This window comes from Sciurus carolinensis, chromosome 5 (assembly GCF_902686445.1).
Source record: "Sciurus carolinensis chromosome 5, mSciCar1.2, whole genome shotgun sequence".
In the NCBI taxonomy this organism is placed as follows: domain Eukaryota; kingdom Metazoa; phylum Chordata; class Mammalia; order Rodentia; family Sciuridae; genus Sciurus; species Sciurus carolinensis.
Genome location: NC_062217.1, coordinates 68,427,391 through 68,549,439, shown reverse-complemented (window position 1 = coordinate 68,549,439; position 122,049 = coordinate 68,427,391). Strand labels below are relative to the sequence as shown.

Below are 122,049 nucleotides of genomic sequence, written 5' to 3'. Positions count from 1 at the left end.
AATAAAAACATTTAAACTATGCGTGTTGATGGGATACCATGTCATGTTACCATACTGTATGCATTGTATAATGTTTAAATCAGCTTAACCATATATATCTCCTCATTTTTCTTTATGATGAAAACATTCTAAATCTAGTTTTTTAAATATATAGTACATTTTTGTTACCATAGTTATCCTAAAGTGCAATAACACTCCAGAATATCTTGTTCCTATCCAACAATAACCAAGTGTCCATGGGTAACTTCTCCCCAGTCATCCCTCGCTTTGCCCTGTGTCTGCTGATAAGGGAGTTTAGAAGCCCACACTTGCATGGTTACCAGGACACCAGCTCCGCCTTAGGAAGCACATGTTCTCTATTCCTGTGAGCTTTCAGTTTTCTAGGAGAACCCTACTGAGAAAGCCCATAGTTTTCCAACTCAAACTATGACTAAGTAGATTTAATTCTGGGGTAAAAAGTGAGCATATCTCAAACCACATTCTTCGGAGAACTTTGTAAGCAATAAAGTGGGCAATTTGATGCTCATTTGCCTGACTCCTGCGGTTCCAAACTTGAAGGGGTAGGGAAGAGCTGTTTTATGTTAAGCTCCGGAAAATCCCAATTAGAGAAGCACATTGAGGGACAAAGGAGAGAAGGGACGGAAGGATAGAAAGTTGAAAAATATTTATTAAATGGATGAATAAATATGATTATATACTTAGAGGAACCAGGAAATTCCACCAGAAAACTTTTAGAACTCATAAGTGAATTCAGTAAAGTAGCAGGTTACAAGATCAATGCACATACATATAATGCATTTTTATACATAAGTGATGAATCTTCAGAAAGAGAAATTAGGAAAACTACCCCATTCACAATAGCTTCGAAAAAAATAAAATACTTGGGAATCAATCTCACAAAAGAGGTGAAAGACCTCTACAATGAGAACTACAGAACACTAAAGAAAGAAATTAAAGAAAACCTTAGAAGATGGAAAGATCTCCCATGTTCTTGGATAGGAAGAATTAATATTGTCAAAATGGCCATACTACCAAAAGTGCTATACAGATTCAATGCAATTCCAATTAAAATCCCAAGGATGTACCTTACAGAAATAGAGCAAGCAATTATGGAATTCATCTGGAAGAATAAAAAACCTAGAATAGCTAAAGCAATCCTTGGCAGAAAGAGTGAAGCAGGGGGTATCGCAATACCAGATCTTCAACTCTACTACAAAGCAATAGTAACAAAAACGGCATGGTATTGGTACCAAAATAGAAAGGTGGATCAATGGTACAGAATAGAGGACACGGACACAAACCCAAATAAATACAATTTTCTCATACTAGACAAAGGGGCCAAAAATATGCAATGGAGAAAAGATAGCCTCCTCAACAAATGGTGCTGGGAGAATTGGAAATCCATATGCAACAGAATGAAACTAAACCCATATCTCTCACCATGCACGAAACTAAACTCAAAATGGATTAAGGATCTCAGAATCAGACCAGAGACCTTGCATCTTATAGAAGAAAAAGTAGGTCCAGAGCTTCAACATGTCGGCTTAGGACCAGACTTCCTCAACAGGACTCCCATAGCACAAGAAATAAAAGCAAGAATCAACAACTGGGATAGATTCAAACTAAAAAGCTTTCTCTCAGCAAAGGAAACTATCAGCAATGCGAAGAAAGAGCCTACAGAGTGGGAAAAAATCTTTGCCAACCATACTTCAGATAGAGCACTAATCTCCAGAATGTATAAAGAACTCAAAAAACTCTACACCAAGAATGCAAATAATCCAATCAACAAATGGGCTAAGGAAATGAACAGACACTTCACAGAAGAAGATATACAAGCAATCAACAAACATATGGAAAAATGTTCAACATCTCTAGTAATAAGAGACATGCAAATCAAAACCACCCTAAGATTCCATCTCACCCCAATTAGAATGGCGATTATCAAGAATACAACCAACAACAGGTGTTGGCGAGGATGTGGGGAGAAAGGTACACTCATACATTGCTGGTGGGGCTGCAAATTAGTGCAGCCACTCTGGAAAGCAGTGTGGAGACTCCTTAGAAAACTTGGAATGGAACCACCATTTGACCCAGCTATCCCACTCCTTGGCCTATACCCAAAGGACTTAAAATCAGCATACTACAGAGATTACAGCCACATCAATGTTCATAGCTGCTCAGTTCACAATAGCCAGATTGTGGAACCAACCTAGATGTCCTTCAATTGATGAATGGATAAAGAAACTATGGTATATATATACAATGGAATATTACTCAGTCATAAAGAATGATAAAATTATGGCATTTGCAGGCAAATGGATGAAATTGGAGAATACCATGCTAAGTGAGATAAGCCAATCTCAAAAAACCAAAGGACGAATGATCTCGCTAATAAGTGGATGATGACAGATAATGGGGAGTGGGAGGGGTTAGTGTTAGGGTTAGAGTTAGGGTTAGGGAGGGGGGAAGAATGGAGGAAGGAAGGACTGTATAGAGGGAAAAGAGGGGTGGGAGGGATGGGGGGAAGGGGAAAAATAACAGAATGAATCAAACAACATTACCCTATGTAAATTTATGTATCCCATTTGTTTATAATAAAAAAATAAATAAATAAATAAATGGGTGAATAAGCTAAATAAATAAATGAAGGCTTTTTATTATTTGATAACAAAAATTTTATATAAATGCTGATTTAAGTTAAGCAATCTAACATATACTGGATTGTGGGAGGGGGAGTCTGAGTTAATTCCATATAAAAAGTACATTTTCAGATTACAGTGCATAATGGTATATCAAGGCTTATTGGAGCATTTTTATGCACCACAAATCCCACATTTTAAACTCCTATAATGTAAGAAACACTTTGGGTTTTCTTGTACCTAAGATCTGGCTCAGCACATTCTTTTACTTCCTAATATAAATTAGAAGGTGATTTGCAGCAGCATCCACAGACCTCTCTTGATTGAATGCTTGCTGGATTCAAACACCAATTATTGTGAACTCTGACAAGAATTGACAGGGAATCACAGCATAACACAGGAAAGACACTAGTATTCACTTGTGTTTATTTATATATACCAATTGCTTATTTAATGATTACAATCACAAATACTACAAATATTACATTTATTTCAAATTAAAATGTCTCCATAAAAAGGAAATTCCTTTATATTTTGCTAATAATAGCATGCCAACTGATATAATCTTTTCTTAGAATAATTTGGCAAGATTTATTAAAACCCCATTAACATTTTCCTAGAAACACCAATTTTAGAATTTATTCTAAGAGAATCATCATGTGTATGCATTAAAATTTATTTAAATGGATATTGCTTATATTAGTAATAATTTTAAAACATTTTCATCAATGCCCCAATAGGAAATTTGCTTATTTTTTAAATTAGTAAATCTGTGTTTCGGAACACCATAACCCATAGAATTATGGAGCAAAAAGCATAATTTATACCTTTAAAGTTATAAAATAGCATTACAACAAACTGAGCATATTACTAAGGATTTAACAATTTAAATGAACATGTGTTCATCCAAACACCCAAGAAACCAGTTTTTTTCCTTTCTTTCTAAGTGCTGGTTTATGTGTGTTGGGAGACAGTTTTCCATGGATTTTTTTAAATTACTGCTTATTTTGCAAATAGAGCCACTGACTGATCTTTCTTCCAGACTATCTTTCCAAAAATATTGGTATTGAAAACAGTCTTGGAAAATAGAGGGTAGGTGGGATTATTGTACAGTTTAATAAAGACCAGGTCTCCCTCCAAGACAAAGTTCAAGCTCCATGTTGCCCTCCTCTAATACAACCTACTATGTGCACAGATGGCACTGGACCCTATTTGTGTCACCCTGTGGAACTGGGTCTCAGGGACTGCTTCAAAACATGCTGGTACTGTACTGCAGTAATGAATTTCCTTGGTCTTTACTCGGAATTTCATGTCTTTTTACCAGTATCTGTAAAACTTTGGTGGACTTACTTTTCAGCTTGCTATTCTTGAAAAAATAAGTGTGTGTGTGTGTGTGTGTGTCATTTTTTATACATTTACAATTTACTATAATAAACGTGGATAACTTTTATAGCCATATGCTTCTTGTTTTTTAAAAGTATCTGAAAGCCAGGTGCAATGTCATAATAACATGCCAACAATAGAATCAGAGAATGCTGGTGTCTCACGGCAGAAGGAGGCAGCTAAAGGCATTTTGTCTGTTGGCAAACTTGGGCCATTCTGTGACTGTTTTCACCTGTCAAGGAGCCTTGTACGGCTCTGCTTCTGACTTCAAGCCTGTTGAAATCTCACACAATCCACTGAATACTCTTTATGAGGTTCATGGAGTGAAGAACCATCCCAACAAAATAACGAGGTCTCTTAGAAAAATGCCATCCACATTGCCTGACAGGGAACAGGTGTTTAGTGCATAGGATTCAGAGTCAGAAACCTGCTGCCTTTAAATATAACTGTCAAGTGATCAGCGTCCGCTGGCAAATGGCACTGGGAACAGAGCCTTTCTTTATACAACAGATGAGACTTTATGGTTGCTGGAGGTTATAAATGTTTGTGAATATGGCTGTGGGTACATATGTTCTCTCATCAGCATCCATTGGAACATGGAAGTAAAGTGTTTATGAAAATGCCCTTATCTGGTGGCAACTCCACTTCTGTAATTTGAAGTGAGATTTTTTTTAAAAATGGAGTGCAATCATCTGAAGATTTCTTGAATGTGTATCTCCACTGTAACCTGGTACTCAGAGATGATAGTTTAAGACAAAGGAAAAAAAAAAAAAGAAAGGAAGAGAAATTCTCTCCTCACAACTAAGTCATTGTGTCACACCCTAAGGAGTGGAATGGGAGGGCTGCGTCTTTGTTTGATGGATTTTAGGAAATGCAGATGAAATGTAGAGAAGTGAAACCAGGGCTTGCATTCGTAAAAAAAAAAAAAAAAAATTAAAGTACTCATTTCCTATTTAATCCAACCTCTAAGAAGCCCCTTTGGGCAGAAATTTGAACCCCGATAATTTTAAAAGTTCATTATAATTGATCACAAATACACCTGATCCAGTTGCTTCCCATTTACTCTTTAACATTTAGAGTGGATTTCAGAACTAAGCTTTGATTCCGAGTCCTCTTGTCATGGCACTTTGAATTCCCATAAATTCATTGACATCACCATGGCAAAAGCCATTAGTTCTTTACAATGACATCCATATTCACTGTCCACCTTAATAACAGAACTCTAGATTTATTCAGGGTAGAAATGGTCCAGCTAAAATCCTAGGTTTGGGGCTGGGATTGTCGCTCAGTGGTAGAGTACTTGCCTAGCATGTGTGAGTCACTGGGTTAGATTCTCAGCACTGCATAGAAATGAATTTAAAAAAAAAAGAAGGCCTAGGTTTCCCAGCTTTCTTTGCAGTTGTGTGAGACCGTGTGACTAACTTCTGGTCAATAAGAAGAGGAAATGATGGGTGAGTTCTTCTCCCCTTCCCCTCCTTCTCGCTCCCAGAAAAGCAGATGGAATTCCTGCAGTGATCTTATGCAGTGCAATTATCTTGCAGATGGAAGACAACCAACAAAAGCAGAAAGACTAAAGATCCTGGGTCTCTAATGATTTTATGCTTTGTCCAGACTTCTTGTGAACTTCGTTGTTGTTGTTTACATGAAAGAATAAACCCTGCCTATAGTTTCTGAGGCACCTCAGTCTCACTGATACAGGTAGGCTGTACTCCCATTCCATATTTTTCACGAACCCTCTTTGGAGAATTTCTTACAATGAATTTAAAATATTCTGGTTTTAGAAGAAATAAACAGAGTGAGAGGTAGAAAAAAAAATCTAAGCACTGAATTAGCAGAAAGGAGACAGTTGTTTTCAAACCATAAAATTAAAAGGGATTCTACATTGTTTCCGTATTTTTAACTAATGGATAAATACTTATTAAACCATTTTGTTCAATGCTTATTTCATTTTTGCCCACATCAAAGAGGTGCTGAGGTGGCATGAGATGAAGTCAACGGCCTGGGCTTGCATCCGGGTCCCTCCTCTTGCCAGCTGCATGGTGCTGAGCAAGTTCTTTCTCGTTTCTGTGTTTCCATTTCTTCATTTAAAAATGGCACCTCATTCCCAGGCTGTTATGAAGATTGCAGGATTTAATATAGGTCATAGGCAGTGATTGGCACATGTTATCATCTGTAATTATTATTTTTTATATATCCACTGTTCTTTTAAATACATGTTATAACATTTGTTACAGTGATAATCTTTGTTTTACATCTATCAAACTGATAGGACTGTATGCTGCTGCAGGAAGAGAGAAATGAAGTCTATGGATGGTGTGTTTGCATTAAGTGGGCAGATGAAAATCGGAGATAACCAGACTGATAAGAGCACAGACAACACTCTTCTCACTTTCTCTTTGACCTCATCCATCACCAGGCATGCTGTACAGTATGATAAAGTTGCTCAAGTGTTATAAGAACTAGGCTTCCTAAAGGGGTCCCCAAATCTTATCTATTTGTTCCTGCCAACAGACCTCAAAATAATAGCACTTAAGGGGGGTTTTTAGGAATATATTTTTAGATGTTGATAGACCTTTATTTATTCATTTATTTTTATGTGGTGCTGAGGATCAAACCCAGTGCCTCACACATGCTAGGCAAGTGCTCTACCACTGAGCCACAACTCCAGCCCCTGAATTTAAGGTTTGATCATAAATACAATCTCATTTATCTCTGCTATAATAATTTGTTTTAAGAACAACTGGAGATTTAAATTCATGGTCTAAATTTTTCAAGATGATTTTACTCATTTCTAGTAGTCTATAGTTATATCACATGTATCTTTAAAAAAATTCATGCATTCATTATATTTTTGAATAATTTCATCCACAGGACTCTCTGCTGTCTCTGAGCATTCATGTTCTCTTCATTGCTGAGCTGATTTGTATATATGGTACACAGTGGGGACACACAATGACTTTTGAGTACTTATATTTATCTTTCCTTAGCTTTACTGGACTCCCAACCTTCTACATTTATTGTCACATTTTTAATTTGTGTGTTAATTTTTAGTCTTTTGTACTTTCTGGCATTTCTTATTCATCTGTATTAATGTTGTATATTCTTGGAATTCATTATTAGAATCACCCACAGAAAGGAATTATCTCTTCATCATAACATAATGCTCTTTTTTTTATTAGTTCATAATTGAACATTGTGTAATTCCCCTCTGGTCCTCATTATTGAAGGTAACAGCACTAATTATTTACTTTTTCATATTTCTATCAAGTTGGAGATACACTTTATATACTATCTCTAGGAACGACAAGCCATTTAGTGCATCAGTCAAAATTATTTGTTTTATAATTATGAGTGTGAAGAGAGAGCCTACAGTATGGAAGAAAAATCTTTGCCACCTGCTCCTCAAGACATTAATATCTAAGATATACAAAGGACTCAAAAAACCTAACTCCAAAAAATAAACAAATAAATAACCCAGTCAATAAACGGGCAAAGGAATTAAACAGAGACCTCTCCAAAGAAGAAATACAAATGGTCAACAAATATATAAAAAAATGTTCGATTTCTCTAGCAACTAGGGAAATACAAATCAAAATTACATTAAAACTTCATCTTACTCCAACCAGAATGGCAATTATAAAGAATACATACAATAATAAATATTGGCAAGATTTTCAGGGGTGGGGAGTATAATCATACATTGTTGGTAGGACTGCAGATTAGTGCAATTACTCAAAAGCAGTATGGAGATTCCTCAAAAACCTAGGAATGGAATCACCATAAGACTCAGTTATCCCTCTCCTCAGTATATATATCCAAAGGATTTTAAATCAGCATATGACAGTGATGTAGCCACACCAATGTTTATAGCAGCACAATTCACAATAGCCAAACTATGGAAGCAACCTCAGTGTCCTTCAACATGATGAATGGATAAAGAAAATGTGATTTGGATACACACACACACTAACACACGACAACACACACACACACACAATGGAATATTATTCAGTCATAAAAAAGAATGACATCATGGAATTTGCTGGTAAATGGATGGAACTGGAGACTACCATGCTAAGTGAAAAAAGGCAGTACCCCAAAGACAAATGTTGAATGTTGAACAAAAGTTGAATGTTTTCTTTCATATGCAAAAGCTGTCCAAAATAAGGGTGGGGTGGAGGGGTTTAAAAAAGAGAGGGAAAGGAAGAAAAGGGGAGAGGGTATTTCATCAAAAAAGAGGAAAGATCAGTAGACAAATGGGATTTGGGAGAAGGAAAGAAGGATAGGAAAGGGGAAGAACAGTAGAATGAATTTGACTAACTTTCACATGAGCATGCATGGATGTGGTACAGTGGGTCTCAACATCAGGTGAACCAACAGAACACTGATTTTAAAAAAAGTAAACTGTAAAAGAATTGAAGAGGGATTTCTGGAGGGGAGGGAAAGAAGACAAGAGAGGGGACAATGTAGGGACTGAATTGGGGCGGGTTTGTGTCCCATGCTTTTGTGATTATGTCAAGGTGTATCCTGATGTTGTATATAACTAAAAGATTTTTTTAATAAAAATAAATTTAATGGATGGAACTGGAGACTACCATGCTAAGTGAAATAAGCCAATCCCCCAAAACCAAAGGTCAAATGTTCTCTATGATATGTGGATGCCAATTCACAATAGGCCCGAGGGGTCAGGGAGTAGATGTTCACCAGATTGTACAGTGGGGAATTGGGGGAAGAGAGGGGGCTAGAATGGGAAAGTATAATTTTCCTATGTTCATATATGAACACATCATGGACCACATCATGTACAATCACAAGAATGGGAAGTTACAATCCACGTATGTATGATATGATGAAATTCTACAGCCATGTATAACTAAAAAGAGCAAATAAAAAAATTTTAAATAGATAAATATTTTAAAAAGGAAACAAAAAAAGAGTAGTAGAGTAAAATATATTTTCATATACTTAAAAAATTTGTTTTAATAAGAAAACTCCTCATAAAACTGCTTTCTACTTCTTCTGGCTAATCTGTCTATCTCTTATATGTTCATAGCATCCTTAATTCCAAATCTCTATCAACTGACAGTCTTCACCTCTTCATGGAACTATTGATTACTAATTATGATTACTGATTATAGTGCTTATATTTCCCAAGATTCCATCTCAAGTTTTTTCTATTTCAATCAGTGATATTTGGGGAGAGGTGGGTACCAGGGATTGAACTCAAGGGCACTCAGCCACTGAGCTACATCCCCAGCCCTATTTTGTATTTTATTTAGAGACAGGGTCTCACTGAGTTGCTCAACATCTCACTTTTCCTGAAGCTCACTTTGAACTCAAGATCCTCCTGCCTCAGCCTCCAGAGCTGATGGGATTACAGGTGTGCACCATCATACCTGGCTTCAATCAGCAATATTTTAATAATGGGAAATTTAGGATATTTAGAATGCAGCTCCTTATGTATTAGTATCCAAGTCAAAGAAACCAGAATCACATTCACAAAGTGAAGAATCAGATGAGAAATTTCAAATAAGTCAGAAGAGAAGCAATCTTCCAATATCTTCAGTCTAAATGACTAAGCTTTGAGTTGCAGATCTATAAAAGTAATGTTTCCTTCTTTCTTTTTTGACAGTAAAAAGAACACACAAAATTTATTGCATGCCTGAGGTCTGAAAGTATTAGATCCCATTGAAGGTGGTTTTTAAATTTTTGGAAGGTAAAAAAAAATCAATAAATATTTTTAACAGAATGCTTAATAATGGAAGATTTGAAGGCTTTAAGTTTCATTAAATTTTATTTTCCTTGGTGGTCTAACACCCTCATTCTGCTACCCTAGTGTTTTCATAATTTATTATAATAGCTATAATAGCCACTGCTTCTCTCTCTAGACCACACTCATACTAATCATTGTTGTAACCACAGAGCAGGCACAAAACAGTATTTGAATAAGTACTTGTTTACATGAGTGAATGAATGAATAGAACAAAAACTCCTGAAAAGACTAGCAAATTTCAAGTGGGTAAGTAGAAAAAGGGGAGAGGCTATGATCATGGACAATTGCCTGTGTATTTAAGTTTATTATGTAGATGCCGAATGCTTTCTTTTAAGATAAAAATGAGGCACTGGCATTTGACTCTTGATAACTTGTAATACATTCTGTCACTCTATGTCAAGCTCTTCCCAGGTTCCTTTTTGCTTTAACGTGTTAATTTTTAGTCCTTCTAAAGAAGTCATCTGAGAAAAGAACATTAGTTCATTGGAGCAGAAGTATGTCAATATCACTCCCAAAGGAAAAAGGAAAAAAAAGACTGTACTCGGTACAGAACTACACAAAAAGGCACAATTTACATTAAGACTTTTATCATCTGGAACATTTATTAGAAAAACTGTAAAGTTGCCAGTTGTTTTTTTTTTAGAACTTTAAGAGGCTGAGACACAATTCTTAATGTATATGATCATTCTTTAGTACTCACAAAAACCAGAAGGCTGGAATTGCAGCAAAAGGTTAAGAGAAAGGTCAAAGGGAACACACCCACATCAGAATTAGTAAATTTGCCTGATTAGGAGTAAGTACATCTGAGCTCTGCTTCCAATTCTTCCACCAACTACCTTGAGGAATTAACTCAAGCCTCTTGGATCCTCTGAGATTTAACTTTTTTATCTATAAAATGAAGGGCTTACACTGTGAGCTCTAAGTCTAAAATTCTGTGTATATTTTATCAAAGAGAATGCATTCCAGTCACTTCCTTCAAACTCAGAATCTTATTACCAGAGATAGAAATAACAAGTAAGACATAATAATCACTCCAAAGAGGAGCCACTTTCTCCTTACCCCTCAGAAGGACACCCCCCTCTGCCCATACCTCATGGATGGACAATCACTCAGTTACTGGGAACATCTGACTTTGGAACTAGTTGCTCTCCTCCTCTCTATGCCCTGTCTGTTTTTGTTAATGGTCAGTGGGGGACTTTCGGCTAAGACATTGGAAAAGCAACCTACAAAATGGAAAATTGGAAGGAAGATGTTTGAAACAATACCACTGGAAGCTAGGGAGAATGCCTTCTGTACCCCAGAAACTTTGACAGGTATAAGTCTGGCTTACAGAAAGCATCTTTGACTGGCTAACATGCCTGGAAAGTTTATACAGGAAACAAGACACTGTAGAAATGTCCCTAGATTCTTTACAATCCCAAAATAAAAAACAAAAATGTTATTTTTAATAATAATTGTGAAAGGAAGTAAATTACAATAAAATCAAAAGAATCACATTTCAAAAATTTCCTTTTTTAAAATTTAGTCATACAATTGGACCTGTTAAAAAGTAGTTAATTAAAAACAAATGGATATTATAATACCAAAAGGGAAAGTGATGGAGTAGTGTCTATAAACAGAAATAAAATATAAACCTATCTATTACTCTATCACAGTAACAAAATGTTAAAAGTTTTTGTTTGCAGGCATCAACTTCTACAAATTAGTAAAGAACATCTTCAAAATGTTTTTTTTTTCACATATTCATGTTCACTGACTATGTAGCCTTGTTGATCTATAGGTGATCATAGTTGGTTAAAAACTATATTAATTTTAAGTTCAAGAAGTCTCTTCAAATAAGGCAACAGATATAAAAATTTTCAATTTGCAGATAAGCATTGTTGATATTTATAAAAATCTCTTTTTACAATAAATTCCAGAACTTGGAATACCACCCACATTTTTGTTTCTTCAGGATCAATTCTAATAGTTCTCAAATAAATCTCTCTGCAGTCAAAATCTTTCCACTGAAATAGCTTCCCCAGGAAATTCATCACGTTCTATTTCTTCCAATTTATAATCACTCTGCTCTGTTGTTCAGTCTATATCTGCTATTTGAATGCAGTAATGCCTACTTCCTCCAGAGCTGGAAAACTACTCAAGCAAATTTGAATGGTTGTGAAACATTTCAAATTTTTACTTGAAACAGATGTATGTAGCTAATCTATGTTAGAAATGATAATTTGGAGTTCTCTGAATTATCTTCCATAGAGAATATAATGTTTATTCAATGTCAAGTAGTTTTAAATGTACAACTGTCAAGCCATTTATATGTTATTAAGACTCAACAGTAACCATGACGATTATTTGGAGCTTTGACAAACAAAAGATTCTTTCAGAGAGAATATCTTATCATTAACATTGTTCAAACTTCCTGGTACATGTTGATAATAAAAAGCAGATTAATGTTCCACAGTTCTTTAGTAGTTTGTAAATTCTCTACAGTCAATGCACCCAAACTGACTACTCCTATGGCCTTCACCTTTCTAGTCATTTCTAAGAAGTGAAAGACAGCTCAGCATCAGAGTTCCTCCAGGGATTAGCAAACATCAGGTCTCTAAATAATGGAAATGTTGGAGAACTTGGCATAAAGCAGTTTTTCCCCATCAAGTTTTCTCCAAGAAACAAAAAGTGCTTTTCCCCACAAATATCTTCCTTTCATCAAAAATTAAAAGAATACTTCAGCTACATCAAGATTCAAAAGGATGATTATAAAGATGAGAGACCTTGCAGATCATTCCATGGAACAGAACGCAGAAATCCAAACCAGCTCTCATAGATCAAGAATTTGGTCCATAACAATGGCATTACAAAACATTGGGGGAAGGATTATGTAACATGTGCTTTAAAAGTAATTGTCAGAGTCTTTGTGTGAAAGAATTAAATCTGGTCCCTTCCTTGGTCCACACAAGAATATGAATTCTAGACAGCCTAAAAAGTTAAATGTGTTAAAAAAAATAGAGAAAAACATAGATGGATTTTAAAAAACCAATCTTTGGGATGAGAGGTCAATTTCAAGGCATAAAATCAAATATGGAAACCACAAAAGAAAGGAATGACACAGTCAATAGCATAAAAATTATATTTCTGTACTCTAAAAATTAAAAGGCAAATGACATTTTGGGAAAAAACATATTAAGTCACACATGAAAAATAAAGAGCTTTTACAAACTGGTAAGAAAAAAATAACAAAAAGTCTCAAATGAAAAATGGGTAAAGAACATGAAAGACAAGTCATAAAAACAGAAATGTGACTGTTCCCCACAAAAGTTCAAAAAAGTTCAAAAAAGACAAGCAAATAGAACAACAATGAACTATTTTACTCCTCAATTTGGGATTTATGTTCTATCTATCCAGTATTGGCAATGGATCAGCAAAATAAGTATTATTTGACATTGTGCAACATATAAATCATCCTTTTGGGAAGCTGTATTTGCAATAAATATCAAAAGCTTAAAAAATATAAACTGTGATCCAATTCTAAGAATGTACCCAGAGAAATAATTAGAGATGCACACATGATTTATGTACAAAAATCTTCATTGCCTTGTTATTTTAATATGAATAGAGAAATAATCTAAGTAGCAGAAAAGAATAATTAAATCAATTATATCTGGTAACAAAATAGCATGTGTTTAGTCACCAGAAAAAAAGGACATCAAAGAACATTATTATATCTTAAAACATTCATAATACTATAAGATGGAAAGGCAAAACAATTTCTATAAAGTGATTTCAACATTTAATAAGTAGTATGATTCATTTTAAGTATATTTATTACTTTAGGTGGTAGAATTATGGTTTTCCCCCCTCCTCTATAATTACTAATATAGTCAGTCATCTCTTGGTATCCACAGCAGATTGTTTCAAGAACCTTCCATCTCCCTTCTACCCCTGAAGTTACCAAAGCCCATGAATACTAAAGGGCCTTATATGAAATGGCATAGCACTTCATGTAACCTATGTTCATCCTCCAGTGTACTTTGCATCATCACCATATTACTTATAATACCTAATACAATGTAAGTGCTACACATATTGTTGTTTACAGAAAAATTACAAGAAAAAAACTGCATGTTCAGTACAGATTTTTTTTTTCTGGATATCTTCAATCTGTAGTTGATTGAATCTGTGGATATGAAGTACCAATTGTTATTTTCTATATATTTCACACTGACTGTCCAATACTTACATAATCCAATGTAGAATAATCAGGTTAGTAGAAAGGAAAAAAATTACACTTGGTATAACTTGACTGCCTTTAGTTATCACCTCTCCCCATCAGCAGCGTGTCTTCACTGACTTTACCAAGGGGAGGGAGGCAACTTCCCAGTCATCTTCCTTCCCAGGCCAAGTGCATTCAAGGTGTGGTTCCTGATGATTTGTTCGGCAAGTCACTTAAGATGACGTGCTTGCCAATTAAAAGAAGACTGTGCTGTGGGTTGAATGGTGTTCCCCAAAATTCTTATGTCAAAGTCCTAACCCACAGTACCTCAGAATGTGACCATATTTGGAAACAATATCTGCAGATGCAATTAGATAAAATGGAGTCATACAGAAGTGGTGGGGGGCTATAATCCACTATGACTGGTGCCTTTACCAGAAGGGGAAATTTGGACAGAGACATGAACAGAAGGAAGACAGTGTGAAGCCCATATTGGAAAAGTGCCATGCAAAGAAGAAGGCAAAAATCAGAGTGACACTACTAGAAGCCAAAGATTGCCACAATCTTCCAGAAGCTGAATGAGAAGCACAGAATAGATTCTTCCTCACAGCCCTAGAAGAAATCAACTCTGCCGATCTTCTTGTCTCCTAGAATTTTATGAATTGTCTCCAGATCTGTAAGACAATAAATTTGTATTGTTCTAACTACTACTATGGTACCTGTTATAGAGCACTAGGAAACTAATATAGACTCAGGAGCATGTGACACTTGGATAAGGTGTCTATTCCTCTGAAGTTTGAGACTACATTGGAGGACAATTACCATTTTGTCCAGGAGTGATCACTTTATGTTCTTCTTGCCTTGGCTAATGTGAAGAAAAGCAAAAATCCAATGCAACAATAAAGAGATCCAAGGTCAAGAGGCTAAGACCCTCTGCAAAATAACATGAAGATGGTCTTCGCTGGGGATCAGGTTGCATACCTGTCCATAATTTTCACCAAGAGATATGTTTTCTCTTTGGTGCCTGGGGTGGGCTCCAGTTAGGGGAAGAAATATTGAGGGGAATTGTTTAAGATTAAGAAATTTTCTTCTGTACCTGCAGGTACACAGGCTGTAGACCACAGACTGAGGAAAAATGGTAACCCTCAATGCAGGAGCTTAGTTTGGGACCCAAGAATGGCTACTTACAGTTTCCAGTTTTATTCTTTCTGAATTGCAAATCTCTTCTGTTATCCTTCAGAACAATCTTCTTAAGGATTATAGACTCGCTTATCACCATGGGGAATCTGAGGCCAGAGAATATAGTCTACAAGGGGGAAATAGAACAGAGTTAGAGCCTGTTGAGAGAATATAGTCTCAAGACCACACGTGGTGATAAGCACCAAAGCCATGCTGTGGCCTAGAGATCCTTGGTCCCCTGAAGTGGGTAACCAAGGTAACCAATAGCACAGACTTGAGGAGCACATCAGCTTTCTCTGGGGATACCTGGAAAGCACCTGGAAAATGGAAAAGGCCTGGACTTCCAGCACTCTAGCAGAACGGGTCTTACACTGTTCTTTTGGGGGTACATAACTGTGCATTCTCAAAACTGAGCAAGTCTAGAACTCACTTCTCTTGAACATTATGTCAGATGCACAGAATTTTTGAGAAGTTCATTCTTTCAGCATTTCCTTTTCAATTTCTCTTCACAGATCTGACATCAGATCTGGAAAGTTACAGGAATAATAGTACTTTCTCTATTATAGTACATTATCCATTTTATTCCAAAATTTTTCTGCTTATTAACAAATAAAAATAATGATCATTGGTATGTGTCCGTGCCCACTCATTTTATGGTGATTTTGATACATCTCAAATCGGTTCATGGCTCTGTCTTCCCAGCCTTGTCTCCAGTTGAGTTCACCATCATCTTTAATTTTGACTCCTTTCATCTTCTTTTATTCCTGTCCAATTCATTTTCCTTGTAATAGCTAAACTAAAAATGTTAATTTAGCCAGTAACAGCCCAATTAAAATTCTTCAATATCTTCTCAAAAAAAAAAAAAAAGAAAAGAATAAAATTTGTCAGGAGCCCATGAGTCTCAATTACTTAGTGCTGCCTACACCTCCAGTTTTATTATCCAGTTCTGTCTGATAATTTTTTTTGCCATTCAGTCTAATTCCTAATTTTCCAGCAAGTCTCAAATGTAATACCACTCTTTTCACTGATGTGGAATCTAACAGATCTCCCTAAATCATCATACTCCTTCATTTTCTTTAATTACAGCTATAGTTTCTCATTGTACAGTAATTTGATCATTTATTTGTGTCTTATTGATCTTCCCCACTTTAAAGTAATAGAAAAGCATAGCTTGCTCTTTTACTAGGCTGTTTTCTACTACCTGGTCTAATCCAATTTCTGATATATCACAGGTGTATTGTAGGTGCTCAGTAAATACTTGATGAGTAAGAAAGTAGATGCCTTTACAACAGTACTTCAATTGTATATTAAAGAAAACACTCGAATATAATAAATTATATGCTTATGGTAAAGATTTTCTTGTTTCGTGAAATCTATCTACACCGTTGAAAATGACATCTACAGCATACCCTTGAGTCTAGAATTTTTTAACTTCTCAGAAGCTTCCATGGCAAAACTTCTTGACCCAAGTCACCATTTTGATAAAACAGAAATAACTGGAAATCTATTACAATCATACATATGACTGGAAGACATCCAAAATCATTTAATCTTCCACTCTAGATCTTTCTTGGACATAAGTTTACAATTTGTTCTTCAGTTTTAAATAAATACCAGTTTCTCCCTTAAATTTTTCACCCTGAAAGAAAATAAAATTCCTTGATCTTGCTCTAACACAATCTAGGTATACCATGCTGATCCCCAACTTCCTTACTTATCAAATGCAAATAACACCAATCCCTAAATGACAGCTATTCTGAGGATCAAGTGGTAACTTGATAATTATTGAAAATGAAAAAATTCTTAAAATACAGCAAAGCTTTAGGAACAGAACAGACTACCTATTATAAATATGCACAGCCAAAAGTTGCATTTTCAAAGAATTATCTAACAGGCTGTGATTGGTTCTTATATTTGTATACATACACCTGACAGTAAGTTTTGACCTATGGTAAATAAAATAGGAAGTCTAGGAATAAAGGAAAAAAGAGGGAAAAACCTTATAGACTAAGTTTGATTAATAAAATAGAAGCAATTAATTTGTTGAGGTAGAAATAATGCTAACCCTGGCTTTCAGTATTTTACTTCTGAAGTTTATGCAAGTTCTTTTATACACAGTCTTAGTTTTCAATCTTGACAATTTCATTAGTAATACTGAAAGATTTTAAACTATCATTTCATCTCATCTTCTTCCTAAAGCTCCTTGAATCTTTGTCAGTAAAGACATAAATTGTCATAGCCTATTCCAATTGAACTTTGAAGTACGAAATTCTTTTTGCTCAGCTAACCTAAATCAACGATGCAATGTAGCCCCTTTGGATAATAATTATACATGAAATATGCTCCTGAGTAGAAAAAGAAAACATCTCAATTCCAGTTTCTTTCCATTCAGGTTTAAGATAAACTGGTTTATGTATTTCTTAGGTCTCCTATTTGAAAGAACAAACCTCTCCATCTCCCAGGATTTTTGCAAATATATGCCTATGAATTATCTAGCCTCCTTCCCCTCACACACATCATTTATATTTTTAATAAATTTTCAAAAAGCACAGGTTACAGGTCATTATTTGTATATAATACTTAATAGATGTATTAGTAAATCAGTTTACAGTTGGTTGCAGTGGTGCACACATGTAATCCCAGTGACTCTGGAGGCTGAGGTGGAAGATCCCAAGTTCAAGCGAGGCCAGCCTCAGCCACTTAGCATAGCCCTAAGCTACTTAGGGAGACCTTGTCTTAAGAAAACAAAACAACAACAATTACGAAAAAGGACTGAGCATGTAGCTCAGTGGTAAAGTGTCCCTGGGTTCAATCCCCACTATCAAATAAATAAATATCAACTTAAAAACAGCAAGATTAAGTTTTATTAAACAGCTTTCTAAATGTGCTGCCAAGTGTTCCACATAAACAATTTCACTCCAGCACCCATATGAAAGATTTCTTATATCCTCAAAGTACTTTTATTCTTTACACCAATAAATTTTTCACATCATCATCAATAACCTAAAGAATTAATATTGATAAAGGCATTTTATGCTTATTGGGAAAACAGTTCTCCATTAGGCAATAAAAAGAAACTCATGGTCAGTTTCAAGGTTCTTCTCATTATTCAATGAGAGTATTAAAGGTGTAAATCTGAAAAACATTGAAATGAGATTCTAGATTTATGCATTGTTTTGGACACTAAAAAATACAAGCAATGAGATGATTCATCAGTGAGACTTATTTGGTGTTATCAGAATGTCTGTGACAGCCATGATGCTCAAGGTGGGAGGATCATGTGATTTATATGAGGGCCATTATGTCTCTCTCTCTCTCTCTCTCTCTCTCTCTCTCTCTCTCTATCTATCTATCTCTCTCTCTTCTGTGTGGTAACCTAACACAGCAATAGTAAGCACCTCCTTGGCTATACTGCCTCTTCCCCCAAGTGATGGACTGTTTGTGCACTCTAAGGGTCACCTCACTATCCTGCTTGATGGAGAAAGACCCCTTCATGTATCTACACCCAGGGAGAGTGATGCTATCCCCTTCCCCAGAATATAGTCACAACTGGGAGTTAGGGAAGCAATATAAGAAGACATGACCAAAATTATCTTTCTGTAATCTGTGCACACATTTTTTTTTCAAAGTTAACCCAATGCTTTGGGAACATATCAGCACTTACATTGATTAGAATAATACCTCTCCATTGTAAAAAATCATTATGTGTAACACAATATATAAAAATTAGAACATGATCATAATCCTACTACCTAAAAGCAAATAGTTTTTGGAAATTCTCTTGATATATAAATGGCAAGTACAAACCAAGTATAAATCTATGCTGTATACTTTAAATATTCTTTTTTATCTCAAGAGAATTTTTTCTACAGACAGAAACTTAATCTTTGATTCATCCCTATTAAAATTTCTAGAGCCCATTCAGAATTTTCTTAGAAACATCAGAATTTTTCAGTCAGTTTTTTCCTCTCCTTTATCTCTAGAATCATATTCGATTTTTGGTTCAGATCCAGCACCACCACACTGGGGAGGATCTATTATCCGATACCACTCTTTGTCTGCATTTATTCTCATTGGTCTTTAATGAGATATTTGATGTGCTATCTAGTCTTCTTTTATTAAGCAGGGATTCTTTATCTTTCTCTTTCCCATGACGAGGGCTTTACATTGTCCAGTTCTCTTCCACTTACAGCCCCACCCTGTTTGAGGAGTAGGAAAAGCAATTAGCCACTCTCTCAAAATACTGTGGCCAGAAAACATGGAATGGAACCACCATTTGACCCAGCTATCCCACTCCTCATTTTATACCCAAAGGACTTAAAATCAGCATTCTACAGTGACACAATCACATCAATGTTTCTAGAGCTCAATTCACAATAACTAAACTATGGAACCAACCTAGATGCCCTTCAACAGATGAATGGATAAAGAAAATGTGGTACATACACACAATGGAATATCACTCAACCTTAAAGAAGAATAAAATTATGGCATTTGCAGGTAAATGGATGGAACTAGAGAATATCACGCTAAGGGAAATAAGCCAATCCCCAAAAGCCAAAGGCTAAATGTTTTCTCTGATAAGCAGATGCTGCTCCATAGTGGGGTGGGGTGGGCAGGTAAGGGAAGAATGAAGGAAATTTGGATTATGCTGAGGGGGGTGAGGGGAGGAGTGGGGTGGTGGGAATGGGAAGGACAGTAAAATGAGGCAGACATAATTATCCTATATACACATATGATTACATAACTGGTGTGACTCAGCACCATGTGCAGCCAGAGAAATGAGAAGTCATGTTCCATTCATGTATAATGTGTCAAAATGCATTATACTGTCATGTGCTACTAATTAGAACAAAAAAAAATTTAAATAACAACCACTCTGTGGTCATTTCCTGAAACCCATCTGCCCAGGTAACATCTGGGGCTCTTGCTTCTCCATGTCTTAATGATCATACTAAACACAGGACTTCTCTATGGCTTATTTCTTCCTCAGGCATTCTGAACCACAGCTCACAGGTCCCTTCAGTATCTCCCTACCCTAAGTATACTGGAAATTCTAGAACTCACACACTTGTAACTCAGTTCCAGGTTATCCTATGGGACTGGCACCTTCTCAACACAAGTTTCTAAAGCAAAGTCACATCCTCTCTGAGCATACTATGTTTCCAAACAATTATTTATAGTAGAAACTAGAAGTCTTCTAGCCATTCAGAAATACAATATCCTGACCCTTACAGGTCAAAAGTCCTGGCTTTCAAGATTCTCTCTCTGCTATGAGTCTCAAGAGTCTATGGAACTTAGAATCCAAGGTAATATTGGCATTTCATCCTTTATATTCCATGTCATCTCTTCCCTGAGAAAGTGTATGTTAATGAAGTAGTAGGGGAAAGGTCATGGCAAAAGGAGAAATAGATTGGATTGTGAAGAGGATTTCTATTAACATAATAGAAATCTGAAATCTGTCTAGAATTCTATCTATACACTTGCCTACTGAGCTATTTTTGCAGAAAGCTTTCTTTTTTGTTTAGAGAACTCAAGCATGCCTATTGCTCTCATTCCTTATAATTCTACAAAGTTTCCCCACTTTGCTTGACACTTGAGACATTACCTCTGCCCTCATTCTGGAATTATTGCACTTCACCTGCATTGAGTTGACTGGATGCTTTACTTATTCTCAAACAACAGAGTTTCATATGAAAGGTGAGCAAAGTTTCAAATGTAATATCTTACTATTTTCTAACAAATTAGAAGAGTAGGTTTCATATTTTTATTTTTCCTTACCATGAACATGGAAACTCACACTGACGACCTACTCTTAAAGTTAAATGTGATACTTGAGATGAATTGGGACTTAAAAACTTCTTGGACATTTAACAGGAACTAGCAATAAAAATTATTCAATGCCCCTCACTACTACTTCTTTCATTCTTATTCATCACTTAATCATCCTGGTGATCAGGGGTCTCCAAACTTCTCCTGCAAAGGGTCAACACTTTTTAGCCTTTGCATACCATACGTTCTCTTACAACTACTCAATTCTTCCATGGGAGTGCAAAAGACACCAATATGCAAATAAATGGCTAGAGTTGTGTGCCAACTAATTTATTTATAAAAGCAGGTGGTAGGTCAAGTTAGGCTCACAATTCACAGATAGCTGACCCCTGTTTTAGATTATTTGATTCCCATCTAAAAATGTTCTCCTTTTTCAATTCATTCTACATTCTCTGCTTTATAAATTTTCGGGGGCTCAACATACCTTGCTAACAAGACACAACTTAATTATGTACCTATTTCTTGGCTTGACATTTAAGATCTTCTACCATTGACTATTAGGAAATGAAAGGAAATGGGACCATGCAGAAGAAAGTGTTGAGAAAACTAATCTAACCATGCATGCTAGCTTGAATAAGGACAGGCAAACAGTCCAAGGAGCATTTTCAATAGATCTAGAAACTTCAGGCATAACCCAGAGGCAGTATCAGTGCCTGCACACCTTTCCTAAAATCTTGGACACCTGGGGGCAGATCCAGAGGGCTGTGACACACTAAATAGCTAGGAAGCATCCTTTACGGTTTTTTCATCTCTATTAAAGTTCTTCAGTCAAGAGTTCAAGGGGGGGACTGTGCTCTCCTGGGGTCGGTGAAGGATTCCAAGATGACTGGGCACAAACTTGCTCTAAAACCATTGACTGGGTAGTTTTTGGGGAGATCATTCCCCGAAACCAAAAGGCTATTGCTAACTCCCTGAAGTCCTGGAATGAGACCCTCACCTCCAGGTTGGCTACTCTGACTGAGAAACCACCAGCTCTGGACTGGGCTTACTACAAGGCCAATGTTGCCAAGGCAGGCTCGGTGGATGACTTTGAAAAGAAGTTTAATGCCCTGAAGTTTCCTGTGCCAGAGGATACATATACTGCACAGATGGATACCGAAGAAAAGGAAGATGTAAAAAGTTTGTGCTAATTTTGTGTCTCTCTCAAAGGCCAGGATTGAAGAATATGAGAAACAGCCCTATTTTCTTTAAAAACATTTCTGCTTTTTCCAGCTGGAGAAAATGAAGAACGTAATTCCATTTGATCAGATGACCATTAAGGACTTGAATGAAGTCTTCTCAGGAACCAAATTAGACAAGAAGAAGTATCCCTATTGGCCTCACCAGCCCATTTAGAATTTATAAAAATTGAGTGCAGGAGAAAGTTCTGCCATTGTATTACAAACTTTGGACATTAAAAATAATAATGTATAAAAAAAAAGAGTCCAAGGGGAAGACAGGTTATAGTAGAATCATGAACAGGATGTGGCAGTTTATCATCAGTTCAAGAAAACTAAGATTTCCAAGCATCTGGAGAGCATCCAAATGGTCAGAATTGTGATAGAGTAAGGAACTGGATACATAATGAGCCAAGGAACTAAACCAACAGAGGAATTAGGAGAAAAGAGAAACTCAGTCCTATCTTAGAGCAGACAATGGAATAAAATCTATCTAGAAAGATGAAATTGGTCATGATGCTATTAAGAGAAGCCTTGTGCTAGGTGTGACTCCTCCGGGAAAGGCCTCAAACAGAGAAGCCAGTGCAGAGGGTCTGCCTTCCTTCCGTAGTATATGTACTCTTCCCTTTCTGATCATGATTCGAGAAACAGGTGATGAGGACCTGAATGACCCTAACTCAAATGTGCCTAAGACTAGAAAAGACGTGTACATCCTGACTTGAAAAATTCAGTAAGTGTAATTGCCATACTGAGCAGAATAGCTCAGCAAATACTTAGTTGTTGTTAAGAAACATCAAATAGCATCCAAAGACCACTTTATTTGGTCATCTTGAAAACATCACTGTCACAAACATCAATGATATTATTAGCTTATTATATGAGCAGCAAATGCTTACCTGTGAGAAGAACTAAACAGAAAACCAGATCACAATGAGGTCACTAGGTAAGTATGGAATTAATAGAAAGGTGACTCGACACCTATGTGGTTTAATGGCAATATGATAAGAAAACAGGAAACATATTCACTTGCCATAGGAATATATCCTTCTACTGCATGGTTACAGAACATGCTGTTTGTTGCCCAAAATTCCTCACTTCTGTCCACACCTTTTTTTGGGAAGCGAGTGATCTGAGTTTCAAAGGTGAATTTAGTGATATACATTCCCTAAAGTATCCTTGGGTTAACACTGCCAATATTTATCTCCATGCAACTCTCCCTCTGCTCTATTTCTGTTACTGGCCAACCCTTATTTTGTCAGGTGGAGTCTTTATTTAAATAAATTAACATGGAAAATCCAGCTACAATCAAATCTTGTTAACATGGGAACCATTCCTTTGCACCTTCCATAACTTTCCTTTATCTCTGCTCTGGTTCATGACCTAAAGTTTTAACTCTCAAGGGTTATTCTCTTTTATTTAATTTCCAAGATAAAGTCTTCATATGCTTTCAATAGGGAGTACCATAAGATTAAAACTACAGAGGCTTATTTTTACAAAAATAAGCACACACTAGACACATTGGATTCTTCATCTGACAGGTAGAAATGGACCTTTAGGAGCCCCACTGTTGAATGCAAGATTAGTGGGGTTTTTGTTAAAATAATTTATTTTAACCCACTATGCTGTGATCGACTTCCTGCCTCAGTTCGAACTGGCTTAGGAACAGATGTGGGACTAGATTTTTTGGGTAATTTGTAGGGAGAGAGTGGATGAATACGTGCAGTTTTTTAGATCAGAAGAGATGACATGGCACAGAAGGCCAGCCATGGCACATCACAGGAGCTGCCAGTGGGAAGGTAAGGATGAATAAATACAGGCAGGGTGAGGAAACCAAATCAACTGTGAGGAGCTAAAACTAGGAATCTGTGATGACCATTCTGGAATATTAACTTCACAGGGTGGAAAAAAAGAAAGAGGAGAATGGGAGAATATAATAATAAGTGCCTAAGACAGATTAATAAGTATTCTAAGGTCTTCATTTATGCATGGCTTAACCATGGACAAGTCACTGATGCTTACCAGCTCATTAGAAAAATGGAGACAATAAAACCTCACAGGCTTATCATAAGGATTAAATAAGATAGTACACATACAGTACTTATTATAATCTGACACATGGACTGCACTGATAAAATCAATTTCCTTTTTCTCTGGTGTTGGAAATTCTTATCCTGGAATCCATGACCACAAAGAGAATTAGAGCTGGATACCTGGAAGAATATAAATTCTTAAAATTGTTTATAAAAGTTGTTTATGTGTACATATATGTGTGTGGGTACTTTTCTAAAGAGAAGGTATATACACTTTAGAAAAATGTATTTTTTTTTCCAGTTTTCAAGAATGCCCATGACAGGAACAAAGGCAGAAGAATTGTGCTAGCACACGGAGTCAAGATAATTTTTTCATCTCAATTATTAGTAGGAGAAAATGTGATCTTAATATATGAATGATTTCTCATTGATTGATGCTAGGTAGAACTATACCTCAGGAAATAGTCCTTTAATTCTGACAGTTAGACATGCCAATAGTGCTTGGGACTGAAGGGTAATTATAGAACAGGGAAATCTTTCTTTGACTCAGTTCTCTATTTAGATCTGGTCATGCACTGATACTTTGCTATCCTTTCTGTTTAGCCTTCTGAAGACCTAAACTGTCTTCTAATTATGACCCATCTTTTATTCTAGGACAGGAAAATGCTTCATACTTATTCTGGCTTTTCCTAGTTAGAAACCAAGAAGATGGTCATGGTATTGAAAATACAGAAATTCCAGACAGAATTCTGCTTCTACCACTCAGACGATCTCTTTTACCATATGTATCAAATGGAACATATGTAGTACCTAGTGTTGACAGAGAACTATGCTAATAAAATTGTTATTTGGTTTATAGTGAAAACAGTTTTGACAGAATATTTTGTATAATGATAGTTATAGCAACTAGATCTACTTGACAAGCTTTTGATACAGCACTTCAAACTACAGAAAAGGAGGTTTTGGATTAATGCAAAATAATGAGCAGGTCTAGAACTAATACGCCAGCCACTTTAAAAAATAATAAAATTATTAAGATTATGTATATACTATGTAGATAAGATCTAAAATATTTTTGTGAATTAAAAAAGTAAGCCAAGTCAATGTAAGTTCTTCCTCTGTCAAATTTGATATTTCAAGATAAATAGAAAAATATAAGAATTAATAAATATGCAAAGGATCATAACTCTAGTCTCTTAACATATTCATGAGCCAATTAAGAAAATATGGTTGGCATTCTATTATTGGTGGCAGAAGGTTTGGTTCAAAGAATAATTGGTCTGCTAGTTCATAAGATTATATAATGAGTTCTTTCTTATATATAACCTGCAGATTATCAACACCTATTTCATGTCATTTTAAGAAAGCAATTTTAATGACTGTAAGACAATAATAAAGCATTTCAAAGGACAAAATAATGTGTTTTGTGGATGATTCTCAATACATGACTAAGTATTTAGTTAGTGCTGTATTTATAGAGCTATCAATTCCCTTCTAAAGGGGCTGCCCTATTGTGGATTCAGGCATTTGCATTTACATTACTTTACCTGTCAATCAGTTTTACTCACTGAGCTTTAATGAAGCAATGGACCAGAGGAAAGAAAATGGTAAAACTTTCAGTGCATCTGTTTTTGACTTGGAATCATGTGCATTTTAGTTGAAATATTTTACAGGAATCTATACAACTGATAGTTCAAATTTTTACCTTCAAAACTTTTTTTTCAAATTTGATATAAACATTATCAGTTTAGAAATCAGTTAACAAAAGAAGGCCTGGTTGTGTTTGCAGTGAAGGTAGTAGATAAGTAGGTAAGTGGATATGATAAAAACTGATAACATAATGATAGATGCTAGAGGTCAAATTTACCATAATATTTTTTAAAGGCTATAAAATTTCACTTGGTCAAGGATTATGTTTGTTGAGTTCACTATGGTATCTCTATTTCTTAGGACTAAGTGTGTCAAATAATGGGCACTAAATTAGAATTCTTTTAAGTGAGTGAACTTGTAAATGATGCTTCTCTCTGAAGAGGAATCAGACTAACATGTCACTAGCAAAGACAGAATAACAACACAACACACTAGGGATGTGGCATACCAGATTTCAAGTTCATTTAAGTATTTGGATTTACATGACCTTATGTATGGTTTTACTCAATTATGAACTTCTGTGTCATTACATAAATGAAAAATGGTGAATATCCTTTCTATTAAAAAGTGTGAGTGATGTATTCAGAAGTTAAATTATCAAATTATTTTATGTGACCTTCTACAAAAGAGCCAGAATAAACTGGAAATTCTTCCAAGAACAATAAACCAGTTGTTCGTTAAATAAACACTTTTATGTTAAATTTAATCATTAAAGTTACTTTGGTTGAGGATTCAAAATAGCAAGAGTCAAACAGAGTAAATTTTCCAACTTTCAGATACTTAGATTGGAGTATTTAACAATTTAATTGAGATATCTAACCTAACTGTTATGGCTCACTCACCACTAGGAATCAAAACTGTTGAATATACTATAGAATTTTTCTACTTTAGACTTGTATTAAGTTTCTTTCATAAGAAAAAAAAATCTGTTTGCTTTTTATTTGTTTGCAAAGCAAAGACTCAGCACCTATCTAATGAAATTACCCTCTTTAGATATTCAAATAATTTGTTCTGTGTTGTCAGTTTCAGTGACTGACTTAACTAAGATCATAAATATTCAACTTGACACCACAAAACATCTGCTCTTTGATAGCAATATGCTACTTTTATGATTTTGTTTTAAGAACTTTGAGTTTTATTTACATGTACCAGATTACGTCCTATAAAACTTGAAGTGACTGCTTAACATTAAGACTTGCAAATAATAATAAGATACATGCAGACACATGTTAATAAATCATGCCTTATATTCTTCTCCCATGGCACAGTAGTTCATAGTCCCTCAGTAATTCCATAGTAAAGAGGTGGGGACACAGAGGCCTGGAGCTCATTTCAGGCCTGATTTCTAATTTCACACATACATAAAAGAAGTTAATTATAATAGAGTTCACTGCTAAGGCTAAAAGGCCGTGCTAAGGTTGTGGGACAGAGGAAGAGATATCTTCTATGAATATTGAGTTACTCAACATAAGAAAGAAATATTGCTTTTGGGATTGACTTGAGTCCTCTTTATATAATACGGATTCCCTTGTTTTCCATTTCTGTCTCCTTAATGGAGAACTCACTATTCCCTCGCTGCAAACTGAGTCCAAGGTTTGGCTTCTAAAGCCTCTTTCAAAGCTCTCAATTACTTGAAAAATCTCTGGATTACTGAAAACTCCCCACATACTATTTTTATTTTATATGAATTGTGTGTACATGCTTCGAACATTAATCACAGATTGAGAAGTGCAAGAAAATATGAAATATTAGCCTCTAAAAGAGATGCTTCAAGAACTTTATGACTGAGAGTACTGAATAATGTATCTGGATACATTGATCAACTGAAAGAGTAAAAGCAGAGGCACTATTTTTTATCCATCAGTGAAACTGGTTATTCTGTTCAGAAAATGTTTCTTGAAAAATCTTGCTTTTTATATAGCCTATTTGATAATGTTTCAAATTTGCAAGCTTAACAAAGCAAAATAAGTGATATTTGAAAGCTTCTTGCAAGGATGAACTAAAAGCAGGAAGTGAAGCCCAGCATTGTCATAAATTTTTCAATGTAGTTTCTGATGAGGCATCTACTTTCAGGTCTGACATAAGTTGTTTGAAACTCAGTCAGATTCTGTCAACTTTGTACAGTTAAAATTTCCCCTCCCTTTTCCCATGTGGTTGTTAGCAATATAATCCCCAATAATAATAATAATAATAATAATCCCGAATCCTGTTGACTTAAAACGCAACACACCCGACACCTGCTCACCATGCTAAAGCTAATGGTCAACACCAAAGTTACATAAATAAGTCTTTCCCTCATGGGTTTTCTTTAAACCAACCAATTCACAACCCTCATAGGAAAACCTAAGGGAATACAATCATTGTTTTCAATAAGGCAAATTTCCACAGGTTTCTTCATCTTTCCCTCTCTCCTGTTTCTGTTTCTTATTCTTCACCTACTGGTTGAGTTCCCTGACACCTGGAATGCACACAGGCCTCCCATCAGCACCCCTAACTTCCCGGGGACCTGTGAGCAATAAATTTGTTCTGCTTCATGCGTTTTGGATTTACTTCCTCCTTGTGTCTCACCTGACACACACCTGTGCTCTGGTTAGGACTCACCTAGAAAGTGGCTGTCTTATGGCCATTCTGAAGAAATATATCAAGACCCAATTTAAAGAGAAACCATAATAATAGAAATTATAAAAATCAGACTGAACTGTAGGTTCACTCTACCAGCACCAACCCTTCCTGTGCTACCCAGTAAGTGTTGAGCTAGAAGTTCACAAATGAGGCTCAAAACTAGGAGAGTTTTACAAATTTATATTTAGCTATGAGCAATTTCCAAAATTCTCCAAGTTCACATTTGTGAGAATTTTTTAATTACCTCTAATAGCTGAAAAACATATTTGCATACCAAATATGAGGCATCCACTTTCAGGCCTAATATAAGTTATTTGAAACTCAGTCAGATTCTGTCAACTTTGTACAGTTAAAATTTCATATATAAATTTCATATATAAAATTTCATATATATATATGAAATGCTTAAATGAAGCAGGCCAATCTCTCTAATTAAGACCTTAAAAGACTTAAAAGTACAAAAATGGCTATCCTAGGAACTTACTGAAATGTGCAAAGTTTTCTTCATAACATGTTGTTTAAATAAGCAGAATTTCTAGTGAACATCTAGGCAGTTGGCCATTTTAATTCATTTTTAACATCATAAACAGAAGACAGAGTAATAACAAATAGAGACTTTAACTTCACAGAAATATTTATTGGCTTGAAAATGTTGAATAGAATGAAGAACAATCCACTCACTTATATTCCCTAACACTGTTTAGCCAAATGAAATTCGTATACTCTATGTTTTATACTTATCTGGAATCTAATAACTTTAGAATATTGAAGAACTTAAACCTAAACCAAAGTTGTTAGTTATTATCATAGTTTACAAGAGCTGTTTCAAAAGTGAATGCCTAGAAGCTTTTCCAACCATCTGAGGTCATGTTCAGCTTCCATGCTCAACACTCCTTTGTCAGTTTCAGGAGGGGTTTTCATGTGCCCTAATTGGATATCTTATTTCAGAAGCTCTGGATGAACAATTCCTGTTTAATCATGAGAAAGGCCATTGGGGAAATAGGACTTCTGTTTACTGTTCTCCCTATGATCAAATGAGTCCTCCAACATTTATTTTTAAATCATCCAAAAATGCAATTCTAGAGATAAAGTCCCAAATGATATATTTTGATTAATAGAGGTATATTGTTGTTGTTTTGGTTTGGTTTGGTTTTTGTACTAGAGATTAAACACGGGGACACTTAACCACTGAATTACATCCCAACCTTTTATATTTTTTACTTTGAGACAGGGTTTTGCTAAGTGGCTTAGGGCCTTGCTTAGTTGCTGAGGCTGGCCTCAGACTTAGATCCTCTTGCTTCAACATCCAGCGCTGCTGGGATGACAGACATGTGTCACTATGCCCAGCTCAAATAGTAATTAAATGATGAAAATATACTCACACTGTGATGCACTGTGAATTATTATATTTTTATTCCTTTTATATAAATTTAAGTAAAAGCAACAAAATTGTGATTTCATTCTCATCTATTTTTTAATGAACTGCTAATCGATCCAAAATACACACACACACATATATCCCTATGCAATGATTTTTTGTTGAGAACATTTACTGTGGGTTCAATCATTTACCAAAATAATTTTGCAAGTATCTAGGTTTAGGAAAACTAAGGATAGAATGTATTCATTGACCATATATAATACTTATACTAAATTCTGTGTGAACTTACAAATATGAAATGTAACACTTTAAAAATCAGAATTTGAACATAGATTTATTATGGGATAAAATAACTGACACTAAAAACATCAAAATATTTAATAGTGAAAATTTTTAAATGGAGTTTGTTTGAGAAAAAAAAAGATAACATCTAATACAGCTATTACAAAATAGTAAGTACTTGAGACAAATTATTTGATTTGTTAAACATCCCTTGGTCATTCCATAAAATAAGTCAAAACATAGGTATGACATAAACTTTGCCTCACGGTAAGAATATTGTTAAGATATCTTCAAGGAGAAAAAAATAACAAAGTTCACTAAAAACCGATCTATGACAAAACAGTGCTAAGATATTTCCTAGTTCAAAATCATGATCCTACAAATAGACCCAAGAGGCTTTGAAGTACCTAGGCCAGATTCATCTTGGCCAGTAGCCTATTTTCCAGACTTTTCTCATCAGCCCACAACTCCACTTCTGAGTCTTGATTCTCGCTTAAGTTTGAAAATGCCAACCTCAGCAATTGCCAGGAACACTTAGTCTATATAAACTTACGTTTAGAATGAGCAGGAACTTTCTGTACAGTCAACCTACACTGTTCCCCATTCTTTTTGACCTCCAGAAAAAAACTAAGCAACGAAATTTAACCAAAGGCAGATCTTAAAAATCTTCAGTTGTGTCATTCATTAAGTCATTCCTCACTTAATAACTGGACATGTTCTGACAAATGTGACCTTAAGCAATTTTTTCATAAAGGCTACAATGTCAGTAGGTGATATAATAGTATGGGACCACCATCTATGCACTCCGCTATTAACCAAAATGTCATTATGCAGTGTGTGACTATATTGAAAGTGAGATACATTTAAACTGTCTCCTAATAAAGATCCTACATCTGCTACTGCACACTGGGGCAAAAGCAGCTAGCTTCATTGAGTGATAGAATAGACGAAATAAAATTACAATCACATGCTAAAATAATTTACCTACTTTTGTCAGTTAATCTTGATACTGGAAAACGCAGGAGAAACTTCCTGCAAATACCCAGGGCCCGTACAGTACTGGCTCTTCACCTCCACTGGGTCCCTGGAGAGTCCTTCATGCATCTCCTCTTCCCTGATCTTTGGAGGAAACTACCTTCTAATGACAGTACCAGGAACATGATCTCAAAAAGCCTTGAGCTGTGTTCTCTCCATCTTTGTCTCACTTTTACAGTCTTCCTTCTCCTCCTTTCTGCCTGTGATCCATGAAGTCTGTGCCCCAGCTCCTCTGTTCTGCCTCCTTCCAGAAAACCTTTTTTCCATCTGACTTCCTGAGGACATTTCCCCTTGTGTTCATTCCACAGATCCAGGCCGGGTTTCTTGGTCCTTTTCCAGACATTCACTGGTCTGTAAATATCACCCACTCATTCCACTTGAGGGTTTTCAAAAGATTGTTTCTTACTATTAAGAAAAAAAAAAATGAAGCAAAATAAAATAAAATTTGTATAGCACACAGGAGAACTAAAAGAAAATACTAGAAATGTCAGTCATTATTCTGGTGATTTTTTTCCTCCTTCCCTATGTTCTTTACATTTTCTATTAGTGGATGTGTCTTGTTTTCATAACAAAATGCTACCATTATTTAATAATACAAAGTATTTCCTTAAAAGCCTCTTTTTTTAAAATATAAGAGTGATGTTTTAAAAATAGAAAAACCAAGCAGATGATCACATAATAAGACAATATTGGACTGGGGATATAACTCAGTGTAGAGTGCTTGCCTAGAGAGAGTGACTTCTGTCTAATGCTGCATACATAAGCCAAAGTCATCCTAATCTGAAAACCTTCACTAATGAATGACACTATTCCCTGGATATGTCTAGTGTCTGGTGATATCTTTGATCATAAGTCTCTCATTGATTTGAGATGTCTGATAATGCCATGCAAATCACTTGCAAAGGGAAATTAAAATGGTAAGATTTCTTGAAATATACACAAAGACTTTAGAAAATTAATGTTTAGGAAAGTTAGATTGATCAACAGTTTAAAGAAGACACAGAACAATAAGAAAGTTGTAAGAATGATGACATTTATAACAATAGATCCTCAGGACAAATGACTTTATGGTTATCCTGTTAAACATGTAATGAAGAAGATAATGTTTTATCAGATCCATTTTTTTGAAAAGTTATACCATTCAAAATTAATCCTTGATCCATTTTAGTCATATTAAGATCTAGCATGTAGACAGAATTATAAGACATTATATAACATTTCATTTTTTAAAGACGATATCACAATAAAATCTTTTTTTTCCCTCTTGACTATCATGACATTTTGGTCTACTTTAAGTGTTCCATTCTTTAAGAGATATCATGTCTTTCATATTTTACAAAAACATGACATATTATTCATAACATAAGCCTTAACAATAAGTACCTCCTTTGAGGAAGAGATTATTTGCTAAAAGTTCAGAATTGCATGTGGAGAAATTTTACAATCAGAATCACCTACCAGAACCTTCTCCTCAACCCTCTCCTGTTCTTGTACAGACATAATGAACTCAAGAGGTTTTATAAAAGCAAATCCATTAAAATACCTGGAACAATGTCTATTGGAGCTACAAATAGAAGCTAAAATGTGAGAAAGGAAATAAGAATGAAAGTGAGGTTCAAAGTGAAGAGGAATGACAGGGAAAAATAAATATGTCAGAATTATAAGTTGCATAGACAATGAATTACATAGAGTACCACTGAAATTATCTTAGCAGTACCAGGAACTCTGTCTTTAAGTTAGAAATCAGTGACAGAGAAAACATGTATGACACTCTCCCTGCATGGAGCTCTCTTCTCTTCCTATCACATCACATGTATTTTTTTTTTCTTTCACGTCTTTACTCACTCTAATCTTTCTGCCTAGAAAGACCTCTGCCCTCCCACCTCTACTTACACAAAGTCAATGCCTTCTGCAAAATTCAACTTAAGCCTCACCTCCTCCATGACTTCCATGATCACTCATTTTGCAATGAGTTAGTTCTTTAATCATAAACTCAAATGATCTTTTGTGGCTAGTTGCATGTTGGGTTTGTTTGATTTCAACTGATTTGTAAACTCCTTACAGTCAGAGACAGGGTGTCTTTCAGTATAACCACATTGCTTTGCATATGGTCCAAAAGACAGTAATGGAATGTATTCCTGAATAAACAGACAGAATATATATAATCCAGAAGCTAGAACACTACAGTGTACTATTAGGTTAAAGAAGTAGATGAAGTAATCAATTGATCTATCCTAAGGCACGTTCTTCTTCATTGTAAACCAGATGTTAAATTGAGTTTAGGAAAGCCATTTCTGAAGTCTTTGTAGATGAATACTGAATATAAAAATTCTCTCCTTGGTTTTTCTTATTATTTTCACCTTTATCAATCATGAAGCAAACAAAAGAGAAGAAAAATTCCAGAAGTTGACTTTCTTCTACCCAATTTAGATACACATGATTGGTCAGCTTTGGTGATTGCAGGTTTATTGCTAAATAATCAGACTGCTGTCAAGGTAATTACCCAAGCTCAGGTTCTTCTCTTCTAGTCTCATTACAGGCCAAGTTTCATTTTAATGGAAATAATGTATTTAAATTGTAAGGGATTAAATAGAGTGGTTACCTAACTTTAATCTCTTATAAATTCTGAGAAAAGTCCATAAATCTTTTCTGAGACAAAACATATATCAAATGCCAACAAGCAAACCTTCAATAAAAATTATAGAACTTACTAAATATACTTATTTTCACCAACATTTCGTGAATGATTAAATAAAACAATGCAGAAACCCATTAAGAAAAACAAAGTGTATATTTGAATAGGACAGAAATAATAAATTAAAACCTTGACATTAAATGGATTTAGATATATTACCCAATTCCAGTAATGTTTTAGAATTAAAGGTAGGAAGAATTTAGTTAATAAATTTGACATTATCTTAGGCCCATTACCAAATGTGACAATCGCATGGTTGTGGTATATTCAAAAGTAAATTATTTCTTGGATAATGTAGTGTAATATGTCTTCTCTTAGTTCTGAACAGTCATGTTTTCCTTAAGCAATAAATTTATTCAAACTAAGGTCCTTTCTGCAGCTGTGTCAAACAAACCTAGAAATACTGTTCCCTCTTGTATATACCATTGAGAATCACCAAGGAAATGAATGGGCAAACATTTCAAGTCAATGTTCAATTTTCCTGTGACTTGGAGCCTCTGTGTATTTTGAATAAGATTTATTTTTACTTTAATATATTTTTGAGCAAGGCTAAATTTCGGTCTTAGTTAATCAAAAACAAAATATGATAATTTGACTGGTATATTAAAAAAAACTATACAGAGAGATGCCTATAATATTTTTAGAGCTAGCTAGAACATACTATAGATCGCCAGAATATGCTGCTGACAGTCTTTTGGTAGGAATTATTTTAAATACAATTTTTAGACATGTCAGTGTCCCACTAAACAATGCTTTCTAATTTTTCATCAATGGGAAAACCTTAAGAATAATTTCTTGAAACAAACCAGGATCATTTGTTTTCACTTTTAGCTTGTTTAAACTATATCTGATAATAATCAGTCACTCAAATTAGCAGTACAAAAGGAATTTTTAGATTTGCCTGAATAAAAATACTTTAAGTGATGCGTGCAATTACCTGTGTATGTATTCATTAAAGGTACTTTTGTTCACAAAAATCATTCTTGAAAGTCAATGTTGTGACTCTAAATCAGCAGTTTCTAGACTTTGATCTCATGATCCCATTACACACAATGATGAAATATTGAGAACTGGTTCCAAACATTAGGAAACACTCAGAATCAACAAAATTGAATGTGGGATCCTAGATCAGATCCTGAAACCAAAAATGGGCATTAAATGGGGTCTTCAGTTTGGTAATGGTATTAATTAAACCAACGTGTGTGTGTGTGTGTGTGTGTGTGTGTGTGTGTGTTCTTTTTAGATATACATGACAGTAGAGTGTATTTTGACAAATTTCTTAATTCACTTTAAAGCAATAACCATCTAATTATATATTAACACAAATAATATTTTATGAAAACAACTGCATTTTCTAAAGCAAAAACATTTAATTAGAATAGCATTAATTTACAGTTTTGCAAATCTAATATCTGGCTTAACAAAAGACAAGTGGACTGTCACATCTGTTTCTGTATTCAATTTGTATAGGAGTGAGGGTTTTTTGGTTGAAGAAAATGAAAAGCATCCAGCCTCACAGAGATATGTATTTTGAAAAGGAGGAATATTTTATTAGACTTTTCCCCATTACTGTGGATATTCTTTGAAATATATTCAACAAGTGATGATTTCTTAACTTTAATATGGAATCTAAAACCATAAAAGTACTCTGTTATATTAAAATATATTGACCTTACACATGTGATTTTTGTATGATCATTTATCAGTCATTTGAAAAAATTTTGTTCACCTAGTTATGCAGATTTATGTTAAAACTTCTAATTATAAAATAGAGAAAAAAAACTTGTCAACATCCTTACTCACCATAAAATCTCACCATAAAAATCTTTAAATATTGATGATATTTTAAATTTATGGTGGCAAGTACATACTTTAAAAATTCCAATAGCAGAGATAAAATAGAATAGTTAAAAATATAAAAATGAAACAAAAGAAAGCAGGTATAGAAAAAACAAAAATCAAACAGAACAAATAGCAAGTAAATTACAAATGCTAGCTATAAGTACAAACATTTCAAAATTTATTTCAAAAATAATCTGACCCTTTCCTATAAAAGGCAAATATTGGCAGGGCACATGAGTTTGTGCCTGTGATTCAGGTTCTAGGGAGACTGAATCGAGAGGATTACAAATTCCAAGTCAGCTAGACAATTTAGCAATATCCTGCCTCAAAATTAAAAAAATAAAAATAAAAATAAAAAGGACAGACAATGTAGTTCAGTGGTAAAGAGCCCCTGGGTTCAATCTCTAGTATGAAATAAATAACAAATAAATTTTTAAAAGATAACTATTGTCAAACCTTTTTTAATAGCAATAATTAACAGTTTTCTATCTATGAGACACAAACTTTCTACCTAAAGCACAGAACAATGCAATACATTCTGGTTAAGTGGCGTATGTCATATGTGTAATATATATGCTAATTAAGTGGCATTAAAGTGAATGTGAACAATACAGCATTAAAATTTTCCAAGGAAGTTGCAGCCTGTTTTAGAAAATAGGAAAGATTTTTGTCTGCAACTCAAAGATTAAGTAAAAATACATTTTAAAAAAATGTCAAAGGAGGCTAAATCAAGTAAAGAAAAGAGCAATCTAAATGATGGTCATAGACAGATCTGGTATTTTGGTTACTGGATAAAAAAAAAAATTAGCAAAGCAATAACATTCATTTCAAGTAAATGGAAGATTAAAGGAAGAATGAGAGAAACTTTAAAAGATATAGAGAAAGGGACAGATTTTAAGGGTATTTTGCCTTATAAGAAGTTAGAGTTTGACTCCGGCGGTGGGCCCCGCCCACACAGCCAGCTTCTCCAGGTTCTCGGAACGGAACTGGCCCGCTAGTGAGAGCCTGTCTGAACAGAGCAGGCTCCGAGTCCCGGAGCCGTTGCAGTGCAGTGTACTCCTGCAAAGAACCAGCGGAGAGCCTCGATCTGCAATCAGCCTCAGGGATAAGGGCAGGGCAGCCGGAGACCTCTTCAGGCGGCTCTGCCCACTCCGGCTGCGGGCTCTCTTCACGGGGCGATCCAAAATGGCGGCCTAGAGGGAGACTGCACCCCCGGTCGCTCCACAACCCAGGAGTTAAGAAGGGGAGGCATTGAGAGACTCGGACTGAAGTGGAGCCACGGGTGAGTCTGCCCACTGGGTAAAGCTCAGCCCGGGTGGCAGGCCCAGATAGAGGTGGCTTAGCAGAGCCGGGCAGGGCAGCTTGAGTCTTCCCAAGGTAGTCTTCCACACTCCGGCAGTGGGCTCTTCCCACACGGCCAGCTGCACGGTGCAGGCCCACAGTGAGAGCATTTCCGCACAGAGCCAGTTCCAAATCGTGGAACCAGTAGGGGGCTAGGGGCAGTATTCTTTGAATGAGCTGCTTTATCAGATTCCTCCAAGACAGCAGGCTACTGAAGGCTGGGAGGTGATACACTGGAAATCTACTGGGACACTATAAGCCAATAGTGGAAAACTGCAATATCTCAGGGTCCCACTGACAACTGACCATTATGAGAAAACAAGGGAAGAAAATGTCCCAAACAAACCTAGATACTACATCAATAAAACCCAATGACAGCACAGCAGAAGAAATGTCAGAAAGGGAGTTCAGAATGTACATAATTAAAACGATCAGGGAAGCTAATGAGGAGATGAAAGAGCAAATGCAGGCATTGAAGGAGGAGATGAAAGAGCAAATGCAGGCATTAAATGATCGCACCAATCAACAGTTAAAAGACCAAATACGGGAAGCAAGAGATCATTTCAATAAAGAGTTAGAGATACTGAAAAAAAACCAAACTGAAATCCTTGAAATGAAGGAAACAATAAACCAAGTTAAAAACTCCATAGAAAGCATAACCAATAGGATAGAACACCTGGAAGACAGAACCTCAGACATTGAAGACAAAATATTTAACCTTGAAAACAAAGTGGAACAAACAGAGAAGATGGTAAGAAATCATGAACAGAATCTCCAAGAACTATGGGATATCATGAAAAGGCCAAATTTGAGAATTATTGGGATTGAGGAAGGCTTAGAGAAACAAACCAAAGGAATGAACAATCTACTCAATGAAATAATAACAGAAAATTTCCCAAATCTGAAGAACGAAATGGAAAACCAAGTACAAGAGGCTTATAGAACTCCAAACATACAAAATTACAACAGACCCACACCAAGGCACATTATTATGAAAATACCTAACATACAAAATAAAGACAGAATTTTAAAGGCCGCGAGAGAAAAGAATCAAATTACATTCAGAGGGAAACCAATAAGAATATCAGCAGATTTTTCAATCCAGACCCTAAAAGCTAGAAGGGCCTGGAACAACATATACCAAGCCCTGAAAGAAAATGGATGCCAACCAAGAATCTTATACCCAGCAAAACTTACCTTCAAATTTGACGATGAAATAAGATCCTTCCATGATAAACAAAAGCTAAAGGAATTTACAAAAAGAAAGCCAGCATTACAGAACATTCTCAGCAAAATATTCCATGAGGAAGAGATGAAAAACAACGATGCAAATCAGCAACAGGAGGCGCTAGCCTAAAGGAATAGCCAAATAAAGGAGAAACCAAAGCATGTCAAAAACAAATATGAGTCAATTGACTGGGAATACAAATCATATCACAATAATAACCCTGAATGTTAATGGCCTGAATTCATCAATCAAAAGACACAGACTGGCAGATTGGATTAAAAAGAAAAATCCAACAATATGCTGCCTGCAAGAGACTCATCTCATAGAAAGAGACACCCATAGACTAAAGGTGAAAGGATGGGGACAAACATACCATGCACACGGACACAGCAAAAAAGCTGGAGTATCTATCCTCATCTCAGATAATGTGGACTTCAAACCAAAACTAGTCAGAAGGGATAAAGAAGGACATTACATGCTGCTTAAGGGAAGCATAAATCAGCAAGACATAACAATCATAAATATCTATGCCCCGAACATAGGCTCATCCACGTACGTCAAACAAATCCTTCTCAATTCCAGAAATCAAATAGACCACAACACAATAATACTAGGCGATTTTAACACACCTCTCTCACCACTGGATAGATCGTCCAAACAAAAATTGAATAAAGAAACTATAGATCTCAACAACACAATCAGCAATTTAGACTTAACGGACATATATAGAATATACCATCCAACACAGAATGAATACACTTTCTTCTCAGCAGCACATGGATCCTTCTCTAAAATAGACCATATTTTATGCCACAAAGCTACTGTTAGTAAATACAAGAAGATAGAGATACTACCTTGTACTCTATCAGATCATAATGGATTGAAATTAGAAATAAATGACAGAATAAAAAACAGAAACTTCTCCAATACCTGGAGACTAAATAATACACTATTATATGATGAATGGATAACAGAAGACATCAGGAGGGAAATAAAAAAATTCTTAGAAGTAAACGAGAACAAAGACACATCATATCAAAATCTCTGGGACACTATGAAAGCAGTACTTAGAGGAAGATTTATTTCATGGGGTGCATTCAAAAAAAGAAGTAGAAATCAACAAATAAACGAGTTAACACTACAGCTCAAAGCACTAGAAAAAGAAGAGCAGACCAATACCAAAAGTAGTAGAAGACAGGAAATAGTTAAAATCAGAGCCGAAATCAACGAAATCGAAACAAAAGAAACAATCGGAAAAATTAATAAAATAAATAGTTGGTTCTTTGAAAAAATAAATAAAATTGATAAACCCTTAGCCACACTAACAAAGAGAAAGAGGGAGAAATCTCAAATTACTAAAATTCGGAATGAACAAGGAAACATCACAACAGACACGAGTGAAATACAAAACATAATTAGAAGCTATTTCGAAAATATATACTCCAACAAAACAGAAAACCTTGAAGACATCAACAAATTTCTAGAGACATATGAACTACCTAAACTGAACGAGGAGGACATACACAACTTAAATAAACCAATTTCAAGCAATGAAATAGAAGAGGTCATCAAAAGCCTACCAACAAAGAAAAGTCCAGGACCAGATGGGTTCTCAGCCGAGTTCTACAAAACCTTTAAAGAAGAGCTCATTCCAATACTCCTCAAACTATTCCATGAAATAGAAGAGGAGGGAACCCTACCAAACTCGTTCTATGAAGCCAATATCACCCTGATACCTAAACCAGACAGAGACACATCAAGGAAAGAAAATTTCAGACCAATATCCTTAATGAACATCGATGCAAAAATTCTCAACAAAATTTTAGCAAATCGCATACAAATATATATTAAAAAGATAGTGCACCACGATCAAGTGGGTTTTATCCCAGGGATGCAAGGTTGGTTCAACATTCGGAAATCAATAAATGTCATTCACCATATCAACAGACTTAAAGTTAAGAATCACATGATTATTTCAATAGATGCAGAAAAAGCATTCGATAAAATACAGCATCCCTTCATGCTCAAAACACTAGAAAAAATTGGGGTAATGGGAACATTCCTAAACATTATAAAGGCCATCTACGCTAAGCCCATGGCCAATATCATTCTAAATGGTGAAAAACTGAAAGCGTTCCCCCTAAAAACTGGAACAAGGCAGGGATGCCCTCTTTCACCGCTTCTATTCAACATCGTCCTTGAGACTCTAGCCAGAGCAATCAGACAAACCAAAGAAATTAAAGGGATACGAATAGGAAAAGAAGAACTCAAACTATCCCTGTTCGCTGATGACATGATTATATATTTAGAGGAACCTGGAAATTCCACCAGAAAACTTTTAGAACTCATAAGTGAATTCAGTAAAGTAGCAGGTTACAAGATCAATGCTCATAAATCCAATGCATTTTTATACATAAGTGATGAATCTTCAGAAAGAGAAATTAGGAAAACTACCCCATTCACAATAGCATCGAAAAAAATAAAATACTTGGGAATCAATCTCACAAAAGAGGTGAAAGACCTCTACAATGAGAACTACAGAACACTAAAGAAAGAAATTCAAGAAAACCTTAGAAGATGGAAAGATCTCCCATGTTCCTGGATAGGCAGAATTAATATTGTCAAATGGCTATACTACCTAAAGTTCTATACAGATTCAATGCAATTCCAATTAAAATCCCAATGATGTACCTCGCAGAAATAGAGCAAGCAATTATGAAATTCATCTGGAAGAATAAAAAACCTAGAATAGCTAAAGCAATCCTCAGTAGCAAGAGCGAAGCAGGGGGTATTGCAATACCAGATCTTCAACTCTACTACAAAGCAATAGTAACAAAAACGGCATGGTATTGGTACCAAAATAGACAGGTAGATCAATGGTACAGAATAGAGGACATGGACACAAACCCAAATAAATACAATTTTCTCATACTAGACAAAGGTTCCAACAATATGCAATGGAGAAAAGATAGCCTCTTCAACAAATGGTGCTGGGAAAACTGGAAAACTATATGCAATAGAATGAAACTAAACCCCTATCTCTCACCCTACACAAAACTCAACTCAAAATGGATCAAGGACCTCGGAATCAGACCAGAGACCCTGCATCTTATAGAAGAAAAAGTAGGTCCAAATCTTCAACTTGTTGGCTCAGGATCAGATTTCCTTAACAGGACTCCCATAGCACAAGAAATAAAAGCAAGAATAAACAACTGGGATAGATTCAAACTAAAAAGCTTTCTCTCAGCAAAGGAAACTATCAGAAATGTGAAGAGAGAGCCTACAGAGTGGGAGAATATCTTTGCCAACCATACCTGAGATAGAGCGCTAATTTCCAGAATCTATAAAGAACTCAAAAAACTCTACACGAAGAATACAAATAATCCAATCAACAAATGGGCTAAGGAAATGAACAGACACTTCACAGAAGAAGATGTACAAGTAATCACTAGATATATGAAAAAATGTTCAACATCCCTAGTAATAAGGGAAATGCAAATCAAAACTACCCTAAGATTTCATCTCACCCCAATTAGAATGGCGATTATCAAGAATACAAGCAACAATAGGTGTTGGCGAGGATGTGGTGAAAAAGGAACACTCATACATTGCTGGTGGGGTTGCAAATTAGTGCAACCACTCTGGAAAGCAGTGTGGAGATTCCTCAGAAAGCTTGGAATGGAAACACCATTTGACCCAGCTATCCCACTCCTTGGCCTATACCCAAAGGACTTAAAATCAGCATACTACAGAGATACAGCCACATCAATGTTCATTGCTGCTCAATTCACCATAGCCAGATTGTGGAACCAACCTAGATGCCCTTCAGTTGATGAATGGATAAAGAAACTGTGGCATATTTATACAATGGAATATTACTCCGCAATGAAGAATGATAAAATTATGGCATTTGTAGGCAAATGGTCGAAATTGGAGAATATCATGCTAAGTGAGATAAGCCAATCTCAAAAAACTAAAGGACGAATGATCTCGCTGATAAGCGGATGAGGACATATAATGGGGGGTGGGACGGGCTAGCATTAGGTTTAGGGTTAGGTTTAGAGTTAGGCTAAGGAGAGCGGTAAGAATGAAGGAAAGAAGGACTGTGTAGAGGGAAAAGAGGGGTGGGAGGGGTGGGAGGGGTGGGAGGGGTGGGAGGGGTGGGGGGGAGGGGAAAAATATAATAAACATCATTACCCTATGTAAACGTAAAAAAAATAAAATAAAATAAAATAAAAAAAAAAAAGCATAAAAAAAAAAAAAAAAAAGAAGTTAGAGTTTGACCCTAGAGTTTGGTAGTTTAAACAAAGGAAATCAGCAAATTTCTCTTTAAAATAAAAAAAAGTATGATCAGGTTTGTAAGGGTCAAGTGCAAGGGACAACACTGCAACACTGGTTAGTTCAAAGGCAACTTAAAATAAAGCAATAATAGTAAAAGAAAGAACCATTGAAGTTCCTCTAGTTATTGCAGTCGCTAGTGAATGAATCTTTCTAACTTTCCCATATATAAGGAAAAATACATATAGGTTTTAACTATACATAACCCAGATTTTATTTTTTCTGTTGGGCAACTCAGTGTTTTTTGTTTTTTGTTTTTATACCAGTACCTTTAAAAAAGTATTTGATATGCTGATATCCACTGGCAAAATTTTCTTGTATCTATGGGTACAAGAAAAAAAAAATTAAAGACTGATTGAATGTAAAAGAAATGTATTTGGAAAAAGTGAAATCTTACTGCTTAAAATCTTTGTAAACTTTTTGGGGAGAGCCGCCACTTTTCAGAAATCACCAAAATGATGAACACAAAGGGAAAGGGGAGAGTTGTCTTCTATATGTTTTCTAGGTTTTTTAGAAAACATGGAGTTGCTCCTTTGACCACAAATGTGCAAAAGTTTTGAGAAAGATGACACAGTAGATCTCAAGGAAATGGAACCGTTAAAAAGGGGGTGCCCCACAAATGTTACCATGGCAAAACTAGAAGGATTTACAACGTTGGCATTGTTGTATGAAAATAAGGATAAGGCAAGATTCTTGTTAAGAGAATTAATGTGTACGTTGAGTATATTAAACACCCTAAATCTCAATAGTAGAGTGCTTACCTAGCCTGCATGAGGTAGGGTTTGATTCCCAGGACTGCCAAATTATTTTGAAAACTCTTTTAAACTTTCAAAAGCCAAGATAAGCTTCCTGAAACTTTTGAAAGAAAATTATCACAAAAGGAAGGAGGCCAAAGAGAAAGATCTCTTGGTTCAACTGAAGCCACAACCTGGTCAGAAAAAGCATCCTTGGTAAGAACCAGTGGAGGAATAGATGGCAGAGTAGAAGTGGGCTGCAGGACTCAGGAACTCTGCAGTTTGGAATCAAAGAGCAGTTGATCAGTAAAGTGGGTGACAGAGGGAATGCAGTGAGACAAAATATTACACTGTCAGAGACTTGGAGACTTGGGAATTTTAAGTCATTGGATAATAAAGCAGGAAAGAATTCAGTAGCCCTAAACCTGGCCCTGCAGCATCAGGACAGGCCTAGAGGGAGAAGTTAAAAAGGGAGAGAGAAAGAGAAGCAAAGCTGAGGAGCTCACTTCAGAAATACAGTAAAAGAGAAAGCCAGATTGATTTAAGCTAGGGCAAGAGCTACAAAGCAACCTGGTGTGTGAGGAATGCTCCGTTTTTTCAATTTGTTGATGGAGAACCATTGCAAGAAACTTTCTTCTGACCCTCTTGAGAACTCTTAAGGAACTGCCAGAGTTACCAAGTTGACACCAGAGGTAGGCAGGATGAAATCTGCGTGGAGAGGCACTGTGGCCTGAGTCTTGCACAGTTTTTGAAGCAGAAGTCTGAGTTAAACTGGAATTAAACTAAATATACTGCTTCCCAACCCAGTAAGAAGATGACTAGTGCAATCACTATGTCCATGTCCAGAGAAATTCAGAGGAAAAGTGAGAAGGTCTGGGCACTTACTATACCTCACAAAGTCTGTTGGGACCCACATCTGGAAAGTCCAGTAAGAAATCACTCCATCTCAAGTACCTCAACAAGGAGTTATTTTAGACTCCTTAATGTTCATTTTTTAATTTTCATTCTGTTAATTGTATAGGTTCACCCTTTATTTGATATTACAAATTATATCCATTTTTTAAATTTTTTCAGTGTTTCAATGTGATAATTGCATTCATTTTTTCTCTTTTTTCTTCATTCTGCTTTTGTCTTTCCCTTCATTCTTTCATCTTTTCATGCCATATCTAGTTTAATAGTAATTTTACTTTATTTAATACCTAATTTTTTTTGGCCTATTCTAGAGTATCACTCTCTTTTTTTTTCCACTTCTGTTCTTGTGGCGTTTTGTAGAAGATTTTCAATAAGTTTTTATGGTTCATTAGTACATGGTCTTCCCACAAGTGGTTAAAATTCTTTGTGATTATTATCTTTTCTCAAAGCAATGCTAAGGATTGATCATAGCATTATAATCATTTGGGGTGGGTGCTTTGACAGTGAGATATAATGCTAATCTGGGGTACCTAGTAAAGAGAAAGAAGATAATCAAAAAATGATTCTCACATACCAGTGGAAAAGCTCTCCATCCCAGCAGATACACAAATCTCAATACAGAAATGTAGGAAACATTAGAAAACAAGTTAATAGGATGCCTCCAAAAGTTCATAACACTACAATAATTGAAGTCATAGATTCTGAAGTGGAGGAAATGCTGAAGAATACAAAGTTGATTATTAAAATGATCAATGAATTTTTAAAAAGAGACCCAAGAAATGAACTAAGGAGAAAATAGAGGATATGAAAAAGCGTTCCAACAAAGAGATCAATATTCTGAAAAAGAACGAAATAGAAATCCTAGAAATAAAAAAAAAAACTTAAATATAAAGCTCGGTGGAGAGTATCACCTACAGAATAAATTCAAGCAGAAGAAAGACATTAGGGCTCAAATACAAGGTAAAGGAATTAGAAAACTCAAGAATAATAAAGAAAAAGTATGAAACTGTGAATAGAACATACAAGAATTTGGAATACTATTAAAAGACAAAAATTATAAGACTCATTGGTCTAGAAAAGGAAAGAGATACAGACTAATGGAATAGAAAACTTAGTTAAATGATAGCAGAAAACTTCTCTAATCTTGGGAATGAAATGAACATGCGGATACTGAAGGTGCTTAGAATTCCAAATAGACAGGACCAGAAAGAACCTCTCCATAACATATTATACTACACATTTTAAAATTTCAGAACAAAGAAAGAAATTTAAAAGCTGCAAGGGAGAAGTACCAAGTCACTTATAAAAAGTAAACCCATTAGAATAACAGAAGATTTCTCAGAAGAAACTCTAAAAGACTTTGAATAATGTATTTCAAGTTGTTAAAGAAAATAACTGCCAATCTAAATTACTATATCCAGTAAAGATATCCTTCAGAATAGAAGATGAAATAAAAACCTTCCAAGATAAGCATGAACCAAAGAAATTCTTGGCCACTAAACCAGCATTGTAGATGACACTCAAACAAATCCTACACACAGAAAAAAAGATAAAAATAAGCAAAAGAGAATGAGAAACAATAAATCACACTAAAAATAATCAAATAAGAATTAAGAATGATTCAAACATTAGATATAAAACAAAATGACAGAAAGTAACACACACCTTCAATAAGCTGAATGTAAATGATTTTAATTCTCCATTTAAAAGACAGACCGATAGATTAGATGTAAAAACAAGACCCAACTGTATACAGTCTCAATGAAACACACCTCACAAACATTCTCAAACTGAAAGTGAAAGGATGGAAATTAATATTACGTGCAAATGTAACCCAAAAGCAAGCAGGAGTAAACACTCTTATATCAGACAAAGCAAACTTAGCAAGAAGAGACAAAGACGGTCATCAGATATTGGTAAAGGGAACAATACAAGAATAAAATAAAATGATATTAAGTATATATGCCCTCATAAATTGGTGCATCCAATTTCCTAAAACAAACATTACTTGACATAAAGTGACTGACATGTCCTAGTACAATACTAGTGGGGAACTTCAATATGTCATTCTCACTGATAGGTCATCTAGACAGAGAAACCACAAAGGCACATCAGATTTCAAATAGACATAAAAGACATCTACAGAATATTTTATCTCATGACAACTGAATTCAGCTGCTCATAGAATTTTCTCCAAAATTAATCATGTATTAAAGCTATAAAACAAACTTCAACAAATATGAAAAAATTTTAAATGTCGGGAAACTTTCAGATCATGATGGAATGAATTTAGAAATCAACAGCAATAAAATTGAGTGTGACCTACAAGTTCATGGAGATTGCATAATACACTTCCGAATAATGAATGGGTCATTGAAGAAATCAGGAGGAAATGTCAAAATTCTCAGAATTAAATGAAAATGAAAATACAGTATGCCAGACTCTGGGATACAGCAAAGCCTGTACTAAAAGGGAAGTTTACATCTGTGAAGGCGTACATTAAAAAAATGAGATATCAAATAAGCAACCCAATGACACATCTCAAAGTCTTTAAGAAATAAGAACACAATGCCAACACTAGAAATAAGGAAATCAGTAATAAAGATCAAAACTAAAATTAATAATATAGAAATTTTTAAAACTTAATGAAGCAAAGAGTTGGGTTTTTTGAAAGACAAACAAGACTCATAAACTCTTAGCTAAACCAAAAGAAAGAGAAGATGCAAATGATTAGAGACAAAAATGAAAACATTATAATAACATAACAGAAATCCAGAGGATGTTTAGGGACTGTTTTGAAAATCTAAATTGCAATAAATTGGAAAATCTAGAAGAAATGGACAGTTGTCTAGATGCATATAACCTACCAAAACTGAACCAAGAGGACATATAAAAAACCTAAATAGACCAATAACAAGCAAGGCAATTGAAGCAATAATAAAAAGCCTCTCAACAAAGAAAAGTCCAGATACTGAGAGATTCACAGCTGAATTTACCAGATCTTTAAAGAATGAATGCCAATGATCCTCAAATTATTCCATGAAATAGAAACGGAGGAAACATTCCAAACTCATTCAATAAAGCCATTGTCACCCTAATATCAAAACATATTTTTGTATAATTAATATGAACCAATAAAAAATCCAATAGATAAAAGCAAAAGAAAAACTGGAAAGGCACCTGAGCTGAGGGGAACTACTCCCTATGAATTTATGGCATAATAGAGATTTAAAAAGTTACAGCTGGCACAGTAGCACAGACCTGTAATCCCAGCAATTCAGGAGGCTGAAGCAGGAGGATCAAAACCAAGTTCAAAATCAGCCTCAGAAATTCAGCAAGGTGCTTAACAACTCAGTGAGACCCTGTTTCTAAATAAAACACAAAAGGACTGGGGATGTGGCTAAGTGGTTGAGTGCCCCTGAGTTCAATCCCCAGCACCAACAAATAAAAAAATAAAAAGTCAAAGACCTCTGGACGATAAAAAAATATATATATATCTGTTTAAGTGATACTCAGTATTAATTTTTGTTTGGTTGATTTTGGTTTTATTCCCCTTAATTTAATATTTTAAATTATGTATGTAGATAGCACATTATTTTTATTCTAAGCTCAGTTGAAGGCACCAGTACTACAACTGCATTTCAGTATTCAAATAACTGACTTTTCTTGAAAAAAAAAAAAAAATGCTCAAGTTGACTTAACAAATTCTGTTTATTGAAGGTACCTTCTAAGCTTCATTTTCAGCTCAGATTTCAGAAACTGACTTAGTTAATTGGGACAATTAAGATTCACCAAGGGTATAATTGCCCCTTTCATTTTGCTTTGGGAAAAAAAAAGAGAGAGAGAGAGTGATTTATCTCAGAAAACAAGAGCCTAGGGGCCTATGAGAAAAGAAAATGAGAAAATTTTGGTTTAAGAGGAGCACCAGGAAAACTCTTTTGTCATCAGCTCAACCCAGGAGATAATAAAAAGTTGTCAGTGTCTCTCCAGGAGAACAGGAATTATAGAATGCCTAGAATCGGTTGTTTAAAAAATCCTACAACCTGCAATCTGCTTTAGCAACAAAAAATTCCAATAGCCTTTAATGTCAGCTGCTACCCTTACCCAATGCTTAAGGTAAACAAATACATACACACACTCACACAAACATATTCCAGAATGAATTGGAAAAATTTATGCTGATTGTGGTAGGATGACGATATTACCATTCAAATGAATAATGTCAAAAAAAAAGAAAGTTCTAGATTCCAGCCTACCTGGGAAACTTGGAGGAAATTTTAAGCCACTCTTAAGACTAGTTAACTGAGCATATATCATTTATGTATATTAATAGATTATATCACTATAATTGCAGAGATCCAATTTTGTAAATGTCACATTCAAATAAGATTGAGTCTTCGGCCATTGTGAATCTGATCTCTCTCTAATGGCTCAACTCTATGGATATATTTGAAAGCATGAACTTGAAATCCCTTACTCGTGATCCTTATATTTGAGCATACCATATTTTATTTATCATTTTAAAAAAATAGTTATATATTCACAAAAGGGTCAACCATAAGTCCCTGGAAATGATGAGGAATCATGGAACCATTCATCTGTACTTGCTGTGTCTATGTACCTGACACCAAAGTGCAAAATTTAGTTTGATTTTCCACTACACAATTTCACCCATCTGACCATCACATCTCCATATCATATTATTCTTCCCAGAAGGAATATTTTAATAAGAATAAAATATTATTTTTATCTTTCATTTTTCAAAACACTGGAATTCCTTCTAGACTTTCTTCTGGGATCAATTTCAATTTTATTTTAGAAGGCTATGAACCATAGATAGGTTAAATAACATTTGACTCTTGGTTTGTTAGAATATATTTAAATAATTTAAGAAACAAAAATAGCTATTTCCTATGACCTCTGCAAGTGTTCCATGCTAGTTATAACTTAGGAAAATGGCATAAGCATTTAGCTAAAGCTCACTGCCTTGGTCTGCTCAGGTCTGCCCTTGATCTGCACAGAAATATGGGAGACACCTTGTAACAAGGTATGAAAAATGATGTGAGAATGGAGGGAAAATTAGATATCTATCTATTAGCTATGATGAGTGAAGAAAGGAGAGTGTGAAATTGAAAAAGGCAACATTTCTGCGGTCCATTCCTCCTGCCAAGTCATCTATCCCAATGAAAGGAGACCTTCAAGTGAACTCTGAAGGCCTGTCGACAGTACTTGAGTCTCTCCATGAGAACTGCTCATCTCCTGAGAAGGCCATATTTAAATTCCCAAATCTTTATTCAGCAAATGTTTGATGCAGAAAATGAAAGCTTGCCATCAAACCTCGGTCAGTCTATCATAACTTTCCTATAATTTAAATATCATTTTGAGTTTAACAAGCACTATAAATGTGATAGATATCCCTATAGGCACATGGTACCACACCACAATTTCTTTTACAGATATTCCTTCCAAAGTTATTAATATAGAGCTACTAGACCGGTCAAGTTGATTCAACCTTTTCTCCTGCCATAAAGGAACACAAGGTTTCTTTGGTCATCCTATACTATAGAAAGTCCACAACAACAAAGAAGAATTATTTCAGTGTCATCAAAATCACAGCATTTGGGGCTGGGGCTGTAGCTCAGTGACAGAGGTCTTGCCTCTCATGTGTGAGGCTTATTAAAAAATAAATAAAATAAAGACATGCTATCCATCTACAGCTACAAAAAAGTTTTTTTAATCACAGCCCTTTTTAAAATGTATTTATTTATTTTTAAATTTTTTACAGACTGCATTTTGATTCATTGTACACAAATGGGGTACATCATTTCGTTTCTATGATTGGCACACGATGTAGATTCATACCATTCGTGTAATCATACATGTACATAGGGTAAGGATGTCTGTCTCATTCCACCATTTTTCATATTCCCCTCCCTCTCATTTCCTTCTACATAATCTAAAGTTCCCCCATTCTTCTCTCACTCCCCAACCCCCACCCCCATTATATATTATTCTCCACTTATCAGGGAAAACATTCAGCCTTTGGTTTTTTGGGATTGGCTTATTTCACTTAGCAGTGTGGAGAATCCTCAGAAAACTTGGAATGGACCCACCTTTTGACCCGGTTATCCCACTCCTCGGATTATACCCAAAAGACTTAAAATCAGCAAACTATAGTAACACAGCCACATCAATGTTTATAGCAGCTCAGTTCACAATAGCTAGATTATGGAACCAACCTAGATGCCCTTCAACAGATGAATGGATAAAGAAACTGTGGCATATATACACAATAGAATATTATTCAGCCATAAAGAAGAATAATATTATGGCATTTTCAAATAAATCACAGTTCTTATGCAAGTTTAAAATGTCAACCATTTATTAAAAGCAAACATGGAATAAGTTTGTCTTGAAATCTCAGCTAAGATGCGTGCATCACCAAAAATCAGCTTTCTAGTCCTCACTGTTAACACAACACAAATTCATTTGCAAAATATGTAGTTTGCATCTTGAACCCTGAGTAAGGACATCATTATCCTATGTACATATATGATTACACAAATGGTATGAATCTACGTCATGTACCAAAAGAGAAATGAAATGATGTACCCCATTCCTGTACAATAAATCAAAATGCAGTCTTTAAAAAATAAATAAATAAATAAATAAATAAATAATTTTTAAAAAGATGCAATGAAGTTGGAGAAGGTGGCAGTTATAAACTCAGAGAAGTCACAAAGGAAAAGGGCACAGTAAGAGTGGGATCGGCACAAGCCTATCTGTGATGATAGCACAATCATTGAACATGGAGCAGAAGACAGGAATCTTCAGGGTTTTGCCTACATTTTCTTAGCTCCATATGGATCCTTTCCTTCCCTAAAGTTATTAAGAAACCAAAAGTAGCCTAGAATTAAATTATTCCTTTAATATTTTTTGAAATTCCTGAAGTGGAGTTGTAGATTTAATACAATAGGCACTTAATTTCCTTTAAAGGCAAGATTTAGTGATAATTCTATTTTTGACAATTATTCAGATATTCACTAAGATCATCCCATCCAGGGTTTTAGAAAATCAACATCTTAATATTTGGGAGGAAATACATAACTTGGTGGAAACCTGTTCTGATTTTTAGTAGTTAGCCTTAAATTCCCTTTGGTTGTCAAATGTTTTGGAGACACTGGAAGAAACAGCCTTAGAATTCAAGAATACCTGGACATGGTGGTGCATACCTGTAATCCCAGAGGCTCAGGAGGTTGAAGCAGGAGAATCAAAGCTAGCCTCAGTAATTTAGTGAGATCCTGCCTCTAAATAAAGTTTTAGAAAGAGCTGGGGATTAAGCACCCCTGGGTTCAATCCCCAGTACCAGAAAATAAAAAGTCAAGTATATTGTGCATATTATCAAAACTCCAAAGTAAAAATATTGCCAAAGAGACTGGTTAGGCATGAAGCATGCAAGGATTATATTCTACTTTTCACCTTCTGAAGAATAAACTAGTTTGTGACAAATGCTGATTATTATAACTCAGGAAAGTGTAATCTCCAGTGATATATTGTCAGGTCCTACAAACTCACCTATTCCTATATCATTCTTCACTATTCTCATGTCTCTTCGAAGACATAGAAATCTCTAAAACATTCTCTGCATTTCTGTGATGAAAAAGTAAATTTATCTTGCCATGAAGGTACCTGCCTTCCTGCACTCACAGAAATTTCAGAAATCTTCCAAATGATGAATGACAATGTCATTTATACAAAATTAGGGATCTGGGAAGAACTAGAATTTTTTGTATTCAATTACTTATTAATTATGTTTGAAGAAGGGTAAATTTTTAAAAAACACTTTAGCAACTATAATTTCTGCACTTCAGGATTATATGATTTATTTTCAGTTGGAGTGGTTTACTAATTAGAGTGAGAGGGTGGTCACTTATAATGGCAATTATTCAATTATTTAAGTACATCCCACAGAAGGTAAGCACTCTAGGAGAAAGGGATCAATATTGCTGTTCATCTACTATGGCTGATGTACAGTGAAGTTGGTCATCTTCATTACTCTCACAAGAACCCATTTTACAGTACAGAAAACTGAGGCTCAGGAAGACTACATAGTTTCTTCCAGACCTACACCTGATAATTGGCAGTCAGTATTAAAACTTAGGTCTTCCTGACTCTGAAGCCTATGCTCCTTTTATTATAAAAGGCAGTCAAAATAAAAGGGGATTGGGAACATGGATTCTGAGAGAAATAATGTGGTGGAATTATTGAACAATCATTTTCAATTTTGAATTAGTAGAAAATACATTTTTTCTAACATTTTTTAATCAATTGAGGCTAGTTTAGACAAACAAGAATAATAATGTTCAAGAGATAAAGTATAATTTTGAGTTGTCAGTTCATTTCTGCTGAATCCAAATTTTTCACATGATTCTACAAACGTGTAAACATTAATTTAAATGTTCTATTTTTTAGCTGTGGAAAAATACTGGCTGTCTGTTGCTGAACCATTTTCCCCTTTCCTCTGGGGTACTTGACTGAACTACAATTTGAAGTCACCATTGGATTTAGATGTGGCCAAAGAACTGAATCCCTGCCAATGGAATGTGGGTGAACATGATTGCCTCATTTCCAGGAATGGTCCATAAATTCTCCCAGATGGCAACACCCAGGGTACCTTTGGAAGCCACATGTGGAAGATAAAGCATCTCTGAGACTGGATCCACAAATAGTTGTGTGGGTCAGAGTTCAAAGTGTCTGCCAACGCATCAGCTTCTTTTAAGCAAGAAGTAGACAACTACTGTATGAGCCAAAGTGACTGAACGAATGTTCCAGTAATCACAGAACAGTCCCAGTTTACACCTCTCACTTCAGCACATTTATTAAGAGTTCTCTGTCTCATTCCTGCAAGTACTCCAGTGTGAATAATAGATATAGCCTCTATTAGGCCACAGAGACTTACAAATTATGATAAATAACAATACTTTAAGACATTGAGTTTTATTCACTTTATACTGTTTATTGGTTTTAGCATATAATAGCTAAACAGGCTATTTTTATGTTAAAAATTTAAAAGGAAAGGAAAAACATATTCAATAAATGGTAGGGCATTTGATTTATTTTGTATATTTAAAGCTATGCACCCATTTTGCTAATGTCTATTTCAATATGCCCTTGAAAAACAATGAGCATACATAGGGATGGAAAGCAAACATATGTCCAGTTAATTCCCTGGCAAATATAAGCCTAGGTTTAATGCTCGGAATATAATAGTACTCAATTATTAAGTGTTTAGTGCTAAAGATACTGTTATTATTTTTCTACTATTTTTCTACTTTTTTCTCATTATTACTAATGAACTGAACTTCTGATAAAAAATACGAATGATACAATCGTTTTAAAAAGACATCTAGTAATATTATTTAATCAGTGTTCATATCTGGATACTGTCATTTCCTACTGTACATTATTGAAAGAGGAAATTTTCACATTCAATTTTCTTCAACTTATTCACTTTTGTTTAATTTTTCTTTGAAGGTAGTATGCAAGATAAAGATCCCTTCCCATAAAACAATGTTACCAAAGATCTAACATCAAATACTCTCCCTAGATAAGAACTGCATACTAAGAAGAATTCTCTCTAGCTTTGAGATTGCCTTTTGACCGAGCAAGATGACAAGGCAGTGAGATTATTAGTCTTGGTAGTGGTAATATTTCTGACTCACAGATGTATTTATCTCTGTACAGTCCCACCATGAGAGTGACTCTGAAATCACCAAACTAAACTAAAAGTCCCCACACACTGTAAATGATTTGAATGAAATAAGAGATGGAGGACAGGAAGTTAAGGGAGGAGGAGAGGAGGAGTACTTGGTGTCTTTATTATATTTAGTTTCTTATGGAAATGGTTTGCGTGTCCCAGTCTAAATTCCCACTGTCACATACCAAAACCTTTTCACATAATGCTTCCTGGTAATGTATAATAGGTGTGTGCGCATGTGTGTGTGATTGGCGTGAAACAGTCCTTGTGAATGAATGAGATTTATGATCATGGAGCAGCTTTATCTTTTCTCAGAAGCTCCGCCTAAACTTTCTCTCTCTGGATTTGTTTTTTCCTTCTCAGATGAAATTACAAGCAGATTCCACAGTTTTTCTGATTCTCCTTACTCACTAGAAGTCTTACTTCAGATTCAGAAAGAGCCAGATCAATGAAATAACTCCAATTTTAACTTTCTTCAAGTGAAAGCTTTCTGCAGCTCAGATTGGCTCAGGCAAAGAAGCCTCAGCAGCAGAGCCCAGCAGGTCCTGCCCACTCCTTCTCTCCTACTTCCAGCTCCCTCACTCTCCCCAGCCAGAACAAGAGGAAGAGGGTCTCTGGGGAAAGAGCATATTTAGGCGCAGATGCAGTTATGGCATGCCTTCTAGACACGAGTGAAGCTCAGCCCAATATCACTTTCATGCAGCTCCCTGCCAGAGGCTGTTTTTATAGGCAAGGAAGAAGCAGAACTCTACCCAGAGCAGACTTTAGGCTCCCCTCCCCCAACCATGAACAGACAGGGATTCAAACCGCTTATTTCTTTTGGTTGTTCCAGGCACTGTGCTACAGCTCTGTCTTGGGTGGTCCACTGGTTCATGCAAACTCATCCTTCCTCATCCAGCACCTTAGTTGAAGTGAATCTTTTCCAGGACAGCCATTTTTCTCTTTCCTGCCTGATGGGGGTCCCTGACCTATAGAGTCAGGGCAGGAGTCAACAACGGTTCCCCACATCCAGGACACATATGTCAAGTCCTCGAGGTGGTTCTCTCAAAGTTTCTCTCTTCCTCTCTCTCCCTCTGGATTTCACTCTCTCTTGAATCTCCACTGTTTTATAAGCAAAAGGTGAGTAGCAGAAGTGATTTACCCCTAGCATCTGTTGCATACATCTTCTCTTCCTTCCTTAAATATATGGAGTTATATGACAGACCTCATATCTTTCTCACCTAGGAGAAACAAAACAAGAACAGAAAGAGTCCCACTGTAGCATCTTGACATTCACTTACCTGCCTCTCTCTACACTCAAAACTTTGTAACAGCAGAGCTCTTGTCTGGGTACTGCTGTGTTCCATGGCCCATGTCACAGTGCCTGGTACCTAGAAGGTTCTCAACAAATATCTGTTGAATGAATAAAGTGTATTCGTTCATTTCTGAAATATTCTCTCTTCTCTCTCGTTCTCTCTTCCCTTTCTTAAAATGACTATCCTAACCCCAAATTAGCAGCAGGAAAGTATGCCTTGATGATAAAAATAAGAACATATTCTTTTTGTCAGACAATGATAAGGCTTTGCATAGACGTGCGCTAATTAGAGAAGTCTCCACTATCTTCTTCATTATTAGGCTGGGCTTAAATGAGATGATACTAAGTCAAGTAATTTAATGGACAGAGAAGACTTTAAAAATAATTTAAATAAGAAATTGAGTGATTTGTGCTAAATCTCAAGAACAGCTAGCTCTTGGTAGGGTAGAAGGGAGAACAGGGAATCAATCACAGTCCAGCAAGACAGTTCTGTTCCTCAAACCCTAAGCTATATTCATACTGCCTGAGAGGACTGGGGGAAGAAGGGCAGGGAAAGGTGAGAAGACCTTCCCACATCTAATGTTCCCTCAAAACAGACGCATAGGCTGTCTTGAATCTCACCAAAGTCACACCATGTCATTGACCCATCATAACTCTGGACTTACCCCTCTCTCCTGTTCTTCAATTCAACAATCTTGAATCAGGGAAGCATTTGACGTTGTATTGAAGGCATAGACATTTTTCAGCTGGGCTTAAATCATGGTTCTTCCTTTCACTGGTTTACAGTTTTGTGCCACTAAAGTAATTTCTCTAAATTTTAGTTTTCTCTTTGATATAAAGGAGGTAAAAGCATAACCCATCTCATAGGGTAGTTACATGAATAAGTAAAATGAGGCTTGGACACATTGGGCATGCTGCCTGATTCCTTCCAAATACTCAATACACTGTGTTAAGACTTTGGATCATGATTATAAAATGAAACCATTTTTCATTAACTGACTATATCTTGACCTAAAGGTAACAAAGCACACAAATAATTCCATAGCACTTTTCTGAGTCCCGTATTGCATGAGAAATCATGAGAGCTTTTTGAGAGCACATGGTTGGTCACTTGCCCAGCAAGCGCAAGGTCCTAGGTCCCATCAGCCCTGAAAAAAAAAAAGAGAGAGAGAGAGAAAAGAAAAAGAAAAAAAATGTGAGGAATCCCCCACCAATAAAATAGTACATGGGGTTATAAAGGAGACTCACATTTACAATCAAGTCCGAGAAGGAAAGTTGTAACAATAGTTGACAAGATGAAGGTCAAGGTTCTCAGAAATGCTGTGATAGCTCAGAGGAGAAAGGGAGTCATGCATGCTAAGAAATGGGAGGAGACTGATTCACCTAGAGCTTCACTAAGGACATAGTATAGAAGCTGGATCTTGAAGAGAAGGGAAAAGAGTTGGTATAAAATTATTGAAGTTACTGGAATAGAACAAGTAAGGAGCAATAAGTGCCAAAATTAAGGTTACTGCAGTGGAAATGAAGAGAAAGTTAGACTCAGACCATAGGTTTTCCAGCATCTAGGTGCTGATCCCTGTGAGCCACTTGGATAGATTTAAGTAGTATGTTTGCTTCAGTGGAAAGTACATGGTAAAGCAGGTAATGAGGATGGAAACAGAAAAAAGTCAAAGACTTGGGTTTTGTGGGTGAGGGAAGGGACCAGATGATATTGGTTCGAGAAATGCTAAGTGCAAAGTGTTTAGAGGAAATCCAACTAGAAAAGTCGAGCTGATAGATGGATGTGCCACATTAGGATTCTAGAGTTAGGTTAGAAAGGGAGAGGCAGCACTCAAGTCAGTTATACGGAAGTCACATCTGGAACCACGGAGTATGTGAGATCACCTCCAAAGAGCTTCGAGTTAGAAAGAGACTTCCACCCATGCCTTAGGAAACAGCTGCCTCAACAAACAAGCAAAGAAATCCAAAAGGAGAAACAGGTGAGATGGAAACTTGAGTTGGAAACGAAAGAGGCTCAAGAATGGGGATCATCTTCCCAGCCCGACCCTCACTGTGCTGGCTCAGTTCCTCTTATTTTTTGCCTGAATTTCTTGCATGCCAGAAGAAGTGCTAGCATAATTATTTTTTAATAAAAAGTTTTTCATTTTCCTCCTTGGCTTAAAATCCTTTAGTAACTTTACAGAATTAAGTACTTGAATAGCAGCCAAAGACCCTCAGGATCTGCCAATTGCTTACCTCTCCCAGGACGTCTGTCACCATTCTTCTCCTTTATACCCCCCTCTACTTACTGTTCTCCATAATTTCTCTTTCACGATCTGACCTCCCAATATGCTCCTTTGGCCTTGAACATCCTCTCTCACCCCAAAATCTGTTCACCTTCAAGCCTCCACTAAAGTGTGACTTTTTCTAACCTTTCCCACCTCCACTCCTGTTCCTACACACACACACACACACACACACACACACACACACACAGTTGAGAATAAACTCCTCTCTGAGGAGTTTTCACAATACCCTGTAACATGAATCGCAGCACTTAGAGTTAAACAATTATATTTGCAGCTACAATTATTATGTGCCAAACATGACATTATGTACCACATCACATTTTATGCTCTCAACAAATCTATAAGTTACTTTCATTATTCCTACTTTACAAAGAGTGGGAAAATACAGTAGCAAAAATACAGAATGACAAATACATACTGTTATTCATCATGACATTATTTGTAATGGCAGAAGATTGGAGAGAACCCAGACACCCATTGATAGAGGATTGTTTGAATAAATTATGGCACATATACACAAGAAAATTGTGTACTCTATAAAAGGAATAAAGAAGCTCCCTATATTCATATGGAGTAAGCTCTAATACATATTTTTAGGTTAAAAATATTAAGGAATAGAAAATTTTCTAAAGAAAACTTTGGAAGAAAAAAACTAAAAACAGCAAAGAGAAAAGATTTCCTATATGGTAAGGAAGAGAACAATGTGAAGGGTACAGAAATGCAAAGATTTCTTTGAATATACCGTGCTATATAGATTCAATTTTAAACCTATATTATGCGTGTATCTTTAACTTGAAATTAGAGCACTCTAGTAATTAAAAACAAATACAATGGAATGAAACTAATTATATACAAAATTAATGACATAATCTAACAATGAAACAATTATTATAACATTAGAATGTAATATTTGGTTATATAAACATGGGATATTTTCTAAAGGCACAAAGAGCTACAAAAATACCCAAAATTTTGTTCATTAATCTTATTGTTCATAAGCAACCTAACATTATTTATAAGAATCCATACACATATATGTGTACACACATTATATACATTTTACCCACACATGCACTAAATACAATGCCCATGTATTGCTCTTACACTGGAAACCAATAAATTCATTGTAATATAAAAGTATAAAATTAAAGAAATAGAATTAATATGTATGAACTTTTTTTCTTTTCAAAGGTACATATTTCTTCACTAGGCTGATTGTAAAATTCTAGAAACAATAAGAGTCCCGTAGCAAATCCTGGTGCCCTAATTTTGGTCTACAAAAAACATTTCCCACAATTAGAACAAGGGCTACTTCTAGATCTGGAAAATGTGTCAAGAGAGCCAGGGATCCTCTTTTTGTGCCAGGAAGAAAGAAAATTACCCATGGTCAATGGAATTATTTAAGTAGAACACTGGAGCCAAACTGGGGGAGGCTCTCTTTAGAGCAAGACGAAAACACTTGAGAATCAAAATGAATTATGAGCCTTTATCAAGGACAGCCCAGTAGCAAGGAGCACACCTAGTACTAGATCTTGGTGTCTAATATCATTTTCTCAGGGGGTAAAAAAGAAACAGCTCTTCAGAGGAATGGCTTATTCTAGGAAGTTTACAGGATGAGCCTCAAGCATATTGTGTGTCACAAAGTGAGGAATTACCCCCAAACAAATGAAAACTTCACCTTACAGAATGAGAGTACATCAAATGGACACAGGAGCCAAAAAAAAAAAAAAAAAAAAATCAAACCAAGGAAGGGGGGGAATAAAAAAACCACTCCCTGTGGTTAAAGATGGAAAGACTCAAGCAATAAAATAAATTCAATAGTATTTTATTATGACCCAAAATATCAAATAAATATTCATGAGTCTTCTCAGATATAAATGATGAAATAAATAAGGAAAGACAAATCTCTTATGCAGAATTCCAAATAACTTTTGAAGATATTCTGCTCTTAAGTCTGGATGGCATGATAGTAACTTCCTATCCAAAAAGTACAGTATGGAAAGGTTAAAAAGGTTAAAAAAAAAACTTTATAATGGAGAAATATGAAATCATTCAGGTGATCAAGGTCAACAACAGCAACCAATCATGTTGATTGTATGTTCCTTTGATTTTACCACAGTCTTTCTCTCAAAAACTCATAATCTCAGTCTAAACATGAGAGGGACATTAGAGAAATCCTGACTGGGGAGCACTCTATAAAATACCTGAACAGTACTACTCAAACCTGTCAAGATTTTCCAAAGCAAGGAAAGTCTAAGAAAGTGTCATGGGTAGCCTAAGGAGAGAGATGACAGTTAAATATTATGTAGTATTCTAGATGGAACCCTAGAGTAGAACAAAGACATTAGGTTAAAAAAAAAAGAAAAGAAATGAATAAAGGGTGGATTTTAATTAATAAATAATAGATCAATATTATTTCATTAATTGTGATAAATTATCCATTTTCATGTAAGATGCTAATAGAGAGAACTAGGGATAGACTATGTGAGACCACTCTGTACTAGCTTTGCAAATTTTTGTGTGTAAATATTAAATTATGTCTACACTTGTTTGACACACATGAATATATCAAAACCTTTGAATTAATGACAAGAGAAATAAAACCCCATCATTCACTATTAGAGATAACTAGGGCTATAATTACTCTGAAAACTGACAATTAGAAGAAAAAGAAATAGTCATTTATCTTGCCTTCTGGTGCAAATTGTATGGCAGGGCAATCAAATAGCCCTAAGTGGAATGAGAAAGTTATTTTTTAGATGGATTTCAGCTAACACTTATGACAGGAATTATAAAATCAGAAACCACCAATTGTGCAATCCTTAATCAAATAATTGACTTAAGCAATAAGCAACAGTGGATTAAACCATCCACTGTAAGGTGAAATACAGAGTGAAATTTTACAATGGGCAGAAATAACTATTCCATTAAAAGTAAAATATCAGAAATGTAGATCCTCCTGACATGACATGGCATGAAGACCACAGCATCTTCTCTTAAGTACTCCAGCAACCCCCACCAATTAAGAAAAAAAAAAAGAATGTGTGCACAAATTTGTCAAAGCTCCTAGAGCTGGCCTCCATTCATAGAAAAATTATGAGAGATAAACAAATTTAATGACACCACAAGGAAGCAAACAAACAAATACAAAATATGTAAAAGCAACACATTCAGTAACAAGTCACCTGCGTGAAAACAAGGCAGGGGAGAAAAAAATCAAGGTAGGTAAAGAGCTAAAAGAACCAAATATGAGTTGTGAGTATTGTTTGGATTTTGATTCAAATAAAACTAATGTAAAAATACACTTTTGAAAAAGTCCAGGAAATTAAGTATGGACTGATTACTAAATGATATCAAGAAGAATGTTATGTTTACGCTCATTATATGTGATTATAGAATTGTGCTAACTTTGCAAAAGTTCACATTTTGTAGAGATTCATATTGAAGTATGTAAGGGTGAAATTACATAAGACCTGGAAATTACTTTTACTATCTTCAACAATGTAAAGAGAGAAAGAAAAAAGAAAAAGGAATAGAAAGAAGGAGTACAGAGGAAGCCCAAATGGCAAAATCTTGAAAATATTGTAATCTAAATAATAGCCACATTCATTTTCTAGTTCTGGCTTTTGTTTATGCTTGCTATTGTTCAAATAAAACATTTTGTAGTTCTGTCTTTGTTTATGCTTGCTTGATATATAACTTGATGCTTAATTCTCATATCTAGAAAAACAGATGCTGATGTTGTTACCATGGATCTTTGCTTTCAGGATTTTTTTTTCTTTTCAGTAATATGTGACCCTCTGCACTGAAATGTTTTAAGCAGTCTCATTTAATGTTAGCCAAGAAAGTGATTTAGCTTATATTAACTCTTGAATCCAAGCCCTTGTCCCAAGGTGGCCCTCACAGGCAGGAGTACAGGTGACAAGCACAGGCAGTGCCTAATCAAAGGTCATGCCTACCCATCTCACACACAAACACACACACACACACACACACACACACACACACACACACACCCCAGCCCAGGCTGAGTGAGCAGCAAAAAAAGGGAATTGGGGGCAGACCCGAATGAAGATTATAGTGCTAACAAATAGCGTTGATGTTTTCCAAGATCTGATTAGCATAAATATTGACCAATAGCATTGATACTTTCCAAACCTGATTAGCATCAATTTGGACCAGTAGAGTTGACCCAAGAGCTATGTAAACCCCTAGACTGACACGCTCAAGGAGCAACCCCTATTGGACCTTCTCTTGCCTTATGGGAGTTCCGTCTCTTTTTTGGGGGGAGGGGGGTGTACTGGGGATCGAACCCAGTGCCTTGTGCTTACAAGGCAAGCACTCTACCAACTGAGCTATCTCCCCAGCCCCCAGTTCCATCTCTTTTCTTCCTACTTCCATAAATCCTATTCTTACACTCCCTCTTCCTTATTTGTGGAATTCATTCTTCAAACTCACAAAACAAGAACCAGGAAAGAAGAAATTGGAGGTGAACTGCTGTGTCTGCCGCAACAGTGGAGGGCATAGTCCACCATTAAGAGCTGCAGTATACCACTCCTTAGTAGAGGAGAAGAAGCCAGCTTTGACAGTTGAGACCCTCCAAGCTGGTGCTAGTAGGCATCCCTGCTGTAATTAGCTGCTAACACTAAAATGGCTTTTCAACCGCAGAGGGCTGCAACTTACACAGACTCCACTGGACAGCAGAAGTGGAGCATTTAGTTTCATCTCAAACTTGGGTTTCACTCTAAGTAAGCACAGGGAGTTTGAGTGGGAATTTAATAACTAAGGTAAGACAAAAGGTATAAAATATGTGGGTCTTAAAAATTCTTCAACACTGTCACTCCTATGTTTACTCTATCAACATGGTTTTGATTTGCATTTTGTTATAGTAAAGGGTTTGGTTGTTACATTAGTACTGAATTTAGATGCGGGAGAAGAATTGCAATTTTTGCTCCCTACTGACAATTTTAAAAATATGTGGGTAGCAAAATGATTCAATGACATCTTATTCCTCTACCACTTGAGGTACTCAATCAGGGGTAATAGTCATGTCTTTTAAATGATTGCAGGTAAAGTGGCTACCACCGTTTTCTTTGTTGATCTTGAACAATAAGAATTCTTGATATGGAACCAAAATTCAGCTTTTTATACTTCTCAGCCATCTGAGTAGTAAATATTTTCTCACAACTCTCAGGTAGGAGATAAAGCTAAATCACAAACTAGTTATCTTTCCTTAATAAGCAGAAATTCCAAAGATGATAAATAACCAAAGAAAAAGAATAAAATCAAAGTGTAAGACTTAAGGGAACATAAGGCAACTTTGAGGTTGTTTTCCCAAAGTAATCATTTATTTTAATGTATTCTAATTCAGGTACTCATAATTGTGAAAATATTACAGAAATGTAACTTGCTAAGTGCCTTAGGTAGTGATGAAATTAGTCCCTCACTCTGACATTAATCTATAAATCATTGTTGATTTATGATTCATATATTATCTTGTAATTGTGCAAGACTTGGCATTTTATGAAGCACTTGTACATATATTAACCCATTTTCATCTCACAAAAAGCTTTTGAGAGTACTTGGGTATTGTGTTTATTTTAAACGTAAGGATATTGCCTAGAGACCAATGTGGGTCTGCTGCTAAAGTCAGTGGGGAGACTAGGACCCAAATTTAGAACCTGCAGCATACAATTAGGTCATTCTTTTACAGTACCCAGATGCCCAACACAAAGAACAGCCCCTGACACAAACTCCCACAAACTCCTAGCTTAATCTGTGGATTGCAAACCAGACAAGGGAATTCTTCATAATAAGAGAAGACAAGAATGCAAGAGTGGCCTCCCACAGAAGATGATGCATATCCAAATGAACAAAGAGGAAATGCCTACTGACTTATTGTTTCATTACCAATGTCCTTAACTTCATAAAATAGAACAGGGAGGAAAAACTACATCATATGTTAAGGTAGTTACATTTCTGTACTTCTTATAAGCTATACAGAACAGGGAGAAAAATTACACCATATATTAAGGTTGTTAAATTTCTGTAGTTATTATAAGATATAACTATGGATTGCTGAGTGTAATAATTATTATGATTGGCAAGTTATGATTGGCAATACAATGAGCAAGTTCTATGCTATGCATTTTGCATAATTCCTTCTCAGTCCTCAAGACAATCCTGAGAAGTAGTTGTTATTTCCATTTTACAGAGAAGGAAGCCGAGTCCTAGATAGATTAAAAATATACTTAGTAAGTGCGACTGAAACCCAATACTGTCATATCCTAGAGCTCACACTCTGCCTCATTAAACTTTGCTTTTCTTCCCTACTACCCTCTCTACAAATATTAGGAAAAGCAACATTCCAAGAGGAGCATATTTTTAGTCTTCTGAAGACAGAAAATGTCTTCAAATTGAATAATTCATACATTACCCAACATATTTGTATTGTGTCTCTTCCTTGTGCATGGAAATATATGGTTTATACTGTACATGATTTGCTCTCTGTTTGAGAGGATGGAGAAGGAGAGAGAGACCATAGTGTAACACCACTACTACTGCTACTAATATAATAAATGGTACCACTAATAACATTGGGATCTTTTTATGTACCCAGTGGTTTTAAATGTGTATTATTTAATTCTCACAACCCTGCAATAGTCAAATGATTCCATTAATCTCATTGAAAATTATGTTGGCTTATGTTTCAGGTTAACACTAAAATTTTCTAAGTTCTGAAATGGCATAATAATAGTTACTTTTATAATAAATCTGAACTCATTATAATTTTAGGGATTTCACTGTAGACATTCTTATTTTAAATAATTCTCAACTATATAGCTTGGAAATTTCAATATCAAATCATTCATTCATTTAATAAATGTCATTGAATATCCATATATGGACTACCTTGGACTTGTTGCTATTAAGGTTCCTTAAGTGTGACATAACACCCTCAAGGGGCTTAAAATCTTGCAATGTAAAGACCAAACTTGTGTATGTACCATGAGAAATGATGCAACATGCCACTCCACCTTGTTTCTCCTACCTCTGCCCACCTTGGCTACTCAAGGATGTGTCCATTAGCAGCTCCCAAAAGCAGACTCAGACCTTGTGATTTTCATAGGACAATCCTAAAACAGATGCAATGACAGTCAGCTTGACCCACCATGGTTGGGCCTTGGTAAATGTTGCCTCTTAGATCTAAATTTTGGTAACCTTGTCACTATCCATTCTGGATTTGTGGAGCACCTTCTATGTGTCAAGCATAGTTCTAGACTATGAGAAAACCTCAGTGAAAAAACAAGATCAAGTCCCTGTCCTCATGGAACAGTGTCTAAAAGTAAGACCACTACTACTGCTACTACTATAATAAATGGTACCACTAATAACATTGGGATCTTTTTACATACCCAGTGGTTTTAAATGTGTATTATTTAATTCTTACAACCCTGCAATAGTCAAATGATTCCATTAATCTCATTGAAAATTATGTTGGCTTATGGCACATTCACAGGAAGTGCTTTCCAGGTAAAGGAAATAGTAAGGCAAAGGCCTTAATGGAAGAAAACATGGTGAGCCTATTCTGAAGCTGTAATTGAAATGAGAAGGAACGTATGTGGATGCAAAGATGGGGCTGAGCAGGAGCAAAACTATGCATGCTCACAATGCCCCTTAAGACCCTCTTAGACTACAGGGAGCCTGGGTGGATATGCCAGGAAGGAATGCCAAGATTCAACTGGAACCCTAAAAACACCATGGATTCAGTTATCCACTAGTTTTAATTCTGAGATCCACTTGTTTTCTCCATACAAAATCAAGTTTCAAAACAGTGAAGTGGGTATGGGAGAGAAATAAGTATGCTGCAAATACATGCAATCTTCAATTGATCAATAATTATTTATTTCTTTAAAATCAGGAAACCACCCTTCTAGCCTATGTACCTTGAATGAGGTCCAAATATATTACTTAACTCTTATTTCCATTTTTTTGAATCATTGTCTCCAAATAAAGGCCCTGCTGTGTTGAGCAAATCTCTCAGGAAAATCAGCAGCCTCCTTGCCTACCTCCTGAGATTCATGTACCTTCCATGCCCCACCCTTCTGAAGACCCTGTATTAGCAACATTTGAATTTGTTTCAATTGGACACTGAGTCTTGACTACCCGACTATCTCCCAGGGCTAACATTAGAAGTTCAACAAGCTTTTCCAAAACTCTTCTAGTCCTACTAGAGTAAATTCCCACTCTGCCCCCAATGCTATTGAACATTTAATATTGAGGATCAGGCACTGCTGAGTCACAGTTGATTAAAGCAAGTAATAAATGGATATAAATACAGTGTAAGAAGTCATAACACCTGCTTAGATGACTGGCAAAAGCCAATCATCCAAAGGATAGGATAAAGAGCTGTCTTTGCTCACCTGTTCACTCCAGCTGCTTCACAGCTAAGACCCTCTGTACTCACATTTCTTTCCCTATCTTGTTAAATGGATCCTATTCAGTTTCTGACATAAGAATCAATCAAGGCAGGAAATCTATCAGAAATCTCATACCAAAATTCATTAATTAAAAAGCTTCTGCACAGCAAAGGAAATATTTAGGAATGTGAAGAAAGAACCTACAAAGTGGAAGAAAATCCACGCTAGCTACTCTCTGACAGAGGATTAATATCAAGAATATATAAAGAAAACAAAAAAGTTAACACCAAAAAAAACCCCAATTAATAAATGGGAAAATGAATTAAACAGATACTTCTCAAAAGAAGAAATGCAAATGGCCAATAAATATATACAAAAATGCTCAACATCATTAGAATTAAGGAAATACAAATCAAAACTACACTGAGATTTCATCTCACACCAGTCAGAATGCCAGTCATCAAGAGTACAAACAATAAATACTAGAGAGGATGTGAATAAAAAGGAAAACTTCTACATTGTTGGTGGGATTGTAAATTAGTACAACTACTATGGAAATCAGTATGGAGGTTCCTCAAAAGACAAGGCATGAAACCACCATATGACCTAGTTATACCACTCTATTTATCCTAAAAGAATTAAAGTCATCATACTATAGTGATAGATGCATACCAATGTTTATAGTAGCACAATTCACAATTGCCAAACAATGACAATGGTGCCAACCTAGGTGTCCATCAACAGAAGAATCGATAAAGAGAATGTGGTATATAAGCACAATGGAGTTTTATTCAGCCATAAAGAAAAATGAAATTATGTCAGGAAAATGCATGGAACTAGAGAACATCATGTTAAGCACATTAAACCAAACTCAGGAGGTCAAGGATCATATGTTCTTTTTCACATGTGGAGGCTAGAGATGAAAAAGAAAAAGAAAGTTAGGGTAGATCTCATGGAAATCAAAGGGAGATCAGTAGAGGAAAGGGATCAAGAAGTGCTAGGGAGTGATATTGGCCAAATTATATTGTTATATTGTGTGCAAGTACTAATGTGTAACAACAAATCCCATGTACAACTATAATTTACCAATACAAAATGTAGAAAGAAAAAATAAGGTTGAAAGAAAATATACGTGTTAATGAAATTAAGTCTCATCACCAGAACGGGAATTTGAAGATTTCTACTTTGTCCTCTTTTATCTCTCACCCTCCTTCACTTCGAACCATTCAAATGATCCTGCTGAACCATCCTTATGATTCAACCCGAGTTCACAGGGAAACATCACTCAGGCAAGTGCCTCAGTGCCAACTGCTCCTCATCAGGGAACTGTAACTGGGGAAGCTGGAAGCAGGCATGTGTCTTCTCAGTCCTTTTGTAATTCCTTGGTGCATGAGACCAGAGTCACTGTTAGACGGATCTACCAGCAATTTTCACATCATGTCTGTTTGTTGAATAATATTTATCCCTAATATTTATCTTTCTTCCTCACTCTAAAGAACTGTGTTTTATTTGCTTTAGTCGGGGTAAGTTTCTGACACATGTATGGTATGGGATAAATCCTTAATGGATTACTGACAATCAATATACAAAACAGATGTTTGCTGCTGTTATCTCTCACATTCAGTGCTCTCATTCATTTTCTTCTTGTCCTGTCCCTTGGACTAGACCTGTACCCATTTCTTTCTTTGTTGTTTGCGTAGCACCATGTCTTGTACTTCAGTTCCTTCATAGAACTGAGATTCTACCCAAATTCCAGCTATTAACTATCATTGAAAGACCTACTAACTTTTGAGGGGCTTTTTTTTTGGGGGGGGGGTACCAGGAATGGAACCCAGGAGTGCTTAACCACTGAGCCACATCCCCAGCCCTTTTTTATATTTTATTAGAGACAGGGTCTTGCTAAGTTGCTTAGTGCCTCACTAAGTTGCTGAGGTTGACTTTGAACTCAAAATTTTCCTGCCTCAGCTTCAGTGTCTCGCAATTACCCTTCCATGTAAGTTGATAGCTTTCTTGTTTAAAAAAGGCCAGCATGTATGGTGGTGGCTTGTATGAAAATGAGAAGGTGATAAAATATTCAAAAGTATTACAAAGCAAAACGAATGAGGTAAAATCCTCCCCCTGCAGGTGCAGACTTTCTGATGTGTTAAAGTGCTCGTGTGGCTCTGCAGGGGCCAATCTAGGCCTTACAAATAAATTCAATCCAGAATATTGAGGGTACAAGGCACAAGATTTTGGTAGGACAGGTCTGCAATCAAATCATGATTCTTACATTCAGCAGCACTGAGACTTTGGGCTGTTTCTATAACCTCTCTAATATTGCTTTCTCCTTTGTGGAAGATAGTACCCACCTCAGAGGTTGATAGGATTATGTGAAATAATCTAGGTATGCATTTCCAACATTGTGACTGGGATATGATAGACGCTCAGCAAATGTCAGCTTTTCTCTCCTTAAGAGGATTTATTTTCATATTTCCATGTGCACACTAGGATAGTGATTACATCTATTTTTACTATTAAGTAAAGGACTAAAGGAGAATTATATTGTGCTTATACTTCAAATAACACTGTCAACATTAAGAATCATATTAATAACCACATCATTATAAGCCAAGCAGCAATTGGATGTCACATCATCAACATTAAAATCTTAAATAGCAGGAGGGTAGGATGAGAAGTAAATAAGAAGAAAGAGGAAAGATCTGAGTGGGATTAAAAAGAGTCATGGGTAGCAAGCCCTAAGTGCATACACAGCCCAGAGGGGCTACCAATGAATGTTCCATTACATGTCCTATCTTCTTTCTTACCCGTATACTTTTCAACTTTTAATCTTTTCCATTGCGTCCCAATTCCAATTTCCGCCATGTGTTGAGAACCTGTTCTGCACTACCCACTGTGCCTGTAATACCATAGGCAGCTAAGGGGAAGCTCCTACCTTCAAGTGGCTCAGCCTACCTGCCTACCAATAGAGAAATCCAGCTCTGAAACGTCATGACACATGCAGGAAAGGCATTCTCTTGGTGATGTGAGAGCAGAGATCAATATCAAGTAGAGTCTTGTTTTCCTAAGAAAGCAGGTGATAAATACACTGAGTTGGAAGATTTAATATGTGTTAAACAATTGATCAAGGATATTTTGGTGGCAGTATGTAACTGTTATTTCTCCTATTGCCATGCTCCCAACCATAGCTGCTTGCTCACATGCACACCTGTGTGTGCGCGCGCGCGCACACACACACACACACACACACACACAATGTTTAATTTTTCCTTCCCATTCTCTTACTTCTCTTATTTTCTGGGAACTTAAAGTCATTGGTGGAGGAGGAGGTCTATGGATTGGGGACATAATTTATATCAATTATTAAGAATTCTTGAAACTTGAAACAGCAAATTTCATTTAAAAGATGGTGGTAGTGAGTAGCAGGTTCTTGTGATTATAGAATCACCAGAAGCCTTTGGCTTTCACAGCAGACCCACTGAGCTGAGATTAAATAAACTGATAGATCTCAAACTTGAGAGTGTATAAGAATTTACAAGGAGAATTAACAAAAACTCAGATGCATAGGCATTTCACATTTTTCTGTCCCTTTCTCTGAATCCATAAGGACCTGTTATAGCAGAATTTCTTGGTAATAGAGATTGAGTTTGAAAACTAAGAAATGGAACCCTCCACATAAGTTAATAGTTTTCTTATTAAAAATTTTGTATTCGTGTATATTTCCATTTGCATTTTTACTAAAACAAAACTTTGCTATTATGCAGACATGCCCTTAGAGAATAATGAGTTTTGATATTTACCAAGGCATAGAAATTTTTTCTTAATTTTAGCAAATTAATAATATTCTAAACCTCCAAGTCACTGACTGTTAATTTAGTAGGATATTTTCAAAGTTTAATTGTACCTAATTATAAATATTTTATGTCTACAGTTTCTTAAGACAAATGTCTCTTTTTACATAATTTCTAAGTACAAAAAATACAAGCAATTTTCCAAAATTGTGAGAACAGGATTTTCTCAGACTACATATATTTATTTTTCTTCCTGCCATTATTACAATTAGCTGCATCACATGGCAATAGCTAATATTAAAAAGTAAGCAAAAATAGGTTGAAATAATTTTATTGTACAGATGACTATTTTCAAAAAAAGAGCAGTGTTATGGTTTTGATATAATAGGTATTCCCCCAAAGCTCATGTGTGAAAAATACAACAAAATTTGGAGGTGAAATTATTGGGTTATGAGATCCTTAACCTAATCAGTATAATTAATCCCCTAATAGGGATTAACTGGGTGGTAACTATAGAGAGGTTGTGACTGGAGGAGGGGGGGTCTCTGGAGATGTGCCTTTGAGATGTTTTGCCCATGTTGAGGGGAGCTCTCTCTCTCTCTGCCTCCTGATCATCATGTCCTGATCTGCTTTCTTCTGCCCCATACTTTCACCATGATGCCTTACATCAGACCCCAAGTAATGGAGTCTATGGTTGGTTGTCTATGGATTGAGACCTCTGAAGCTTTGAGCTCCCAAATAAACTCTTCCTCCTCAAAATTGTTCTTAGCAAATCTTTTTTTTTTTTTTTTTTTTTTTTTGGTTGCAGCAGCCAAAAAGCCGACTAAAACAAGCAAGGAAATTTTACCTATTAAAAGTGGCTACCCAGATGGGGATACAACATAAGATCCGCTCTTTTGTTATTATTGTTGATGCATAATTCAATTAGTTTAGTGAATGATTCTTTTGTCTTTATTCTGAAGCTTTAGGAAAATAACTCGGAGAATGAGCAAGAATTTCATCCATAGAGATCCAAAACTGAGTGAGTTAGCAGTGTTTTGGATTGGGAGAAGTTTGGGGGTTTTTTGTTTGTTTGTTTGTTTGTTTTTTGTCTTATTTTGTTTCTTCCTAAAATGCATCACTGTCAGAACCAAAACTGTGAGTATAAATTTGCCACAATCTTGGCAGCTGACAGTCATATACAGTGATTGTTTCACAGTCTCTGTGGGGTCACAAATCAGGCATAGCTTTACTTAGTTTTTCACAAAGTTGCCATCAAGATGGGGACCTGATGTGGTCTCATCCGGAAGTTCAACTGAGGAAGAACTAACTTTCAGGTTCATCCTAATGGTGGTCACAATTCATCTTCTGGTAGCTGTATTACTGAGGGCCCCCTTCCTCCTGATGCCACCTGGATACCACACTTAGCTCTTAGAATTCATCTCTGAAGTCCTCGCCACAGGCTCCTCCCCAAAGACAGCTATGGTATAGCTGTTTGCTTCTTCAAACCAGCCGAAGAAAACTCTGCCTACAGTCCACAGAGACAGAGTCTAACAAGATGTACCATGATCATGAACAGGATGAGGGCCTCATCTTTCCCATATTCAAAGTCTTCACATCAGCCAGCCCTCCTCAAAGGGAGAGGATTATATACTGATCTGACTCGAAAGTGGTTACCTCAAGGTATGTTCCCCCAAATCAGAAATTTTACTGGATGTTTTAAAATTTATTTATTGTCTTCTATCTGTCCTAGAATAAATGCCCCTTGAAATCAAACAAATTATGTTAAAATGAAATTGAAAAGAGATTCTTTTTTTATGAATAAAATCCAGCCACAGAAACTATTCCAATATTTGTTTTTAAGTTTGCTGATGAATTAACTACCAACCAACCAACAAACAAGAGAAGATATTCATTATTCATAATTTATTATTTGGTATGTCTTTAAAAGTCATATTAACTTTAATAAATTTGTTATTTCTCTGTCAATTTTATGAACTAATAATTAGTTAAAATATATTTGAAAATTATATCAATTAGGTTCAAATCTAAGTGATATAATAAAGAAGCCAATAATACAATGACTAGGGTAGAAGTTTTTCTCTAACATGACAGATTGACCAGTCCAAACTAGCAGGGCAACTGGTTCCACAAAATCACTCACAGGCCCAGGTTCTCTTCATCTTCCAACTGTGTCATATCACTCTGCCTGCTTGGGCAAAATAAGGCCAGGGACATGATCACTTTCCAGAAAACATGGAGGAGGAAAGAGTCAAAGACCAGAGCAATGACAGCTGCTCACATCCATTAATTCAAATGTAGTCTCCAAGTCACATGTAAACTCAAGGAAGCAATAAAATACAGTCACCAGCTGTAAAGTCACAAGCCCAGGAATACACTATAGGAAACAAGTGTCCTGCAGTAACAAGAAAACCATTTGCCAGAATTCTTTAAGATGACCAAATCAACTTCAAATTATAAATTCTCTCTGATAATCTGGATCATTTCATGACACCTGGAATTACAACCATTGTATCACATTTGAAGCACAAGTGTGAGTCTCTTTTGAAATGCAAGTATTTATTTGCTCAATTATAAAATAGAATTAGTGTGAGTTTTCTTATGTTTGCCTTGTAAGTGTGCTGTGATGGTTTTGGTTTTGGTTTTTTTGGTGGGGTTGTTTGTTTGTTTTGTTTGGTACTGGGATTGAACCCAGAGACTTTCAACCACTGAGTCACATCCCCAGCCCTGTTTTATATTTTATTTAAAAACAGGATCTCACCAAATTGCTTAGGGCCTCACTAAGTTGCTGAGACTGATTTTGAACTTGCGATCCTCCTGCCTCAGCCTCCCAAGCCACTGAGGTTACGGGTGTGCACCACCACACCCAGTAGATGTTGTTTTCAATACTATTCTCTTAAGCATAGAAGGTTGCCCTTACTATCATAGTTGCACAAAGTCATTAAATAAGTATTACAATTTCCTTTTCATCACATGAGATTATTTTCCTCTAGAAAATAAAATTTAAGATGTTAGCACTTTTTTTACATAACTGTAGGAAATTCTCTTTTTGAATATTCATAGCTTTTAATTTTCAAATTCTTAATTTCCCAAATTGTACCTAATTGTGATTTACCAAAGTATTATGCTTGTGTTTTTACAAGTCTCATTTGGCTTGTTATAGGCAGTATAAGCAAAATTCTTTCTCTATATGCAAAATGTTGTTTTGAACAAATTATCTCCTGTATTATACAAGTTTCTGGAGAAACTAAGCAAGAGGGTTTTTTCCCCCTGACACAGCAAATTATTATCTTTTCAACCTGAATGTATACCTCCTTAAATCATCTTTATATATCTTAAGTAATTATTATAATTGTAATATACCATTTTCTCATGTGGTGAGTATATACTCCAAAGAATCCTGATCCCATAAAAAAGGGTATTTTTAGGTATGAAAAAATTGTAGAGGCACTAAGTTTCAGATTGTAGGTGAGACACAGAACAACAGTTTTTATATATTATTCACAAATAAAAAGCAAGTATGAGAAGAGGGACATTTAGTACATCACACTTAAAAATCCATCAGTGCTGAACCTGAGCCTGATGCCTCTTCACACACACACACACACACACACACACACACACACAAGGCCATTTGAAGCAGAGTCAGGAAAGAATAGGAGGAGTGCATTTGGCAAAGTCAAGTCTTTTTTAATCTTCTAAATAACTCTGGGAGGTAAGCAGCGTTGGTCCATTTATAGTTCAAACTCGTACATGTCAAGTGATTTGACTGAAGTGCTCATAAGAAGCAGAATTGGGATCCTAATTCAAGTCAAATCAACAAGTCATTCCCTGGCTGTTGGCTTCACTGAACAGTGAACAATTATTTAATAAGTGATACAAACTGATTATTATAGAAAAAAATGTGACTTTACTAGGAAGTCATCAAATGGGTAACTATGTGAAGAGGGGGACACCGGCAAGGCATTCACTTCAACACAGAAGAAATGTCCTACATGGATAGTTGTTTAACAAAATCATCAGATTAAAAGTACATGTATCCCCAATGGAAAGCATTAAAATAGATGATAGCCACAAGATTGAAGTCAGTAAGACCAGGATCCTGCTCTTCTTAAAGGTAAGAGGAATTACAAATGGGAGTATTATAATTATAGTTACTGAGAGGTATTTCATGTCCTTGTTCTTCAGGAATGTGGCGGGGCAGGGGTTACTTTCTTATATGTTATTTTTCTGGTTTTATATGCTTGTGAGAATAAGAAAAATGAATAGGTGAGTCCAATTTTACAATGATGATGTATTGCACAGATAGAGTAGGAGGATGTTTTTAGAAGTCCTTTATTATGGAAAATTTCAAACAACATTATGTAGACAGAATTGTATAAAATTCCATGTGTTCTCCAGTCAGCTTCAACAATTGCCGACTCTTGATCAATTCTGTTACATTTCTGTTCTCATCTACTTCTCTCTTAGATTTTCAAATTATTTTGAAGTTAATAATGGGATGTCCTATCATTTCTTCATTACATATGTCAAAGTGAGGAGAAGATGTAAAAATAAGTCATATGGCTTACTTACATAACAAGGTAGGCAAAGTTTAGGTTCATTATCTTCATTTCACCGTACCTGAGTTCACACTCTGCAAGATTAATGGTATCTATCTTACTACTAGATCCTCCATATTCTATTCCAACCCTACAAATGCACACGTCTCCTATTGTGTCCTCTGTATAGCCGCCAGTCCATTGTTCTCACTCCTTCATTGATATCACCTTCAATGCCTGTTTGCTCTCTCAGGGCTAGAATACCACAGCCCTTCATTCAAAACCAATGCCTCTTTTAAGTTTCAGATTAGGTACTGTCTCCTTCGAGAAGCCTTCCTGGAGTAGGATGACTCACAGTGACCTCTCCATTTCTTAAACCACATTTCTCTTATAATTTGACTTTTACCATATTAGACTTTAACATATATTACCTTCCATGTTTTTCCAACTTGATAAAAAGTTTCTCCATGGCAAGAATTATCATTTATAATTGGTTTGTATCTTAAACTTCAGTAGCACCTGCCACAGAACTAACTATATAGCAAGTACTCAATAAATATTAATTCATTTATTAATGGATTTATTATGGTCAAATAGCTACATGAGACTGGAAATACTGAATTGAATTTATTTCATAAACTCATCATAAAAACTTGGCATGTAATATATTCATTTAAAAGTTCAAATTGCTAAACTTCTCCCAAAGAGAAATTTACCAATAGCTTACAGTTTGCTAGCACATTTTAAAAAATCAAGACTCTAATTTAAACTCTTCAAGGTATGAAATTTACCTAATCATGGTAATAGTACTAACATAGATTTCCTTGGTATTTATTTCTTATGAAGTCTCTGAAAGTCATCTTTGTAAGAAGTAGCAGGAGCACGTGAATAAAAACTAAATGTTCTCTGGATTCTAGAGAGTTCATCATAAATGCTGAGCAGGGGACAGCCCCTAAAATAGCACTACTCAATCTATTTCATTTATATTGCAAGGCATTTGAAAATGGAATATTTTTATGTGCTGAACCAATTTGATTTCTATGTATGATTTGCCATTCGTATTTTTTTTCTTTTTCCACTCAACTCTGATTTTAATAGTGATGATATATAATGACAAACACATGAATGAAAGTGATACAAAATTTATGTCACTATTATTCTTGACAGAAACAATATGCTTCTATGAAATTTTGTTATTAAAATTTATTCCATGGTAATATTAGGAAGAGAATAAACTAGCTATCTTGACTGTATTAAAACAGCAGGAATAGGCATTGACAATCTTTAGTGATTATCATTTCCTAGACTAGATAATTCTAGACTGAAAATTCATTTAGGGCATCTTAATTTTTGTTTAGCCTTGTATCCCCCAAGCATAGGGCAGTACCTTATATGTATGTGCTCCTTCTTAATAGGATATATCATTGGAGTTATGCTGCTAATTTCATAAAGAAGCAGCAAAGAAGATGCCTCTCTATAGTATTTGGAAAAAATACTATGCAGACAAACTGAGCACACCTCAACTTAATTTTAATTACCAATAGAAAACCAGTAGGGTTAAGAGGGATTGTGAGTTCGCCACTACACCATTCCCAGATCTGGAGGGCTTGAATACCAATGTTGAGTAGAAAAATAGCTCTGTGGCTCAGAATCATTAAAACACATGTTAATGCCTAAAAAGTGTTGAGCTCTTACTATGCATCAGTCACTGCACTAAGTGCTCTGCAGGCATTATCTCATTTGAACTTCATCCCAAACCTATGAGGTAGATATCATTTTATGTCCACATCACCGCCAAGGTAACGAGAGCTTTGGGGCATTAACCTACCACTTTCATGCTTAGCTTTCCTTTGTACTGCTTCTGTTATTTTAAGCCTCTTTCTCCAAATAATTTGTCTCCATGGGACCTTATCTTAGCATTTTTTCTCTAATGAATTTTATGGCCTAAATCTCAACCTACAATGGCCACGTTTCCAAATACTGCTACTGTGACTCAATTCATTTGTCTACAATCTTAATGCAACCAGTAACTTTTTGTATTACCCTCGCTTGCTCTCTTCCCTTGTGAAATATTTTATCTTCATATAACATTTGAATCATTATCAAACATAGGTCTTAATCCTGAACTTCAACTCAGTCTTCTCCTCCCTAATTAAAATGAAACTCTAATGTCGGAATTGAACTTTGTCTTGTTATGATATAAGCAACCTGCCTATCCCACCCTCAGAACAAAGTTCCTGTTTTAACTCAAATCTTCTGGGGCCCATCTTCCAAGGACTCAGCCGAGTTGGCTCTGTTCCCAAGTTCCCTTAGCTTCCATTCTCATAGACAGGGAGGCCACTGCCATTTCCTTCTCCCCAGAGAAATGAACTTCTGGCGATCTGTCTGGCTCAACTTCCCATGTGGATGATACTTTCAAACTCACTATTCCCACAGCAGAAGAATTATTCTTGAATGGAAGTATAAATCTATGTCCCAAATTGTAATATAATTAACTTTCTCTTTCTATATCCTCTGGTGTCCCCCAAACAGATGATGTCTAATGAGTCAAGCTGGCAAGGTCACCCTTAGATACATATGAGCAGTAGTGAAATGTGAATTTAAATCCCTCTGACTTTTCCCCTTTATCACTTTCTTCTTCCATCAGATTCCCTCTACACACACGGACACACACGGACACACACACTATATATATATATATCTATGTATATATACACACACACATATATATTCACACACTATATATATACATACGCATATATATTTATAAATTTATGTATAAATATATAATACATATAAATACATGTATAAATATATTCTTTATAGATTTATCTGTATAAAATATATAAATATATAATATTTAAAATATATAACATGTATAAAATGTATAAATACATAAACATATTTTTATATAGATTAACCTCTTTATAAATATATAAATATGTATATATTTATAAAATTCAAACACTCAAAATTTGGCACCTCAGTTATCTCTGCCTTCCTTAGTATTTGTACTTCAACATAAACTTATTTTCTCTTCTCCATTTCTTTCAAAACAAGCAAACAAAAATGACCCCTGACTTCTATTCAGCCTGCCCCAGACTAACAAATTCACATTACAAGTGGCAATTATTTATAACAGTTTCATGCTTTCTCCTTCTTAATAGTAGCTATATATTTAATGAGGACACTTGGAAAGTAAATACCACAAGCCAAAAGAATATATTTCTAGTTCTGTGGTTTCAGGAAATGTAATAAAAGATAAATTAAAATCAGGGAAATTTTCCTTATGCCTCTTAATAATACCAACTGGAACTAGCCCTACTATTTGGCCTCAGAGTTTGATCCAAATTTCATATAAGAATACTCCTTGTTTAGTGAGGAGAAATGATATGCCTTGAGCGCCCACCATGCGCATGCTCTGTGAGTTATGCAATCCCACTCAGCTCCTAATGACAGTCCCGTACTGTGCAATGGCTCTTCTTGACCCCCACTTTGCAGTTAAGGAATCTGGGCTTCAGCCAAGAGGAAGTACACCCCAAATTCCTTTCAGGTAAGTAATAAACTTATTACAGACATAATTAAGGGTTTAGGTCTTGAAATGAGAAGACCATTCTGGATTATTCAGGTGGGCCCATCTAATCACATGAATCTTAGAAGAACCTTTCCAGTCTTTGGTCAGAGGGATAGATGGGAGGACAGAAGAGGTTAAAGAAAAATGTAATGTTTCTGGGTTTGAATATGGATGAAGGAAGGACTCACAAGCCAAGAATTATAGGTAGTCTCTAGCAGCTGGAAATGACAAGGAAACAGATTCACCTACAGAGTCTCCAGAAAGGAACACAGGCTTACCAACATCTTGATATTCACTCAATGTGACCTGCATCAGATGTCTGACTTACAGAAATGTAAGGTAACGAGTGTGTTGTTTTAACCCCCCACACTTGCAGCAATTTGTCTCAGCAACAATACAAGATTAATATAATGGCTTAATAGGTATAGATTTAATAAGTGATCAATCTATAGGTTCAACTTGCTTCCACAAACTGGATATCCCCGTCAAGGGTCAGAAACATGAATTTTCATTTGGTCTTTTGGGAGTAGCCAGCTTTCCCTAGAGTTTGCTATATTGAGATTTTATGATTCAAAATATATTTATTTAATTTTGTTTTATATTGTATGTATTAACCATTGTTCAAAATATGTTCACCTTTGAGTAGTTTGTTTTTGTTTGTAGTACTGGAAATTGAACCCAGGGGTGCTTTACCACTGAGCTACATCCCCAATTCTTTTTATTTTTTATTTTGAGACAGTCTCCATAAATTGCTCAGACTGGCCTAGAACTTCTGACCCTCTTGCCATAGCCTCCTGAGTAGCTGGGATTATTAGTGTGTGTTACCACACCTGGCTCATCTTCACATGGATGAAGAATCACAAATACTCATGTAACAAAGGCTTTGAACTTGATTATACTGTTTTTTCCCCCACAGTTCTACATTATTTAGTGGCTATCAGATCAGACTGAAAGCCATTGTCCTAAAAGGACATGAGAATAGAGATATGGGATTATTTTCGATTGTCAAAGCATAGTCAAGTGGAGACAATGATCTTCAGATCTGACAAACTAGTATCTGACATGCCCTAGAAACAAGAGCTATTATATTTGCTGTAAATTTTGCCAGAAATTGAAAGACTCTTGCATTTTATTTAACCAGAATTTTTAAGTGAAATATTTATAAAAATATATTCTCTGGCCCCCACAATATGGCCTAAAAACACACACACAAAAAAATGCCAAAATATTATCATTTATGGAACTGCAGGCATTTACAGAACATTTTGTCCTGCAGCTTCATAATACACATTCTTCCAATCCGCATGTGAAATGCTCTCCAGGATAGACCATATGGCAAGCCACAAAACAAGTCTCAACAAATTTTTTAAAAAATTAAATCACAATATCAATTTTGAATATTGTGAAATTATCTAGAGTTAAACTTGAACCATTTCCAGACATTTTCTAGGTGATATGTATAATTAGAAATTTATTCATTTCTTTGTAAATCTAAACTTTTGTGTTTTTCACCAATTATAGATGCGAAGTTCATAGGTATGGAATCTAAGATTTTTTTCTCTAACAAGAAAATTAAATCATATTATGCATCTTCCCTGACCACAATGAAAAAAAAAGAAAAACCTAGAACTCAATGAAAGGAACTTTAGAAAATGTACAAATAGCAATAAAATGAAACAGTATGCTCTTGAATGAACAATAGGTCATCAAGGAAATTAAAAGGGAAATTTAAATGCACCATTTTTAAGCCAAAAGAACACTTCACCTAGCAAATGCAAAAAAAAAAAAAAAAATTAAAGATCATTTGTGAATTTTCAAAGAAGAACAAACAGTGAATAAAAACAGACCAGAAGCACTCAAAAGAAACAGCAAAATCATCCAAGAGACTCGTTTACCTTAAATCAATGTATAAGTTGATTTAAAAAAATGTCCAAGGTTTGCTCGTGGAATACCAAGTTCAGAAGTTTATGAACTTGAAGGAAAGAAAGAAATCACAGAGGAGGAAGGAAGAGAATAAGAAGGAAGAGAAGGCAAAGACAGTGGAAAAGAAGAAATTAAAAACTGGAAGGGAGCTGGCGTGGTGACACAGGCCTATAATCCCAGTAGTGCTGAAGGCTGAGGCAGGAGTATCACAAGTTCAAAGCCAGCCTCAGCAACTTAATGAGGCCCTAAGAACCTCAGCAAGACTCTGTCTCTAAATAAAATATAAAACAAGACTGGGGATGTGGCTCAGAGGTTAAGCACCCCTGCATTCAAACCCTGGTACCAAAAAAAGAAGAAGAAAGAAAAGAAAAATAAGAAATGGAAGGGAGAGAAGGACAGGTAGGATTTAGGAAGTTATATCAACAGAAATGAAGAATATTATGTATACTGCTTCTAAAAACAGAACTGGTATGGTTTAGTTTTCTTTGTGAGAATCACTGCCAAGACTTTGCAAACCACTGAGCTTCAGTGAATTTAACACTAGGCCTAAATTTCTTTAAGGCCTAAATTCCAACTTCTGTAATACTTGGGCAGTAGAGGGCCTTGGTCTGTAACTCCCTTTAACAAAGTGCCTATAATAACACAGGCTCTATTTAGGGATGCTTTCCATCTCTCATGCCCAAAGTGTTAATGTGAGATGAGCAGAACAGAAAGATTTAGGTCACTGAGGATTCTCCTGTTGGATACTCAAAGCTTATGCTGAATGAAAAGGAAACTTATGTCTCAAGTACAAAACGGATATAATGGATATGGGGGAGGGATTCCAAGGAAAAGGGATGGGTTTTCCTGTGACTAGGACATGTGCAAACCCACTCCCCAAGACATGAGAATGTCTAATGAGATAGTTATGGCCCTTGGGGGCTGAGGGACTGATTTCACACAAAAAAGGAAGCCATGAGAAAGATCACGAAAGGCTCCAGGTTCTTCAGAAGGCCACAACCACGCTGACTCCTGGTGGCCACTACGGCTGCAGAGCAGCAACTCTGCTGTGACAACAGCGTGGCCACAGCTCCTCTCCAGCTCCTCTCAGTTACTCCTGCATTGTTCCAAAATGTGACATGGTCAGCAGTGCCCCTCCTTCCCTTCCGCCATTGCCAGCTGAGGCAGGACTCAGAAATCCCAGGCTCCAGAGCCTGGTTATTCCAAGACCAAACTCTTCTCCCATTTCCAGTACTGCCATCCAGGTGCCAACGGGACCCACCGTTCATGACAGAACATTACTTCTGTCACTGCCAAACTTTCAACACAGGGCTTCGGTAACCATGTATGGCTTTATTTACACACACACAGCTCTTTCTGTTATGAGGCCTGTGAACATCGTGTTGACTGGATTGAAGTGAACTTCCAATCAGCTGCATCACAATACCCAGATGCTCTCTTCTCTCAGACACTCACACTGTGGCTCAATACAGCACACTCCATGAATGCCTTCTGCAATTTACTCTTAGGGGCCTTCATTTTTCTCTTCCTTGTAATTACATTTCTACCAGGTTCATCCTCACCCTGTGCAGATTGCATGTGACCAAACCTCAAAGCTTAACAGCAGAACAGGACTATTTTCAGATAGATGCTCAGCATGTTGGTAAGCCAGAGGGTAGAAGAGGTGTGGGCATAAGCGACAGTCCTAAGGTGAAACTGTGCCCAACATGTTCATGGAAGAAAAGATAGAGGGCATGGTGGCTCCAGAAGAGTGAATAAGAAGAAAACAGGATGAGAGTTAGTTACCAAGAGAATGAGAAGGAACCAATAGAAGGGAGTATGATTAACTCATAAGAAGCTAGCTCCAAAGGAAAACCCATACTGCATCGATGATGTTCTCACTACCACCGGGATAGCTTTCCACTCTGACATACTGCTTTAAATGTGGACTTTTCTTTATCAGATATTCTGGGGGGCGGGGACTAAAGATTAAAATATCATTAGAGCTTTTCATCAATATTTCTTTTTTTTTCTTTTTTTTTCATCAATATTTCTGATTCTCTAAGTACATGATAGGATTGTGCTTGATTTCTTACCATAGAACCTCATATAGGAGTGACATGTGTCATCTCCAGGTGGAAGTTCCAAGAACTAGTGCGGAATTCATTACACTCTCTTTCCACCTGCCTTGGCAGCAACAACCTTCAAGACTTGGGCTGCTCCATCAGCCTGGGTCTAGGAGCGACGATACATGAGCCAGGATCTCCAGTCAGCTCAGGATGGGCAAGGCACATGGATAGGAAATAAAACGTTGTGACTGAAGGCAAATAAGATCTCGGGATTGCTTCTTACTATAGTATAACTTATTTTAATTTGACACAAAAATGTTTCATATTTACTCATGTTTTTAACAATACATAGGAGGAAAATTTAAAGACAGAATCCACATTCAAGTAATCTAAATAAATCACCTAATATGAGGTTAATAATACATCCATCCTACCAACTGTAAGAGGCTACAAAATTATATCCAAATGTTATTTCCTAAAGCCATGTCATGTTTTATGTATATTGCATTTCATTATCCTAATGACTGTGACTTCCATGCAAGTGACAGTTTTAGGGTAAAAAAAAAAAATCTTATCAGTCTCTAATTATATAATTTAAAAAAATCATGAAACAGGTATATTTCTAATTCCTTTGAGAACCCCCTTTCTACTTAAGGAAACTTGAGGGCCTTTTTTGCCTAAAGAAACAAGTGAAGTTATATGTCATGTTTATAAGCAGCCATTGAATCAATCTTATTAGAGCAATTTAGGATCTTAAATCTCTTTATCAGAACAAGTTTGGAACATTACAATAGAAACTTTCCCTAAACCCAACCTTAAAAAAAAAGGAAAAAGAAAACCACAATTGACCTTTTTGAATGAACTTTTAAACAGATAGGCATAGCCAAAATCATCTGCCTTGAATAAGGGGAAAATTTCATCTTTACTATGTTACAAATAAACTCTTCAACAACACACATATTTTTACAAAAATTTCAGTGGGTTTTTCCATTCTCAGCAGTTAGATTATGGTGCTCATTTTTGATTCCTTCTGATCTGCCTAGACTTTTTTTAAATCATTCCTTGGCTGGTTTGAAATAATTTCCTCTTAGCATTTTTTCATCAAGGATAGACAAATAGTATTGATGCTCAATCACTATGCCCCCTTTAGATTTTAAAAACAATTTCCATTTATAGTATGAACTAGGCAGATCCACACCACTGGATTCTGCTTCTTTTTATAATCCCTGGGGCCTTTGGCATAGGTTGGTGTCCATTTGCAAACCGTCTGCTTTGTTCTATTTCTCAGCTTAGTCTATAGAAATTTTCCACTAGGAGAACCAAAAGACCACAAAGCTCTCATGTTCTCTATGGGCGGGCAGCAATGTGGACAGCAGACAGAGTGTGGAAGCTGAGTATATTTTGGCAGGAAGCCAGGTTAGTAGACAGTTCTTGGCTACATTGAGAGCTGCTCTGTATTTATCTGTGATTGAAAGATGTGTAAATCATAGATCCAGCAGAAGTGCTTACACACAGTAGTCACCTTGTAAAAATGAGTGATTCTGTAGCTTTTATTTGACATTGTTCTTATGTAGACATATGAGCAAACTCTAGAGAAAATATTCACTTAAAACATAGCTGTGACACTTGCTTTATGCCCTTGGAAAAATCATCTCATTGCTTATCTGACAACATACTTCCAACATATTTCTCTCTCTCTCTCTCTTTTTTTTCCCAAGTCACTCCTTTAAGACTAGATATCTAGCAGAGGAGAGTAATCTTTACTTCTCTCATGAATGAGGTTATTTTTCTAGATGTCTGAATGGTGGTCATTATTATAATTATTACGTGAATAAAATACAGTAGATAGGAGTTTGAATTCCATTTCAAGATTATCTGGGTCCCTTATTCTCTTCTACATCTAGTTGTGCAATTTTACCAAGTATCTTTACTTCATATCCTTATGTGTTTCTGTTAAAATAGAATTATTAAATAAATGTAAAGATTTAGAGAGTCTGGCACAAAGTAACTGCTATTTATGTGTTTTCCATTCTTATTCAGAAAGAGTAGCAACTTACTGCAGAATATCTACTTCTAATATAATCCATTGTAAGAAAAGATAAATATAGTGGTACGGTTATGCTGAAGATGTCCACATTTCCAAAATAAAATATTCAGTTAAAGATCACAAACTGAGAGGGCCACTACCTCAACTGAGCAGTTAAACAGTACTCCACCCTTATAAATCTTTCCTAATCACTTAATAAACCCTGATCTTTGATGTCCAGATTAGCTTTCACCACAATCATTTGGTCATGAATCCTTGTAAGAAAGGTTTTACCTTCACGGCCCCATTTTGTCCTAAATTTCAGAATCTGTGAAAAGAGCACCACAAGCCCCCCAAGAGAACTGTGTGCACTTGACAATGCAACAATAGAGTCCCCACTGAAGTAGGATGGCCTGCCAAGTCACTATTGCTGAGTTCCACAGTGCAACACAATTAGAAGCTTAATAGCATTGACCTCTTTGGCATAAACATCAACTCAGTTTATTCATTCATTTATTCGTTCATTCAATTAATCAACTAAGTAAGAAATGAGTTAAGCAAAGGCAAATATTAAGACTTCAACTTCAGCAAAGGAGTACATAGTTATTAGAATCATCTCTCTCCTTGAAGATAATCAAAAATGCTGGGGAAAAATTATTATTTAAATTTCTTAAAAATGAAAAACTAATAAGGTAATGAAGAATATTCTGACCAAAACCTAAGGCTAGGTGAGAACCAGGAAGATAAGTCTGGCACTAAAAATTCCTTTAACCTAAGGACATTTAATAATTTGAGGGAAAAGAATAATCAAAACAGCCTTGTGCTTTTTTAGACTACTGGAACTGTCAAAGCCAATCTGGGACTCTGATAAACCAGTCTCAAATTTCAGCCCCCAAACACCGAAACTGAAAACTCAGTGAATATACATAAAATTAGACACAGCTGAAGATAGAATTCATAAACTGGAAAATAATAAAGAATTATACAGAATGTCTGACAAATTGACAAGTACAACATAGTAGGACAAGGAGAATACAGTGAGCAAAAAGATAAGCCAGAAGTGATTTTTTAAAAGGTAGTATTTAAAGATACAATTAATAATTAATTCCCATAACAAAGGAGAAACATCAATTCACAGATCCAAGAATCAAAAAAAAAAAAAAAAAAAAAATCTCCAGCAGGATAAAAATACTTATCAAGTCACATCATAGTAAAGCCATAGAAAAACAGATAAGCAACATAGTCTCTTCCCACAAGGCACTTCTGTTATAAAGTTGAGGGTCATGATAGAGAATTTAACAGATATATATCAGCCCTGTTTTATGGTTTGGTTTGGTTTAAATATTGCAAAATCAAACTCTATATGCCTATAACTTCTTCCCTATTTACTTAGCTACAAAAGAACAGTTTCACTTTTTCATTAGCTCAAGATGCAATTGTAAATACCCAGGAAATGTCCAGCTCCCCTGGTGTCTGAAGTCCCACAAAACAGAAAATGAAAATCTGAGAAACCAAGGAGACTTCATAAGTTATCAATAATTGCAAACGTATCTCATTTTCCTGTCAGCAGTCCTAGAAGGGCTATCCACAAAAAAGCCCAAACACACACACACACACCATTCTGAAGGAAACACACAGATGGTATTTATCTTCTTAACAAGTTAACTTTGAATGCGTTTTTCTTAACAGTACACATTTGATTTAACAAAATATACACTTGAAATGTAATTATTTTCATTCCCAAACAGAAAACAAAAACTGTGTCTGAAAATTTCTTATATCCTAGTAACAAGAAGAATGTTATACAAACTGGAAACTGGGCATACATGATATATGTTGTACTTAATTGCAGCATACTATGATGTTTTTCATTTATTCTCTAATACCAGTGTTTTCATAGGTAGCCTGATGCACTGGACTCATATAGTTTCCAGTTCTAGTGGAAATCCCACTCTGGGTCTGTTTCCTTATCAAAATATTGGTGTAATAAACAACAGTGGAACTGAATACATTACATATATTTGAGATCCACTTATCCAACGTAATATTCATCCCTAATTCTACATAAATCCTTCAGTTACTGCCTTGTAATTTAATAGACTCTGAACCCAGACTGCTTGGGTTAGGATCCTGGTTCTAACATTTACTACGTGATGATGAGAAAGTTAGTTAAATTCTCTGTGCCTTGTTTCCTAATATATAAAATGAAGATGGGTATGGCATCTAATTTTTAAGGTTGTCATAAATGTAAATGAGTATGTATATAAATTCATGTAAAGATATACCATCAACAAATGTACAGAAAATAAATTTAAGAAATGACATTTATAATAACAGCATGAAATATAAAATACTTAGTAATAAATATGATAAGTAGAATTCCTACAAAAATAATGCACAGCATTTCTGAGAAAAATTAGATCTAAATAAATAGAGGGCTATATCATGTTCATGATTTAGAAGACTCACTGACAGTTTTCTCCAAATTGATCTAAAATCTCAGCATAAACCCACACACAAAAAATAAATCTTAAGATATATTTATAGAAATTTTAAATCTTTTTCTAAATGACAAAAAAATAACTAAAACAATCTTAAGAAGAATAAAGGGGAAGGATTTACAAGGTTTATAAAAACGCTAATGTAATTAAGACAGTGTAATATTGCTACAAGGATGAAAATGGTCCAGAAGAGAAACAGAAAAAGAACAAATAAGAAAATGCAAAACAGACCCATACCTAATAGGATGCTTCACTTGCAATAAAAGTGGTACTGCAAAATAGTAGGGAAAGGATGAATGCTTTAATAAATGATGCTTGGCCAACTGGATACTCACATGGAATCAAATGGATGTTAACTCCAAACTCTCAACAGTGAAATTTGGATCTTACAAAAAATACTTTGCTCAAATTTTTAAATATACATATACCAGTCTTTTATAACAGATGATATAATATTACCGTGCTTCAACTCTAGCAATGCAGTCATCCTCAGAAGCTACAACTGCAAGGAACCTCTAAGCAAAGGCTTAAAAAAAATTACTAAACATACTCTCTGATCTCTAAAACTATAAATCAATCACCTAATTGTTCCTGGGAGCTTATTTTAAATAACATGAGATACAATAGAGAATTCAAGGGAGCAGAGACGTGATCTCTTCCTAGGGAATTAGGAATTTAATGGGGAAACAAATTGTAATCGAGTACTTGAATAAAATGAATAGAATGGATTATCAATCCAATGTATTGAACGATTTTACTAAATTAAAGTACAGACCATAAAGAGAAAGAAAACATTGTAGATAGGCTCTGGGTAAGGAACATTTTCTGGAGGACATGGTTGAAGCAAGACTATGAAGAATATATTTAGGGGTGCTCAAGCATCACAGTCTAATGGTTAGATACAGTTGCAATATTTATTATCATTGAATAAATGAATGTTGGATACAGATTGTGTAAGAAGAGTGTAAAGCACTGAAAATTTTGAGCTAATAAATTATATGATTTGCTTACTCAGTGAAAAGCTAACCACTCTTGCCTCCCATAACATGCAGCTTAATCTAATTCTGATTTGAATTAAAGTTTGTTTTTCCCATGCTTATCTTGCCTGCTCCATAATAAGCAGCCTTCTTGAAAGCAAGCATCAACAATCATCTACTTCTTCCAGAATATCCAGATCAGAGCCTTACACACAATTAGCACTTAATATCTGTATGTTGAATAAATGAATCAATCAACCAATTAATCAATAGACAGGTTTTTAAAAAAGATATACACAATGACAAAAATATAATAAATTTAGAGTTGAGGCAACAGAAAGTGGCACAATAAATATATGTTCACATTTAGATAATCATATCTAATACTGTATGCTGTATATAGCTCTAATGACTTATTTATGAGATTATGGAACTAAAAGGAGATAACTGGAAATGAAAGATTTTTAAAAAGCAAAACAGGTTCCTAGTGAACATGGAATGAAGACAATTCTGAGTGTCAGGGACTCTAGAAAGCTTATAGGAAGTCAAAGGAGTCAAGACTGAAGAATTCCTAGCACCCAAAATGGTAATGTATTCTAAATGCTTGGTGTAGCTGAGGCCAGCTTCTTTAGCACTAAGAAACGTGGCATTTATATATGCTCACCATAACTGTATTTACTTTTTTTGGAAATTAATAGATAAATCTAGTGTTGTAATTAGTTTAGGAAGTCATGAGATAAAACATGCTCTGTAAGAAGCAAATTATATACGTTCAACCAGTTAGCTGTATTCAGCTTCTAATCATTACTACTAAAAATATTCAAAAATATGCAATAAAAAAAGAAAGCATTCATTTTTCTTATAGCTTTTAACCAACTTAATGATCCTTAAAGTAATTTCTGGTGTATTTAAATGTAGAGACATTACAGCTTTTATAAAACAGACCTGAGTAAATCCTCCTGCCTCTGGACCCTGATAAAGTTGAATTTCCTCTTTGCCTACCAGTGCTGAGAGCATTAACTGCACCGGTGCTCATGCACGACTCAGTATAGTACCTAGCTCATAGTAGGCATTCACTAAGTGCTCACTCTCTTTTCTTACATTTATTCTAAACCAGTTAAAACATAAGGGAAGATGCCATGGACCATGTAAAGATGTGTATCTTCCATACAGTTTGCTTTCATATAACACTGACACTACTAAGCAAGTATTATGTGTATGATAATAAAATTTTATCTACATATTAAGTTATAATAAAAATTATTTTTCATAACTTGGTGTACAATCTTTCTCATCTTTAGCTTCTTGGAATCCCAGTTATTCCAAATAGATATATTTTTTTTTAGGGGGTCAAATGTATAATCTACATCATCAACATCAAATAACTGCTGCAAACCTTGGTTGCTCTTATAGAGCTGAAATAGCAAGAAAAGAGCTTTGTGCCAAGTTTAGCACTACGTGGGATATAATAGGAATCCTGATGAAAGCCAAGTATCTGTCTCTCCACACGTGCATACTATACATAGAAAGAATACTGGATCAAACACCAGTTTTATCTTAGGATCATAAAACTGAATATGGCTGGTCGACTTGTAACTGATATGTAACAAAAATTTACCAAAAAGAGAATCATAGGACATACTTCTAGCAGGAAAACACTCTTTCTGTTTTGTTGCTGTGGATTTCAAAGGACTTACCGTACTACCCATAATCAGTAATTATATTATCATAATTATGTGGGTTTCTAAATGTCATAAGTCTAATTTGTATCTTATCTAATTACCCATCTTATTATAAAGTACTTCTTTCATTGATGTTTTGGTACAAATAAATAAATAAATAAATAGCTATTAGAAAGTGAACTGCCCCCGCTAAGTACTGAGGCTTGAGTTTTCTTCTAAGACAAGCATTATTTTTAATGTAATTATTCACATGTGTTGTAAGAGATCAATTTATTATGTTCAACAAACAAAGCGAGTCATATTCTATTAAGGAAGAATTTAAGTTATAGAGTATTTGCAGTTATTAATGGAAACAGTGTAAAAGCTACCCTTCCTGCTTGCGGTTATGTTTATAATAGCCCATTCTAATACTTCTGTCTTAACACAGCATGCGCTTCCTCTGAGCAGACTGTCAGTTATATGGGAGGTTTCCTCTTTTCCCTCCCCTCTTGCCTGCACTATTGCTATTTGATAGATGCATGCTGTGTGAGGGAGGACACAGTGTTGGGTTGATGTGAGGTGAGTAAAGAAAATACTGCATTTGCAAATAAATTACAGAAGTTCCTTCCTGACAAAAAGAAGTGAATGTTAGGAATGAACTCTCTGACAATACTTGCAGTGGAAAAACAGAACACAACAGTGTAAGCAATACCTTGATTTCTCTTTGACAAAAATGCATCCACTAGTCACCAATGAAAGATAATCCCTAGGTAAGAACAAATGTCAATTTTATGTGCATCCCTGCTGCCCCTGAAAGAGGCTTGGGCCTCTGAAGATGTTCGCTCCTCTGATGTACTCTGGGTCCACAAAAGAAAAATAAAATACACCTGTCGCTACTCATATCTGAAAGGCACAATTGGAATATTGTGAGGTCCAGGTGAAGGGGCAGGCAACCTTTTCTGGGGAAAACCGTGGCTGTAGTCCATAAAGAACACCCGATTTAAAATATGCACCCTGAAATTAAGAATGATAAGATTTCCTCTACAGCACAGAACGGCCGACTTGAACTCAAAGAGCAAATTTAAAGTTGCAACATCAGAAACCTATTGTGTCATTTTACATAATGCCTGGTGTGGAATTAATAACAATATGTATTACATGATTCTAGAAAGATTTAACATCTGATTCCAGAGTGAGAGAAGAAATTGCACAAGATGGGAAGCTGTTAGAAAATTAACTGCCACAATTCTCAAAATCTGGCCTTCCTTAAGTTCAACAGAGAAGCTCCTTTTTTCCTTAAATACTTACTGATTCATTCTAAAGCATCTAGAGCTTTCTAAGAATTAAGTTACAGCTAATTTAGTAGAAGGCAATAATAAAATTTTTTAAACTTTAAAAAAACATCATTTTCATATGACAAGAAGTACAAAGAGTAGTAGAAAAAGGAAGAAAGCACACACATGGATGAAAGAAAGGAAGGTGGTAGAACAGCACGTATTTTAGTCAGCTTTTTCACTGCTGTGACCAAAAGACCTGACAAGAACAACATTAAGGAGGAAAAGTTTATTTGGGGATTACTGCTTCAGAGGTCTTAGTCCATAGACAGCTAGCTCCATCCCTTGGGGCTCAGGATGAGGCAGAACATCATGGTGGAAGAGTGTGGTGGAGGGAAGCAGCTCACATGGCGATCAGAAAGCAGAGTGAGAGAGGAGACCACTTGCCAGATACAAAATATAAACACCAAAGCCATATGCTGCCTGCCTTCAGTTACCCTTCAGTTAATCCCATCAGGGGATTAATTCACTGATGGGGTTAAGACTCTTATAACCCAATCATTTCTCCTCCAAACCTTCTTGCTTTGTCTCACGCATAAGCTTTTGGGGAACACCTAATATCTAAATCATAATAGCAGATGTTAATTTTCTTCCTACCTAGGACTCTCGTTCAAATGATAAAATGGAAAGTATGGTCAGTATATTTAATATTCAAAAAATAAAATCAGTGGCATTTAGAAAATCCTTTTGGTTTTCAACAAGAACAATTTTGGCACAATAGGTAAAATATTTAAGTTGGGGTTTTTAAAAACACTAATTCTTTACTCTTAGGGTCTCATTGCATGTCCCATGTGGGCAAGGGAAAGAGTTCCTGTCGCAGGGATGAGTTGGCTATAAATTAATCACTAAGAAATTTATTTAATAGAAAAAACCACAGGAGACAATTATCTCTTGAATCAGGGGGCTTGATTGGTTGAGCCATTCAGAAGGTCTGGCTCTAACAACATGGAAGAGCCCAGATTTTCTTTATTTATAGTGGTACAGATCAAAGTGGAGCCAGTAGGAGCTTCTTCCATGAGAAACAGGTTGAGTGGAGTTAAGCAAACCATTTTGCTCTAGTGGATCCTTGGCACATTTAGGGCCTGCAAACTCCAGTGGTGAACCAATCTGCACGGAAACCACAGGCAATCTGGAATAATATTTCATGATTGCCAGTTCCTGAGAGCCAGATTCCTGTGTCTGATGGCCCAATCAAGTCTGGTTTTATTTGCAGGCCATGCATGGCACTCTGCACTGGGGTTGCTTCTTTACTTGTATTTCAGATTCATATTTTTAACTGAATTTGTATAGAACTCTTAATTATTTGTTACTGATTTCAAATATACCCTGTTTTGTTTTTCTATAAAATGGAATTTGGTGTATTGTCAGGGTTCTCCAGAGAAAAGAACTAGGAGGACATGTGTATATTTAGAAAAAGAAAGAGAGAAAATCTTATTTATTTTAAGAAACTAACTTATGTGGTTAAGGAATCTACCCCAGGCAAGACTTGCAGAGTAGGCCAGCAGGGTGCAAACCCAGGGAAGAGGCCCACCCACATTATTGAGAGCAATCTGCTTGACTCAACCACTACTGATTCAAATGTTAATCTCATCTAAAATACATTCTAGAAACACCTAAAATAATATTTGACCAAATATCTGGGTATTACTCCTTGGCTAAGTCTTCACAGAAAATTAACCATCACACTTGATAATCCAGACACCTCCACAAGGTAACAAGGTAATTTATTCTTTTTTCCGATCTCTTTCTTTCAAGACTCTTAAAACATGTGCACTCTTGGCCTCATGGGAAAGTTCATACTTATATATCTCCATAAATGGCATACTACAGAAAAGACCTTTGAACTGCTCAATGTCATTTATAGTTGGAGTCAAGAAATGCTAGTTACTACTGTCTTGTGAGTGTTTTGGGAGTTTCATAGCCCTGTTCTTGGAATCTGGTTCAAGAATTTTTGAAGAACTTTATTTTTACATCACATAGTCTATCTCTGTGATATACTCCAGTGATAAAATCTTCAAAATTTTTATTTATTCAAAAGTTATCATCTATTAAATCTCAGGCCTCTTTTTATTGTCTTCAAAATTTTTATTTATTCAAAGGTCATCATTTATTAAATTTCAGACCTCTTTTTATTATTTTATAATTAAATTTTTTCTTTTTTTAAAATGTTTCTGAAACTTCGGTCTTTTCTTAGTTTTTAAAAAATTATTTTCATCTATTAATAATAACTTATTCTAAAACTATCTAGTCATCTTTGCCTTTTGATAATAATTATATTTGACTAATCAATGCATTAATTTGCTTTTTCATCTATGACATCTATCAATTACATCAAATATAATTTATCTTGTATTGAAACATCCACAGTACCTTTTTGTATACCCAGAGACATTCTTGTACCAAATCAATCTTCAGAATTGGCTGTGTCCAGTCTTGCCACACTGCAACCTTAGGAATAGCTTGTTGAGTCAACCATTACATGTGCAGAAGAGTTGGCTTCTTGGACATCCCTAGAATTCTTGGAAAGTAAATATCATAAACACAGAGAAATTGAGAGTAAGAAGAGGTTATCTGTACCAAAATTCTCATCTTCACATGAGCCAAGTGAACTCTGAGAAGTCCAGAGACTGACCCAAGGTGTGGGCTCTAGGTCTCAGGACCGGGAGCCAGGGATTCATGTGGCATCCTTATCTCTGTTTCTGAGTTGAAGACTGGCAAGTAAGTTAAGTAGATGGTACTCTACTCTCTTTAAAGTGACAGTCATGATCCTCTTAGAGAACATGTGTCTAATGAGTCAACTTCCCAACAACTTCACTTACTTAGAAACAAAACAATAATAATAGTCAGTGTAAACATTAGAAAACATGGTAGCTAAACTCTCTCCTGCAAGAATTTTGCTAATTACATATTGCTCACATGCCTCAGTTTCCTCTTCAGAGAAATGAAACTAATGAGTAATACCTTATTAGGTTCTCTCTGGCATATATCAGGTAATAAAAACAATGATTATATAATTTCTACATAAAAACATGAGCTAAGTATGGATTAATGGCTTTCAGAATTAGATCATTCCACATAAGAAGCTAGACTATTCCAATGTGAAAAAATAGACTATCCTATGTGATTTTTTTACAGAATTTCCATTTTAAACTACTCCACATGAATTTCCATATGAATTACACTTACTTCCAAACAAGCTTCTCCAGAGGCAGAAAGAAGAAATGGTGAGTATAGAATATATATTGTTATCTACACACATACATACCTACAGAGAAAGATTCTTCAATTTGACCTATAAATAGACAATTTTTAAAATATTTTTATTTGTTCTGATTAGTTATACATGACAGTAGATTTTGACACATCATACACAAATGGAGTATAATTTCTCATTCTTCTGGTTGTACATGATATAGAATCACACCAGTTGTAAAGTCATATATATACATAGGGTAATAATTTCAGATTCATTCTCTATCTTTCCTACTCTCATATCCCTTCCCTCCCTTCACTCTCCTCTACCTAATCCAAAGTAACTCTATTCTTCCCTAGCCTCCCACCCCCTTATTGTGAATTAGCATCCACATATCAGAGAAAACATGCAGCCATTGGTCTTTGGGAATTGGCTTATTTCACTTAGCATGTTATTCTTCAGCTCCATCCATTTGCTAACAAATGCCATAATTTCATTCTTCTCTGAAGCTGAGTAATATTCTATTATTTGTATGTACCATATTTTCTTTATCCATTCATCTGTTGAAGGACAATTTTTAATGTTAAAATATTTTAGCTGATCCCCAAGTTTAGATAAGTATCTTGCATGTTTCATAAATAAATATGACCATTATTCCACTAGTCTCATGTGGTGAAGTCATAAAAATTCCACTGGAACATGTTGATTCCCAAAATTCAATTACAGAGAGTGGGTCACATTATTGTAAGCATTGTAGTTATTAACCTTAACTCCTATGATCTTACCCACTCCTAACTTCAGTCATTCCCTCTCCTGTCCACACTCTGCTTAGGTGTTAAGGACTGGATTATGCCCCAACCTTTGAAAAAAATTCATATGTGGAAGACAAAGTGTATCTCAATATGATTGCATTGGATCAAGGGTCTTTAAAGAAATACTTAAGGTTAAATGAGATGTAAGGATGGGCTCCTAATGCAATATGACTGGTGTCCTTAGATATGAAGAGACACCAGTGTGTGTGTGCACAGGGAAAAAGGCCACATGAAGACCCAACAAGGCCAAGGAGTGAGGCGTTGGGGGAAACCATCCCTTTTGGCACCTTAATCTTGACCATCTGGCTTTCAGAACTATAAGAAAATAATTTTGGGTTGTTTAAGCAACCCAGGATATGGCATTTTGTTATGGCAGCCCTGGAAGACTAGTATACTGGGCATGACCTTTAAAACAATGAAGTACAAACCCCTCTTCTCCCGTGACAGCCTATCCTTCCAGCTTCCTACTTTTTCATTCCCCTTAGCCTACTCACTCAACTTTTTAAGAGCTCCAATCCCTGACTGTCAGTTTTTTTCTCACTTTGGTCTTTCTGTTTTAACATCTCCAGCTTGTTCACAGGAGGGGTCCAATCCAATCGGTAGGAAGTTTGTGCATCTTCCAAGTGACAGTTCACACCCACGTTAGAAGAAAGATAAAGGTGAAACCTAGCGCTATCTTACCATTGTTCTTAACTCACTCTGCTCTTTACACTTACTGTACCTGCCTTACAAAACCCCAACCCTGAATTGTAGAGCTGTTTCCTGTCTCCTCTCTAGCACTTACATTGCCAAATACTACAGAGGAAAATCAAACGAGTTTAATTTGATTTCACCACAGACTCCTGCTGCCCATGTTTCTGTTCAATTTCCTCTCCCATTTTCCTCAATTTCAAACATTTCACTTCCTTCTTCAAACTCTGTGTTATTGCCCTCTTCAGGTTTCAGCAAATGACTTGGCCTCCTGCTTCACTGGGAAAATCCAAGGCATCAGGATTTGCTTTCCTCACCACATTTGAGGAAGCAAACTTGTCCATTCTATCCCTGCTTCCTCAAGGACATTTTAAAAATAATTTGCTCCCTCTGTCTCCTGTCTTACTAACTTTTAAAATATCTTGATTTTATCCTATCTGTGGAGAGTGGTTCATATCTAGCAGAATGAGATTTGGTTGAGCCATGGGATACAGAGGCCTGCCTCCCAGGAACTGGCAGCCATGATAGACTGTTCCAGATAGCCTGGGCAGTATGTGACCCTGTGTGGGAGTGGCTTACCATCTAATGATATGCTAATTCCCTAAGCAAATGGCTTCCCTAACTCCACCCCATCCTGTTCCTCACAGAAGAAGCCCCTCCTGGTCTTGGCCCACTCTACCTGTGTGACTATAAAATAAAGGAGAAGTGGGCTACTCCATCTTGTTAGAGGCCATATCTGGTACGGCCTGATCTGTCACACCACCTCTCATCTGAAAAGAGTATTGACTCTTGTGTGTTTATTGATTAGATAAGTTTATGAGTAATTAATTGATTTATAACCAGCATTATCCTCCAGCAGTTAACCCTTCCCTCATCTATGTTGGACATGACTGAAACCCTGCACCTATCCCAAATGAGAGTTGTCTTTTTCATTCATTAAAAAAAAAAAAATAAGGAGAGAAAAAAAAAAAAATCCCTCAACCCCACATATGCTTCCAATAACCATCCTCTTTCCTCTCCTCCATGGTCAGTTCTACAGAGATCTATACTGGATCTCTTCATTTCCTCATCACATATCCACAACACCCTCCACTCTTACCTGACATCAGCCCTACCACTTCCAACCAGGGTTAGCAAACATTTTCTTAAAGGTCTTCTTAGGGTTTTCTAACCATACAGCTTCTGCTACAACTACTGTGCTTCTTTGTAGTGTGACGATAGTTGTAGACAAGATATAAATATTGACTATATTCCAGTAAATTTATAGGTCACTGAAATTTCAATTTAGTATAATTTTCATAGATGGTGAACTAGCTATTTATTTTTGTGGACTTTTTCTTCCCAACTATCTAAAAATTCACACACATTACATTTCTTTTTCTGGTTTATTGACCATACAAAAACAAAATGGCAGGCCAGATTTGGCCCATGCATGGTAGTTTTCTAACCCAAGCACTAAAACTGTTCTTCCCAGCACGGCCAATGATCTCCACATTACATACTAATTAATAGGTGTTTCTACTACTCCTATTTCACTTGATTCTTCTCCATAACTATCCTCTAGGCCACTCCTTCTTGAAAATGTTCTCTTCCTCATATTTTATGACCACACCCTTCCCTATGCTTCCTTTTCCTCTGGTCTGAACATTTTTTTTTCTTCCCTTTTCCTCTTAAGGTACCTCTCCTCCTGCTGCCCTTTAATGTCAGTGTCCACAGTCTCCTTTCTCTCTCATTATACTCTCTCTCATTGGATGACTTCATCCCCACCCAGGGCATGATGCATATACTGATATCTCCCATCTTTGATCCTTGATATCTATTCTGTGCTCTAGACATAAATCTAATTGATAGTTGTCTCCAGATGTGATAAAAGCATTCAAATGGAACTTTTCCTAGACTAAAGCTAGCACATTTCCATAAAGACTTTTTCATGGATGAACAAACTATTCCTCCATTTTTCCATTCAGTCTCTCCCTCTCTCTCTCTTACACAGACACAGACTCTCTCTCTCTCTCTCTCTCTCTCTCTCTCTCTCTCTCTCTCTCTCTCGCACACACACACACACACACACACACACACACACACTCACCAGGACTGCTGAGTTTACTTACTCTACTCTCCTCTACACCCCAATAGGCTAAACTCTACTTACTACAACATCCAGATTTCCTTCTCTGCCAAGCTGTGCAGCCAACCTACTGGTCCCTGCAGAGAAGCTACAGAAGAGTGGTGGAGAGGGTGGAATGTATGCTGGGTGAATCAGAGGTCAGCAGCAAGCAGAGACCTCAGCCTGTGTGGAGCCCGCCATGCAGCTAGATGGTCCTGAGGTGCTTTGAGCCAAAGTATGACCACCTGTCACCCTTCCATGGCCTGGTATGGATTCCTTCTACAGAAACCCACTCCAAGCAGTGCTTCAGAAACCTAGATGCATAGACCATCCCAGACCTCAACCTCCTGCTTTCTGACCTACAATGAGAAAATGGAATGTGGCAGACCTGAATAGAAGTCAGGACTTGAGAGCTAACCAATGGCATCAGTCCATTTCCAAACCCTAATTAGCATAAGTTTGGACCAATAGCAGTGATCCAAGAGCTCTATAAACCCACAGACTAGCACACTTCTGCTATTGGGTCCCCTCTGGCACTATAAAAGAATTCTGATCCTGTTTCTTTTTTTCTTTTTTTTTTTTAAATTGTTCTTTTCAACTATGTATAACAGTAGAATATATTTTGACATATTTATACAAATATGGAGTATATCTTATTCTGACTGGAATCCCAGTCTTGTGGTTATACATGATGTGGAGATTCATTATGGAACATTCTTATGTATGCATAGGAAAGTTGTATCGGTTTCATTCCACTGTCCTTCCTATTCCTACTCCCCTCCCTTTCCTTCATTCTCCTTTATCTAACCCATTAAACTTCTATTTTTTCACTCCCCCGCCCCCTGCTGCTTGTTGTGCATTAGCATCCACATCAGAGAGAATATTCAAACTTTGGTTTTTTTGAGATTGGTCATGTAGTTGTAAAGTCCTCCTTTTTTATACACTACATTATTTTTTATCCATTCATCTGTTGAATGACACCTAGGTTTGTTCCATAGCTCAGCTATTGTGAATTGAGTTGTTATGAACATTGATGAGGCTGTGTCACTGTAGTATGTTGATTTTAACTCTTTTAGATATATATATATATACACACACACACACCAAGGAGTGGTACAACCAAGTCAAGTGCTGGTTCCATTTCTATTTTTTCTAGGAATCACCAAACTGCTATCCAGAATGGTTGCACCAATTTGCAGTCCCACCAACAATGTATGAGTGTACATTCTCCATATTCTCTCCAACATTTATTGTCACTTGTATTCTTGATTGTTGCCATTCCAACTGAAGATGAAATCTCGGGGTAGTTTTAATTTGCATTTCTCTACTTGCTAGAGATAATGAATATCTTTTCCTATATTTGTTGACCATTCTTATTTCTTCTTCTGTGAAGTGCCTGTTCAGTTCCTTTGCACATTTATTAATTGGGCTACTGGTTTTTTGGTGTTAAGTTTCGACTCTCGTACTCACCCATTCTGGTCTCTGGATTTCATTCTTTGAATTCTCAAGACAAGAACCAGAAAGAAGAAATCAATGAGGAGCTGCTGGGGTCTGCTGCAACAATGGAGGGCATAGCCCACTCTTCAGAACTGTATAACACTTCTTGGCTGCAGAGGCCTGCCAGCAGAAACAGTGAATCAAGTTTCATTCCAAAACTCCTGTTTCACTAGCATAGTAACTGCTCCCTATTATTTTGCATCCTTGAGTGCTTTACCATCCTCTTTGATTTCCTTCACCCTGTCCACATGCCTAGAGATGATTCTTTTGATAAACTCTCTGCAGTTAACTCCTTGGAAAGTACCACCTGTTTCCTACCAACATTCTAACTGAAATACAAACTAAATTCATATTCCTGGGTCCAGCCCATTCCAATCCATTCCAGGCTACCCCATTAGACTAATAGAGCTTAGTCACCAATCTGACTGTGGTTCTTTAGTGACCTAGAGTAGCTTTCAAGTTAAAGTCTGTATCCCTTAGTTCAGCTCACAAAGCCCTCTACATATATGGGTCTAATCTTAGCTTCCATGTTACTCATTTTATTTTTTTCATAAACAACACTATTTGCTGTTCCTCAAACAAACCAGCTATTCATATCCTCTTCCTTTGCTTTCTGTTTTCTCTTCGTGGAATTCTTTACTTTCTCTCTTCAGCTAGCCAAGTCTTGTTCAAAATTCAGTTCAAATTCCCTTTTTAGAGTTTCTAGTCTCATTTAGATACCCAACCAATGTGTGTGTGTGTGTGTGTGTGTGTGTGTGTATGCACATACAAGCAAGCATGTACCTATCATATTTTTATCGACTTTAATAGTAATTATGGGTTAATGTTTGCCTCCTCCCTAGAATGAAACATCTGTGGACAGGGAGCATGTCAATTCTAGTTGTAAAGCAGAGAGAATGACCGAGCTATCCCTTGCCTCCTCTTAGTGGAGACAAAATGACAAAGGGTTCTCTTTTCTTTTTCTCACTCTTCTTTAGGGTCACTATTAGAAATGCTCCTAAATATCTCAAAACTCTAATCGAGGGCCTCCCACCTCAATATTGTTTTCCATATGGTAAAATGATCTTGGCCATTCTTTGCAGGCCAGTGTCTAAGGAACAGTAATAGAAAGACACCTCTGGAGGTCACATTTTTGGCTGTCACACCGCCTTCTCTTGCAGTGGGAAGTGGCAAGGCACGTGACTGAGAATGGGAGAAAGAAGATATTTGCAACAGAATTCAACAGCCTAGATATGCACTAGACATGTATTTCTCAGTTCCTGGCTCTGGGAATCTGAGAGGGTATTTGTGTGATATTTGCTCAACTTGGAAAGACTAGAAAGTCAAACTCTTGGGAGACAGTAGCATGAGGTTCCTTAAAAGGACACTTCATTCACTCTGGTCAATATTCTTTTCCTTCTCTGGGCTCCCAAATATAAGAGAGAGACAGAGGCACTTAGAAATCGACATTCACTATTAATATATTATTATCATATTCTTAATAATGAATTCAGTTGTCCAAATGTTCCGCTTTTTATAACAAGATTTTTATAACATCCTACATCAGATGCATCTTCCTCAGGTACACAGGACGAGGGCAGGGTGGTGCGGAATTCCAGCCATCACCCTATAAATTTCACTTACATAAAGCCCCTTAAGTTCTCAACTTATGTACATGACTTTGGTTGTTAAATCGCCATGGTAATAAGCATGACATAAGTAACTCATAGAGTTCAAGAGAGAAAAAAGTCTAACAATGCAAATGAATAATTAGGAAGTAAGTACTATGTGCACTAACTACATTTTAATTGCTTGCAATAAATAGATTTGTAGATTTGCTCTTGCTTGAATCTGTGGGTGCTTGTCCTCTTTGCCTAGAGACCATAAGGACAAAATAAGTAATAGAAAGGAAAATGGATTTATTGATTCAAATTCAGTTTTAAAAATAAGGAAGATGGCCTGAAGAGTTACAGGGGAAATAAGAACATCGCCTTCAACAAAAACAAGCTAAATTTAAAACAATGATTAAGAAAAAAAAATTTTTTTAAAGAAAAAAATCTCCCAACAGGTTAGGGTTAAAAATAAAACTAGTGACTGAAGTGGAGATAAACATGCATAAGAAATGGTTAACAATGTTTTGCCAGTTCAGTCATGACAGTATTAATGTAGAAAAAGTCTTTTCTTTCAATATTTTGGCCATAGCCCTGATAAAGAACCAACAGGGGCTTTCACACAGCACCTTAAAAGCCTGTCTTATCCTTGGGGCTTCTGCAGCCAATGAAAGTTTGTCACGATGATGTAATGCTCCTGAGTTGTGTTTCAGCACCGAGTATGTGGTCACCGGGTATCATGCCTGAGAGCTAGGTAAGTTTCTGGATCATATCTTTCTTTCCAGTCTGTTCCCCTGCTTAACCTAATTTCAGCAGAGAAGTCATTTGTTTCTAGTCTATTTTACAATCTCTGAACAGTGTTTTTTAAACGTGGGCTGGGTTATTATAGAATTGTAAAGACAGCTGGTAAACAAAATGATGGGATCTTAGAGTCAATTTTCCTCTGTTATTAGTAGGAAGGCTTTTACTCCTCAGCAATTTATCATCACTTCAGAGGAAAAGAGCAGCAAACAGGGCTATGTTTTATTTGCTAAGAAAGCTCTAGTCATTTAGCAAACAACTTTGGTTAGAAAGGTATTTTCAGGGAGATGGAAAAGATTTATTTTTAAAGGTTGACAGTGAATTTGACCGATATCATTAAGTGAGTTCCACTGAACTGTAAGCAGTGGAATAAAGTTTTAGTGTTTATTATAAATAGATAACGTATAGGTCCTGCCCTCACAGAGTTCAAACCTGGAGAGAGAGACCACAAACGAATTATGATTTTCTGTTTTTAAGTTAAAAACAATCTATAAAGGAAAAACAAAAACTAAAGATTTTGTGACTCTCAATAGCCTACCAGTCGTATCATGTTAAATGGACAAAAGTTGAAGTATATAAGTCAGTTCCAATACATGGATGTGAAGATGCTTGAATATATAAGCAACTTTTTAAAAATTGTTAGTATTTTTTAAAAATACGAACCAGTTAACCAGTATAACCTACGGAAATGTAGCTCTTTGTTTTCCCTCCATGATGTCCTCTGCAGATGTGGAGATTTGAAAGAACCGTTATTGATATCAGTCAAGCTGTGTATATTGCAGGAACATGAAACACAGAAAGTAATTATCCAAACAATTCAAGATCTAGAAAACAACATTCTGAAAAGTGCAACTGGGGAAAAGAGAATGTGTGGGAGGAGGGACATTTTAGTGAGGTAAGCCCCACAGTTCTGATGGAACTTCAGACTGCCATTCACCTCTCAACTTACCTCTGACCCTATGGGCACAGACTCCGAGATGGGCATCTAAAATACAAGTGGGACCATAATCTGCTGTAATCCTTGTTGCAGGCACAAGATATTAAGTGTCATAGCATTTCTAACAAGAAAAACATTTTTTCTTGTTTTATAGACTTTAAAGTCTAACGGGTATGAATGAATGTGCTTTATAAAAAAATCTCAACTTTCTATCTCAAAAGTTACTCTACTTTCAGCTGAGTTTATCCAGAACACAGTTTCCACTGTGTTTTCATTCACTGTACATTACAGTGAAATTGGCTATTTCCTTCCCATGCTTCCTGAACAGTTAATAGAAATTATCCTCCTCTCTTTATTCCTAGGGTAAGCCATTTTTTTCTCAAATTGATAATTTTGATCCCAAATAGTTTACATTCTAAAATAAAGTAGTAACATTAGTCAGCATAAGGTAAATATGACTCAGTTTCCTCTTTGACCACAATCTTCACGGCATCACTTTGGTGTAATCGTTGGTAGTAACTCGGGGACTTAAAAGATAAATGTTCCATTGCCATCGCCTCCTGTGCTTTGCTTTCTGCATCATAAGTTCTGAACGTGGTGACAACATGGTTACAATAAGAGTCACAAAGTGCTGCTCTAGGATTGAGTGAGTGGGTGAGTGAATGGTACTCTGAGTGATTGAGACAAAAACTTCACCAGCACGGTGGCACACGCCTGTAATCCCAGCAGTCCGGGAGGCTGAGGCAGGAGGGGTCACAAGTTGGAGGCCAGACTCAGTAACTTAGTGAGACCCTGCCTTAAAATAAAAAGTAAGGGCTGGGGATGTGGCTCAGTGGGTAAGCAGCCTTGGGTTCAATTCCCAGTACAGGAAGGAAGGAAGGAAGGAAGAAAGGAAGGAAGGAAGATTGAAAGAAAGAAACCTCTCCACCAAAGGATAATAGTATGGATAAGGATGAAAACCATAAAAAGAATATGGGATGACCTGGCTTTCTGATACAGAATTTATTGGTCTTTGGGACCTTGGTCTACACGGAAGCCCAAGTGCTTATCACAGAGATGCTGTGCAGCTCACTATCGTTCATCAGGCCTGGAATCCCAGTATTCACAATGCCCAGTCAGAAGTAGAAAGGGGATCAGAGTGGAGTAAAGCTCAACTCATTAGTCTGTCAAACTGGTCTTAAGAGAGAACTAGAGGAATCTCCTTGTATTTCCATTTAATCTAGGAAATCTCTTTGATCCTCACTCTGAGATGCAATTGTGCAGGAAAACTAGGGAATTTTGTAAACAGTATTTTTTAAGGAAAATACTGCTTAAGGAACAATCTTTGGACATGATCTGAGCACTGACAGGGACAAATAATACCTCCTGTGATTTCTCCTGAGGACAGAGTGGGCCTCAGAAAAGACAATCCAAAATAGATCTCTTTGTATTCATTAGATCAGAATGTCACAGACCAATTCCTTGATTCCTGAAATCAGAAGTATATATGCATCTGAGAGATGACCTAGGGGATTTGTAAGCTGACAAAATCTGGGAACCTAGAAATAAGTTATTTGTCAGGGAAAATCTCTTGTTGTACTCTACCGAATGTCATAAATAAAAGTCTTCCATTTTAAGAATAATTTTTCTGAATACTGTCTTTTAAAATATTTTTTAGAATTATAGTCTTTTTAAGTATTATTTATGTACTTCACTTTCTATTTCACTAAAAAAGCATTATTTTTTTCATTAAGTAACAGCACCTTCCATGAATAGAAGTGGTTTGTGCTCATTTAGTTCTTTATCCATTTATACAATGGAGAAGTAAACATGCTAGGGCCACCATTAGAAGCAAAGAATGAGAAGCTAGCTGCCGGGGTGCACACCTGTAATCCCAGCATCTCGGGAGGCTGAGGAAGGAGGATCTCAAGTTCAAAGCCAGCCTCAGTAATTTAGTGAGGACCTAAGCAACTCAGCAAAATCCTGTCTCAAAATAAAATATAAAAAAGAGCTGGGGATGTGGCTCAGTGGTTAAGAACCTTTGGGTTCAACCCCCAAACCCCCCCCCAAAAAAAGGAAAGAATGATAGGCAAAGAAAACTGTAGTTAGCCATGTCCCCACAGTTTGAATAATGGGGATAGTTTACTCCCCAAATGCATAGACATGTGGCTGTGGGAGCATGCGAGAAGGAAGGATGGGAGTTTATTCACTATGTTGAATTTTAATGCCAAGTGATGCTCAATGGGGGCACCTGCCTGTCATGTGCCAAACACCAGATGAGATGCTAAGGAAACACAGAAGGGGAAGCCGCCATTTCTACCTTCACAGAGCTTTCCATTTTCCTTGAATTGCTAAAGCTTAAAGAATAAAATAGGTATGGGTGAAGCCTAGAAAAACCAAACTGTGATAAAAGGGAACATGATCACACATCCATTTGCCAACGATAGGCCCACTCCATGCCTCCTGCCCTGGGATGATTACCAAGAGCTCTTCTGTTCATTTTCAAAAGTGTCCAGGCTTGGCTCTTACAAATAGGGAGCCATGAAAAGGTTCAAATGGAGTTAAAGAGGAGGACCATTAACCCAGGCAAGAAAATGATGAGGCTGGTACCCAAGGCAGCATATGGCAGTTGAGAAAACAGTGCCCTGTTCTTTCAGCAACAGCAGCTCCACCTCCTGTGGGACAGTTTCTCCTCTCACTTTGCCAGGTATCTCTGTGTATAGCAAACACCAAGCCCAGAGGCAGGTATGTGACCAATGAATCTATGGACACTCTCTTCTGGAACTTAACCACTGAGAACAGTGGTGAAAACAGAGTAGATACGGGGGAGCTTGGAGTCATTCACTCTAGTAATGATGACTGACAGTGCCAGTCACTGGCACTGTGGAGACCCCATAACAGCATGAGCCCTGTCACCTCTGATGCAGCTTCTCCAGCCCCCTCTTTTCTTCAGTGAATTTCCTCACAGACTTCCAATGAATACTCTTTTAGTTTAAACTTGCCAGATTTCAGTTTCTGCTGCTCATAACCACAGAACCCACACCGACCCCTTCGTCAGAGCTCTATATTTCTGTATGGAGGGGAAGAACGGAAAAGTGAGGTGACACACCATCCAGCACTCTTTTTCACTCTGTAGCTTAACTATTGCTTCGGTAAGCCAACTCCAGACCATAATCTCCCTCTATCAATCACTTTAACGTAGTTCTTAAAACGCTGTTTCTACTGCACTTCTTATTTTCCAATCATCACATACAAATACACAGAAACAGATTTGCTTGATAATTGCTTGAAAAGGACTTGCTAAGATAATTGTTGATATAGAATTTGGAGCTCCCGTTTCTGTGACTGATGGTCCAATAGCCTAGGATTTCTGGGTTTTTTTGTGCTTCTTCTGATGTTCCAGTACTACACAGGGACTGCAAAAACAAAAGGCTAAGATTTAATTTAAAACCAACCAAACCCAAATATACTTCACAAATAGACCTTTCCTTGGAGGTTGTGTGTCAGTGAAAGTAATACGTGTGGGTGATCAAGAAGTCAGTCTTTAATTTGGCATTGTTCTCCTTTAAGCCATTCGAGGTCAGAGAGATGCCTCTGCAGTTGTAGCACGGCTAGCGGGAGCAGGGTGGTCATCTCACACTGGCTGCAAACTCCTGCTCCAGGTAGGGGGAACAGACAGAAATTGGGGAGGGCAGGATTACACCCTGCAATTGGTTGGATTTTGATGCAGCGTTCACTCTCACATCCTGAAATATGGGATACAGGAGTCTCCACACATGCTCCCTGCTGCAGTTCTTGAAAGGCAGGAACAAATTTAAACTGGGTTTTGTGAAAACAAATGACATCATTCCTGCATACTCTAAAAAGCTGCAGCCCCAATGGAACATTTTCCTGTTTTTCTCCTTTGCTCTTTATGTGTCTGACTGCAGGGCTTCAGGTTTTTATGCTGCACGTTTAACTGGCTAAATCTTGCAGGGAATAACCTTTCATCACTTGCCTGTAAAAATAATAAAACCCGAGAAGAAAATAAGAGGCATGTAAAAGTTCATTTAAAATCACATTTAATCTCCATGTGGCTGTTATCTAAAGACATGACAGCACATGGGAAGAATTCTAGTGATCCGAAGGAAACAAGAACAATATGCTGCATTGGGGACCATCATCATGGAAATTATGGCCTTGACTTATCTGGGGTGGCCTTTTTAGTACAGTGTTCAGGGCTGGTGACTAGTAGGACTAGGATTTCCATTTAGTGTTGTTGTTGTTTTCCTGAGTTCACATTGTTAACTGCAAAAGTAATCAGGGGTCTGGTATATTTAAGACAGTCAGCTAAGGGGTATACTGAAATACTGTTCTAGATATGCTCTTCCTCATTGCTGAATTCTACCAACAACAACAAAAAAAGTTAGATGTTAGCTGGTCCGATAGAACAGGACTTGAGAAACTAGTCCCTTAGAAATGTAGTAGTGAATCTTCAACCCACCAAACATGATGGAAGTTCTCTTATCAAGATATCATTTGCTAAATCACTGTTTTAAGCCAGAGGAAGTTGGAGGAAGCTCCCCATCTATCCATGTCCATCTATAAGAGCAACTGCATGGACAAGTTCAATGAGAAGCCATCAAGGCTCAGTACTTACCTGATTTCCTCCCAGGAACCCAGGCCTAACTGTTGATAAGCCAATGTCCAGAGCTAATTCTAGAAACTATTTTTCTTTATTGAGTTTGATTATTAACATCTTTTCAATTCAATTTTCCTCAATGTTATTATCAGATGCCAAACAGACAATGAATCTCAAACCACAAAGATGCATTTTATATTACAAACTCTGAGATGACTTCTAGACCAAGGTATGGGCATAATTCCTTTTACTTCTCAAACTTGCAGTGATTTATATAAGAAGCAGAGGCAAAGTGACAGTGGCCTTTCTCTGAAATGAAACTCGTCCAGCGAGAGTCCTAAAATGAAATGAAGAAACAAATCCAAAGGTCCATCCCCACACCCACTCCCTATGAATGTAAGATTTATCTTTGTTCTTGATTTTCACTTCTGTATAGTCCCTTTGACTATAGCAAAGGGCTTTAGCAATCGTATTTGACAATCTGCTCTTATTTCTACCATGATGAATTAAATGATGATTACTATGTAAAACCCAAAGAAAGTCAGATATCAAGAGCACTCTAGGTGGGCCCGGCATGGTGGTGCACACCTGTAATGTCAGCAGTTCAGGAGGCTGAGGCAGGAGGATCGCAAGTTCAGGATCACAAGTTCGAAGCCAGTCTCAGAAACTTAGCAAGGCCCTAAGAAACTTAGCAAGACCCTGTCTCCAAAAAAAAGGCACTTTAAAGTGGATTTACTAGTTAAGAAAGGCAATAGACTATCTGAATAAACATTTATTATAAAAGTCAATAGCATTTTTTTCTTTTCCCTCCTTTTCAAAAATTATCCCTAAAATACATTTTTTAAAATTTTCTGCATAATTTTCTTCCTTCATTTACCTGAAATAATTTCTATTGATAAAGATACCAGTTAGTGCTTCACACATGATTAAAGATGGTTTCATTTTTCTAGTCATCTTTTTCTATTAGGGATACTTTTTACATGTAGGGAGTCTGCTTTATACTTCCCAGACCAGGCAAAGGAGAAGTGAGAACTTATTTGTACTTCTCCACTTCTTTCTGAGCTTCTAGTCTACTCACTTGCAAAGCCTGGGTAGATCTCGTTCCCTTCCTCTCAGAATTTTCCAATGGCTTTCCACCTCTTTCAGAGAATGTTCAACTCCCCTCATACAGACCTAGATTTCCATTTGTACTGTGTTCCTCCACCCTGTATAGGCTTATCTTCTCCTTTCCTTCTCAATCACCCACTTCCAGGGATACTAACTTCCCTGTATGTAGCAGTTCCATCATACATCAGTCCCAGGACATTTGCATAAACTGATTCTCATGCGTGGAACAGTATTCCTCTAGATGGTCGCATGTGAGGTCCTAGTGAGGCCTTCCCAACAACATTATGTAAAATAGCAGCCTCCACTGTCAGTCAGTAGTTCTTGTTACTTCCAGTATCCTTGGATCCCCGGTGGCCATTATTTTCTCCAGAGCACATATAAATCTTGGACATCTCATGTATCTGTTGATTTGTTTATAGTCTGCCACTACCACTGGAAATCAAGCTCCATTAGAGTATGAGCTTGGCTTTGTTCCCTATGCCATCTTCAGTGTCTATAGTAATGCCTTGCACAATGAAGGAACTTAACAAATATTCATTGAATAAATGAATGAACTGCCAAATGTTAAATACTAACATAATTTTATATTTCTAAGACCTCTTTATTTACAGAAAAGTCATATTTTATTTTTGTTTTAGTCAGTTTTTTCACTGCTGTAACTAAAAAACCTGATGAGAACAACATAGAGGACACAACAACAACAACTTTGGGGCTCACAGTTTCAAAGGTCTCAGTCCATGGATAGCCAGTTCCATTGCTCGGGGCCTGAGGTGAGGCAGAACATCATGGTGGAAGGATGTGAAGGAGAAAAGCAGTTCAGGACATGGTAAAAGGAAGCAGAGAGAAAGAGAACTCTGCTGATCAGGGACAAAATATAAACCCCAATAGCACACCCCAGTGACCTATCTCCTCCAGCCACATCCTACCTGCCTACAATTACCACCCAGTTAATCCTTATGAGGGAATTAATGCACTTGTTAGATTAAGGCTTTCTGAATCCAATCATCTCACCTCTAAACCTTCCAATGTCTAACACATGAGCATTTGGTGGACACTTCATATCTAAACCACAACAACTTTGTTTCCTAATCTTAAAGCAGTAAAGTTGTAATTAGAAATATTTAATGTTAAAGAATAAATTTAGAATTTGTTTCATTTCTAAAAGTATAAGCTGGGTGAGGTGGCATACACCTGTAACCCTAGCAGCTCAGGAGGTTGAGACAGGAGGATCGCCAATTCAAGGCCAACTTAGTAAGGCTTTAAGGAACTTGCAAGATCTGTCTCAAAGTAAAAAGCAAAAAGAGCTCGTAATGTAGCTCAGTGGTAAAGCGCCCCAGGGTTCAATCCCCGGTACCAAAATTGTCTAAATTAAAAATAAAGAATACAATGATATGAATAACACTCTTCAAATAAAATCCTCTTTCATTATTATTCTTCATTATTTCGTATGCTGCCCTCCTCTTATTTCCTTGCCCCTAAAAATAAGTCATGCTCACTGGTCTTTCTAGTAAACTCTCATCCAGTAATTTTCTTGATCAGTTTCAACCTGTGTTTCCTTTGACTCTGGCACCAAAAGCTCCCTTCTACCTTCTCTTCATTTTTTTATTATTGTTATTAGCACATAATAACTGTATGTGTTTGTGGGTTACAGGGTGATGTTTTAACTCATGTCTACATTGTGTAATGACCAAATCAGTGTAGTCAGCATCAGCATACCCATCACCTCAAACATTTACATTTCTTTGTGGTTAGACTTTCAAATTATTTTCTTCTAGCTATTTTGGAATATGTAATATACTACTGTTAAACAGTCACCCCGCTGTGCAATAAGAACACCAGAAACCATTCCTCCAATCTAACTGTAACTTTGTGCACACTGAACAATCTGTCCCTATTCACCCCCACCTCTTCTACCCTCCCCAGCCTCTGGCAACCACTCTTCTATTCTCTACTTTTGTGGATCAACTTCTTTAGATTCCACACATGAGGGAGATCGTGTGGTATTTGTTTTACGTGCCTAGCTTATTGCACTTAGCATATTATCCTCCAGATTTCATTCTTTTTACTATCAAATAGTATTTCACATATATGTATGATATTTTGTGTGTGTGCATTTAACCATGGTGTACACGGGTTGATTCCCTGTCTTGGCTACTGTGAATAGTGCTTCAATAAACATGGCAGTATAGACATCTTTCCAACATACTGATCTCGCTTCCCTTGAGTATATACCCAGGATTGATGGATAAGATCGTTCTGTTTTCATCTTTTTAAGGAAGCTGCACACTGTTTTCCAGTATGGCCAGACCTCATACATTCCAAATTCCTGTTCATGTGTCTGAAGTCCTTGAAACTAGGCAGTGTTTATTCTCAACTGCTCTGTCTAGTTTCTGTCTGTCATAGTCCCATCCTTACTCACTACACTGTCTTTCTTTCCCTGTTGGATATTCTGCTTCAACTCTAATCTTTGGACAGACACATAGAGTGAGAGCTTTCATGAAACTGAATTCTTGAGAAGCCCTCAGAGCACAGAAGTCCCTGATTTCTATTAGTCACGTAAAAGATGTGCTTCAAAATAAGCTGGTGCTTGCCTTGCAAGCACAAGGCCCTGGGTTCGATCCCCAGCACCACACACACACAAAAAAAAGAATATGTATTCTTGCTGGGCACGGTGGCACACACACACCTGTAATCCCAGCTCGGGAGGCTGAGACAGGAGGATTGCAAGTTCAAAGCTAGCCGTCTCAGCAACGACAAGGCACTAAGCAACTCAGTGAGACCCTGTCTCTACATAAAATACAAAACAGTACTGGGGATATGGCTCAGTGGTCAAGTGCCCCTGAGTTCAATCCCCAGTACCAAAAGAAAAAATTGAAAATAAAAAAATCAAGCTGGCAATCCCCTTCCTAAAGAGTGCTAGGTTGAGAAGCCAAAATACATTAAAAACAGAGCCAAAGTTTACCTATTTTCCCTGTGTTTCTGCATTTTTTTTTTTTTTTTGCTTTTTTTATTCTTAAGCATACAACTCTTTTATAAAGCTCTAACTTTCAAAGAATTCAGGACATTATACTTCTCTGTCTTCTGTAACTTCACAAACTACAGCTTGCTGATAAAGTCTTGCCATTTTTGCCTCTCTTCTTTTTCCCTACTACCAACTCCCACATGGGTCTGAAATCTGCATATAAACACTGCCACCCAATAGATCTTTGCCACAATGAGAGAAATGTCCTATGTCTGCACTGTTCAATACAGAAACCATTAACTGTATGTGGTTACTGAGCAACTGAAGCATATATATTAATAGCTGCAGAAGTAAATTAAAAGGTATTTTTAACGAAAAAAAAAAATTTCCCCGACTAAACATGGAAAGAGTGGATGACACCTGATTTTATAATCTTCATCTGTATGCATGTGGAAATGCATGTCCTTTTCTTTTCTTGGTCATATGATTTATTATTCCAAATGCAAAACTATATTAACAGCTAACATTCAGCGGTTCGCAGTGGGAGGGTCTGTCAGTAACGTGATAGAACCAGGATTTCACGTTAACCTGGGTTCAGAATCTTCATTGGCTCAGCTACTACTACAGTAGCACATATTTAATTTCATTCCTCTTGCCTTTACTGTAGACATATTTATAAGCCATGATTTCCAGATGGTAAGATCCAGAAGAGGAAGAAACAGTGACAGGGATTTTAATAATCTGAATTCTAAAGTACCACGATGTCTTATTGCATAAAATGTAAATTCTTCCATTTTCAGTGTTTATTATCACCTGTGATAATGTGGCATTGCTTGATAATTAACATTGATCTTTACTATGGAGAAACATAAAATTTCAAGCTTATCCAAATGAATTCATTCAACTTAAAAATGTGTTTAAGGTACTATATAAAATTTTTTAATTCTTAAATTTTTTATCTTTAGAATTACATAAATTTCTCTATGTACAAATAGAGAAACAACATATATCCAATTTGTATACAATAATAAAAAAAAAGAATTACATAAATTTGGGCTGGGGATATAGCTCAGTTGGTAGAGTGCTTGCATTGCAAGTGCAAGGCCCTGGGTTCAATCCCCAGCACCGCAAAAAAAAAAAAGAATTACATAAATTTTTCTATATCATAGGTCATACCAAAGTTTTATTTATCTATGCCTCTTGGTATTTTTAGGTAGGATTCATTTTTTACTACTCTACATATCCAGTCTACACAAAGTTGCTAAAATGACACTACACCAGTGAGCAGAATGTCAGCCCCCAGCTAGACAAAATTTGTCAAAAGCCCAGAGGGCAAAATACAGTTGCCCACAGCTCCCTGGTGCCTACAGAGACACTTCAGTTCTGCATTTCCTATCCCGCAGATAACTAGTTTTGAGATAATCCCTTAACAAAACAAATTGAAAATACAGCAACTGTACTACTCAGAAGAATCATAATGCACAGTGACATACTAAAGATTCTGAGAAGTCCAGGGACAAAGAAATCTGTTGGCGTTTTAAACTCAGTGTTTCTTAGTGGACTCAGGCCTTGAAACACTATTTTCTCACATGATGCCCCTAAATAGCCCATGAAATTAGTGCCACAGGAAATACACTTTAAGAAATCCTGTCTAGGCATTGAGCTATTCCAAGGGATCAATTTCCTGTTCCCAGATATTCCGGCATATTCCATATCTCAACATGTTCAACAGATACAGAAATTCTGTAGGTCTGCTAGAATGTCAGGTCTGTCTAGGTTTGAGAGGTTTCCGGGAAGCCGATGAGATAAACAAGTGAATGAAGGATTTCCACCATGTGTTCAGAGCCCCCCTTGAGAACTTTTCTAACAGTTTACAGTTGGTTTACCAAGAGACTTCAAACATATTTGGGATCATGATTGCTCAGCGTGCTACAGATTTGCCATGAATTGACATTGCAATTAGCTATATGATTACTCCCTACCTCAGTAGGCTCTTACAGACAAGAGTCCCCTGCTGAAAATACCTAGGGAGTCTGTTTCAAATCACTCCCTGGACAGGATCACACACAGCAGTTTGCATCACTTGCCTTGGATTTAGCTTGATTTCTTTGAGACTAGAGAAATGAGCTCTCCTACACGATTGATCCAAGAAAAGTACCTAGGTAAGGTTCTCCCATGAAATTTCTACATGGTGAAAATGAAAAGCATCATTAAAAGTCAAAAAGGCATCATTAAAATAGCTTTACCTCAGGGGCAAGATGGCTTCATGGCTTCTTCAAAACAAATAATAATAAGTGAAAATGAAAGGATTTACGAGGTGTCCAGGTGTTAGAGTTTTACAGTTCTGAGTTATGTTTTATCTACCCAATCACTATTATCTCCAAACCGCCTAAATATGTGACTCCCACAGAGATTACCCTTATCTGTCCCATAAATTCTTCTCTAATAAAGATCTCTACCCATGCTTTTAATCTATATTTAAGAAGCAACTGATGCCAGGTTATGGCAGCAAATTGCATAAGACAGTACCATACAGAAGATAAATGCTGGAGTAAGAAAGATGTAGGTTTAAGTTCCTGCTGTAACAATTATAAATTTGTAATCATGCCATTTAACTCCTCTGAAGGCCAGTTTCTCCACCTACGAAATGGGTATTATGGCAACCACAACAAATGATAGTTGAGGGAATCAGATGAGATATTATATGCAAAGCATTTAAAACAAGTCCTGAAAAATATAATTAAAATATACTGGAAAATGAGGATTTGTACTCTTACGAGACTAGCAAGGTTAATAGGACTAGGAATGCTTTCAGAATTATTTTTCTCTGTATATAATTTCTAGTATATAATATTCAAGCATCCAGTTCTTTAAACTATGTACCATATTAATTCCATTCTTGAATTAGACAAACGTGGGGTGGTTTGCAAAAGATGGAGAAATAAGGGAAAGTCCATGCCACCGAGAGGTCACAATCAAGTCGAGGCCACAACCACAAATGCACAGCGGGATGACACATCCTAAGAGCTCATCAAGGCAAGGGTGTTCTGGAAGAGGTGTGATCACAGTGGTTTAAGAGGATGAGAAATGAGTGGCAAATTCTGCCCAGTACAAAGACTCAGGTTTCTCAGGGAAGACAGCAAATCCAGAGAGAGAGGCTGCGGGGCTAGAAGGTAGGGATCCTTCAGTAAAGGAATCAGAAATGAGATGTTCACCAGGGCTGGAGAGTACATACATGAGTGTGGTCTGTAGGATATGGAGGGAGGACCAGAGAAAGAGGTTCAAGAATGTCCATGTAAGAGGTTGGAAAAGCCAAAGTCGGTGATACTAGAAAGAAAGGGGAAAGGAGAGTGATGGAGTTATTAAATGTGCACTCTGGCTGGCAGAGTACGAGGTGATCTAGTTATGCTTTGTCATCTAAAATCATATGACAACACTATGAACAAGTAGCAATATCTCCACTTTACAGATGAGTAAAGTGTGCCTCTCAGGAGTTCAGCAATGTGTCCCAAGTTACATAAAAAGAAATTGAAGCAGTTTGGATTCCAGCCCAAGTTTGTCAAGCCACGCAGCCTATGCCAACCTCTATTTTAAGCAAGGGAAACCAGCAGGGGGTTTTAATCAAGGAAATGACCTCATCAAAAAAATGTTTTTGAAAGGAAAATAAAGTGACAATATAAGATGATGAACTGAAGGGAGGTAAGGCTGGGACCTGGGAGAAAACTTAAAGGTTACTGTAGCTTTGCAGGGAAGGATGAGGAGGGCCTCCCCTGAGGCAGCTCCTGGGGGAAGGAGGGAAACATTGCTTAGACTGGAAAGGCTTGGTTACCAGTTAGATGTGACTACAACCCAAATAAAACCTCTGAATCTAGATATGATAAAATGCCTAAGGGAGAAAACAATCTCATTCAAAATCTTTGTGTTAGTTTGGAACAGCAGAATCAAACAAGAGGCATTATGTCTTCCAAACCCATGCTTTTTTTTTTTTTTTATTGTAAACAAATGGGGTACAACTTGTTTCTCTGGTTGTACATGAATTAGAGGAATACCATTTGTGTAATCATATATTTACATAGGGTAATGGTGTTTAATTCATTCTGTTATTTTTTCCTTCCCCCCACCCCTCCCACCCCTCTTTTCCCTCTATACAGTCCCTCCTTCCTCCATTCTTGCATCCCTCCCACCCCCCATTATGTATCATCATCCACTTATCAGTGGGATCATTCGTCCTTTGGTTTTTTGAGATTGGCTTATCTCACTTAGCATGATATTCTCCAGTTTCATCCATTTGCCTGCAAATGCCATAATTTTATTTTTCTTTATGGCTGTCCACAGAGCAGCACCTGCTTCACCTAGGAATGTGTTAAAAATGTCAAATCCCACACTCCACTCTAGACACTCTGAAACAATCTGCACTTTAACAAGAGCCCTGGGATTGGTGGGTGCTTATATTCACTTCAAAATTTAAGAAGCACTCATCTAAGAGAACTAACATGACTGTCCTGGAAGAGGAAGGTGTGAGCAGATAGTCCACTATCTTTAAAAATGGACTCTATCCCCAATATTTCAACTATCAATCTATAAGATTTCAAAAGCATTCCAGTTAGCAAAGGTTTTATTTCACATTACTTTTACCATGTTAAGAAATTTCTAGAAGAAGCAGCTACAGGTGTTGACTTGACCAATCTGTGAAAGGCAGATGCCCTTTCAAATTCAGTATTTTATAAAAGACAGCTAAATCCAAGTTGTATCCAAATGATTAGGTAGCATTTGAACTGCTCATGTGGAATGTCAGCAGGGATAATGCTCACATAAGCTTTATGCCATCTTCTATTGTCCTTCAGTTACTGGGAAAATAGAAATCATCATGATTGTTTAAGAGAGGGACAAAGGACAAAGATCTTAAAATATTCTTTGAACTTTAAGTTGGTTCATTGAATACATAGAGGGGTATAGGTGTGTGCAATGTTAAAAATGTTTTAAATTCTTGAATTTACTACTACTTACTGGATTTACTATTCTTTCTAATTGTTATTGATTCCAAGTCTCTAGATTGTACCCAACAATTCAAGAGAATCAGAGCTACAATAAATCAGTTTGGGAGAACCTGTAGGAATAAAAGATGGTAGACCCCAGAAGGGCACACCAGCTAATAATCCTCCCCCATGACTTGCCCTGAAACCCCTTCCAGACTACCAGCCCAGCTTCCCCCACCTCAGCAAACCTGATGGCATCATTTGTGTAAAGAATATTGGTACTGCTGAGCATAGTGGCGCATGCCTGTAATTCCAAAGGCTTGGGAGGCTGAGGCAGGAGGATCGAAAGTTCAAAGCCAGCCTCAGTAAAAGTGAGATGCTAAGCAACTCAATGAGATCTTGTCTCTAAATAAAATATGAAATAGGGTTGGGGATGTGGCTCAGTGGTTGAGTGCCCCTGAGTTCAAAACCAATTACCCCTCCCCCGCCGGCAAAAAAAAACCAGAATATTGGTACTATGTATTTTCATCACCTTATAATTTGATCCTCTCCGTGTGATAGGCAAATTCAAACACTTCCTCTTGGCTCAATAAGAAAAGCTTGACTACCTTAAACGTCAGGAGTGCTCAGATCTCCTCTGACATTTTCCCCACATGTGTGGTGTCACTATCCTGAAAAACTTAGATCCCATCACTGTCTTCATCATCATTATTAACAATTTTTGAGAACCTGCTGTCTAAGAATTCTTCTAGATTCTGGTACCCAGAGGTGAACAAAGTCACCGCTCACTGGACCTGACATTCAAGTAAGTGAAACAGATAACAAACAAAAATATAACCATAAAGTAATGTCAAGTCGTGAGGAATGACAACAAAAACTCACAGTATGGAGTAATAAGAAAGAGAACATGAGGGACACTGTTTTAGACAGATGTTAAGTCAGAATTCTCCAGGTAGTTCATATTTGAGCCAAGAACAGAATACACTGTGATAAAGGTAAGTGAGAACAAAGAGTTCCAGGAAAAAGGAACTGCAAAGACAGAGTCCATCCAGCATAAGCACATTAGGTATGTCTGGGAAGCACTGAGAAGGTCAGTATGGCTGTAGTAAAGGACAGAAGAGACAGGAAATGGTCAGCCAGAGGCCAGATCCCAAAGGTCCTTAAAGGATCTCGAGGTCCTAATAAAGTTAAAACCACCAACCAACAACAAATCTTTCATTTACTGAGACAGATATTGCACTAATAACACATAAGCACATTAGTCTAATCCTGACAGTACTCCTTTACACGAGCATCATTATTATCATTCAAGAAAATAAGCTTAGAAAGATTAATTACCACAACCAATGACACAGGTAGTAAGTGCTGAAGCTGGGATTTGAACCCAGCTCTTCCTGACACCAGAGTACATTATACTCAACTCAGGAACTTTCTGTTACTATAGACAGATCTCTTGAATCAAAATGTACATGCGCTTTCTGGAGGAAATACTATAAAGTTCAAATACAGTAGCTATGGCTCTCAGACCTTCCAAATTTACCAGAATGGTAGAATTCTTTACTCTTTACCACAACTAAATTTTAATTTTGTTCTCATTGTTCATGCTCTTACCACAGCATGACCTTATTGGATGTTCAAAGTCCATAATAATTAAATATAAGCACGTATTTAAGCTATAAAATAATCAGATTCCTATACCATCTAGCTAACCAACCCTTCATCAGGCTCTGCAGCCCATAAGCATGACAACACAACTGAAAAGACTTCAATTTCAAAAGTAGTTGATGTTAGCTACTGGTTTTGAGTTGTGGATGTTCAAAATATTTAATACTTCACCTTTCTTCCTAATTGACATCATCCCTGCTGATTTGTGCTCCTGCTTTTCCAAGTGTATCTCAAAATCCAAGTATCGGATCAGGTATGTCTATCCCTTACCTACCCATCCTTCTTCATCTCCCCTCCTACACAATAACCCCTTCCAGTTTCCCTCTGCCCATTCAAATCTGACTGTTCCCTGAATGCCCTGCCCTTCTCACTCGAGCATAACTGTCCTGACTGTGTAATGGATTAACCTTCACTGTATATGTTCTGCTTCACCAACTGACTACAGACAGCTTGACTTTGTCTTTTATGTCTCTGAGGATCTGACTTTGCCCAGAGAGGCTGGCTGAAGGGACTCAGCATCATAGATCTGAAGTTTCTTGAGCACCAACATTTACTTCTGGCCTCCCACACTCATTTGAATCTCATGCTGACCACATTATTTCTTTGAATCCTTCAGTTAGTTGAATAATTCCCAACTGTTGCACAACTGATTTATCTAATAGTCACCTTTACTGCAAGGTAGTGTGGTCTTCAAACCTGTTTGCAGAAGTTACCCCAGCAAAGTCCCAAAATACAAGTGACCCAGGCACATATTTTAATGATTTAAAAATAAAACCCACTTAGGACAAAAATAAAACAGGCAGGTCTCCCTTCTTCCAACACCCTCTGCTGTATAAACTAGTACATTTTACATCCAGTTCTTTTTAAGAAAACTCTGCTCTATAGGACAATAAGTTGCTTTAGAATAAATGTAATGTTAGTTTTCAGTTAGACCAGTGGGACAATATTAAACAAAGCATACTCTATAAGCACTCCAATAAAAGTCCTGTTCAGGTCTTTTTTTTTTTTTTTTTTTTTTTTTATGCTGCTTTTGTTCTGTAAATAGACATAATATCAGAGATCATGTAAGTCAGATATCAATTAGAAAGGTTATTACATTTGGTTTCAGGACAACGTTTAAAATGCTCTGTGTTCTCTAATAGTTTGTTGAAGTGCAGAAACTGAAAAAATTCTAGACGTGTAAAGAAACTGCAGTGCCTAAAACTCTCCAGAAGTCCTCAGAATGACAAGGTTCTTAACCAATAAAATGTAAGAATCAAAGAACACATTGTCACTACTCAGCAAATAATAAGCAGCAGGTATAAGTATGACGTCATTGAAAAGCATTCTCATTGGCGGGTCCTCTGTGTGCGGTTACCGTTCTATTTGTGGAAGCAGCAGCCTTATTCAAATTAACCTTTTCACGCAGAGGGGAGGAGGGAGGTGGTGAGTAATGCGCTGCAGTCTTTCCCTGAAGGTGATGCGCTCTCAAATTCGCTTTACATTGCCTTTGAGCAGGCAAAATAAAAATAAATTCAGCTGTGGCAGTGTTTCACTGGGATAATAGCTGCTAGAATTAGATCAGGTCAGTGGAAAGGAATGGAAAAGAATCTGTGACGGAGTTAAAACAAATTTCCGAATTTTCTCGTCACTTTTATTCCTTCCCCTTTATTATTTCTCCACGTCGCATTCTTGCTCTCCACGGTGGCAGAGACTAAACTTGGGATCCCTCCAATGGGCCATCTAAGGGAGAAATTTCTTTGAATACTAATACCTCTAGCCTGAGCGGTCCGGGGGTCTAGCAGACAGGTCCGATTAACGGATGGCTTTCTGGCATTGTGGAAATACTCTGGAGTATGAGGCTGATGAGATAATTTAATCACATTTACTGTAGGCTGTGAGGAACTGTCATTCTGTGTCCTGTTACTGTTATATAAGATAGGGCCTCCAGCTACATCGGTGACACACAGGAGAGCCCAGTTCGTTTTTAACTCTTAATACTTTGCTCTAACTTATATGAAAGACAGCTCCAACACAGGGCAGTCCTTCAACCATGTACCTAGCTAGTCCTGTTCTTGGTTTTTAGAACTTTACACAACTTTGCCCAAATAAAATGCTTTAGGTCTTCAGTCTTATTATTATTATTATTATTATTATTATTATCATTATTATTATTTTACCTCTTCAAACTTCTGTTTCACTGTCCTTTTGCCATCCACAAAGATCTTTCAGGATACAGACCCAGAAATTTTTTGAATCCCACTTTGTGGTATATTTGTTTTAGTCTTTTCTTGTTTCCCATATTTACATTTTTTTCCCTTCCCTTTTCACTCCTTCCTTTCTACCCCAAAACTCTACTTGCCACTGTCAAATTTTTTTAAAAGTGTAACAGAAGTCTACAGAAAGTTGACTATAAATCTATTATCTCTACCTCAATATGAAAATAGGCAAAAATGGCTGTCTTTTAGGTTGCAAATTGCTACATGCAAAGAACTTGCTGTCTTTGGTTCAAACTTAGTACACCTTCTTGCACTATTGCAAGGACATGTCCTTAGAGACTTCTTGACCTCTGAAAGCTTTGTGCTCCCCTTACCAGTCCATTTAGAGTATCCATAACCACATCACCAAATGTTAATGACCATGCCACCAGAACAACAAATTGCCTTCCCATTGAATTATGATCTGTTGTGTCACTCTGTACTTGCTTGACTTCTTAACATTATAATTAATCCCTTTCAATGTATCTGGGTGTTGTAGCTGCTGTTGAGTTCTGAACAAAACTGTAAAGATTCAGAAACTAGTAGCTTGTATGAAGATGGTTTACAGCACTACGTTTCCATCACTGCTATTTCTTAAAGGGAATCAATAATGCAAGAGAAGGTTGAATGCAGAGAAGTGTTGGAACGCTTGTCGGCCAGCAAGGAGCAGGTGTTTACTGAGAAGACAGGGAAGACAGGGCAGACAGGCAGGAAGGAAGGGGTACAGGCTCCAAGTCACCACCCTGGGACTGGGGGCCTGGCCCTGCTTCTGCCCTTCCAGATTCTGCCAAGAATCACAGTGAACAGTTCAGCTCTTGCCTGAGTAGTTGCCAGAACCTCCAGTCTAGGTGTCCAGAGCTGGTTTTAGCAGTTCTCTGTATATGTTGCTGAAACCTACCAGCTTGAGGTTTCTTGACTTCCATTTCTTGACTCCTTTTTGCACCTTTCCATGCAAAACCCCAGCCCTTCCCTTGAAATCAGACTTTTTCCTGGTTCACCTCAACAAACCAACCCTGTGAGAAAAAAACTCCAAGGTTGGGATTTGACCTGGCACCAGGCATATGTCCCTTTCCTTTTGCCTGAATGCTGCATTGTTCCTGGGCTGAATGAAGTTTTGGAAAATGACTTTCAGATGTGAGACTCCCCCTCTGGGGCTATTTACCCTCTTGCAACTCTTCTCTTCTGTTTGGAATCCCCTAAAACTCATCATCTTGGTTTGACTCAGGATGAAAATGAAAAAGCTCACAAAATAGAATCATAGATGACATGGACTGATATAAATTAGAAATCCTTCAGTTTAAGACCACTACCAAATAATTTAATTATTGGCCTTCCACTATACTTACCTTTTTAGTTTTTCCGTTTGCTTCTTATGCGGTAACCCCTCACATCCATCGGGTTATTTTAGTCAGTGGCCACAAATTACTGTGACCTTCTTTATCTGAACTCTGATCAGAAAGCCGCCTAGTTCTCCGCGGGTTTTTTTTTTTTTTTTTTTTTTTTTTCCCCTCCCTCTTCCCCTCCCCTTCAAACCAGAAAAGTAGCTGCTGAAAGCAGAACAGTTACCATGGCAACCTCTTGGCAGCTTCCTCAGCGAGTAACAGTGTTGATTTCCCTGGCCTGGTGGGAGGGGGTGGAGCTCTAAGGAGGTAAAGGAAGGTTACTGTGCACTTAGTTAATATGCAAAACCACTTACGCAGTGCTGGATGAGCAATGAATAAGTGCAAACAAAGCCATGCTTGATCAGCTAACATGGACTTCGCACACAAGTTGATCTGTCCAAGGATGCAGATGTTGGCTCAGAAAGAAATTTTGCGATTGGACAATAAAGGACAGAAGAGGTCATACTACAAGAGGTTAAACATTATTTTGTAATGGTTGGTGAATATGGAAGAAATAAACCAAAGCAGGGGTATAATTGCCTTGCTCCTCTTTGTTTTGTTCAAAGAAAAACAGCAATCTAAATTACAAGGATGGTGTTTTCCCTGAAAATCTAACATACTGAAGTTCAAGTTTGCATCAATTAAACTCTATGTAAGATAAACCAATATGTTCAGATATAAGCAAGTATAGCATAATTTGGTTTGTGCTTGAACAAAACATACGGCTCAAGTAGCATCTTTCACCTCTGAGTTTTCAGACAAAGAAGCAGCTTGGTAACTTAGGACTGGGGTGGGGGCGTATACTGTTGGATGGATCTCTCTCTCTCTCTCTCTCTCTCTCTCTCCCTCTCCCCCTTCCCCATTTAGATAAATCCCTGTTTGTTTCCTGTGGCCTGGACAGGTTGGAAATCATTTCCCCCTGAGAGAGTACTAGGGAGACTCTAGCACACTGTGGTGCTGGCAGAGGTCACCTGCATGAGCAATGAGCAGACACCGTGAGCTGAGGAGGCAGCCGCCAGCCCCTCACCTCACGGCCTGCGGCTTTGCATGTTAAAGAAGAGGCAGGCTGATGGAAAGCCTGCAGTCTGGGCTGAGGTCTGCCCAG

General features: G+C 36.5%; 1 long non-coding RNA gene and 1 pseudogene across 1 annotated transcript; one reads left to right on the top strand and one right to left on the bottom strand.

The window, feature by feature from the left end:
* Positions 1-21,832: 21,832 nt before the first annotated feature.
* LOC124984364 (ATP synthase subunit d, mitochondrial-like) lies at positions 21,833-22,354 on the top strand (annotated as a pseudogene).
* Positions 22,355-30,202: 7,848 nt separating this feature from the next.
* On the bottom strand, positions 30,203-121,001 carry LOC124985507 (uncharacterized). The gene is made up of 4 exons (XR_007108872.1): positions 120,909-121,001; positions 98,662-98,808; positions 92,760-92,907; positions 30,203-31,572 (listed from the first exon to the last, which is right to left on the bottom strand). It is a non-coding gene; the product is annotated as an uncharacterized LOC124985507 (long non-coding RNA).
* Positions 121,002-122,049: the final 1,048 nt, after the last annotated feature.